Raw genomic sequence first — 144179 nt, 5'->3', positions numbered from 1 at the left:
GAAGATACAATGAACCAAGCAAGCCCTGTTATAAACATGCTAAACTATTGCACAATGAACGGGAACATCTGGAAAATCCCATTATTATGAAGGCCTTACACAAAGACAATAAGCAGTTAAGCACTTATGGGAAGCAATGACGAAGATGCCAAATGAGAAACAGCTCTTAAATCCCAAAAAAGCCGCTGTAATAAGAATGAAAAAGCTCACCTTGAAGGAAAGCATGAAGCTCACTTTGGTGCCAAATATCTTAATCTGATGTGACTTTTTACATTGCTTTCTGAGAAGATTCGAGTGCTGAATTGCACTGGATATCTTTTGTGTATACATTTGTGAGGGCAAACAGCAACAGAACAAATACAACTTGGGCACTCACTATTCCAAAGTGACTGATGCTATTACCAATTTCCACCCAACTTCCCGTGTTCCGGACCTGATGATCAATTACATATGACAATAGTCAATAGGGTGCCTATTTTAATGTACAAAGTCTTAGACTGAAACCCCAACAACCATTTCTCAATATAAGGTGATGATAATGGAAACTTAAATTTTATATTTCAACTAGTAACCTGCCACTTTCTTTTCAAATATATACATATCAACTTGTAAAAAACAAACAAATATTGATCAACAAAGTCATAATAGCTTATTAAGCTAGAAAACTGGAAATTTTAGTGAGATAAATTAATGGAATTAGGTAGCTTTGCGTTTGTTAGGTTTAAAAATGCATGATTGACCTGACACCACACATTATAAATTACCACTTAACCTAAACTATTACGGAATAGTGAATTTAATCATTATTCTAATACTCCCTCTTTGTGTATAGACTTAGACTCCCACTTAGTAAGTAGGGTCCAATATGTGAGACTTTTCATCTTTTACTCTTTTAGTGGACATAACATTTAAGGAGGGTAAGTGCCATTTGTACTTACGAGAGAGAGAGAGAGAGAGAGAGAGAGAGAGAGAGAGAGAGAGAGATCTATTTGAGCTAACTCATTTAAAGGGAGGTAGTGACATTTGCCCCCAAAGCTTAAATTATTAGGAAATAATAAACTTAATCTTTCTAACTATTATTCTAACAATATACCACACACACATACACATATATAAAGAGAGGAAGTGCCATTCGAGTTAGAACTCATTAGAAAGTAGGCATATCTGCATAATCTAAAATTACAAGTAGGGCAAGTCTTGCTAGCCATTTCATTTACGTAAACTTAGACATAGCAAAACGGGCGGGGCGGGTCGTGTTCGGGTCGGGTCAATCGGGTTGCGGGTCAAACGGGTCATGGGTCAAAAACGAGTCATTTTAAGCGGGTTAAAAAGGGGTTCGGGTCAATCAGGTTGCGGGTCAGGTCGAGTCGAGTTGGGTTGGGTTGACCCGTATTTTTTACATGAATTTTTTTTATTTTTTATTTTTATAAAGAAAATAGCATGTATTTGCCATTTGAAAAGTTATGCAACAAATTACTTGATGTAAAATGCATTATTTTGAATTCACCACTTATATTAAGAATGAACTCAGTTAAACTTATTAATACTTATTCAATAATTTTAAAATTACACAAATCTTAACATTGCTATCTAAAACAAAATAATACAAAGATAAGTAAAACAAATACAAAAATTTTATTTCTACACAATATCAACATTCCAAAATATAAAACAAAATTACAAATGACTTATTGGATAACCCATTTGATAAATAATAAAAACATATAAGAAATTTATAATCTTGAAAATTAATTTTATAATCTATTCAATCGAGATATACATTTAAATTTGATTGCTTACTTATTTATACATGGTCTCTTTTATGAATATCATATCATTGTTAAGCAACGCACACATACTAGGAAATATCATAATTTATTTTGGAAAACCATTTATTTTGGACATAAATTGTTAAAAAAATAGGTCTAAGCATTCATAATTTATGCTAATTTGATACTTTGGCTTCACTATTTTCACACTTGTGAATGTTTCTTACACATGTCTACAATTTTAAATCTATGTTTTTAATTCTTCTATAACCAGATTATCTTGGCATGTACTTTACTATTTGATATTTAAAAATCTTTACTTATTACAGAATGTTCAACCATTTATCCTTCAATTAATTTGCATGCAGTTATGTAAATGCATCAATTGATTCCTTAAAACTCACAACAAACAATTAAACCAATATTGTCTTAATTTTACTATTTTTTTTACCCAAAAAAAAAAAGTTTAAAAAAAAATGGTTCGGGTTCGGGTCTAGTCGAGCCACGGGTCGGGTCGGGTTGACCCGTAAAAAACACGGGTCGGGTCACGGGTCAACCCATTTTTACTTCAGGTCAAAAAAATGGGGTCCGGGACGGGTATTTTTCGGGTCGGGTTAGAAAATTCTGACCCGTTTTGCCATGTCTACGTAAACTAGGCTTAGCAGTCAGCGCCATTCAATTTTACTACAAAACTTTTATCAATGCTCTTTGATTAATTGATAGAAAGTTTTTCCTAAGCTAGATGATGGGAAATTTCCAGACCCACGAATTACATGGATTTGCAAGATAAAAACGCGATAAGCTTAAATAATGATTACACAAGATACACTTTTCAAACATGATTGCCAAAATGAGGTAATCTATCTAAATGAGTAACATGGTACCAAATTAATTTTATATGTAATGCGTTTAGAAATAAGGGCCAATGTAAGCAGAGCTTCATCTGGTAAAGAAAAAGTGTGAAATAAAGAAAACAGTTCTTACCAGGAAAAAGAAGTGAATGGTCATTACGTCTGAAAATGATATAACGAGAAAATAGCATCCCAAACATGGAATTTGGTGTAGTTTAGTTATGGAACTGAAAGCACATCTACATTTTGGCTCAAAACAAGCAACTTAAGAATCTAACTTTTAAGAGATTGATTTGGAATCGCAACTTCCTCAAAAAAAAAAAAAAAAAAAAAACCTGCAAAGTAGTTGTATGATCAATAAGCTAAAGAAACCAAGACTCTTGCCTATCTAGATAGACAGTCCATGAAATGGTTCTTGCCGATTAAATAGACCATGTACAATGACTATTACTGTAAAGATAAAAAAAATCCTCAATAATGGTAGTGAGGCATTGTCTTTATGTTTACATCCCATTGCGAACTGGAAATAAGTTACCAAATAGAAGAATTGGTGTGATCAAGTCTGTATTTTGCTAATACGGAAAAAGTTATGACTTTACTTACATGACAAGCAAGAATGGTATATAAAGCTTGAATACAAGTAGTTAATTTTGAAAGCAAACCATATCAGCTCGGTAGCAGATTTCTAACAAGAAAGTGATACATGTTGTAAGGAAGTAAGTTCAAGCTTTACTTACGCTGAAGACTAAAATGGTGTTAGTGAGGGTGAGAAATGACTGTAATGCTGAGAGAGATGATGTGGTATTGGTGGATCTTGGAGGGTATATGAATTTGGACCGTAGGGGATTAAAATGAAAAGTATTGGGGACCCACTACTACATTATATATAGCTGGCTGTGCCACCATTGCGTCCCTATGAGACGCGCAAATTATACAAACAAAAGCGCTTTCGAAGCTCAACCTCAAAGACTTTCGTTCCCATGTTTTGCTTTACATTTTAATTATTTTTATCCCTTTATTACGTGGCTGCTTTAGATGGAGGGGGATTTAGGGAACTAGGCCTAGGGGAACTCAAGTTACTCAACCTCTTGGCCCGTTACCCTGTTTTATTTTAATATTCAATGAATAAAAAGATATTAACTTAATAAATGAAATTCATGCTATGTTATAAATTTCACTTCATCAAATTAAGTGATCTTAGTTTCATGCATTTTGTTTATGAGAAGTTCTGGATCAATAAAATTTTCACAAAAAATTTTAGGTTGGAAGTTGTTACAAGTTTTTAATTTGAATTCACTACTGAAATTACTTTATTACCCACAAGCAACAGGCCTTATAATAATTTGCCATTTATGATTTTTTGTGAAAATATTTTGAAAATGTTGTGAATGTAGCATTTCTTTTTGTGTATTGAATTAACATTTTACGTCTACAACAAAACTAATATTTTTGAAACAAACGTAAGAAGTTATTAACCAAATATGCAATTTAACCGAAAGTTAATATAATAGTATCTCTCTCTCTCTCTCTCTCTCTCTCTCTCTCTCTCAATAAATGAATGATCTGCTCTTACCTTATTTAAGATATTGTCATTTGACCACTGCAAACCTTTGGTGTAATGGTCATTCCACAGGTATAAGTGCTTGTGGGATGTGGTGATGGGGGAGGAGGTAAGGACTGGGATTCAAGTCTTCAGGAGTGAACTTCACACACATACACTTAAATTAGGTTAAAATAGAATTTCTATCTTGTATAATTTTTTTTTTTTTTAAATAAGGAAAAAAAAAAAGAAGATATACACTTATACACACACAAATACACTTAGAGTTCAAATCTCTAAAAGGAAGCATTACACACATATATACTTAGATTAGATTAAAATAGAATTTATATCTTGTATTAAACTAAAAAAAGAAAAAGAAAAAGGAAATTGTCATTAGGCCGAATACAATTATATCCTTTTAGGTGATACAACTTATGACTTTGGTATTAATTGTCTTGAAAGTCGTCATCATTTGTTTTTCAGTTGCTCTTTAATTAGAAGAATTTGGGTTCTGATTATGAGGTTTATGCTTGATGTAAACCTGTAACCAATTGGGATGAGATAGTTGATTTGGGTTTAAATAACTGCCTCAGTAAGAGTTATGAGGGTAGTCCTATGTATAGGGGCTTGGGAAACTGCTCTTTATCATCTTTGCTCCAAAGGAACAATCATATTCATGGAGGTCGGCTTAAAACATAGGAAAGCTTAATACAACTTAATAAATGAGAAGTTAATTAGAACTCGTGATGGTGACATAGTTCGTTTTAAGAATTAATTATATCTTTGACATGGCCCATTGTTGTTCAAGGGGAATCCTTGAACCTAGTTTTGTTAAAACTAGATGTATCATTGGTAATTAGTTGGTGTATTACCTAGTTTTTTTTATAGGTGAATTACCTAGTTGAATTATGGTTTTCAGGTCTTGATCATTATGCATTTCTTCCAAGTTCCAACTGTATTAATTGTGACCTCTTTGCTCTTGCGGGATCTAGATAATTAACGCTAGCAGTTTTTTTTTTTCTGCGGTATGTTGTTGTAATCTAGTTTTGTCGTATTTCTTCTATCTATTCTTTATATCAATGGAACTTAGTTCATTGCTATATGGACTGTTAGGTTCTAAGACTTTAGGAACTAAATGTATTAGAACTTTATTATGTATTATGTTGGCAAACCATGATCAAAACATAGAGTCTAGGTTAGGCTTGCTTAAAGTGTGTTTATGTGTAAAGCTAGAATCAAGTGATTGCAGAATTTTCTGGACTAAATCTGTAAGGCTCGATCGATCAAATATTAGACTCGATCAATTGAACCTTGTGCAGATTATTTTTTGGGATAATTACACTTTACCCACCTGTGGTTTGCCTCTAATTTGATGTGCCTACCCATGGTTTAAATTTTGACACTTTACCCACTTGTGATTCCCACCGTTACTGTGTCGTAACCCACCTCTCCCCTCACTGTTACTCTAACACATGTTATGTAAAAAATTCACTCCCATCCAGATCAAAACACTCTCACTCCCAAAAATCACTTACTCCCATCCAACCCAACTTGCTCACCAAATGAAGATCCTACACAATGCAATGTGCTTCGCTTGACCGAGAACCATCTGGGCTTTGATCGTGCAAGTAACCCGAGGAAGAAGGAGCTTTGATTTTGGGTTCATTTGTTGCTTGGGTGAGTTCGGGTGAGTTCATTGTGCAATAATTATATTTTTGATTTTTTGTATTTGATCCGTTTGTTTTCTCTTGATTCTGGTTTCATCTATTGCTTGGCTGAGCTTCAAGTTTTGGTTTTTTACTTTCATATGCTCTGTTCATCTAATTTTTTGAAACCTAGGGTTTTAAATTTTTTTTTTTTTTTTTCGAAATTGGGTTGTTGCAAGGACGATTTAAATGCAAATCTATGTTTTGTTTTGTTTTTTTGTTTTTTTTTGTTTTTTTTTTTTTTGTATTCATTAATGTGGGGCTGCTGGTTGCATTTTAATTATACTGATGGTACTTAAAAAGTCTCTGTTTTATTTGGCTAATCATTGTACTTGGGTTTTTATTCATTTAGCTTCCCCTATCATATACAACTATGTTCTTCTGTTACCCAGTAAGATTCCAACCATCAATACTATGAACACAACCATGTTCATGCTTAATTTCACAATTATGAGTAATTGACAAAAAGTAGTGGGTCAAGTTAATAGGTGGGCAAAAAGTGTCCACTAGCACAAGTTAACAAACTGCGAAATTGTTAGAAGTGTGTGAGTGTGTTACTTAGTTGGGTGCTGAGGTGTGCATGTGGTGTTGATTAGTTGTGCATGTGGTGTTGCATGTGTGGTGCTGGTGGGGTGCATGTGTGAGTTACTGATAAAGGATGCATGAGTTACTAATGAGGCGTGCAGGTATAGCTGATGAGGTGTGCATCCATTAGTGCTGCCAGAGTGTACAGTGATATTGTACTATAGATGATAATTATAATTGCTTAGTTGGCAGTCTATACTTGTATTCTCCACACCAGTATTGTATATCATGAGAGTTAGTTAATATGGTTAGTTAGTTAGGATATGGACAGCTGGCTTTGGGCAGTTAGACAGTGGGAGGTATTAGAGTAGTGTGGTGAGGATTGGCATGTATCAGATGAACATTCTTAATTCCAAATTCTCAATCCTCTCTATTTTCTCTCTCTCTCTCTCTCTCTCTATTCACATCTCTTCCCCTGTTCTTGGAGGCTTGGTTGTCCTCAAATTCAACTACTAAATACCCCTGTTCCTAAGAGAAATTTGAGTATGTCTAGATTTATTCTATGATTCAGTCACTTTGCGTCAAAATGTCATGCTCATGGGAAAAACTACCAACCTTTGTTACTTTCACCTCAAAGCACAAAGAAACATTATACTTTAGTCTAATCCAAAATTCAGGAGTCATGAAAATGTAGACAGACTTCTTAAAACCACAAATTAAAGTCAGATGGCAACACTAAATGGTCAAATTGTCAATCTCTAATTGCTTCTTTCTTGGAATTTTGGTGTTTCTTACAAAGGTGCTTGTTTGCAATGCATTAATGTAGGATTTCAATGTGAGTTTATCTTACTTAATTTGATAAGTGTTAACGATGGTTTATGCTGTCACACATGCTGAAAATTTGAACTATGCCACTTGTAACAGATTTGTTGGTCTATAAGCTTGTAACAATTTTTTGCTATGTCTTCATCAACTGGTAATGGCTCTACAACTAGTGGTTTCTACCGTGCCGGAGATGGTCATTTATGTATACTTGAGAATTGTGCCCTACAAACAAGTTGAAAAGCTGGTAACTATGGAAGAAGATTCCTCGGTTGTAATCAATTTAATGTAAGAAACAATTACATTGTTGTATTTGAATTGAATTGAATTATTAGTTGTGATTAATTGTGAACTGTGAAATTAATTCTTACAATTGTAATGATCAGGTTGGTCCCAAATGTGGCTTATTTCAGTGGGTGGATAACGAAACTTGTAAGAATGACCGTGAAAGGATAAGTATGCTTGAGAATGAATTGCAGCTTGCAAATTAGAGAGAAATGACAACTAGGGAAATGGAAAAAAGATCTAACCGGAGGGAAAGAGAAACTCATGAGTTTTATGTAAAAGCTAGGGAGAAACTTAAGAGGGTTAGAGAGAGTGAGAGATTGTACAAGGTGGCACTAGTTTTGTCATGGCTATTTTTCATTTTTGTAATGTTGTTGTTGTGTTTTGCCTCAATGAACAACAATGTAAGGGTGAGGAACCTTAATATGCCATGATGCTTGGGGGGGATGTTGAAATGTTATTGGGTAATTGAAATACAAAGTCCCTGATTATTGTATCTATCTCCTGAAATCGAAAGTGTTGTTTTAGTGCAAATATTCTTTAGTATAATTTTTTTTTTTTTTTTTTACTTCATTCTGTGATTGATATATATTGGCACAAAGTGTTATGTGGAAATGTTAATAACATGAATGGAACATGTTGGTTCAATACATACACCTGTGTCAATGCAAGATTTATATATGGAACATGGAACATGTTTGCTGTGTCAATGCACACCTGCCCTACCCATAAATGGAATATATATGGAACATGAAACATGGAACAAGATTTGCTGTGTCAATGCACACTTGCCCATAAATGGAACATGTTTTACACATACACATGATTTGTTATGTGAATACATACACCTGTGTAAATCCACCAAAAGTACAAGACAAGCAAAACACATAGTCTCGTGTAAATCCACCAAAACCAAAGACAAGCACAACACAACACAACAAAATACTTTATCCTATATTAATGCACATTAACATTGATAAAAGTGAAGACAATCATTGTGACTTTATGTCACATGCATACAAAATTACCAATATTGTTTTTGGCACATCCTGTGACTTTACACATCTTCCAACCAAAACCCAACTATTAGTCCACCACACATCAGACATACACATCTTCCAACCAAAATTGTCAATATTGTTTTTGATACTTGACCATGCTTAAGCAAATACATTAAGCGTGGGAACTATAACAAAAAAAGTGGTTGAAACTTCAACATCTTCCATCTTCATTTACTGCTTTTAGTGCCCTTGCCAGCTGCCTTCTTGCCCTTTCCACCAATTGGTTGAAACTTTCTGCCTTTAAATCCCCTAGCAACACCACTACCACTTCCTTGACTTGGTACACCACTAGTGCCCACAGATGCACTTGGCTGCATAACCAAAATCCAATAGTTAGCAAGATGTTCCAACAATAGCAAGTAAGAGGAAAAAAATAAATAAAATAGAAGAAAGCAGAGGCGCCTGAGATGGTAAAGAATCTCATGTCTCTCTAGGGGTATGGAAACTTGGTTGTGAGGATGAAAAGAACCAGTTGGCCCTAGATCTAGTTAGAGGTTGAGTTGCTGCCTCAGATCTATTGTTTGGTGCAGGTTAAGATGCAGTTTGACCAAAAGCTCTGTATGCAGGCTAAGATCTAGTACTTGGTGGCTGAGATGCAATTTGAGGTGTTGCAGTTTGCTTTGTTTTTGTAGATTTACTACCTTGTGCCTACAAAGAGGGTAGTACAAGTTACATACACATGAAATACTTAAGGAAATGAATATAGTTCAAAGCATGGAAATACTTACAGCTTTTGATTTAGTAAGTCCATCTCTTCTCTAAGATGGAGTTTCACCAATGATGTCTGCCTTGCACCCTCTTGCATTATGTCCTTCTTTCTTGCACTTCCCACACTTGATTGTCTTATTCATCCTAGAAACTCTATAACGGTTCCTTGGCTCTTCAGGATCTCTTTTTCTTTGCTTTAGTGGTCTACCAGGTGATTTATACACATGAGGAGCAACAGGATCAGGTTGGTTAGTCTCAACCCACTCAGACTGGCCAGACATTGGCTGTATTATCTCTTTGTAAGTTTTAGCAAATGTCTCTTTCAAGTAACAAGGATGCATATAGTCCTACACTTTCTCCAGGTTCTTAACAATAGTAGAGATCCCATGTTGGCAAGGAAGTCTTGTCAAATCCCAAATCCTACAGCTGCATGCTTTCTTAGCCAAGTCAACCACATGTCTCTTACAACCATTATCAACCTCATACATGAAGTTGCCTGCTAGAGTAGCATTAAAAGGTATAGATTCATGTTTTAACTTCTCTAATTTGTCTTGAATATTAGGACACACATTTCCAGTGTATTTTGCTATACCTTTCATCTTTTTGTATTGTTTGGTCATGAGCCTAACTCTGATCCACTCTAACATTGCTAAAATTGACTTATCCTTAGCTTCTAAGATCATGACATTAAAAGACTCACTCAAGTTATTAGCTAAACAGTCACACAAAGCTCTACTTCTAAAGTGAGACTTAGACCATTGTGTAAGGTTGATGTCAGTAAGATACTCCCATCCCTTGACATCCAAATCCTTCATTTCCTACATTCTTCTCTCAAACTCCCTGATTGTTGTGGCTCCAGCACATCTCCATAGTGCATCCTTCAACTCCAAGCCCTTACGATTCACTTTAAAATTATTATAGATATGCTTCACATAATACCTATGCTCACAAGTTGGGAACAACATCTCAATTGCAGGTATAAGGCCCCAATTCATATACAAAATAGATCAAGTAAATATGTTAGTAAAACATGTTGAAATGAACTGAAGCATGTATTAAAATGGTAGTATTTAGCTATGATTGATGGATAATAAGTAATTAATGTAACTTCATTTTTATTATCTTTGCCTATCATTTACATCTTATTACTCTTTGTAAAAAAGGTTACGTTGGACTTTTCCCTTCTTTTCTTTTCTTTTTTTTTTCTTTTTTTTTTCTTTTCTTTTGCTTAAAAGTTATGTTGAAACTTGGACCTTGGTGCACTTTTTTTTTTTTTTTGTGGTACTTTTTTGGTAACTTTGATATACATGACCACCACTCGTATACAAAATCTAGTTTAATGAAATAAACTTTCTAATAATAATAATAATAAAAATGAGGTATGATAATCCCCTTTAAAAAATGAGGTATGATACTTACTAGTAAGTAACTTGCTATACTAAATTACTTTTTTCTCATATTTGATAGTTTCATCCTTATATTATGCAATTCTAACATCATATGTGACAATTCTTTTGTCACATTTGGTAATTTCCTTACTTTTTTCCTTACATTTGACGGTTCCATTCTCATATTGTGCAATTCCAACTTCACATATGACAGTTCTTTTGTTACATTTGGTGATTCCCTTATTTTTATTTTTTTTCTCACATTTGATGGTTCTATCCTCATATTGTGTAGTTCCAACATTACATGTAACAGTTCTTTTGTCACATTTGGTGGTTTCCTTACTTTTTTCTCGCATTTAACTGTTTCATCCTCATATTGTGCAATTCCAACATTATATATGACAATTCTTTTGTCACATTCGGTGGTTTCCTTACTTTTTTTTCACATTTGACTAATCCATTCTCACATTGTGCAGTTCCAATTTTACATGTGACAGTCTTTTTGTTACATTCGATGGTTCTCTTTTTTTTTTTTTTTTTTTTTTTTCTCACATTTGGCAGTTTCATCCTTACATTGTGTAGTTCCAACATCACATATGACAATTCTTTTGTCACATTCGGTGTTTCCTTTTTTTTTTTTTCATCACATTTGACGGTTCTATTCTCACATTGTGCGGTACCAACATCACTTTTGACCGTACTTTTGTTACATTTGATAGTACCCTAATTTGTTTTTCTCATATTTGACAGTTCCATCATCACATTGGACAGTACTAATATCACATATTACCATTATGTGGGCGAGGACCTTTTATCCCATTTAAATGAACTGCCAAGATGATTTCCAAGGATACACCTTAGACCTCGGGGACGAGCACTGGATAACCACAGGAAGAGCACCAGCTGACCTTGGGGACGAGTAGTAACCATGATAAATGCATAAAGTTAGAATATCACTAAAGGAAGAAAGTAGACTTGGCATAGGTTATGAGGAGGATGAAAGGAGAGGGGTGTAGAAGCTATCCACTCCGCATTAAATGTAAGACAAATACTCATCTAGCCGCATTAATGAGGAAATGACCATGAATAGTGATGGCACAACTCAGATTGCAAGGCAGGAGCTTACTAGTACGTTCCAAATGAGACAAAAGACTTGGAAATACAATCTCAGTTCTCTAGATGTGGAACTAGGATAATCTATGTGTAAATATAAAAGGAAAATGAAGATCCTTATGTAGGGGATCGAGGAAAAGAGAGAGAGAAAACCTTGGTAACCAAGAATAGAAGTACTTGTTAAAAAGAGAAAGTAATACACATATATAAAACAGACACTCCTCGGGCTTGATCGAGGATCATTTTTTCTTCATAATTTTGTGATCCTAGTCATTTCATTAGCGTCTTTACTCATTGTGATTAACTTTAACTCATTTAGTCAATATCCTATCCATTCTCTAACAAATCAATTGTAATGGGCTCGTGGGGCCACTATCTGGCTTATTCTTGGGCCGTGGGTTAGCTTGTGGCCCTAAACCATATTTTTGTCACATTCAATGGTTCTTTTTTATTTTTTACTCACATTTGACAATTCCATTGTCACATTAAGCTGTACCAACATTATATATGGGTGTAGCCAACCCAGCCCAACCCCACCGAATTACCTAATAATTAAAGAATATATATATAACAAAAATACTCCTAATAATTAAAAATTACCAAAATAACCTCGAAACTCTCAAAAATAATTGGGATATCCTTAAAACCTAAAAAATGACCGAAATGACCCTAAAATCTACAAAATGACTGAAATACTCTTTAAATCTAAAAAATTATCGAAATACGCTTAGATACTAAAAATAAATAATAAATAAAAACCTAGATGAAAATGAAATCTAAAAAATGACTAAAATGACCTTGTAACTTAGAAAGTGACAATAATGCCCTTAGAACTTAAAAAACGACCGTAATGTAGCTTAACTCTAAAAAATTAACGAAATACCCACAAAACCTTAAAATTCACCAAAATAACCCGAAACCTTAAAAAATTTTGAAATACCATTGAAACTTATAAAATGACCAAAATACCTCATTAAACTTAAAATGACCAAAATACCCCTGAAACCTTCAACAATTACTGGAATACCCTTAGAACCTTAATAATGATCAAAATACCTTTAGAACCTAAAAAATGACCGAATGACCCTAAAACCTAAAAAAAATTCTAAAATTACCCTAAAACATAAAAAATAATCAAAATAACCAAAAAACCTAAACTAATGACCAAAAATACCCCATAACACTTGAAAATGACCAAAATACTTTCGAAACCCTTTAAAACTACCAGAAGACCCTTAGAACCTAAAAAATAACTTAATGACCTTGAAACCTAAAAATGACTGAAATGAGGCCGTGACCTAAAAAATTACTTAGATACGCTTAGAACCTAAAAAAATGACTGTACTTTTGTCACATTTGGTGATACTCTAATTTTTTTTTCTCACATTTGACAGTTTAATCTTCACATTGAGCAGTCCCAGCATCACATCTTATTGTACTTTTATTACATTTGGTGGTACCATTATTCTTTTCTCACATTTGATGGTTCTAATGTCACATTGGGCAGTGCCAAATCACATATGATCATACTTTTGTTATATTCAATAGTACTATTATTTTCTTCTCAAAAAAAAAAAAAATAGTCCTATTATTTTTTAGTCACATTAGGCAATACCAACATCACATATGACTGTAATTTTGTCGATTCATAACAATCTTGATAATAATTAAAATGTTAACAATGATTTATACTAAAATACCCCAATGCCTCAAATATTACCAAAATACCTTCATTAACATGTAAAATGACTAAAATACATTTTTAAACTTTCAAAATTAATAATTAAAAAAAAACACTAAAAATGAACAAAGTAGCGCTAAAAATTCCTAAAATGATTAAGATACTAAATATTTTGAAGATTACCATAATAGCATCAAAACCACTCAATTTGGCCATGTTAGAGTGATATCTTGGATTTTTTTTTAGTGATTGTAAAGATATTTTGGTCATGTTAGAGGTTTTCAAGACAACTTTGTGATTTTTGATATCTCTTGGGTATTTTAATCAAACACATCTCAATTTTTTTGGTGTCTTTACCACTCAATTTGGCCATGTTAGAGTGATATCTTGGATTTTTTTTTTTGGTGATTGTAAAGATATTTTGGTCATGTTAGAGGTTTTCAAGACAACTTAGTGATTTTTGACATCTCATGGGTATTTTAATCAAACACATCTCAGTTTTTTTGGTGTCTTTATGGTGTTAAATTTTCTCAATGAAAAAAATGGTGACCCAAAGCAAACATTATTTGTTAGGAAACATTTGCTTCTCTAAATGATTCCAAAGAAGCTATATATTTAGACCATACAATGATGTAACTGTGAACTCTAAAGAAGAAAAAAATTGAAACCTTAAACAATTTAGGCCTCAGTGTGTTTTCTTGAAGAATTTGAAAATGAAACCTAAAACAAATTTAGGCCTCAAAGCATGTTCTTGAAGAACTTGATATCCCAGATACGAAGGGAAAATAGTGTAAAATTGAGAAGCAAATAAATTATGCATTCTAATGAAAATAGCTAATGATATTCTTGTCATTGGATGTGCAAGCTGTGAACTAGAAAAAAACGGCTGAAAAAATTATTATATGTGAAGCTTTGGACGTGCAAGCTTTGTTGTGGTGCTTTATTTGCATGGAATTTGTGTTGGAGGAGGCTGGATATAAACTAATTATTCCAGATAAAATTGTTCAAAAATAATATACTTTCTAACAATTATGTAATAACCATATATCTGGGGGGAGAGGAACCCCTATGAGATCTGGGGCAGTTGTGTATTTGTGTAGTTTGATTGATGAGGATGCTAAGAGCGTTCAACCAGGAAATTTTGCATTGCCCTTGGTTATGGGACATCTTGTGGAAATTTGGATTCAAAAGCCAGATAAAATCTAACCATGCTTAACCCAGAGTTATGGGGTGCACCTAGAGTCAAAAGACAATATCAGATTACGTTGTAAGCAATCATAAAACTTGGCTCAGTTTAAGCATTCAATCGCTATTTAACAAATCTTGTTGTTGGCTTATTCTGACAAAGTGATGAACTAGATTAAGAAGCTGCTTGCAAAACAAAGTATAATTGATTCCCTGTCAAAAGCCAAAATCAGCGGCTTGCAAATTGGATGTCAAAGGGTTCATACAAAAATATTGCAATAACATCCTAGAGGGTTGGCATTAGTTAAGTTGTATGACCTATTCAACTTGAGTTTTCAACTGTGACAAATGCAATTAGTAATTCCAGTAAATTTTGGCATGAATGCATTAACAATACTTCATGTAATATGAGTAATTAAGCGCTTTTATTTAGATAAAATTGTACACCAAGAAAGTTTGATGCCAAATAAGCCATTTTGCAGGTTACAAATAGGTTCTAACTCCAAGAGTAAGGCAAAAAACTAATATTTTATCTGACCCTATTCACCAGATGTACAAACACAAAATGGGGTCTATTAGCATTCCATGTAAGCCTTCAATGCCATCTTCAATTATTATACTCCTGGCTAGCCTGAAAGAGGAAAGAAAAAAAGTCCAAAGATTAGTGAATCGGACAACTATTGACCACCTGAAAAAGAAAACATAAGACTGGTGGAATAGAACAGTCATGATTAGGGCCGACTCAAGGCCTAGGCAAGTTACGCCTAGGCCTAAGGCCCCACCAAAAAAAAAAAAAAATCCCTTAGAAAAAAAGGTCTCATTTTTCATAGTTAATGACCCAAATTTTTATAAAATTATATATATTTTCTAAAAGTTGTACCTTTCTTTTTATTAGTGATGTACAAATTTTACTATTGGCTTACAAATTGCCATACTATTAATCACAAAAAACGTGATATAAACATTCATTAGTTAAATTGATGAAGTTCATCAATGAGAGATAATATCACATTATATTTTGAATATTTTAAAATGCTTTTAATTAGCGCATTTTTTCTTTTTCATTTCTATTAAGACTCTCAAAGTATAAGACCAATAGAACCTTAACTCAATTGAAACCCTAAAATATTTCAAAAAGATGTTGCAAATGTGTTAAATTATCAATTATAGATTAATTTCCCCTAATAGTTTGAGACTTTGATTTTTGTAAATTAATATCTTACAAAACCGTACACCAAATAATATCTCTCTCTCTTTTTCTCTTGAAATCAAAATATAAAATTAAAAATTAGATTACAAGTTTATTTAACTATGCATCGTCTTATATCCAAAATAAAGTATTTTTTTCAATTGCAATATATTTTTATTTCTTTTTATTAATATTTATAATTCAACTATGATATTCAATTCACTATATGAAATTAAAATTAGTCCAGTTAGTATTATTTATGTATTTAATGTATCAAATTAACCTTAATTTGATTAGTATTAAATAATTTTGTTTAATTAATATTTACATATTAAAGGCCCCGCATAAATTTTTCGCCTTAGGCCTCAAATTATGTTGGGCCGCCCCTGGCCATGATTAATAACACCTGCAAATTCTCAGTAATTCCTTAAACATGATCCACCTTATAGGAACACAGTACGTTACATCTCAAAGTCATAACGTACACTACCATGCCACATCAGAGTTACCTCGAAGAAGTAGTAATGCCACATCAGAGTTACCTAGAAGAAGAAGTAGTAGTAGTAGTAAAAATAACCATGCATAAATTTGAACATTCATAGCCAATTAGACCCAAAGATTTCTTTTCTTTTTTTAATTCATCACTTAAGTTTTCATCCATAAATAACAATGTTTGAGAACTGAAAACCAAATGGCAAATGCAGTAATGGAGGACACGAAAGCCCTGCCCCATTGTGACCCAAAAAGGCATACATTAAGTTCAACAGACGTGTCACTGAAGATTTGATAAATATAAAACCTAACTATACAAAGCAACCGGACCAGGAAGTGGAGAGCACTTGGTCCTCAGTCAAGAAATGAGAATGGACATCTCTGCAAAGCAACCAGGCCAGGAAGTGGAGAGCACTGACCAAAAATAATATGAGATGCAGTTTCTCATATGAATCCCTGAAATGCATTTTGCCCAAATCTGATAATGTGATTACTGAGAGACATCCTTCCCACATCTGACCAACCTTCCCAAAAATTATGGTCTCAAATGACTGACTATATACAGCAACATTCAGATGAGTATGTAAGTGAAATTTTGTGTTTTCCATTCCTATGTAAATTAAAATGAAAAATTTTGAACTTTTGTGTTTTCCATTCCTAATAACCATGCATAATTTTGAACTTCTTCAAATTTTCATGATAATTTATAAGTAGCCTGTTTCCCTCATAATCCCCAGCCTTGGGACTTCCATTAGCCAACTCCCCTAGCATAAAAGTTACAGTATTTGAGTGGAAGAGCAGTCCTCCAAGAACAATCGTTAAATTAAATGTGTACACTGCTTCCTCTCTGCAACAACAATTAAGATATTACATGAAAAATGAGAGACCATCAATAAACAGGATTTAATTATGTAACCCACACAATGTAAAATATCAACAACTCAGAGCCAAAGTTTTAATCCAACTGCAAGAAAAAGAAATGGAATATATGAAGCCTCACAGGTTTGCCACAAAGACAAATATCAAGAACCATCAGGTAAGGGAAGAGCCTTAACTATTTTACCAAATTTGCACGGAATATAAACAGGAAAAAGGAAGAATGAAAATAGAATATAAGCCTTTTGAACTGAGCTAAAAGAGCAATCAACAAATTTCAGGGGAAGAAAAAAAAGGGTATAAGATGAACACAAAATAAGAGAAGCATCATTTTTTCAGGTGCAACCAAAGTGATCCAACTCAGCATGATCAACCTGATCTTTTTGTTTAAAATAACTTCTCTACAGGAAAGTCCAAGGAAGAATGCAGAAATCAACAATCAGGTGCCATTGTGAAATTATAATAGTTTAGCAATTTAGATATAAATGAGTTTTAGGCACAATGGAATATGAACCATTCTAGAAAAGGATCCCTTTTCTAGGTGACATTCAGAATTTCTAGAATTTCTCTGGGTGCTCCACAGGACGCTGCACAGTGTGATAAAGAGAAGGCAAAAACAAAGTCTCAGCCATAATCTGGTTAAGTATCACAAAAAATACACTGAAATCAATTCAGCAAAAATAATGAGAAAACAATAAATAATAATGAAGTTTAACAAAAACATCACTTAATACAAATTCCAATCCAGTAACTCTATTCCAAAAACTAACAATGTGATAACAATAACTAATAATGAAGTTTAACAAAAAATGCTAACAGATGAAAAAAAAAATCATGTTATATCTAGTAAATGTCCCATCGACATTTCACTATTAAAGAAAATTATAATAATGTGTTTCTAAATCAGCTGAGCCAATAGGTCTCACTCAAGTTTCACGTCTCACATCCCATACTCAAAAGTGTAAAGATTAATTTGTCAAATATATAAGAACCGAAACTCAAACAAAACAATAATAGCATAAACCCACAAAGTTTAGAGAAATAATATAAACCCATATCAGCGTTAATCATATGTAAAGAGAGAACCTGAAGATTGTGGGTGGTGCCGCCGATTTAGAATGGAAGAGAAGAAGTGCCGCCGAGTTGGATTGGATATGAGCGCGCCGCCGATTTGAGGTTGGATTGGAAAAGAAGAAGCTAGAGAGCGGCGCCGCCGATGTGAGGTTGTGGGTGCGCCGCTGTCTGGTTCTTCTATTGTGGGTATGGTTTTGATTAGCAGACGCCAGACGGTTCTTGTGGTTGGATTGGAGGAGAGGAATCTAGAGAGGTAGAAAAGCGTCGACGAAGCATTGATTTGTTACTTTCCCGTTGTTTTTCTTTTTTGTTTATATATATAACCTGTTTAACCGGTATCTAGTACCCTTTAAAATTATATGAATAGTTAAAATTAAAACAATACTAAATTAATGGTTCAGAGTTAAGTTTTTTTTTTAAGAATCAGTTCAGATTTTAAGTGATTACTGTACCTTTTATTTTTTGGTGAAGAATACAGTAGAATGACCCCTATATAAATAGAGTAATTCTACTGTACCCCACCAAAAAAAGGAGGGGTACGGTACCCATTAGTAGGTAATCTGTTATATCAGGTTATTTTTTTCTCACATTTGACGGTTTTATTCTCACATGATGCAGTTCCAACATCACATGTGATAGTTCTTTTCTCACATTTGGTGGTTCCCCTACTTTTTTCTCACATTTAACGGTTTCATCCTCACATTGTGTAGTTTCAACATAACATGTGACAGTTTTTTTCTCACATTTGATGGTTCCTTTACTTTTTTTTCTCACATTTAACGATTCCATTCTCATATTGTGTGGTTCCAATATCACATATGACAGTTTTTTTGTCACATTGGGTGGTTCCCTAATTTTTTTCTCACACTTGACGATTTCATCCTCACATTGTGCAGTTCCAACATCACATGTGACAGTTCTTTTCTCACATTTGGTGGTTCCCTTACCTTTTTTTTTTTTTTTTTCACATTTGACAGTTTCATCCTCACATTGTGCAGTTCCAACATCACATATGACAATTCTTTTGTCACATTAGATGGTTCCCTTACTTTTTTTCTCACACTTGACGGTTCCATCCTCACATTGTGCAATTCCAACATCACAAGTGACAATTCTCTTTGTCACATTTGGTGGTTCCCTTACATTTTTTTCACATTTGACGGTTCCATCCTCACATTGTGCAGTTCCAATATCACATGTGACAGTTGTTTTTTTCATATTTGGTGGTCCTCTTACTTTTTTTTTTTCTCACATTTGATGGTTCCATCTTCACATTGTGCGGTTCCAACATCACATATGACAGTTCTTTTGTCACATTGGGTGGTTTTCTTACTTTTTTCTCATACTTGACAGTGCCATTCTCACATGACAGTGTCATTCTCACATTGTATAGTTCCAACATCACATGTGACAGTTTTTTTCTCACATTTGGTGATTCCCTTACTTTTTTCTCACATTTGACGGTTCATTCCTCAAATTGTACAGTTCCAACATAACATGTGACAATTCTTTTATTACATTTGATGGTTCCCTTCTTTTCTTTTCTTTTCACATTTGACGGTTTCATCCTCATATTGTGTAGTTCCAACATCACATGTGACAATTCTTTTGTCACATTTGATGGTTCCTTTACTTTTTTCTCACACATAACAGTTCCATCTTCACATTTTGCAGTTCTAACATGACATATGATAGTTCTTTTCTCACATTTGGTGGTTTTGTTACTTTTTTTTCTCACATTTGACGTTTCCATCCTCAAATTATGTAGTTTCAATATCACATGTGACAATTCTTTTCTCACATTTGGTAGTTCCTTTACTTTTTTTTCTCATATTTGACGGATAACAAGGTGAAAAATGGCATTTTCCAATGTTTGGTTCAGGAGAGAAAAAAAGAGAGACAAAAAATGGGGAGGAAAATAATCCCTTCGAGCCCACACTTTTTTACCGCCCTATTTGGGAGGAAAATAGGGAGGAAAAGATGCTGATGATGTAATTTTTACACAAATACCCTCATTTTGTTCACTCACCTACCCCTCTCACTTTCCCACTATTATACAACAAGGACATAATAGTCAATTTATATAAACTACATTTTCCATCCTTCCCTTTTTCTCTCCAACCAAACAAAAAAGTTTTTCACCCTTCCACTTTTTCACCCCTCCAACCAAACACATATGCGGGAAAACCAAATCTTTTCTATCCTCCCCCTTTTCCATTCTCCTACTAATTTTCCATCCTCTAACGTTTCCACTCCTCCAACCAAACGGACCTTAAGTAGTATCAACATCGTATCTGACTCTATTTTTGTCATATTTAGTGGTACCCTATTTTTTTATTCTCAAATTTAACCGTTCCATTATTACATTGGGTAGTACCAACATTACTTCTGATCGTACTTTTGTCACATTCAGTGGTACCCTGTTTTTCTTCCTTACAATTGGTAGTTCAATCATCACAGTAAGCCCTACCAATATCACATCTAACCATAATTTTACATTTAGGCTTATCATTGAGGTCACTTTTTTACTTACTAATAACCGCTCATCACAATAGTAATTTTTTAGAAGTTATTAAAAAATTTAGATCTAAAATTGAAAACCAAAAAAGAAAAAGAAAAAAGCATCCCATGAAATTAGCCCAACCACAATAATTACTCTTGTTTACAAAAAAAATCAACTGGAATTATCTTGGTTTCTTCCACAAATATTTGAATATACCAATTAATTTCCTATGTATCTCCCTTGGTAGCTTCTATCACATTCAGGGGCATACCTCCCTATACAATAGCATAGTTGAGGTTGTTTTCTTGATGTTTATATTTTTATTATTTATATATGATGGTGAACCAAAAATTAGACTATCACCAATTCGTCGACAGTGTCGTTCAAGACCAAAAAGGTCATCCAAGTGCAAGAAGGTCGTCCAACATGGAGTCACTTAGACGACCGCCAAACACTTAGAAATTTTCGGAGTAAATCTATATCCAAAAGCTTATGATTCAAACCACGTTCTACTATTCTGAAGTATGAGCAAAATTCTTATTCATCGCTCTAACTTCCCACTAAGTTCTTAACTTCTTATGGCAGTTGTAGAAGTTAAGTCTGAACCTTCTAACTTCCATCCACATTGAAGAAGTTACTAAATAAGTAACCACTCCAAAGCTCACTATCAAAGGACTCAGCCATACGAAATCAAAGTAAGTTTTTCACCACTTATAGAGTTGGAATTGTTGAGTTCAAGTGAGAAAGCTAACTTAAGCATCAGAGGGTTCTTGGCCAATTCACCCCGGTCACCTTTAATCTTGTGCCTCTTTCTTTTCAAGCCTTCCAAGCAATCTCAAGCCCATTAAAGCCCGAAACATTAAGCCTACTGATTTTCTATGCATTATCAATATATACTATAAAACCGAAGATGTATATAACCTTTGTTCTTATGCAACATTTGCAACTTAATCACAGTTGTGTGTTTATTGTGGTGTCTAAGGTTGGAAATAGGGTGACTATACAATTAGCAAGTTATGCAAAAAATCCAATACAAAGATTGTTGATAATTTTAAAATTTTCAGTAAACACTTGAATTGAAACTACAGATTTAGTATGAAATAGTCATCAATCAAGGCTACTACACCAAGTTTTATATTTTTTTAGGCATTTTCATTAGATCCACGTGTGCAGAAGTGTCAAATGACTGTGTCTGACACGAGTATAACCACCCCAACTAAAGTGTCTATGCAATTTTGTTTCATAAAATTATTATTATATTTATACCCATCTAAAACAAAATAAACATCCCAAAAATTTTCTACAATAACAAAAATTACCAATAGAAAAGGTAAAAACAATTAAGCATAATTGACTGATTCTACCAAAAACGAACAACCCGGTCCTTTTTAAAAAAATTATCAAAATAATTTTGTCATTAAGAGTTTAGCATATCGACTACAATGATAAGTGTGAGCCTCATTTGAGTCAGCAGAGCCTCCACTAGCTAAGTCTGAGAGAGCCGTAATAGCAATGGAATGTTTTTGTTGTTGAAGACTTATCGGTGCCACAAAGCATTTATCTCTCTCTCTCTCTCTCTCTCTGGATTTCGCAAAATTTATACAAACTCGTCATTCTAAAGCCATTTGGTATTTGTTCCTATAAAATATTAGAACGTGTAATTTGAACATAATTGGCGTTAAAAGGAAGTGGGCCCTTAATGTGCATTAACATCTCCATTCCTTTCAAGCATTTGCAAACTTCCAAGAAACAAGCAGCAGCAAAAAAAATTCAACATGTTATAGAATCATCACAAATACTGATGATTTTTCCAAGAATAATATTTCATTTATGAAGAGCTAACAATTTTATGACTTAAATCTAGGAGCAGCATAAATTCAAATTGCCGCCAATACTTTTTTTTTAAAAAACAAAATGGAACCACCTCATTGAGTTTGGTACAAACAAAAATCATTCCAGTATCAACCTTTGGCAACCAGCCAGGTAAACACGTAACTAATGTAGAGCAAATTTCAAAATAGCCTTAATTTCACATTGGGGGCCGACCTGAACCTAGCAGCTGGCCGATTAGATTAGTCACCTGGCAAAAACACAAAATAGCTTGCTTTTATTTCCATTACATGATGGTAATCGCACGCAAATCATAATTCATACGTGATGAAATACCAATTCCATACACTAAATTGCCACAAAACAAAATAGAACCAGCAAGCAACCCACACTATTCAAATACTGATGTCACAGAAAATCACATGTCTATAAGGTTAGGCCTTTCTAAAGCAACACCAAGGCTGCAAGACTTACAAAGATATTTCTAAGCTAATGGCATGGTGTGCAGAATTATCAGTATAACATACGCATTGATAAACTAAATAAAATAATGTGAAGGAAGCATGGAAGTAATGGATGATATAAAATTAAACTTAAGCCAGAAACATGATGGAGAGAATCCAATCAAACATCAAGACAACAAAATTCAAAGAAAGGTCAAGGGGAAAAATGAAACTTTTGGTGTGGAGGGGTCGAAGGTAAGAAGAAACTAAAATATTGTCTTTTTTGTAACAAAATCCAGTTCAAAAGAATATGACAATAGATGAGAGTCAGTCCACATTTAAAACATCTGCATTGCTCCTTATACAGGATATCTATGAGTAGCTTGAAAATATTTACAAACTTATCAAGCAAATTATAACATGGATATGACTTTATATCAATCAAATTATAACAAGAGACAAGAGAGTAATATAATAATGAGAAATTTAATCTATCCCCTCAAAAAAAAGTACATCAATCAAAAGTTTATACTCTGGGAAGTACTATGTAATCCATATGTGAATATGATTGTCAACTTACATGCCAATATTTTGATACGCAGCGATCAATGCAACTATTTTCACCCATATTTAGTTCAGACTCCTTGTACCTGAAATAATAAATGATAATATGACCAATTTGATACATTTTCTTTACAAAAGGATGTCAAATGAGTACTTTCTGCAATTAATTAATATAGAGAAAAATTACTGAACTTTGTAAAAAAAGTTAACTGGATTCTACAACGGTGAATTCAAAATCAACTTAGAAAAGTTCATGCAAATTGTAGGAAAGAAATTAACACAAAGTTTTGTACCTTTTCTCAACGCACTTATTAAAACATTTGTTTGTAAGCCTGATTCAAAAACAGAAAAAGGAAGCAGGTTAACCTCAATAAATATTTATCCTGAATGGAAAATCATAAACAATGCAATTTTATTCAAAATATATATCACTATGAGACATCCTCAACCATAGCAGTCCAATTCCCAATCTTAATCTAGCAAGTGAAAGCATTGATAAATGTGCTTATTATAGGGTAGTTTCTTTTTTGGTGGTAATTATGCACTCATCCTTTTTATAGGTGAGACCACACCTTAAAATTACATTGACCTAAATTCACAAAGTAATATTTCCAGTCATGATGGTTAGTCATTTATTTGGTATCATCTTGATTCAGAGTACCTCACCTCACCTAGGAAAAACCAAAGTTAAAATAAACTCTCAATGAGAAATAATGTTAACCTGGTTTTTCACAGTAACTGGACTAAAAAAGAAAAAAGAAAAATATTTAGCTAATCCTAATTTGAAAGTAATCACTGCGCTGAACTTGAAACTATCTGTGCAGCGTCTGTTGTTGCTATTCAGAATTGGAGATGACCTTACCCTGTACTCTGTAATTGTTGTTGAGGTAAAGATGTCAGGGTTGCTATATCTTTGTCAAACAAACAAGTGGGTTTTGGTTTTTGTCTCTTGCTACATTCTCTTTCTCTAGGTGCAGTGCTGCTCTACAACTTCTGCGGTAATGTACAAATGCTTTGGGAGTCGAGGGACCAACTATTTGTTACTCAAGTTGAGAGATCGCTTTGTTACTGACTAATTCCTAGTTGAATCCTTGCCTTTGGCACCAACTGGCTCTATGCAGAGCCACACTACCAGAAAGTAGAAAGTAGAAACTAATGCTAAAAGAGGGACACAATTTTGATACAGGAGATGATCTAATTAGGAAGGCTGTTTTTATTACAACTTCAATTTATGGTGAACATCATCTAGATAAAATATCTGCTCCTGAAACTTTGAGCAAACTCACCAGGCTTCTTTCAAATTCTAAATTTTAGAGAAACCAACTCTAAAATTGGAAACCAACACTAAAATTGGTGTTCTTACTGCCAAGGTGGTTGAAAAAAAAAAAAAAAAAACAATCTCCTAAGTCCATAGGTTCATAGTATCGTGTCCTCCCCACACTTCCAACCAAATCTAATCTTGTCGCTACTTATGGATAAGGGTTCCCACGTCTCACTCAAGTTTCATGTTTCGCATCCCAAACTCAAAAGTGTAAAGATTATTTGTTTTTTTCTTTTTTTTTGAGAAACTAGTCTGTGAGACAGACCGATGCTTTTATTAAAACATAAGACAACTATGAACATCAAACAAAGCAAGGGGGATAATGTCCCCAGGTAAGTCTTCAACCCAAACCTGAAGTTCTAGCCCAACCCAAGATTTCTTTGCCAAAGCATTGGCAACCTTATTACAATTTCGTTTCACATGGTAGTAGTGATCCAGGCAATCAGTGGTGGACTATCAAGACCTTTGGTGTAAACATTAATTTTTCAAATATAAAAGAACCGAAACTCAAACAAAACAATAATAGCATAAACCACAAAGTTTAGAGAAATAATATAAACCCATATCAGCGTTAATCATATGTAAAGAGAGAACCTGAAGATTGTGGGTGGTTTCGCCGATTTAGAATGGCAGAAAAGAAGTGTCGTCAAGTCGTACGGGAAGAGTTGAAGCGCCACCGAGTTGGATTGGTTATAAGTGAGCCACCGATTAGAGGATGGATTGAAAGAGACGAAATTAGAGAGCGGCGCCGACGAGTTGGATTGGATGAGAAGAAGCGTTGCCGATTTGAGGTTGTGGGTGTGCGGCTGTCTGGTTCTTGTATGGTTTTAGCTATTTTGAGGGTTCTGTTTAGAGAGGCAAACTGAGACAGGCAGAGGAAGAAGCAAACGTGAGAGGAGAAAAGTATGATTAAAGTTATAATTTTTGGTTTATATATAAAACCTGTTTAGCCGGTAACCAAAACCCACTAAAATTACATCCACGGACAAGATTAAAAAAATATTAAATGAAGGGTTCAGATTTAAGGAGGTACCGTACCCACTCTTTTCTGTCAATTAACTTGATTTACTTGTCTCAAAGAATCTTTTATTGTTATCCTTGTTGGGGTTTGTTAAGCATCTTTGACTCCATTAATCATAAATCTTGTAATCATTACCTCACTAGGTTCGTAAAATTTTCCTTTTCCAATCAATGCTCTTTTACAATATTTTGATGAGAAATGTTATTCAATGCATTTCGTACAGAATAAAGTGCATAGACTAGCCAGGATGGAGGAAACAGAGAGTTTCTCTGACCTAAAGTCTTGGCGGCGCCAAACTCCTCGTCAGTAGAATTTTGTTCCTTCCATAGGAATTAGTTTCCTTACGCAACAACGTTGCGTATAGGGCTTGTGGGAATTCTTTCGTGGGACCAAGGAAACAGTGTGTATTATGGATTTCTTAACTAGAGAATGGAATCGCTTGTCTCTTTCCGAACAAGAGGGGGATACGTTTGACTTTGAAAACAAAAACATCAAACCAGGAAGTATGCTAGCGGCTAAGTTCTTCACTAAGAGAGCCCTCAGTATTGAAGTTGTGGCTCGGACTCTTCGACCACTGTGGAAAAAAAAACATGAGTTTCACATCAAAGATCTGGGGAACCATCTAATTCTTTTTACGTTTGAAGACGAGTTGGATGCTGAGAAAATTCTGCTCGGAGCACCGTGGAGCTTTGACAAGTATTTGGTTGCTCTCTGCCGATACGAAACCGACCAGTCTCTAAAGGAGCTACGCTTCGATACGGTGGAGTTTTGGATTCAAGTGCATGACCTTCCTGCGAGACGAATGACGGTTGATGCGGCGGAAGGTATATGTCAAACATTAGGATGTGTAATCCACTGCAGCGATGAGGAGGAAACAGACGGAGGGGAGTTCATGAGAGTGCGCATGGAACTGGATGTCACAAAACCGTTCAGTCGTGGACGGAGAGTGCGGTTTGGCCCAAACAGTGATGGGTGGGTTTCGTTTCGGTACGAGCGACTCCCAATATTCTGCTACTGGCATGGGAGGTTAACGCATGACACAAAGGAGTGTGACGTCTGGATTCGCAGTAAAGGGACGTTACATGCCCAGCAACAGTAGTTCGGAGACTGGATGCGTGCGCCTCAGATGAGTATGTCCAGGCGGAAGATAATATCGGTGGCTGGGCAGGAGGCTCGGAGAATGGGTAGTGTTGCGGAAAAGAATGGTTTCGCTACTACTCCGGCGACGGTGACTGACAGCCCGGTGATGAAGACTAGGACAGATGGTAACACGAGAAAGGAAAGTGCGAATCCTAAGGCGAAGATCACAGACATACTTACTGACAAGGAGAAGTTTAAGGCGCACATCCAGGAAATTGATGATGCGATCTTTAATGGCACTGATATTTCTTCGGTTACAAATGCTAATAATGCTGATCGTGATTGCAGGAATAAAGGAAAAACTGACAACACGTTGCCAGTGAGGAGAAGTGATGGACCAAACGTGGAAGGGACTTTGGACCATGGACCACAAGATATGGGCTGCTTGGGTAATGGGCCTAATGGGCCTATCACTAATAACCCAGCTCCTAGAACCTGGAAAAGAATCACAACTGGGCCAAAAATCATTAATCCAATTCCGGAGGAGGCACATGCAGGAACTAAACGTGGAGCACATGACCATGCAAGCACCGACATGGTAACAACTTCAAAGAAGAAAAAAAATGGAAGCCGAGGTGGTGGAAGTGAGTAAGATGTTGGCTATGGAGTTTACTGAAACGGCGGTGGCTGCGAGGCAGCACCGCCGAGATCAATGAATGCTTTAAGTTGGAATTGTCGGGAGCTTGGGAATCTCCGAACAGTTCGACAACTCCAAGAGGTAATTGCCTCTGAAGATCCCAGTTTAGTTTTCCTCATGGAAACTAAGCTATCCAAGGAAGAGATGACTAAGAAGAAGCGTACTTTTTGATTTACAGAAGGGCTGGTAGTGGCTAGCAATGGAAGTAAAGGGGGGTTGGCCTTACTATGGAAGAAGGAATTAATGGTGGATGTCCAAACGTTTGGACCGTGGCATATAGATGCAGAGGTGGGAGGGGTTAATGGAACAAGGAAGTGGAGGTTCACGGGCTTTTACGGGCAACCGGAAACGGGTAGGAGAGAGGAGACTTGGCATATTCTAGAGAGACTAGGGAGCTCAAACCATCTTCCCTGGCTGCGTATGGGGGACTTTAACGAGATCGTTAGTGATGCTAAGAAACTTGGGGGTAATTTGAGGTCACCTAAACAGATGGAAAGATTTCGGGATGCCATTAATAGATGCCGATTCAGAGACTTGGGTTATGTGGGCCCACGTTTTACCTGGAACAAAATTTTTGCAAATGGAGATAGTTGGTGGATTCGACTAGATCGGGCATTGGCCACGCCGGATTGGTTTTTAAAATTTGCAAATGCAAAGTTATACCATCTATCGACCACTACGTCGGATCACTGCATATTAGCTCTTTGGTGGAATCAAGGAGAGAAACGGCGACATAGAGGTGGGAAGCCATTTAGGTTTGAAGCTATGTGGCTTCGTGATCCAAGGTGTGCGGAGGTTGTAAGTGATGCGTGGGAGTTTGGCCTTGGTGTCCCTACGGGTCACCCACTTCAGAACTGTATTTCCTTATGTAATGCTAGCCTCACTCAGTGGAATAAAAAAGAATTTGGTCATGTTGGCAACTGGATCAAATCACTTCGAAATAGGCTCCAGGCACTGGAAACCGCCCCGGCGCATAATATGAAAACCATCCGGCAGGTCAAGCAGTCTCTAAACTCTTGGTTGGATATAGAAGAGGTCATGTGGAAACAACGATCTCAGAATATTTATCTGAAGGAAGGGGATCGCAATACTAGCTTCTTCCATACCAAAGCGTCGAACAGGAAGCAGCGGAATTGGATTCAGGGACTAGAGGATGAGAATGGGCTATGGCAGGAGGGTATGGATGAGATTGAGTATGTAGCTACACAGTATTTCTCCACATTGTTTACTTCCACTCAGCCGGGAGATATGACAGAGCTTTTAAATGCAATCACACCTACAGTAATGGATGCAATGAACCTGATGTTAACCAGAGATTTTCAGGCCTCAGAATTTGCCCTAGCACTGAAACAAATGCACCCTAATACTGCACCAGGACTGGATAGCTTGCCACCTCTTTTCTATCAGAAATTCTGGTCACTCACAAGCACCTGTGTCACTTAAGCTGCGCTGGACTTCCTGAATCATGGTATTGTTCCTCCTAACTATAATGACACACAGATTGTTCTTATTCCTAAAGTCCAAAACCCTAGAAAAATTACTGAATACAGGCCAATTAGTTTATGTAATGTGGCCTACAAGATAGCCTCTAAAGCAGTTGCTAATAGGTTGAAAAGTGTTTTATCAACAATTGTCAGTGAAAATCAGAGTGCTTTTACCAAGGGGCGTTTTATAACTAATAATGTGTTAGTTGCATTTGAAATCATGCATCATATTAGCCAAAAGAAGTCGGGGCGGGTGGGGGAGATGGCTCTAAAATTGGACATAAGCAAAGCTTATGATAGGGTAGAATGGACTTGCTTGGAGAATATTATGAGGAAAATGGGTGTTCATCAGAAAATGGTTGAAGTGATTATGAGGTGTATAACTATTGTCACATATTCTATCCGTATTAATGGGCAAACCCGAGGTAGAATAATCCTTTCTAGAGGCCTTCGCCAAGGGGACCCATTATCTCCTTATCTGTTTCTATTTTGTGCAGAAGGTCTTTCAGCACTTCTTCGTCGGGTAACAGAAAGGCAAAATATTAATGGTGTAGCTCTTTGTCGAAGAGCCCCAAGAATTTCCCACTTGTTCTTTGCTGATGATAGCTTGGTTTTTTGTCGAGCATCATTGGAAGAATGTAATGAGCTACAATGTATTTTCACTGTCTATGAAGCTGCCTCCGGCCAGCAACTCAATAAAGCCAAAATTGCCCTATTCTTCAGTAAAAATACTCCACGAGCAATACAGGAGGAAATAAAATCTAGATTTGGAGCTCAAGTCATACGCCAGCATGAAAAATATTTAGGACTACCTTCATTGGTTGGGAGATCCAAAAAGAACACTTTCCATGATCTAAAAGACAAACTGGGCAAAAAACTTTCGGGGTGGAAGGAAAAACTTCTATCGAATGCAGGCAAAGAAATTTTAATAAAAGCAATTGGCCAAGCAATTCCTTCTTATACTATGAGTTGCTTTAAACTCCCAGATTCCTTATGTGATGAGCTTGCTGGTATGGTCCGCAAATTTTGGCGGGGACAAAATAATGGGGTTGACAAAATGGCTTGGCTTAGCTGGGAGAAGATGTGCACTCCTAAGGAGACGGGTAGTATGGGTTTTAGGGACCTCAAGGCATTTAATGTGGCTTTACTAGCCAAACAGGGATGGCGCCTTCAAACTTCTACAAATTCACTATTCTACCGTGTCTTCCATGCTAGATATTTTCCACATGGAGACTTTCTCTCAGCTACTGTGGGAACAAGACCATCAGATGCTTGGAGAAGTATAATTGCTGCACAACAGATAGTTTGGAAAGGGAGCTGTTGGAGGATAGGAAATGGAGCCAAAGTTCAAATATGGGGAGACCGCTGGCTTCCTTTGTCTTCCACTTTTAAAGCTGTCACACCATGCCCGAGTGGTGGTGATGAATCATTAGTGGCTTCGCTAATCGATTACCAGAAAGGAGAATGGAACTTGGAAGCCCTACAACGAACACTCATGGCCAAGGATATTGAATCAACTCTCTCCATTGCACTGAGCCCGACTCTGCCTGACGATAGCCTCATCTGGGCGCTAACTTCTTCAGGGAAGTTCACGGTGAAGTCAGCCTATAGATTGGCACTTGATGAGAGAGCTGGCAACAACGCTGAGGAGAGCTCAAACTCAACACGAATGAAGGAGTTTTGGAAGTTTATTTGGCGCTTGAATGTCCCTAATAAGATTCGAAACTTCACGTGGCGTGCATGTCGGAATATCCTACCCACAAAGGATAACCTCTTTCGGCGAAGGATAACGGTAGATAATACCTGTGAGGTATGTGGAAGCTTTGAAGAAACAACAGGCCATGCACTCTGGCACTGTCACCGTGCGAAGGAAGTGTGGAAGGAAGCAAGCCTGGATACGGATAAGGTGATGGACAAATGCCCGGAATTCTTGGACTTATTGTGGTATGCCCGAAACGTGAAGCAGTGGCCAGAGGAGAACGTGGGTTTGATGGTAATGACGGCATGGGGCATTTGGACAAACTGGAATGAGGTGCACCACGGGAGGAGCAGAAAACCAGCATCTGTTCTTATTCGGTGGACAAAAGAGCTCCTGGAGAACTTTGTGATGGCTAATCATTCCACACGGCCATTCAAAGATCCTGTGGAAGCAACGTGGCAACCTCCCAAACCTCAGTGGTACAAAGCCAACATGGACGGTGCAGTTTTTTCTCAGCAAAAGGAAGTCGGGATCGGGGTGGTGATACGGGACCATCACGGGGAGGTGGTGGCAGCACTTAGCAAGAAGATAAAGGCTTCGCTGGGTGCTATGGAGGTAGAGGCCAAAGCAATGGAGGAAACAGTCCGTTTTCATCGGAAATGGGAATCCGAGACTGCCTGTTCGAAAGCGACTCCCTCATAGTGGTGAATGCCATACTGCGACGCACAGAGGCTCCATCGTCTATTGTTAACGTTATTTCTGGGTCCTTGTCCCAGCTTTATAGGTTCAGAGAGGTTAACTTTCACCATGTGGGTCGGTCAGGGAATAAGGCTGCACACACGTTAGCCCAGTTTGCTAAAAGCGTGTCAAACCAAACTGCTTGGGTTGAGGAAATACCAGGCTGTATTAAGAGGCTGGTGTCCCAAGATGTAATGTCTTTGATTCTAGTTTAATCTAAAGTATTGAGTTTTCACATCAAAAAAAAAAAAAAAAAGGATGGAGGAAACATAGAAGATAGGTTATAATTTTTCAAATTTTAATAGTAGTAGAAAAGAAGAAAGGATGAACCTTTTTTTTTTCTTTTTGTTTTTTTAGAGCCCTTCATCTTTCGTTTTCCCATTAATGAAACTTCAGAAGGAGAAAATGATAGAGAAGATTATATGTAGAAGTAAATTTGACATTTTTACTCCTACAATTTATCAAATAAAAAATTAGATAATAATATATTAAGAATTTGACAATTTTTTTTCCTCTCACTATTCATTCCCCTTTTTCTTTTACCAAAACTTTAAATGGAAGATAATAAAAAAAAAATTTTGTCTCTTTTCAGGAAAATGTAATTTGGACAGAAATATTTCAAACTTCTCTTATGTTTTTTAATTGAATTTGAAGTTTCAAAATCTCATTGTTAAATTGCATGTTTTTTATATTCTTCACACACATGTAAAATTTTGTTCAAATCGGATATTATTTAATATTCGATCAAATAACTAATTTTTTATTTGTAATTTTAGGCCACAAAAACTAAAAATTTAAACATTCGATTGATGATCTTTGATTTTCTTGAAATTTTACAAGCATGGAGGATATACTAAGAACGTGTATTTTAACGGTTAGATATTCAAAATTCATTTTCAATGAAAAGATATAAGGGAAGTTTGAAAAATTTCTCTCAAAATTAGTTTGGAGATAAACATTGTCCTCTTTTTCACATCTTCCTATATCTGACTTGGCCAATACAAGAGTTAGTTGTCTAGTCAATATTAGAGAATTCGCTTAAATTTGTGTAAAAATTAATGTCTGTTTTAGTATAAAAAAACTTACTTTTTTCTATTTTACATATTTACTTCTGAAAATATATCACATCAGAATTTTTTTTTTTACACTACATTTTATTAAAAAAATATCAAATTTTTATGATTTTTTTAATTATTTATATTTCTTCATATATAATAACTACTATCCACTCTCTTCATTTATTCTTGAAATACATGAAGAAAAAAAAAAAACTAAATGTAAAATAAATAGTGTTAATGTAAATTTACACAGTTACTTATATAGCAAACTTAAAATTTACACAATTATATATAAAATATAATTAATCATTTTTAAATAAAATTATGTAAATTTTACACATTTTACTATTGAATGGATAACAATACTCGTAAAAAATGTAACTAGCAAGTCTTGAAACTGCAGTGACTTTTTTTTTCTCTCATTAAAAAATATAATATAATATATAATGAAATAAAATAAAAAATTAGTGACTCTTTTTTTTTTTGGGTGTGCGTGTAGAAAGCAAGGACTCGTAAGTCGTAACAACTTAACCAAAACGTTTTTCTGTTTTTTGGAGTGAGAGAACATGACCAAGACCTGTGGAAGCACACTAGTTAGAGCAGTTGTACTAGTAGGTGTAAAAAAATTTCTCTATTTTATAAAAAATTACTTTTATATATATATATATATATATATATATACAATTACTTTACAAAACACTCACATCAAATTATCTATTTTATAAATTTATTCAATAAAACATGTACTGTATGTTTGATAACTGTTTTTCCCCCTTATTTTCTGTTTCTAAAACTAATTTTCTATTTTTGAGACTAAAAAACTTGTTTGGCAACCCAAAATAAACAAAAAAAAAAAAAAAAAATTGTTCTCAAAACTCAATCTGTGAAGAGAACTGAAAACATATAAAAGGCTGTTTTCAGTTTCTATTTTTCAAAAGTCAATGAAAATACGTATTTAATTTGATGAATCTGTCTCATTTAATGAGTTAGCATTAGAGTTCAAATCCTAGTAACAACATATTTTAATATTTTCTATTTTTTTCTTCAAAAAACTATTTTTTTTTTTTAATTTTAACTAACTAAACATGTTTTTGATTTTAAAAATACAAGAAAATTATTTTTTCTTTATATTCCCAAAAACAAGTTTTTGAAAATAGAAAATAAAAATTGTTACCAAACATAACCTTATTCTTTTACAATTTTTTATTATTTCCTTCAACCTACTAAACCCAAAAAATCGTTGCAACCCACAAACCCAGAAAATTTCATACCAATAAACCCAAAAAATTCATATCCATAAACCTGCAACCTAGAAAATTCATACCCATAAATCCAAAAAAAGATTGTAGCAACCCATAAACCCAGAAAATTTCATACCTATAAACCTAGGAAATTCATACCCATAAACCTACAACCTAGAAAATTCAAACCCATAAATCCAGAAAATCATAGCAACCCATAAACCTAGAAAATTTCATACCCATAAATCTAGAAAATTCATACCCATAAACTTGCAACCTAGAAAATTCATAAACCCAAAAAAATCGTAGCAACCCATAAAATCCATAACCATCCTTACTTGACAACCTCTTTACCACCACCAAAAAATCCAAATCAACCCAAGCTCTCCTAGACCTTGGTCACCGATGAGGGAGAAGAGAAGCAAGAAAGAATAGAGACAAAGACAGAGAGAGACTTGGTTTGCCTAGAGGAAAGAGAAAAGTAAAACTAAAACCAGAATATTAATAAAATATTAATTACACAGTTACAGTAACCATGCAAATAAGCACTATTACTATAACTAATGTGTATATTTACACACCTTTGCACTTTTTGATGTGAGTTAGTTTTTGGCTAGATTGTGTAAATCTTGCATCTTTTTCTATTATACACAGACAGATGTGAGTGCTCAAACAAAATAAATTTTATAAAAGATTATGAATATAATGTATGGTACTCATTAGATAGTATTTTATTTGAGAATTAATTATTGAAACTTGGAAAATCAACCCAATTAAATCATATAATAATAGATATCTCTACATTTTGCCGTGTCCTTTCTGAAATAAAAGTATATGTGGGTTTCACTAAAAACTCAAAATTCTTAGCTTTCATATCTTTTCCCCTTTTGATTCTTAAAAAATTAAAAAAAATTTAAAAAAAATCCCCTTTCTCATGACAATTCAAGGAAAATTAATGATTCAAGAAAATAAAAAATAACATCTGAAACGCCCCTTTAAAAAAATCTAATCTCTTTCATCTTTGGTGAATTACACAATTTCATATTCAAAGCTTTAACTCTGAACTATTTTTTAACTACATGCTTAAGATTTTGTAAGTATGACATTTTTTTTTTGTTAGAAACTTAGAGCCCTTTATTTATTTATTTTTTAAAAGAAACAAACACACACCCATACACAAGGAATAGGAATTAAGGTTCTATTAGGGGTGTCCACGGGTCGGGTTTGTGCCCAACCCGAACTCGACCCACTCAAATCAGGTGGAACAAAAACACACCTGCAACCGACCATCGACCACCACGGGTTGGATCGGCCAGGCTCAGAGGGGTGAACGGTCGGGTCGGTTGAGTTCGATGATGAGCGACGGCGGGCGAAGGAGAAGTTCTTTCTTCGCCGATCTGAGTTGAAGGTGCCGGATTCGAGTAGATTGGAGTCTATCTTCGCCAATCTTAGTAAGAATAGCCGGATTTAACCAAATATTTGAGTCTACCTTTGCCGATCTGAGCCTATCTTCGTTGATTTGAGTCAGATCTAACCATATATTGTCGGATTTGAGAAAATCTGACAAAGGAGGAAAGTAGATCTTGGCCAGATTTGAGTGGATCTAAGCAAATACCACCGGATCTGAGCAAAGGAAGACCAAGGGTGGCCGGATCGGAGCTAAGGAACACTAGAAAGTCGTCGGATCTAGGAAATTTTGGCATTTTTTTAGCATTTGTCGGTCGAATCGGGTGGCTCTGGTTTGAGAGACTGAAACCCGCCACTCGACCCGCCAAAGTTGGGTTTCAGAGAATAGGAACCGTCACCGACCGCCGGAGGTGTCGGATTTGGCCGTGACGGGTCGGGTCCGGTTGGTTTGGTCGGTTTGGTCGGGTCTCCGGGTTGCTTGGACAGTCCTAGTTCTAATACAAAGACACACCACAAATTTCATTCTTCCATTAGTGAAATTTTATATATTTAATCAATGCATTTGTACATATGTGGTTGCAATTTATACCACATTAACAGTAAACTAATACAATTAATATTAATAAAATGGTCTGTGGATATGATAACTTGAAGATAACAACGAACTACTAAACTATGGCCGCAGTTGCACAATGATATTATGATGGTGATAATGGGAACTTAATGTACAAGGTCTTAGCCTAAAACCCCAACAACCATTTCTCAATATATTATATAAGGTGATGATGACTTACTGTAATATTTCAACTTGTAACCTGCAGCTTTCTATTCACACACATATATATATATATATATGAAAATTTCAAACAAAATGGAAAGTTAAAAAAAAAAAAAAATTTAAAGAAAATACAAAATTTTCATTAGTTGGACATAGAAAACAATGACATTATTTATTTTAGTTTAGAAAAAAAAAAAAAAAAAAGCACCTTGCCCTTGGTTGGTTTTATAAAGGGTAAGATAAAAGAGTTTTTATTTTATATTTTAAAATTAAAAATTTAATATACTAAAAATGAAATATTCTTACGAGTAAAATAGTTTATTAATATGGTTAATCCTAATATATGATCTTGAACTTTCCATAAAATAAATTATTCAAATAATCACATACCCTCATCCATGGTGCAAATCCATGATTAGTAATAATAATAATTGAAAAGATGATGTCCTCAGTTTATAATTTACAATTTAATTTATTGGAGAAGAACTTTTGAAAGCAAGACAAGTTTGAAGGAAAGTGCAGGCATAGATATTGAAATCTCTCAGGAAATCTTTAGGGAGCCCGTAGCATACTTATCGTAATTCTTGTAATCCTTCATTAGCTTAGTGAGATTTGAACTATAAGAAGTTCCCATAATTTTTTCATACTCTCTCCACCATTGCATGAAGCTGCTTCCCTGCAAGAAAATCTCAGGTGATACTGCATAATTTTTAATCAAACCATATACATAGTTTTCAAACTCAAATAGGCTGTCCCTTGATGATTGTTTCTCCATCTCACTTGATCCTGTGCCAGTCAGCAATTTGCATGAAATGAGAGCCTCCTCAACATGTGCCCAAAAGCAAGAATCCTCCGTCAGAATCGACACCACGTTCTGTTTCATCAATTCATTTGGAACACCTGCAGGTTCTGCTGTTTCAATCAACCATTGCTCCAATTTTATGTAATGTTTAGGCCTTCCTTGATTTATGTAGTCTTCTTTTCCCTTGTTGTAGTAATCAGCTATGTCCAGTGGTTCAATCATCCTTCGGTAATTTGTTCCCCCAAAGAGCCAACGGGTTCGAAGGGAGGCACCTACTGTCTGGGGCCTTTTCTCTGCTTCATCAACCAATTCTTCCCAGTAACATGTGAGGGTTTTCATATCCTTTACCACATCAAGATCACTTGTGTGGCTTACATTCTTGTAGCTGTCATAGTATCCAATTTTTTTGTCTTTAGCCACCTTCTTGTACCATTCTAGCTTGGCCATATGTACTTTTACCTTATTCAACTGCATGGAGGGATCAAAAACCTGCTTCTTAAACAATGCTAACTTCTTTTCCTGGTTTTCTGTCTTTGTAATGATGGTGTCGATGTCAATGTTATGGGGCTGCTGCAATAACTTTAAAAATTGAGATTGGCTAGAAGTGGATTTTTGGAAGATATATCGGAAGGCCAAAGATAAAAACTTCAAATTGCATGTAAAAATGTTAGAGCCTTTGGTTAGTTGTTAATCAGTGAGCATTTCATTCTTTACTTTGTTCTAGGTGTAACATATATGTACCATACAATGACATAGCTCAAATAAGAAATTTAATTTATATGATCCAAAAAGAATTGTAACTGAATTACCTGTTGTGACGCTAGTCCGATTGCTGCTAGTTGTGTAATAATGGCTGCCCGTAATGGTGGTGTAGTCCAATCAAATGACTCTGTAGTATCCATGAAAATTACCTTACGGTTGAAATCCTTCACAAATGTTCCATAGGACTCAAAAACCAGATTAGGATCTTGATTTTCAGGATTCCCTGAATAGGTTGCCATTAACAACTCCAAAATGGTTGGAGGGTCCTCAAAACAAGAACAACCCAACTTAGAACACAAGAGAAATGTTCCAAAAGGCTTGTAAACACCAGTTTGCGAAATTAAGACTCTGGGAATTGGATCCTGGTTAGAAACTACATGCAAAAAGCAAGAGTTCCATGCCGCGTATTTTGATATGGCTTCATGCAGGCCTTTCTCACCCATAAGGGGAGAACCAAAAGTGATGCAAAGCGGGCGTTTGGTGGTTAAAAAATTGAATTTTTCTAGCAGCAATAAGGTGAAGAGAGAGGCAACAGATCCTCCCAGAGAGTTTCCGGTGATAATCAATGGTTTGGAATTGGCCATCTGCATTATGATATGAATCCTACAATGTTAATAACTGGCCATGCATGTCTCCTTCTCAAAGTTCAATCTAAAAAATAATAATAATAAAAAAATAAAACAAAACAAAACCTTATATAACATATTGTACACATTGTTAAATGCTATTATGCCATGGTAACTACGAATTTTAGTCATTAACCTGTGTGATTCATAAGTAAACATACAATTATGTCAAAACTAGTGAATACAACTTCCTCATGAATTCAAAATATTTTAGTTCTGAAATATTTAACTTCAGCTCGATAATAGAAGATTGTCTATAACTAGTATTACTACCAAATTAAGTTTGCATAAATCAATATTAGCATCTTCATACTTATAAGAAATGCAACTTTCAAAATTAATCTTCCAATAGCAAGTGGAGAACGGGCTTGAAAGGGTAGAAACTTGTATTAAAGAATTTACATTTTTGAAAAATTTACAATATGGCCATGGTTTCTGACATTGTAAATCAATTCATCTCTGTTAATCAGTTCGCATAAATCAATTGATTTACCATGTCAGAAGCCTTGAGCGCACCATGTGACCAAGCTAGGATCTGACCTTTACTGTAATTTTGTTGGTTTTGATCACTCACAGCTTATGGTAGAGAACTTACTCACCCTTGATGACGAGGCAAATGTTTGTAATAGTTACAACCAATGGCGCAGAAGGGGCCGGCATCATTTTGGAAGTGATCAGCTTTTTTTTTTTTTTTTTTTTTTTTTTTTTTTTTTTGAGAAACCTCCCTTCTCAGGGAGGGAAGGAAAACAACTACTGCAAATCTTTAACAACAAAGCTGAAAACATTTGGTGGCACTTCCTCCATCCAAACTCTTAAAGGAAAAGAAAACCTAGCATCCCTAGCTAGAGCATGGGCTACATGATTGCCCTGCCGCCTTACATGGATGATAGAGGAGGACTGAAAATACCCCCTTATAGACATAAAGTCTTTTACTAAGTGGCCTGTCAATGCATTAGCAACCAACCCCGACTGCAAGCATTTCACCACTAATTCCGCATCCCCTTCAAAACAGACCCGGCTAAAGCCTAGCTCCCTTGCAAACAGAGCTGCTCTTCGAGCCGCCATCATCTCGAGGACCTCAACTGTTGCTGGCAGCCTAACCTTTTCCGACAAAGCCGCCAGCACCTGCCCTTCACAGTCGCGAAGCACCACCCCAATACCGGCTTCTTGCTCCTCCCCGAAAACCGCCCCATCAAAGTTAGCTTTGATGGAATTCTCTGCCGGGGGCTGCCACCGCACCAGGCCAGCTTGCACCCCTGCAACCCGCCTCTGTTTTCCCTGCTGGAACTCAGCCAACATGGATGAGGCTAACTGAGCGATTCTAGTACAAGGCTGAGTAGCTTCTTTTGAGCGCAACTTGTTTCTTCGCATCCAAATAAGCCAAGCCGTCATCACAAACACCTCCATATTTTTACCTTCAGCCTTCATAATACTCACGAGGTCCCACATATTCTTCACAGATAAGTACTTATTCATCACATCAGCACAGGAGGACTCCCACACCACACGGACCTGCACACAGTCCCAAATGGCATGGATCTCATCTTCCTGCAAACAGCCACACTGATCACACACGGAGGAATCTACCACTTTCCTTTTTTTCAGATTTTCCTTTGTTGGAAGCGCTCTTGAGCAAGCCCGCCAAATGAACACCTTCACTTTGTTAGGAACCATCAAGTGCCATATGAATTTCCAAAAGCTTCTTACCCCATCAGAGTTGGAGCTAGAAGGCAGAGAGCTCATTTCCAATTCACACAGCAACTGGTAACCTGTTTTAACTGAGTAAGACCCCGACCTGCACCTTGGCCATGATAAGCAGTCGACTTGGTCCGTAACACACAAAGGAATGCTTTTGATTCTTTGAGCTTCAAAGGGCAGAAAGAGGACATCCACAAGCTGCTCATTCCATCCTCCTCCCTCCGGCTCTAGCAGATTTGCAACTACCCAATTTTTCGCCTCCTCAATTTTTGGAGAAATGACACAAGCCGAAGCCTCCCCAGGCAGCCACCTATCATTATAGATATTAATCTTTGTACCATTCCCCACTCGCCATAGCAAACCCGATTTTACAAGCTTACTAGCCTTAACAATACTTCTCCACGCATACGACCCCGAAACTACCTTTGCATCAAAGATTGACCCACTTGGGAAATATTTGGCACTAAAAACCCGGTAAAAGAGGGAAGATTGATCTACTAAAAGCCTCCACACTTGCTTTGCGAGCATAGCCTCATTAAATTTTTCCAAATCCTTGAAGCCCATACCTCCTAACTCCTTTGGTTTGCACAAAGTTTCCCAATTCTTCCAATGAATCTTGCGTTGGTTGCCCCGTTGACCCCACCAAAATTTCCTAATCATCATCTCAATATCATTTAGAAGACCGGATGGGAGTTTGAAGCAACCCATCGCAAAGGTGGGAATAGCTTGAACTACCGCTTTTAGGAGCACCTCCCTACCCGCTTGAGAAAGGAGTTTTTCCTTCCAACCTTGGAGCTTATTCCATACTCTCTCTTTGATGAAATTGAGACTCGCCTTTTTATTTCTCCCCACAACCGCCGGAAGACCAAGGTACTTCTCATATTCCTTCACTTCGCTTACCCCCAAAGCTTCGATTATCTCAAGCTTCTTCTCCTCCGAAGTAGCCTTACTAAAGAACACGGTGGTTTTTTCTCTATTAAGCTTTTGACCGGAGGCATTCTCATACAACACCAAGATACCTTGGATAACATCCAAATCACCCCTATTTGCTCGGCAAAATAGTAAGGTGTCGTCGGCAAAGAATAAATGAGAAATCTTAGGGCCATTTTTGCAAAGAGAGAATCCCCTAATGGCTTCGGACCTGGCTGCCTGTTGCAGTTGGCAATTTAAAGCTTCAGAACAAATTAGGAATAGGAAGTGATCAGCTATGCTATTAATTTTGGATTATTTTGATCCTAAGGTTTAAGAATTGTCCTAATTGATCCTTCATTTAATTTCTGTTAAACATTGATGGAAAATGGTCACATCGTTCGTGCATAGTATATAACCATTTTTTTTTATTAGTTATGGTAAACAAAATTGAGATGAAATGGTCAATTTGAATAATTATCAAAACTCATGGATTAATAATACAAAATTGATAACATGGCCAATTTGCAACTGGCCCAAAATTTTTCATTTTTTCTTTGGAAGAAAAAAAAAACTGAAATATATTGTGTTATAATTGATATATTGGAAAAATAACAAAATATTATATTAATAAAATATTCATCCCCATGACAATTCGGACGGATTTAGGATCTTAAGCTATCGGGGAATAGAATATAAAGAAAAAAAAAAGAAAAAAAAAAGAAAAGAAAAAAACTCTAAATAGACAACCATATAATATTAAAAATATATATATATATACAAAATTCTTATTTCTAAATACATTAAGATGCAATCTTTTACCAATAAAACAAAAACAAAATAACTTTTTTTTAATACTAGTCTGGCTAGTTTTTTTTTTTTTTTTTTTTTTTTTTTTTTTTTTTTTTTTTTTTGAAGTTAAAACATTCACAAAGGTGATGCTAAAAATTTTAGCTTTTAACATCTTAAAGAAGCTAATTTATCTCTTTTACCACTTCAGTTTACAATATACCTAATATCAAATAATATATTTTTTTTATCACTTCGCTTAAAATAATATAAAAAACTCATTAAAATAATAAAAAAAGAGAGAGAATTTGAGTTTTTTAATTGAATGAATAAAAATAATTTCAATAAAATATTATATTTTATTTTTAACAATTTGTTACAGTCAACTGATATTTATACCAATTTATTATAGTTATAAAAAATTTAGTTTTAGTTTCTCTAATAACACATAATTTTTTTGGTTCTTTGGTGGTAAAATTGTTATTTTTGTTTTTTTACGAAAATATAATCACCATTAGAACATCTCCAATAAGTCCTCTAAAGTCTAATTTGAAGAGCAAATACACCAAAAAAAAAGTACTCCAATAACCTCTCTTTCTCTAAATTTTTTTTAGATTTGTTACAGTAACTCTCCAGGCTATTTCCCCTTAAAATAATACCGCTTGAATTAAAAAAAAATACTTTTTTCTCTTTCCTTCCTTTCTCTTTCTTCTTCACTCCGTCTCTCTCTTGCTTCTCTTTAGAAAAAAATACTCTCTTTGCTTCTCATCAGAAAACAACGGTAAAGCACAGAATCAACGATCTCCACTTCTCTGCCGGTGATCTATGTGTGTATGAGAGAGAATTTGTTTGTGTGAGAGAGAGAAAGAAAGAGAGAGCTTCTTGAATGCTCTAGAATAGACGAAGAGAAGAAAAGAAAAAGGAAAATAGAAAAGTGGAGAGCTCCAGTGGAGTAGACGAAGAGAAGAAAAGAAAAAAAAAAAAAAGTAAGGTGAAGAGAGCTCAGACGAAGTGCCAGAGTACAAAAGAAAAAAGAAAAGTGAATATAGAGATAAGGGAAAAATGTGGAGGAGAAAAAAAAAGAGGAAAAAAGAAAAGAAAAGAAAAGAAACGTGGGATGAAAAAAAAAATGAAAAAAAAAATAAAAAATAAGAAATTAAAATTGAGAAATATTATTATAATATTTTCACAATATTTTTACAATAAATCTTAAGTATGAGTTGTTATTAACTAATACTGATTGAAAAAAAAAAAAATTAAGTGATGTGTTCAAATTAAAATAAGTAATAACTTATCACATATGATTTACCATGAAAATATTGTAAAATATTAAGGACATAGCACTTCTAATTAAAATTAGATGAATGAAAGAAAATTGAAAAATAAATATTAAAGAAAGAATGAAGAAATAATATTTAAATGAGATAAAAAAATGATAAAAAATTTATTAAAAAGTGTATATGAAAAAGTAGGTAGACAAAAACTAAAATAAACTGCACACATTTCAAACGGTACAAATATTTGAATAGCTTCTTATGAATGTTTTTATAATTTTTGTTAAATTTTTGTGTTTAATAGTTATTGTTTGAGTGAGAGAAGCCCACCTATAAAAATAAAATATATAATAATTATAATAAAAAAAAAAATTAATCCCAGGGGCCGGGCACCCTTGGGCCCCACCTGGGTCCATCCCTGACGCCAAGTACCGGTTTTTTTTTTTTTTTTTTGGGAGAAAGGACAAGTACCGGTTGATATCTCATACCAATTCAATCTGACGTCATTTCAAGGATATTTGTTAAAATTTAAAACCTTAATACATTAAAACATAATAGTACCTTGACAAATGAGTACCACCAAGTACCAAGTATCAACCAAATATTATGACCAAACATGTATCAATTTATAGAAAAAATTTCGGCAATTATATATTGTTCAGGCAGTATGTTTTGACCTATAGTTGAACTAGTCTTTGACTGCTTAACCAAAAATAAAAATTAATGAAAAAAAAAAAGAAGAAAAGGAATTTTCAGAGAATAGAGGTACCACAGATTTCGGGAGCTCATAAAAAATGGAGGTGAAAAGCTCCAATGCAGGTTTGTTAATGGAGAACTCTGGGTTGTCTTTGGTGCACAGGAAATTGAAGAAAGGAAAAGACTTCTTAAGAGTTGATGATGAAACAAAATCTCCTCCTCCATTTCCCTGAACATAGTCTTTGCTATTAGCAGGCCAAGTGAAAAAAGCTATGATGGTACAGTTTGGTAGCTCAAAAACTTTGAATTTCACGAGGGAAGATGGTCGTTCATTTTGACTGATTTCTGTGTATAGGCTCCAAATTGCAGTCCATGCATCGTGCAAGACATCAAGGCTCACCACGAAATTTGCCAACTCTAACCCACTGCTAAACCTGCCATCAAGAATAATTAATCACAGGAAACAAACACAAACAACTAATTAAGGAAAGAAAAAGAAATGATTTGGTTTTTTATTTTACTTACAACTGAGTTTGTGTCATCCTCTCTCTCTGGCTCTAGATTAATTTGCTTAGGAAAGTTGAGCAATCTGAGCAGTACATATGTAAGCATAAAGCATCGCATGGTTCTACTTTTCTACTCATCAGTAGAGAAATTTCCCAGGAAATTCAGGTGCATCACAAGAGACGACAAGTCTCAAAAGCCGTGTAGGTTTAGTTGATGACTTTTTTTTTTTTTTTTTTGATGGGAAGTTGATGGCTTTCTTTAATCCAAAGTCATTTTCTATATTATCTTAGAATAAATGAGTTACCAGAATATGAGAATATACTATAACATCCAATTCCCACTATTTTTAAAGAAACATTCTTTCTTTTCACCCCATCACTCATTCTTTTGAATCCTCCACAAAGAGTCAAAGACAGAGACAAGAAGGATGGTGCCTGGACTTTTCCTATTATATATAAGAAATTCCATTAATTATATGCTGTCCACATCTTAAGAGAAAATTTAAAAAGAAATAACTCATAGACACACAAAAATTTCACGATATATACAGTATTTCTGGATAACAAGAAACAAGTATCAAGTATCAACTTTATTATTTTTTTAAAATTATTGAGTTGATAAATTTTTACTTAATTTTATTCAAAAATTTATTATTAACATTGTGGGGTCAGAGAATTCGTAGCCTAGGCCCACTCTACATTAGGACCCAAGGCCTAAGCTGAGAAGAGCTATTGCCGAGGACGCATAATAAAATCCCAAAAGAAGCATAAGGATATTGCCGAGGATGACCTCATGCTCAGCACCTCACAAAACGCCTGAAGAAAATGGCAAACTCAGTACAGGGGCAGGACAAAGGAGAAAGCTGCCAACATCGTAATACAGAACCCTGCATCTGACAAGCCCATACTCCAAACCATGCCATTTAACTTTTCCAACAACCCCCAACCACTCTAGGTATGGATTGACAGGACAGGTCTGCACCCTAGAAAGTAAAACTTACACGTGGACACTAAAAGGGGAAATGAACACTAGTATAAAAGGGAAAGAAAAAGGGATCCCTGGAGGAGGAAAAATCCTGCAAAAGGGAGAAAAGGGAAGGATACAATGCTCCTTGGACGCTGTCCGAGGACTTAAATCCTACAACCCGCACTAATGGAAGGCTTAGCTAGTCAAGCCAAGTCCACCCATAGATAAGCTTCCATAGAAACCCCGATTAAACCGTTAACCTGTGATTAAGGTCCTGCTTTTCAAGCCCATTCTCTACAAATCATATTGTTAGAGTCCTTTACTTACGAGCCCAATGTCATTTTTGGGTCGCTAAATAATCGTGTCCCTACAAACATCTTTTTACTTATTATTACTAACTTGTGGATTTAACTTGTGCGAAATTTTTTGTTCCTCACTTTTGTTATCAAATTATGATTAACAAAAGAAAGTCTATGATATACTGAAATTTTCACATTATCTCTGATTTTGTATTGAGTGGACCAGATGAGTTGAATTGTAATTTGCAAGAGAATGTGAAATTTTTTATGGTACTTGTTGGCGCAGTCGTAGAGAGGCTCCGAAGCTAATGACCATTTCTTCTAATTAAGGTCGACGTCTAGAGGAAATTAATGACTCTAGCTACTCGACTCAACATCATTCCCAAACTTATTGAATTCTCAATTAACTAAAATGGCATTAGTTATGGTTGATGGATAATAATTGCCTTCATTTTTATTATCTTTGTTAGTTGTCTATCATTAATTTACATCTTATTAATTAATCAGTTCGTGTAAAAAGTTAGGTTAGACCTTGGTGCATTTTTTTTATAGTATTTTCTTTTTATAACTGTGATACACTGATACACTTGGCCACCCCTCATATACATATTCTAATTTAATGAAATAAAGCATGACGAAAGAGACCTAACATGGAAAAGTATAAATTTTTGGCAAGGCGACGTATTCTTTACAAGAAGAATTGAAATACTCTTAAATGGCACAAGAAAATATTAAATACTAATTTTTTTTATTTCATTTGGTTCAGTGTTTCAAGATTTTTCTAATTAAAAAATAAATATTTTTTGTATCATTTGGTTCAATGTTTATTAACTTTCTTTATTGAATGACTTTTCTTCTCTTTCCTTTTTCTTTATTATTTTCTTAAGTAATTATATTATTTTAATGTGTTGGATGTTAAAATAAAAACTAAAATATTAGATATATTGTAAAGTGAGATAGTACAAATCCAAATGTGTATGCTCAAGTGAGTAAAGTATCTTTCTCAAAAAAAAAGAAAAAAAAAGAATAGTAAGTAAAGTCTAGTAAGCTCGTCAGGTTCATGGAATTTTCCTTATCCATGGTGGAAGAAACATAAAAGATAGTTTATAACTTTCCAAATTTTAAAAAGAAGAAAGGATGAATTTTTTTTTTTAGAGCCCTTCGTCTTTCATTCTGCCATTAAAAAAATTTGGATGGAAAAAATAGTGAGAAAATTATATGTATAAGTAAACTTGACATTTTTACTCCTATAATTTATTAATTAAATAAAAATTCAGATAAGAATATATTAAGAACTTGACACAAATATTTTCTCTTCCTCTCACTTCTTTCCCCCTCTTTCTCTTACCAAAAACTTCAAATAGAAAATAAAACATTTGTCTTTTTTCACATCTTTCCTGGACCTTACCTCTGCAGTAGCTGTCCTGTCAGTGTCATTGTTTGAAATATAAACTTAAACTAGTAATTGGGTCTTGAAGTAGTAGACTAGTAGTGATTTTTTTTTTCCTCATTAAAACATAGTATAAATATATATATATATATATATATATAAATTATTAAAGTCTTGAGTATAGTGACTTCGATTACCCTCATCTTGGGCAGAAAAAGCTGCTTGACAACCATAGTCATATGACAAAATAATTAAATCACAGATAAATCCAGAATTGTCGGTAGATGTGTTAGAAAGCAGGACTTGTAATTGTATAATAAAACAACTTGACCAAGACCCCAGATAAATCCAGAATTGTGGACTTGTAAGTCGTATAATAAAACAACTTGACCAAGACCCCAGATAGATCCAGCTTGTAAGTCGTATAATAAAACAACTTGACCAAGACCCCATATAGATCCAGAATTGTGGACTTAGATGTGGTAGAAAGCAGGACTTGTAAGTCGTATAATAAAACAACTTGAATAAAACAACTTGACCAAGACCCCAGATAAATTCAGAATTGTCGGTAGATGAGAAAGCAGGACTTGTAAGCGCGTTCTCATCAAATATGTCAAAAAAATATAATATTTAGCATCTCAAAACACTACTTTATCAATTTTAACACTCCACTTTACAATTCACCAGACATCAAAGATTTTTTTTTTTTTTTTTACTACTTCATTAAGATATTATTTATTTAATTATTTTTTATTTTCAATCTCATCTCTTCCCCTCGGCGAAAATGGGTAACTAACTATAATTTTCCAACTATATAGTTAGTAGTTCTAGTTCTCAAACTATATTATTTACTAGCATTTCGAATCTATGAGACTCAATTTTGGCCTATAAATCGAGTCTCAGAGACTCGATTTTCATGGTCTAATCATTTCCAATGTGGCATATTTTTCCACGTGGCGACCACATGAGAATCGAGTCTCTAAAACTCGATTTATAACCCTTATAAACATCAAAGAAGAACCCAAAAAAAAAAAAAAAAAACAGAGAGAGAAGAACCCAGGCCCCGCATCGTGCGCGACCTAGGCCAGGCAGCGTGCGACCCAGGTTCTTCTCTGATGTTCCAGGTTCTTCTCTCTTTCTGTTTCTGGATTTTTTTTTTTCTCTGGGTTCTTCTCTGATATGTTCTGGGCAAGTCGCCTCTCCAATCTGATCTGAGTCTCTAGATTCTTTCTCCCTTTGATCTGATTGTTGTGTTTCTGGATTTCTAAAAAAAAAAAAAATTTGTGTATTTTGGCTTGTACTAGAGACTTGATACTTAAAAATTTTTTAAAATTTTTTTGGTTTATAAATCGAGCCTTAGAGACTCGATTTCCAAGTAGGAAAAAAATGCCACATCAGACCATGGAAATTGAGTCTCTGAGACTTGATTTATAGGCCAAAATCGAGTCTTTTAGACTCGAGATGCTAGTAAATAATATAGTTTGGGAATTAGAACTACTAACTATATAGTTGGAAAATTATAAAATTATGGTTAGTTACCCATTTTTGCCCTTCCCCTCTCTCTTTCTATATCTCTCTCTCCCAAACAAAAACACCCAACCCACTGCAAACCCAACCCGCTGCCACTACCCACACCCACACCCAAACCCACTGCCACCAGCCACCACCGCTCATACCCATTGCCACAGTCACCACCACTCACAACCTCGACCACCGACCACCAAAATCACAAACAAAAACAAACCCAAAACCAAATCACAAACCCAAAATCAAATCAAATCACAAACTCAAACCCACACCCACTGCCACCAGCCACAACAAACCCACACCGAAAAAAAACCCACAAACGCAACAAATCCAAAATTCTGGTTCCAACAGGTTTGACAAAATCATATTCCCACAGAGCATGCATCACCAATTCATGCTCCTTCAAACAAAAAGGCCAAGATGACTTAGATAAGATTTTTATGCTTCATCAGATTTGCCTTTAGTTGGCAAAGCATCAACACCGAAAAAAAACCCACAAACCGGAACCACAGAGGCTTGGTTCAGTGGCTTAAGGCAGGGGCAAGACGGTCTTGGGTGAGAGGACTGGCAGCGTGGGTGACCACGGAGAAGCAACAGAAGAGAGAGAGGGGGGGCGGCATGTGTGAGAACAAAGAGAGAGAGAAGAGGATTTGTGTGAGGGACAGAGAGCTGGAGAGAGAATAAATAAATTAATAAAATATTATACAATCTTGCTACAATGCGCTCTAAAAAATGAGAGTGCACTGTATCAAGATTGGAAAATTTATAGCATATACCAGTTTTGATGGAGGGTTTTTTTTTTAGTTTCAGATGCTTAAAAATAGCATTTTTAGCGTTTGAAAAGTTTGATAAGAATGCCCTAAGTCGTATAATAAAACAACTTGACCAAGACCCCAGCGGAAACGCAAAAGTTACAAAAATATATAAAAATTACCCAATTAAATAATAATAATAATAATAGAGATACCTTCTCTACATTTTGTTGTGTCGTATCTTTTTCTGAAATAGAAGCGTACGCGGGGTTGGGTTCCACTTAAAACTCAAAATTCTTTGCTTTCACATCTTTTTCCCTTTCTCACGGCAATTCAATGAAAATTTACGATTCTGGAAAATAAAAAGTAAAAATCTGAAACACCCTTTTAAAAAATCTAATACACTGGATAAAATGACAATTTTTGCTATAATTATTTTATATCACACATTTTTTTCATACAAACTCACCACTTTTCTCTACTACTTACAATCTAGCTGCCATATAAACAGGTTGTAGGTTGTAGTTTATTACATGCTCTTAGATTTTTTTCTATTTACCTTTTCTCTTTCATCTCATGACTTAAAAAGTAACTAGTGTTTATTTTAACTACATATTTAAAAATGTGTTTACAGAACTATACTATCATTTGCTTCCACATCTTTTCCCCTTTCTCATGGGCACGGCAATTCAAGGAATATTTGCGATTCATGAAAATAAAAAGTAAAAATCTGAAATGCCCCTTTAAAAAAAAATCTAAAACAAGATAATTTTTATCGCAACTATTCTACATAGCAGATTGTGATTAGTTTACATCTTTTTCATATGAGCCCACAATTTTTTCTTTATCACTCACAATCTGCCACATGAACTGTGATTAGTTGCACATCTTTTTCATATGAACCCCCTATTTAGTCTCTACTACTTACAATCTGCCATAAAAATTGTGGTTTATTAGAGGATCCTTATAATTTTTGCTATTAACCTTTTCTCTTTCATCTCATGACTTAAAAAGTAACTAATACTTAACTACATACTTAAAAATGTGTTTACAGAGATACAGTATAGCTCTTTGAAAAAAGAGCATCCCAGTAACCCAATTTTTTAAGGGTTCACTCCAAAATTTGAAGAAATTTAGGTTTAAGGAGTCTATTAGAGAGATGCTCTTAGGAAACAGCATTGCATTTGGGGTTTTACTTTTTTAGGCGCATGCCTGCTTCATTTCAACTGGGTCTTAATAGGCATTTTATGTGCTGAGGCAGCATTTCATATGGAGTTGGACCTGAGGGCCTCAGTTTCTTTCTCCTTCAATATTTATCTTGATAATTGTAGTTCAATATAGTTAATTAATGCATTTGTAGATATGTGGTACCAATTCAAACCATGTTAACTGTAAAGTAATACAATTATAACTGATCATTGAACTGTGGATACGATAACTCGAAGATAACATTTAACTATGGTCACAATTGCAGAATAAATGGGAACATCTGTAAAACCCCGTTAGTATGAAGTCCTAACACAAAGGCAATAAGCACTTCTAGGAGGAAATGACGAAGATGCCAAATGAGAAACAGCTCTTAAATCCCGAAAAAGTTGCTATAAGAATGAGAAAGCTCACCTTTAAGGAAAGCAGGAAGCTCATTTTGACGCCAAATGTCTTAGGGTTGTTTGGTAGCTAATTTCAAGTATTGTTGTTTAAAATGATGTGAAAAGTGTAGTTTAAAAAGTGTTGTGAAAACACGTATTTAAAATATTCATAATGCAAATAATGTGTTTAGTAGCATATTTTTAAATAACATATTGTAAAATGTTATTTGTGAATAATGTTTTTGGTTCTTTCGATGTAGGTTTCGGCCCTTCTTGTTTTAAGCTTATCATTAAGAAGAGGCTCTTGTTTCCTCTTTGTAGTTCTGTTTGTCTTGTGAATAAAATTTCTTGTTCATTAAAAAAAAACATATTTTAAAATGTGAAAAAACATAATTGTGTATTTGGTATGTGTATGTGTTTTTTTCAAAAAGCTTACAAGTACAATAAAAGTATTATTATTTTATTTAAAGAGAGAGAAAGTTATCTCATATGATCTCATCAAGTGAGACCTACAATTTTTAACATATTTATAAAAGTGTCATTGAGTAATGTTATTTGTGTTAAGGACATATTTTGTGTAATTGGCTAATCATTTGACAAAACACACTTTACTTGTATTTGTGTAGATCTAGGATGCATTTAATACTTCAAGAAACATGTTGTTCAAGTCTAGTATTAAAGCCATGAAGATTGGACCAAGAAACAAGTGAAAAAAAGTTGTTCACTAAAGCTGGACAAATAGTTCGACACCTGCGGACAAATAGCTCGATAGCTGCTCGACAGATAGCTATCTATCGAGGTTTAATGAGGCTCAACAGATACTATATATCAAGGTATCTATCAAGATTACGAGAATTCAGATATTTGTGTAGGGTTTCTTTTCTCACAACCCTAGACATATATAAGACTTATTTTACAGGCCATCCCATAAGAGAATATAAGGAGAACATATGCAAAAGGTGACCGATACCTTATTCTCTCTGAAAAAAGCCACTGCGTCTTTGCGCCTTAGGGTTTTGTAACAAAGTGCTTCTTGATCTTCATTGTTGATGAAATAAAGAACTTTGCAGCCAACATCTTCTTCAAGTTGGTGTGTTAGTCACGTACTGGGAGCGGTGCATATTTGGTTAGTCACGTACTAGGATCCGTGCAACAAAAAGGGTGGCATTCATATATTGAAGAGTTTAGAGGTTCTAAAGCGATAGAAGGTTTCTGCTGTAAGTTCATCTACGAGGATTGTAAAGTCTAGGGATAAAAGTTTCGTACTAGATCTGAAACTTCTCTTTACTATAGTGGATTGCTTTCGGGAAGGTTTCCCCCTCAAGTTTTTTAATGTGAAACTAGTTTGTTTCATTAGTTTTCCTGGGTCATCATATTTTGTCTTATTTATTTTTTCGCTGCATGATTTTGACATGATATTGATGTTTATTTGTTTTAACAAGTTTTATTCATAATAAATCTAATTAATAACTTGGGTTTAAAACTTGTTAATTCTATCAATCGAGGTCTAAATTTCCCAACAAGTGGTATTAGAGCGGGTACACTCTGATTGGATTAATTTCCTGAGTGTGATCCTTAACCCTTGTTGTAATGGATCATGAACAATCTCTTTTGATTCCTCATTTATTTTATGGAACTAATTATGCGTACTAGAAAGTTCGTATGAAAGTTTTTTTGCAAGCTCTAAGTGAACAGGTATGGCAAGCTATTGAAGTTGGCTGGATTAAGTCAAAGGAAGCGTCGGTGGATTGGGATGATGCAACAATCATAGTGGCAAATTTCAACAGTAGGGCCTTGAATGATTTGTTTTGTGGGCTGACCAATGAGGAATTCAGGAAAATATCATCCACGGAAGTTGCCAAAGAAGCATGGACCATTCTTAAGACCACCTATGAAGGTACCAAGGCAGTAAAGACTGTGAAGCTTCAACGACTCACTAGTAGTTTTGAAGAAATAAGGATAGAGGAGAATGAAACCTTTGATGAATTCTATGCCAAACTCAAGGATATTGTGAATTCTGCCTTTAACCTTGGAGAATGTATTGCAGAATCCAAAATTGTTAGAAAAATCCTTAGGTCTTTACCTAAAAGATTCCATGCCAAAATCACTACCATTGAAGAAGTGAAGGACATTGATCAAATTCCTTTAACTGAGCTTGTAAGGAACCTTCAAACCTATGAGATGGGATTAGGCTCAATGGGAAAAGGTGGAAAAAGTAGAAACTTGGCTCTTAAGGGTATAGAGGAAGAGATTGAGGACTCTGAAGATGAAGATGAAAGTGATGAAGATGATGATGAGGATAAGGATCTAACCTTCATAACTGATGAGATTATCAAGCTTCTTCAATTTAGGAAAAAGGCTAAGGGCAAACCTCCTAGGAAATCTAAATCCTTAAGGAAAAAAGGCAAGAATGAGAAACCCCTCATCAAATGCCATGAATGCAAAGGAAAAGAACAAGGAGTCAAAAGATAAAGGGTTGGTTGCTACTTGGAGTGATATTGAGAATAACTCTTCTAATGAGTATGTAGATGAATGTAGTCATGTTATGGCCTTTTTTGCCACAATCGATAAGGTGATTGTGGAGAGTGCTAGTGACAGTGAGGATTCTTCTGATGATGAAGTACCCCAGCAGTTGACCCTTCAGGAAGCCTATGATAAGCTATGCACTGAATTCATAAAATCTGAAAAGACTTCTCATCTTTGTAGAAAAGAGCTTAATAAGGTAAAAACTGAAAAAGTTGATTTGTTAGTCAAACTAGATGAGACTATAAGGTGAGTTGAGACTCTTGTTGTGGAGAACATCTCATTAGAAGAGAAGGTCAAGAATCTTGAGGTTGAGCTTAGTTAAGCTATAGAGAGGATGAGGTATTGAATGCTCAAAAGCCTAGTTCTGATAAGACTGGCTTAGGATATGTTGTTCCACGACTTCTAGATCAAGGACTGTCTTTGTGCTCCAATTTGAAAAAGGTGATAAATGTATGAAATTCAAAACTGATTTATCTAATTCTAAATCTTTTGTTAGACCTAATGTTTTTCATCATTGTGGTGTTTCTAGACACATTCGTCCTAATTGCTTTAAGTTGTATCCTTAAAAGCAAGTGTCCAAACGGTTATAGGTTTCCTCTCAAGGACCTACACCTTTGTTTGGAGAGTTATTAAAAGCTTTGAGCTTTTTGACTCAATTTCAGGAGAATTTTAATTCTTCCATGTCCTTTAGTAGACATACTAGGACACGTGCATTTTCATCTTCACAGCCAAAAACTCGTGCTGTGTGGGTGAAAAAGGAGCCTAAGACTTAATTGTCTTTTCTATTTGTCCTTTGCTTTAATTCTTTCTATCTAAAGTAGGACTCTTTTTGCTTGATTTCTTATCTGTTTTTGGAATCATGCTTTCATGCATCTGCACCCTTCTATCATGCCTTCATGCATATGCATATTTCTTTCATGCTTTCATGTTGTTTGTCTGTTTTTGTTTGGTTGTTTAGTTTTTATTTTGTTTTTTTTTCAAAATAAAAATAAAAAGGAAAAATCAGAAAAATACAAAAACAGTGTGTGTTTATGTACATTGGTACTTGTGTACCTTGGATGGCCATTGAACAAAGTTTTCTAAACTTTGTATCTCTTGTAACTTAGACGAGCATCTCTATACATAACTAAGCAAGTGAGCTTTGTGGCTCGTGTTTGTGATGAGTAAGATTAAGTCATCTCGTGTACTTAACACTCGTATCACTCTTTTTGATGGGAAGGACTAGAAAATCCTAAGAGAAATGCATAAATAATCATCTTACCACTGTTGCCTGCCAATTATGAAATGACATATGTATGCTTCGGCATAACAAAAGTGCAATGTCAATGACATTTGTGTACTTCAGCATAGCAAAATTGGAATGTCAAATGCTTAACATCATTGGGTATTTCTTTTCTATCTCTTATATACTCATGCATGATTTGCTTAAAAAGAAAAATATGTAAAGAAAAATAAAAGCAAAAAAATCAAAATGCTTTATATATGATTGCAAGTGTGTATTCTAGGAGATGTGGGAGTTATAGGATGTACCTCGTAGGTGATGGTCCCCATCAAACAGTTATAATTGTGTGTAAGTTAAAATGATTTTCTCATATCTCAGATTATCATAGCATGTATACACTTATGCAATCTTGCGATATTTTTCACACACTACACGCAATATTCTTTGCTACTCTTGATACATGTACATGTACAATGTGATTTGGCCATCACAAGATTTACATGTGTTAATGTATGCTCATTAAATTGTCTTGACTTGTTTTTAAAATATAAAATTGGTTAGACTTGTTTAGTGTGTGTATGTGTGTGCGTGTTTTTGGGATCCATGTGCTTAAAATTGTTGTTGAGAGATGTTTTTGAGAGGTTAAAATGTTGTTTGGATCCTTAGTTGAGTTGCATGTTTGATTGCATTCATATCTGTGTTTTTCCCTTCTTGAAAAATTGTTTCTAAGCAATCTCAACACCTCCTCGATACCTCTTGATACCTAGCCCATTTTTCGAGATCTTCAGTTGATTGTTATCGCAATCTCGACACCTCTCGATAGTTAGGTGGATCGATCAAGAAATCTCATGTCTGCTCGATAGCTTCTCGACACCTTTCGATTTGTCGAGATCCTTTTACATGCATTGTTTTTCACATGTTTTGCATCTTTTTGATTATCTTGTCATTCATAGTATCTTGTTTCATTACATTCATGCATTTTTGTACCTTTTGTCAATTATGAGAAAAAGGGGGAGAAATTGTGAAGAAAATGTGGTTTCTTTTTAAGATTCTACAGGTCAGGGGGAGAAATACATGCCCTTGTAAGGGGGAGATGTGTTTCATCTTGTTAGGGGGAATGCTTACCTCCTTCTTTTTGTGCACCGGTCTTGTGACTATATTTACATACATTGTGCTTATCTTTGATATATATATGATGATGTATATCTTCTTCACTTATCTCTACATGTGTTGTTTCTTTTCTTTCTTTATACACATGTTTCTTATTTATTGTATGCAATCTATTATTTCTATTTCACACAAAGATGTCTTGATGAGTTTTGTTTAAAGTGTTTTAGAAATACAGGTTGTCAAAGTCTACTTGCCATAAATTCTCTTCTTGCAAAATTTTTCAAGAGTTTGTGTTAGGATAGATTTTATTGTATTCAACAAGTGAATATGAGTTGAGTGATTTATGACTTCTCTCATATGTTTATTTGTTTGTTGTGGTTTTGTCACGGATTGCCAAAGGGGGAGATTGTTGAGGAAATATTTTGTGTAGTTGGCTAATCCTTTGACAAAACGCATTTTACTTGTATTTGGGTAGGTCTAGGATGTGTTTAATACTTCAAGAAACATGTTGTTCAAGTCTAGTATTAAAGTCATGAAGATTGGACCAAGAAACAAGTGAAGAAAAGCCGTTCACTAAAGCTGGACAGATAGCTCAACAGCTGCTCGACAGATAGCTATCTATTGAGGTTTAATGAGACTCGACAAATACTATCTATCGAGGTATCTATCAAGATTACGGGAATTCAGATTTTCAGATCTGATTTTCGGCCCATGCTTATGTATTTGTGTAGGGTTTCTTTTCTCACAACCCTAGACATATATAAGGCTTATTTTAGAGGCCATCACATAAGAGAATACAAGGAGAACATATGTGAAAGGTGACCAATGCCTTATTTGTTTTGAAAGAAGCCACTGCGTCTTTGTGCCTTAGGATTTTGTAACAAAGTGCTTCTTAATCTTCATTGTTGATGAATTGAAGAACTTTGCAACCAATATCTTCTTCAAGTTGGTGTGTTAGTCATGTACTGGGAGCCGTGCATCTTTGGTTAACATGTATTGGGATCTGTGCAACAAAAAAGGTGGCATTCATATATTGAAGAGTTCAGAGGTTTTGAAGCGGTAGAAGGTTTCTGCTATAAGTTCATTTACGGGGATTGTAGAGTCTAGGGACAAAAGTTTTGTACTAGATCTGAAACTTCTCTTTACTATAGTATATTACTTTTCAGGAAGGTTTCCCCTTAGGTTTTTTACTATGAAATTAGTTTGTTTCATTTGTTTTCCTGGGTCATCATATCTTGTCTTATTTATTTTTCTGCTGCTTGATTTTGACATGATATTGATATTTGTTTGTTTTAACAAGTTTTATTCATAATAAATCTAATTGATAACTTGGGTTTAAAATTTGTTAATTCTATCAACAGGGGTCTAAATTTCCCAATAGTTTGAAAAATGAAAACTAGTAAGAGGAATTTCCTAAATTCAGTGTTCAAAGTTCAAACGCCCTAAAATGAGAAACATAACTCGAACACTATGCAAAGAAATCTCTTTCCAAACGTGTTTTTTTTTTTTTTGGCCCATAGTTTTCAGTGTTTAAACACTAAAAACTATTGTTTGAACTACCCGACCAAACATGCCTTTAATCCAATGGGACTTCACATTGCTTTATGAGAAGTAATGAGCACTGAATATCTTTGTGTATACATTTCTTTTGATATATATATCAACTTGTAAAAAAGCAAACAAATTATTGATGAACAAAGTCATAAAAGCTTATTAAGCTAAAAAGTTGAAAATTTTAGGGAAAATTACATCTTACCACCTTAAACTCTATATCATGTTACATTTTGCACTCTAAACTTTTCAAATGCATGTTTTGTGCCCTAAACTATAACTTTTGTTACACTTTGCACCCTGACATTAAGTTTTCTATTAACTTAGATGGAATTTCAAAGTTTAGGTTGCAACATGTAATTAGGAGTATAGTTTAGGATGGTAAAGTGTAATATCTCTTTTGTTTTTAAAGGATTAAGAAAATGGACAATTAGGTCTTTTCATGTGGTACCATATTTTAATTGTTTTTCCATCCAAGTTAATAGTAAACTTAACGTCGGGGTGCAAAGTGCAACAATAATTATAATTTAGGATGCAAAACATGCATTCAAAAAAATTTACGATGCAAAGTGTAATCGAAGGTATAATTTAAGGTAATAAAATGTAATTTTTCCAAAATTTTATTAAGCCAAATTAATGAAATTAGGTAGCTTTCGTTTTGTTAGGATAAAAAATGCATGATTGACTTGACACTAGTCACACTAAACATGATAAATTACTCTTACCTAAAAGCTTGAACTATAAATAGATGGAATCTTATTTATTTTAGGACACAATCTTCTTTTTGCAGATAGGAGTGTTATCCATAATTGGGACTAACAAGACAAACAAAAATGATTAGATAAGTGACATATTTTAGCTTTTGCAATAAGATTTTCATTAATTTTCTTTTATAATTGATTTATATTGCAGCTTGATTATGAGGCTTTGCTATTTGTCTTTTTTTTTTTTTTTTTTTTTGCTTTGCTATTTGTCTTTTTTTCTTTTTGTGTGTGTGTGTGGTGTGGTGTGTTGTGGGGGTGGGGGGGGGGGGGGGGGGGGAAGCTGTTTCTTTAGGTTATCAATATAAAGTTATTTTCTTAATGGATCCAACCAATCATTGTTGAGTAACAATTGCTCATATGACATTTTGTGTTTCGTTTGCAAAACGTATGGATATATTTGATTTGGTAGATATTTACAGATGTATCAAGAAGAGCAATAATTTAGTAGGAAAGATTATGATGATTCTTATGTATGCTTTAAAAGTGAGAGAACTATGATTATGGATGACAACAAATAGTGGTTTAAGATTAAAGACAACATCAAAATAGAGGTATGCAAGTGAAAGTTTTTTAAATAATGGGAAAACTCTACTTTTTTCTTACCTTTCCAATTATTGTAATTGAAAAAACTTAATCACCACTATATATATCATATCAAAAAATGGATGGGCTCATAATAGGAGTAGATAAAAATTTTAAACAAAAATTAAAGTAAAAATATAGGTTTTTATTTATGGAGAATATAAAATTTTCACCAGTTGACAGAGCAAACAATATGGCATCATTTATTTTAGTTTGAAAAATAAAAAATAACCCCTCCTTTTGCACTTGGTTGGTTTTGTGGAGGGCAAGATAAAAATAGCTTTTTTTAATTGAATATGTACGTTTTTAGATCCCTTAACACAAGTTGTTTAACCTAGTTATTTAGCCAAGTGATTACTTAGAAAAATTATTCAGTTCTAGGTTAACACAATAATATCATATTATGCAAATAAAGCGGAAATATAAAGTATACCACGATATGATGACCTAAGAAAGCCTAACCGATAAAAAACCTGGGGAGGATTTAACCTAGCTATTTTTAAGGTAAAAACAGATCCATTGAAACTAATTGATTATATATTTCAATATCTATAAGCATTGTTACTATAGCTACAGTATCCATGCAAATAAACACTATTACTATAGCTAATGTGTATATTTACACACCTTTGCACTTTCTGATGTGAGTTAGTTTTTGGCAAGATTGTGTAAATCTGGCATCTTTTTCTATTATACACAGATAGACGTGAGTGCTCTTACAAAATAAATTTTATAAAAGATAATGAATATAATGTATGGTACTCATTAGATAGTATTTTATTTGAGAATTAATTATTGAAACTTGGAAAATCCACCCAATTAAATTATATAATAATAGAAACCTCTACATTTTGCCGTGTCCTTTCTGAAATAAAAGTATATGTGGGTTTCACTAAAAACTCAAAATTCTTTGCTTTCATATCTTTTCCCCTTTTGATTCTTAAAATTAAAAAAAAAAAAAAAAATCCCCTTTCTCATGACAATTCAAGGAAAATTAACGATTCAGGAAAATAAAAAATAACAATCTGAAACGCCCTTTAAAAAAAATCTAATCTCTTTCATCTCTTGTGAATTACACAATTTCATATTCGAAGGTCTAACTATTGAATTAATTTTTAACTACATGCTTTAGATTTTGTAAATATGACATTTTTTTTGTTAGAAACTTAGAGCCCTTTATTTTATTTTATTTTTAAAGAAAACAAACACACACTCATACAGAAGGAATAGGAATTAAGGTTCTAATATAAAGACCCACCACAAATTTCATTCTTTCATTAGTGAAATTTTATATATTTAATCAATGCATTTGTACATATGTGGTTGCAATTTATACCACATGAACAGTAAACTAATACAATTAATATTGATAAAATGGTCTGTGGATATGATAACTTGAAGATAACAATGAACTGCTAAACTATGGCCGCAATCGCACAATGATATTATGATGGTGATAATGGGAACTTAATGTACAAGGTCTTAGCCTAAAACCCCAACAACCATTTCTCAATATATTATATAAGGTGATGATGACTTACTGTAATATTTCAACTTGTAACCTGCAGCTTTCTATTCATATATATATAATTTCAAACAAAATGGAAAGTTAAAAAAAAAATAAAAAAGTTTAAAGAAAATACAAAATTTTCATTAGTTGGACATAGAAATGGCCAACTCTTAAGAGGTGATGATGACTTACTGTAATCTTTCAACCTGTAACCTGCAGCTTTCTATTCATATATATATATATATATATATATATATGAAAATTTCAAACAAAATGGAAAGTAAAAAAAAAAAGTCTAAAGAAAATACAAAATTGTCATTAGTTGGACATAGAAATGGCCAACTCTTAAGAAGGCATTTCTCAAAATTTATTGAAGAAAGGAAAAAGACTCCTTAAGATTTGATGATGAATCAAAATCTCCTCCTCCATTATCCTAAAGATAGTCTTTGCTATTAGCAGGCCAAGTGAAAAAAGCTATGATGGTAAAGTTTGGTAGCTCAAAAACTTTGAATTTCACAAGGGAAGATGGTCCTTCATTTTGACTGATTTCTGTGTATAGGTTCCAAATTGCAGTCCATGCATCGTGCAAGACATCAAGGCTCACCACAAAATTTGCCAACTCTAACCCACTGCTAAACTTGCCATCAAGAATAATTAATCAAAGGAACAAAACACTAACAACTAAGGAAAGAAAAAGAAATGATTTGGTTTTTTATTTTACTTACAACTGAGTTTGTGTCATCCTCTCTCTCTGGCTTTAGATTAATTTGCTTAGGAGAGTTGAGCAATCTGAGCAGTACATATGTAAGCATAAAGCATCACATGGTTCTACTTTTCTACTCACCAGTAGAGAAATTTCCCAGGAAATTCAGGTGCATCACAAGACAATAAGTCTCAAATACCATGTAGGTAACTGCCAAGAAGTGTACCTTTTTCCGATGTCAGGGTGTCTGTAAAAGTCAGTTACTTTCCAAGGCCCTCTGTTGCCTTTCCCGTGAACAACCACATCGATGTAGGAGTGAGAACAGCTCTTAAATCTGATATCCGTTCCTTCCCTCCACAATAAAGCCAATCTGCCACTCCTACCATCACTCGAAACAATGATTCCTTAGGTGAAGCCCAATTTATTCTGAAAACCTTTCATCCTATCTGTGCTTGCTTTCATTTCTACTAGGAAGACCACTATGGGGTTTTTTTGTTTCACCTCTTTGGTAAGGGTGCGAACTGTCGGCGAAGCTGCTAAACCCTGGCAGTTCTAGGCGAGGACACTCATTGGGCCGGGTAGGGCGGCCCCGCAGCCACCGCCACACTGCCAACCATTTTCCCATCATCCTCAAGGTTATTCTCTACTTGAAGCTTTCCCTTCGCCCTCCGTTTACTATTAGTATTTGGATCCAACTTTGAAAGAGGGGTGTCTCCTTTTCTTTTCTAATTTGCTGGATCAAATTCTTCTCATGGGCTTTTTACTTTAACTTGTCTGGCTAGGGACTTCCAATGCCCACTTTTCGGGCCCAATACCTTTGTAATCCATCCCTTTTCCTGGTCATAGCTCATTGCTAATGGGCTTAAGTCATTGTTGGCCCAATTTTGGTTTTCTTTTTCCCCATGCCCCGTGCTAATTGTTTGTAGTGTATTTTTTTGCTTTACTTTAGGCTTTATCACTAGCTTAACTTTTTCCCCATCGCATGCTATCCACCTTTTCTATTCTAAGCAGTGTGCCCATCAGAGGCACCTCCCCTCTTTTGGTTTGAGTTTTTTCAACCTTTGTTTCTGAAAGGTTGACCTTACCATTTTCGTGAACCATCTCCACCCTATGTTGGATCTCCCCCCCCCCCCCCCCCCTTGACTCACACCTCCCGAATTTTTCTTGTTTGTAGCTTGGACCATCTTCCTGACAAAAAGCCTGGTCGTTCACATTTTGCCCACCTACCATAATCTTGCCCCAGACGTCTCCCTGGTTCTCCCCTCATCCATGCTTTGTATTGCATTCACTTTTCACTTCCAATGATTTCCCCATCCTTTTTTTCCAGGCAATCTTTCTCCCCATGGTCTAGCATTCCACACCGATAGCAAAAATTAGGCAACTGTTCATACTTGAAGAAAATCCATCTGCTTTCCCCCCCTTTAATCGAGACTTTCTTTCCCCTTATAAGCTTCTTTGTAGCATCGATGCGTATCCTCACCCTTAGAAATTTCACTTGAAACACTCAATGCACAATGTAGTTTGCCATGGTTGGTTTGTGGAGATTTTAATGAGATTGTTCACCCCGATGAGAAGTTGGGCTGGAAGGATAGAGATGCTGAACAAATGGGTGCGTTTAGAGAAACACTTAGTAGATGCGGCCTATTTGACTTGGGGTTTGTAGGGCTGAAGTTCACTTGGTGTAACGGTAGATTCAGCGAACAACAACACACTCTTATTCGATTGGACAAAATGGTTGCCAACGAAGCTTGGTCTCAGGTCTTTCTGGATGCAAAAGTCCACCACGTCTCTATGTCATCCTCAGATCATTGTCTCCTTGCCCTATTTTTGAAGGACTAGCACAGAACAGAGGGGAGGAAACGCTTCTTCTTCGAAGCTATGTGGATTCAGGAGGAGGAGTGCAAGGAGATGGTCGAATTAGCTTGGGACCTATATAGGGATGATTCGTCCTGCCTATCTAGGAAAGATTAGAAAGGTGCCAAAAGCAACTTCGAAACTGGAATAAGAATAGATTTGGCAATATTTATAAAGGCTTAAGGCAGAAACAGACACGGCTTCAACAGCTTGAGTCTTTGAACTTGCTCCATGAAACGGTAGAGGAAGTTCAGGCACTAAAAAGGGAGATTAATGAATTGCACACCAGGGAAGAGATTATGTGGAATCAGAGATCAAAGGTCATGTGGCTTCAACATGGTGATAAAAACACCAAATTTTTCCACGCTACAACTAGTCAAAGACGACGAAAGAATAGAATTGGGGGATTGATTGATGATATAGGCACTTGGCATGAAGACAAGGAGATAACAGAGAAAATAATCCTAGATTATTTTAAGTCCATATATAGCTCTAATCAACCATCCAATTTTGATGAAAACTTGAATGCCATGGAAGAAAGAGTGTCACCCGAGATGAATGAGGAGCTCTAGAAGGATTCCAAGGCAGAGGAAGTGTGGACTGCTCTCAAGCAAATGCACCCCACCAAGGCACCGGGCTTGGACGGTATGTCCCCTATCTTTTACCAAACTTATTGGGATATTGTTGGCCCCTCTATTACAAATTGTGTACTGCTGGCCCTTAATTCAGGGGTTATGCCAAAAGAAATTAACAAAACACACATCTGCCTAATTCCTAAGACAAAAAACCCCATAAAGGATATCGGAATATCGTCCCATCAGTTTATGTAACACGATATATAAAATCGTGTCCAAGGTCCTTGCAAATAGATTGAAGAAAGTTCTCCACGATTTCATAAACAAAGCCCAAAGTGCATTCGTTCCGGGTAGATTGATAACAGATAATGTGATTGTTGCCTTTGAAACAATGCACTCCACTGACAAGAAAAGGAAGGGAAATGAGGGTCTAATGGCAGTAAAACTAGATATGAGTAAGGCGTACGATAGAGTTGAGTGGGCATACCTTGAATCAATGATGAAGAAAACGGGCTTGAGGGAAATATGGATATCTCTCATTATGATGTGTGTAACCTTCGTGACTTATTCAATCCTAATCAATGGAGAACCGATAGGTGTGATTACTCCATCAAGGGGCCTTCGTCCAGGGGACCCAATCTCCCCATACTTGTTCTTGTTGTGTGGGGAAGGCTTGTCGGCAATGATAAAAAAGAAAGAAAGGGAGGGGCTAGTTAGAGGGGTTTCGGCTGCAAGACAAGCTCTAAGAGTCTCCCACTTGTTTTTTGCGGATGATAGTGTCATTTTCTGTAAAGCAACAAGGGAAGAGAGTATGCAAGTAGCTAAGGTGTTGGAAGTGTATGAGGAAGAATCTGGGCAAAAGCTGAATAGAGACAAGACTTCCTTATTCTTCGGCAAAAACACAAAGGAAGAGATTAAAGAGTTTGCAAAAGGGACCTTTGGAGCCCAAATCATACAACACCACGAAAAGTATTTGGGTTTACCCTCATTGATGGGAAGAGCAAAGAAAAAGGCCTTTAATCGCATAAAGGATCAAGTTGGGAGGAAGATTGCAAATTGGAAAGGAAAGCTTCTATCTAATGCGGGAAGGGAAATCTTAATTAAAGCAGTTGCATAGGCCACTCCTACATACACCATGAATGTTTTCAGGCTTCTGGACTCATTGTGCTTAGAACTTAATTCAATGATGGGTGGTTTTTGGTGGGGTCAACATGGAAGAGAGAAGAAGGTAGCCTGGGTTTCTTGGAAAAAATTATGCAGACCTAAGGCAGAGGGTGGAATGGGGTTTAGAGACCTAAAAGTTTTTAATTTAGCTCTCCTTGCCAAGCAAGGATGGAGACTACAACAAAACCCCAACTCACTGGCTCATAGGGTCATGAAGGCTAAATATTTCTCGAGTACATACTTCTTGGAGGCTCACCTCAGGAAGAAGCCATCATACATATGGAGGAGCATCATGGCGGCAAGAAACATCATCAATGAGGGGGCTTGGTGGGTTGTTGGTAATGGAAAAAGTATTGAAACTTGGAAAGCGAGGTGACTGCCTTCATCAGCATCGGTAAGGTGATTACTCCAAAGTCTGAAACAAGGCAGTGTGAAATGGTAGCAGATCTCATTAACGCCGAGAAAGGGGAATGGAGAACCTCGTTGGTCAAACACACATTCTTACCCCATGAAGCCAAGACCATACTGAGCATCCCCTTCATTCCTCTGAACTAGGTAGACTTTCTAGTATGGGCAAAAACTCCTAATGGATGCTTCTCTGTGAAAAGTGCTTATAGGGTAGCGGAAAAATGCCTTGCAGAAATGGAAAGAGTTGAGGAAATTCCTGGGTGCTCGGACAACTCTAGGATGACAACAATTTGGAAGACCATATGGAGCCTCTAATGCCCAAACAAAATAAAGCATTTCCTATGGAGAGCAAGTAGAAACATACTCCCTACAAAGCAGTGTTTGATGCACCGAAAGATCTTAAAGGAGGACTGTTGTGATTTTTGTGGAGAGAGTGAATCTTTGAGCCACATACTTTGGAGTTGCAAGATTGCGAAAGAAACATGGAGTGAAGTGGGGCTTAATTGCAATATCTCACCTTCAGCTCCCAGGGAATTTTTAGATGTATTATGGATTATGATGGATTCTCAAGGAGAAAAAGATTGGGAGCTCTTTGCTATTGTGGCATGGTGTCTATGGAATAATAGGAATAAGATGCGGCATGGAGGGGCTGGGAAAATATGTAAATCCATCGCAGAAGAGGTCTGGACTGCTTTGCCTTCCAATGGCAGACCCTCGAGGCTCAAAATCATACACAAACAATGGTCCCCTCCACCACAAGGCTGGTATAAAGTGAATGTAGATGCTGCTGTTTTTAAGGAACAAGGAACGTGTGGTATTGGTGTGGTCATCAGAAACCATCAGGGGCAGATCATGGGGGCTATGTGTAAAAAACTAGAGTTCCCACTAGGGGCCTTAGAAGCAAAAGCCAAAGCAATGGAAGCTGGCATCCTTCTCGCGTGGGACTTGGGGCTGAAGGATATCGTCGTAGAAGGTGATGCTCAACTGATAATTCAAGCCTTGAATGGCTCTGCTACGCCTGCCATACCAAGTCTGAAGATAATTGGAGGTTCAAGGAAATATTTGTAGCTTTTTAGCTCCTAGAAGGCAGCCCACACGAACAGAACTAACAATTCGGCTGCTCATGTATTGGCTAGAGAGGCAAAGAATGTAAATGAGTGTGTAATCTGGTTTGAGGATTCCCCACCTTGTATTGAGACCCAGCTCATGAGTATGTAATTGCAATGGACTTTAGTCCTCATCAATGAAAGTTCTGATACAAGTTGACAAAAAAAAAAAAAAATACCGTGTAGGTTTAGTTGACTTGCTTTAATCCAGAGTCATTTTTTATTATCTTTGAATAAATGAGCTATCAGAATATGAAAATATACTATAAGCATCCAATTCCCACTATTTTTAAAGACACATTCTTTCTTTTCAACCCCATGACTCATTCTTTTGAATCCTCCACAGAGAGTCAAAGACAAGAAACAAGAAGGATGGTTCCTGGACCTTTCCTACTATAAGAAATTCCATTATATGCTGCCCACATCTAAGGAAAAAATTTAAAAAGGAATAACTTTATAGACACAAAAAATTTCACAATATATATACAGTATTACTGGGTTACAAGTAACAACTGCCAACTTTATTTTTTTTATAATTATTAAGTTGATAAATTTTTACTTAATTTGATTGAAATTTATTTTTAACATCTTTTTGCTTACTATTGATAACTTTTCGGTTCAACTAGTGCGAAAATTTTCATTCCTCACTTTTGTTATCAATTATGATTAACAAAAGAAAGTCTATGATATACTGAAATTTTCACATTCTCTCTATTTTTGTATTGAGTGGACCCAGATGAGTTGAATTGTAATTTGCAAGAGTATGTGAAATTTTCTATGGTACTTTTTGGCACAATCGTAGAGAGGCTTTGAAGCTAATGACCATTTCTTCTAAGGTCGACATCTAGAGGAAATTAATGGCTCTAGCTACTCGACCCAACATTGATGGTTTTTAGACCCCTTAAAACACAATTGGATTAACCTAGTTAATTAGCCAAGTTGTTACTTAGTCCAAATTCTAAGTCTAGGTTATCACAATCAAACAATCATATCATGCATAGCAGTGGAAAATAAATAAGACAATGATACGATCACCCAGGAAACCAAACTGGTAAAAACCTAGGGAGGATTTAACCTAGCTATCCTCAAGTTAAACCGGAATCCACTATCTTGAAAGAATCGAAGTTCATACAATAAGACTTACAAGCCCCCACGCTTGACTTCTTATTGCTACCCATCAGTAGAACTTACTGACACGACCACGTGCAAGCTCCGAATCCACTGACTCCTTCTTTCTTGGATTCACCACCAGATACAAGCACACCTGCTTGTGTTACTTTAAGCTTCAATGGCAACAACTGAATTGATCATCAAGGTGTAGATAATATCTCCTCCTTGAAAACCCTAAGTTTGTGTAAAGGAAAGCTCCTCTAGATCTCACAAGAGATTTACACAAACAGCAATATGAGCAACACTAAAACGTGGTTAGGGTTTGCCTTTTATACTTAGGACAAATTAGAAAACCCTAAACGTTTTAAACAAACTAGGGCTGAGTTGAAAATCTGCAGAAAAACACATTCTGCCTAAGATTCGATCGATCGAGCCTAAGTTTCAATCGATCGAGCCTAAGCTTCGATCGATTGAGCCAGGCCGAAATGCATAGTAACTTCTGCATCAGCTCGATTCCAACTTTACATAAAAGATACAACTTTAAGCAAGTCTAAACACTACTAAACATATTGTTTTGATCATGGTTTGCCAACAATACACATTAGAGTTCTAAATACATAAAAACCTAAATCTTTAGAACCTAACAAACTCCCCCTTTGGCAATCCGCGACAAAACACAACTAGAAGCTCAAAGTTTACAAAGAAAAGCCTTTTACAAAAAAAATGCTCATAAAACAAACTCAATCCTAACTACCATCCATCAGTTGCAAGTGTAGACAGTAGCTCAATTGAATCAACTTGTATATTTCCTGAAACACTAAACAAAATGCATAACCGCATGTGTGGAAAATACAAATAAACAAATTAAATTCTTGATTTCAAACAACACACAATAAAGACATATATCAATGAATAACTCATAAATATAAATCAATAAGCAGTTGAAAACAAGAAACATATAAAGCAATAAAAGTAACTCCCCCTAACAAGCATATCCCAACAAAAGTATGGCAAGAGCTAAAAAAGATAAAATACAATATGGAGCACCTAGATACAATCTAAACTTCACAAGCTCCAACCAACAAAAATACTCTCCCCCTAAAAACAAAACTCTACAAGAGCTCAAATATGTACTCCACCTTTTTGTGACGGAATGCCAAAGAGCAATCAAAATCCATCATCAAAAGGGAGGTGGCGGTGAAGACCGTCTAAACTGTGTCAACTCTGTGCGCAAAGCACAAATCTCATCGAGCACGTCCACCAAAATCTGTCAATGAGCCGCTTGAATGGTCAAGACATGATCTAACGTACGTCGAATGTCTGAATCATTCGAAGTAGTCGGTGGAGGAACATTAGCATCAGCAGCAGCAACACCAGACGTCTCAGCAGCATCAGCACCTGCAGAAGAGGGAGGAGGGGGAACAGTACCAGATGACGCACCTCTAGGACGCGAAGGATCAACTCTCAAGTGAGCAGCCCTTTGCCTAAGAAATGTGGCACCAATGGGAGCAACAACATGAACAGGCTCACCGGAAGGAAAACCATCTAGACCAAGAAACAACAAAATCCTATGAATGAAAATAGGATGGATAAGCGCATGCCCTACGGCAAAACTCCTATGAACCTCGTTCAAAGAACGAAGGAACAGATGAGGGAAACTGATAGAAGCACCAGAAACAAAAGCATACAAAAACACACATCGCTCTAGAGGGATGGTGTGGAGATGAGAAATAGGCCACAAAGAATGACACGCTATCCTAAAGAAAAGATAGGCAGTCTCGGTAAGCTCAGCAGATGTGATCCGATGATCAGAACCCCACTGGATAGAAGATCCAGTGATGTATGACATGACAACATCTAAGGGTGGAGACTCATCATAGGGATAGTCAAGCTCTCGAACAACCGGAACCCCAAGAGCTTCAGCCACTACCTGAGGAGTAATGGTGAACTCAACACCTCGTATCCAACTCCTAACAAGAGTGTTGGAATCATAGACGTGGCAAGAGAGATTCGAGAAGAACTCTCTAATCAGGGCGGTCGGGGGTGGATGATCTATCTCTAAGATCGACAACCAACCTCTAGACTCAAAGTTAGCCCTAATGGCCGGATCAATCTCATTTAAAATCACAGAACGCTCAGCCCAAATCTTATGTTTATTGTTCAGTTTCTCAAAGGCCTCTCTGCTTTTGTCATTCCTAAACAACTCACTCCTAGAGAGAGACTCAGAGGAAGTAGAAGGGGTCCTATAGGCTCTAGTTTTCCTAGGCATAGTGCTAGGATAAGGACCAAGACACAAGCAAAAACAAAAACAAAAAAACCAAGGGCAGACTGCAAGTTAGCACAAAAAAAAATATAGAGCAAAAATCTATATGATGCATGAACAAATTAAATGTAGTGATGCATGACCTAATGCAGTGCAATTAAGTTCAAAATTAGTTCAAGTTCACAAATTTGGCTTGAGCATAGAATACTTAACAAAAAACCCCAAAATTGTGAAAAACCACTTGATCAATTTGTAAGAAATTGACGAATTGATCATCATACAAGACAGATTTCAGAAAATAATGACCAATTACATCAATTCAACAAGCCAATTTCATCAATTGAACCAATTTGAACAAAAAGCCCCAATTTGGATTCCAAGCAAACCCTAGAATTTTTTATTTTTCATAAAACCCCAAATTGATCAAATTAACCAACATAGATCATGAATATATCATTGTAGCAACAAAACCCATTGATCAAATTCATAAAACAAGGCTTGATTAATCAAAAATCCCAAATAGTGCATAGTTCGAAAATTACCCAAAAACCATGAGATTTATGCATGAAAATGTGAAAAACAATGCAAAAGGAAGGGTAAAATAGACATACCGGTTTAGGGAGAGAGAATCCTTGCAAAAAGAATGGATGAAAACAACAAAAATTTGTGATTTAGCCTTGACCAAGTCGTATGGAGAGAGAAAAAGTAAAGAACTTTTTGAAAAAGTGTTTGACTGAACTGAAAATCAGATTTTAAAAAACTTCCCATACGATTTTCGATTGATCGAAGTATTAGGTTCGATCGATCGAAACAAACAGAGGCTCACGAAATTTTTAAAACCAATTTCGATTGATCAAAAAACAAACTCGATCAATCGACACAAATAGAGACACAAATTTTTGAGAAATAAACACAGTTTTTGCAAAAGTTTTAGAAACATCCCAAAGCATTGAAATTGAGGAACAAAATGCATAAGTATGTGATGATATGATTTTCAAAAACTAGGAATTGAACCCCAGTTTTCCCAAATTTAAAATTTCTTACATTTGCCAAAAAAATTTCAATCATTAAATCAATTTTGCACAAAACTCAAAGTATTTGTAAACTTGGTTGGTCAGACCAAAAACACACACAATAACATGTACAATGTTTAGCAAAGAGTAACTCGTGTAGTGTGTGCAACTAGCAAAAACTTGAGATACATGTGAGGTGATATGTAAACAGCATTCAATCACAAAGTCTACAAAATTCATCACATAGAATTTAAAAGAGACTATCACCTAAAGAGTTACATCATATAACTCCCTCATCTCCTAGAACATAAGTTTGCAATCATGGAAGTTTCTTAAATTTTACCTCATAATATACATACCAATTTTAATTTATTCAGAAACTTATTAAAAAGCCAGGATAATGTACACACCAATTTTAATTATGTGATTTGGCATCAAGCCTAATAGTACACACCAATTTTAAGCATTAAGCAATGAAACCGAGGCTACACCTTATATTCTTTTTGTGCATGTGCTACACTTTCTCGAGCACAAAATCTTACGATATGCACTAAAGTGTTCATGATTGGCTAGTGAATAGTGGTGAGATGGTTATTTATGCCTTTCTCTAAAAGATCAAGTCCGACAGTTAAAAAAAACATGTGACTTCAAGATCAAGACAAAGTGATCAAAATCATAAACATCTTTTCCACACAACATGCACTACAAAGTTTCAACTAGTAAAGTGCAATAAGTAAGCTCATCAAGGCTAAACGAGGTACACAATACATGTTATGTGAAAATAAATTGACCAACCTTATTCTCAAAAACCAAGAAACTAGTGCAAAACACAATTTGCTTCCTTTTTCTTCCCTTTTTTTTATTATTTATAATTAAAAAAAACTAGAATGGAATGCATGAATGTGATGCAATGCAAAACCTAGAAAAAAAAAAAAGAACACAAAACCAAAGAACAATGGTTACAAAGGGTAGAGCAATGAAGCACAAGAACCATGTCAAAAAGACTCAATTAGTTCGAGTCTTTTGCATCCAAAACCTTTTAGATGCACCATGAGCATTGGAGTTCTTATTCACATGGGAATGATTACCAACTCCATGATTGGAATAAAGGTTTAAAGTCTTTACCAATTCACCAATGAGTACCATAGGATCTTGTGCTTGAGGCACAAGTACTTTTGGTTTGTTTGCTCTCTTTGCAGCTTGCAGCTTGTAATAATTTGGATGTATGTGTCCAGACTTTCCACAAAAATGACAAACCCATGCAGGTTTATCATGTGACTTGTCCTTAGACAGGGTAGACTTCTTAGGTTTAGACTCTTTCAGATCAACCTTAATCTTCCTAGATGGTGAAACTTCTATGGGTTTGACAACCTCACTCACAGGGGGTTTGACAGTTTCACTCACAATCTCACTCACAGAAGGTTTAGAAGAAGATGAAGGGACAAAGTTTGTGGAATGGGGAGCAGATACAAAGATGCTTTCAACAAAACCTAATCCAGATTTGTCAGAAGGAGACTTTTGAACACTCAGCATTTGATCAAGTTTAGAACTAGCAGATCTAGTAACAGATAAATCAAGTTCCAAAGATTTAACTTTATCAAGCAATAGCATATTCTCAGTTTTCACATTGTTCAAAAGTTCATTAATATCAAACAGTTTTACAAGCAAATTCTTTTTATCAAGCTTAAGAGATTCAATTTTCTTCAAGCCAAGATCAGCATTCATAGCATCCTTTGCAGCAACTTTGCAAAGTTTATTGTAGGCCTCTTGAAGATCTGCATCCTCAGAGAGTTCCCCATCAGAAGGGTTCTCTTCAGCAGATATGCTCTCATTGACTACAATAGTAGCAGTGAAAGCAATGAAGTTTCCATCCTCGTCACATCCAGACTCATCATCAGAAACTTCACCATCACTAAGGGTTATAGACATAGCCTTACCCTTAGACTTCAAATAGGTAGGACATTCAGATTTCATGTAACCATAGCCCTGACATCCAAAATATTGAGGACCCATAGAATTATTTGAAGATTGACCTACTTTTTCTCTAAGTTTATCATTAGTGTTAACCTTAGTGGGATCATTCTTCCTAAAATTTCTAGGTTTAGCAGTGTTCATACCTCTTGCCTTTCTGTTACTATTCCTGAGAAAGTTTCTAAAGTTCTTGGCAAGGTAAGCAATCTCTGTAGCAGAGAGCTCATCATCAAATCCACCAACCTCAACATCATCAACTGACTTAAGAGCCATTGATTTGGATTTGTTAGTTTTGGGTAGGTCCAACTTATAAAATTGAAGTGATCCTACAAGTTCATCAACAGGGATGGAGTCCACATCCTTACTTTTAGTAATGGCAGTCACCTTGGGTCTAAAGTCTTCAGTTGAAGATCTAAGAATCTTCCTAATAATTTTAGGTTGATCATAGATTTCACCCAAGTTAAAAGCAGAATTAACAATATTATTTAATTTAGCATAGAATTCATCAAAAGATTCATCATCAGACATCCTAATGCTTTCAAATTTTGAAGTCAATTGCTGCAATTTATTGATTTTGACAGCCTTTGTGCCTTCATGCACAGTCTGGAGGATATTCCAAGCAGTATGAGCAACCTCAACATTAGAGATTCACTTAAATTCCTCCATAGAAACAGCGTTAAAGATATCATTCATAGCCTTGCTATTGAACGCGGTTGCTTCTTTTTTAGAAGTTTTCCACTCACTAACAGGAGTAATGGGCTTCTCCCATCCGTATTCAACGGAGTTCCAGACTCTCTCATTAATCGATTTCAGGAATGCTTTCATCCTTACTTTCCAATAAGCATAATTATTCCCATCAAAGTGAGGAGGAATAACAAGAGAGTGTCCGTGTTCCATGACAACAGGGGTCAAGGATTAGCTCAGTGATCAAAAGATCAACAACAAGAGAGCAACCCGCTCTGATACCACTTGATGGTTTTTGGACCCCTTAAAGTACAATTAGATTAACCTAGTTAATTAGACAAGTTGTTACTTAGTCCAAATTCTAAGTCTAGGTTATCACAATCAAACAATCATATCATGCATAGCAGCAGAAAATAAATAAGACAATGATATGATCACCCAGGAAACCAAACCGATAAAAAGCTGGGGAGGATTTAACCTAACTATCCTCAAGGTAAACCTAAATCCACTATCTTGAAAGAATCAAAGTTCATACAATAAGACTTAAAAGCCCCCACGCTCGACTTCTTATTGCTACCTATCAGTAGAACTTACTGACACGACCCCACGTGCAAGCTCCGAATCCACGGACTCCTTCTTTCTTGGATTCACCACCAGATACAAGCACACCTGCTTGTGTTTCTTTAAGTTTCAATGGCAGCAACTGAATTGATCATCAAGGTGTAAATAATATCTCTTTCTTGAAAACCCTAAGTTTGTGTAAAGGAAAGCTCCTCTAGATCTCACAAGAGATTTACACAAACAGCAATATGAGCAACACTAAAACGTGGCTAGGATTTGCCTTTTATACTTAGGACAAATTAGAAAACCCTAAACATTTTAAACAAACTAGGGCTGAGTTAGAAATCTGCAGAAAAACGCATTCTACCCGAGATTCGATCGATCGAGCCTAAGCTTCGATCGATCGAGCCAAGCCGAAATGCATAGTAACTTCTGCATCAGCTCGATTCCAACTTTACATAAAAGATACAACTTTGAGCAAGTCTAAATACTACTAAACATATTGTTTTGATTATGATTTGCCAAAAATACACATTAGAGTTCTAAATACATAAAAACTTAAGTCTTTAGAACCTAACAAACATCATTCCCAAACTTATTGAATTCTCAACTAACTAAAATGGTATTACTTATGATTGATGGATAATAATTTCCTTCATTTTTATTATCTTTGTCAGCTGTCTATCATTAATTTACATCTTATTACTACATCATTTCGTGAAAAAAGTTATGTTAGACCTTGGTGCATTTTTTTTTAGTATTTTCTTTTTATAACTATGATACACTGATACACTTGGCCACCCCTTGTATAAATATTCTAGTTTAATGAAGTAAAGCATGAGGAAAGAGACCTAACATGGAAAAGTATAAATTTCTGCCAAGCGACGTATTCTTTGCATAAAAAAATTGAAATACTCTTAAGTGGCACTAGAAAAAATAAAATACTAATTTTTTTTATTTCATTTGGTTAAATGTTTCAAGATTTTTCTAATTAAAAAATAAATATTTTTTGTATCATTTGGTTCAATGTTTATTAACTTTCTTTATTGAATGACTTTTCTTCTCTTTTCTCTTTCTTTATATTATTTTATTATGTAATTATATTATTTTAATGTGTTGGATGTTAAAATAAAAACTAAAGTATTAGGTGTATTGTAAAGTGAGATAGTACAAATCCAAACATGTATGCTCAGGTGAGTAAAGTCTCTTTCTCAAAAAAGAAAAAAAAAAGTAAATAAAGTCTAGTAAGCTCGCTAGGTTCATGGAATTTTCCTTATTCATGGTGGAAGAAACATAAAAGATAGTTTATAATTTTCCAAATTTTAAAAAGAAGAAATGATGATTTTTTTTTTTTTTTCCTTTTTAGAGCCCTTCATCTTTCATTCTGCCATTAAAAAAATTTGGATGGAAAAAATAGTGAGAAAATTATATGTATAAGTAAACTTGACATTTTTACTCCTATAATTTATTTATTAAATAAAAATTCAGATAAGAATATATTAAGAACTTGACACAAATATTTTCTCTTCCTCTCACTTCTTTCCCCTTATTTCTCTTACCAAAAACTCCAAATGGAAAATAAAACATTTGTCTCTTTTTCACATCTTTCTTGGACCTTACCTATGCATTGGCTAGTACGCGAGTTAGCTGTCTTGTCTGTCAGTGTCATTGTTTGAAATATAAACTTAAACTAGTAATTGGGTCTCGAAGTAGTAGTGATTTTTTTTCCCTCTGTTAGGACATATGTGATTCACTTGTTAAAAACATATGTCACTATTTTATGTAATTGGTTTATCCTTTGACAAAACGCACTTTACTTGTAATTGGGTAGATCTAGGATATGTTTAATACTTCAAGAAACATGTTGTTCAAGTCAAGTATTAAAACCATGAAGATTGGACCAAGAAACAAGTGAAGAATGGCTATTCATTAAAGTTGGACAGATAGCTCGACACTTGCGGATAGATAGCTTGACAGCTTATCTATCGAGATTTAATGAATGAAGCTCAACAGATTCTCAATCGATCGAGGTATCTATCGAGGTTACGGGAATTCAGATTTCCAGATCTGATTTTCAGCCAAAGCTTATGTATATGTGTAGGGTTTCTTTTCTCATAACCCTAGAACTAAATAAGGCTTATTTTAAAGGCCGTCACATAAGAGAATACAAGGAGAACATATGTAAAAGGTGACCGAAACCTTATTCTCTTTGAAAGAAGCTATTGCGTCTTTGTGCTTTAGGGTTTTGTAATCAAGTGCTTCTTAATCTTCATTGTTGATGAAGTAAAGAACTTTGCAGCCAACAATCTTCTTCTAGTTGGTGATTAAGTCGTGTACTGGGATCCGCGCAATTGGTTAGTTACGTGCTGGGATTCGTGCATCAAAATGTAGCGTTCATATATTGAAGAGTTCAGAGGTTCTGAAGCGGTAGAAGGTTTCTGCTGTGAGTTCATCTACGGGGATTGTAGAGTCTAGGGACAAAGGTTTTGTACTAGATCTAAAACTTCTCTTTACTATAGTAGATTGTTTTTCGAGAAGGTTCCCCCTCAAGTTTTTTACTGTGAAACTAGTTTTTTTTATTGGTTTTCCTAGGTCATCATATCTTGTCTTATTTATTTTTCCGCTGCATGATTTTGACATGATATTGATGGTTGTTTGTTTTAACAAGTTTTATTCATAATAAATCTAATTAACGACTTAAGTTTAAAACTTGTTAAATCTATCAATTGGGGTCTAAATTTCCCAACACCTTCATTAAAAAATAATATAAATATATATATATATATATATATATATTATTAAAGTAATGAGTATAGTGACTTCGATTACCCTCGCCTTGGGCAGAAAAAGCTGTTTGACAACCATATTCATATGAGAAAATAATTAAATCACAAATAAATCCAGAATTGTCGGTAGTTGTGTTAGAAAGCAGGACTTGTAAGTCGTAAAATAAAACAACTTGACCATGACCCCAGCGAAAACGCACTAGTTACAAAAATATATAAAAATCTACCCAATTAAATTATAATAATAATAATAATAATAATAATAATAATAAACTATTCCTTTGATAATGATGACTAAAACTGTTTTCATCTACTCACATCAAGTATCGAACCCCAAAAATAGCAAGAGAAAGACATGAAAATTTTATTATACAAAAATTTAAAAAGTTGAAAAGATGATGTCCTTAATTTACAATTTATTGGGTAATAACTTCAAAATACCACACATGTTTGAAGGCAAGTGCACATAGGAATGGCAACGGGTCGGGTTTTTTCATACCCGGGCCCGACCCGTAGGCCAAGACCCGTAATCCGGACCCGGCCCATTTAGGATACCGGGCTTTTTCCCGGGGCCCAGACCCGCCCCATCCGGGCCCCGCGGGCCCCGTTTAGGAATTGGGCCGAATTCATGGCCCAATCAAAAAAAAAAAATTAAACCCAAATTTATTTTTGCCTACATTAAGCCTGCATTTTTGGGCCCAAATTTATTTTTGCCTACATTAAGCCTGCATTTTTGGGCCCAATCCAAAAAAAAAAAAAAAAAAAATTTAAGCACAAATTTATCTTTGCCTATATTAAGCCTGCATATTCTAATGCAATTCAAGCCTAAATAATATGGCCCAAATGCCAATAAATAACATGGCTCAAATGCCACATCATAAGCTACTAATAATAAATCAATAAACCACCTGTTAATTATAAATCAATAAACCAATAAACTATAACTAATATCATAATCATAATCACTAGCTAAACATAAAAATAAAATAAATCCAACAAGTTTAAGAAATAAGTATCAAAAGTTCAACGAGTCCAAGAAATTAAAAAGCTACAAAATAAATCCCACAAGGCCACAAGTTTAGAATAATTACATACCAACAAATTAATTCAACAAGTCCAAGAAATTAAAAAAACTACTAAATTAATACAAAATATTTAATCTTCATCAATTGTGATGCAACTCCCATCAATTGTGGCACAACTCCCATCATCTTCATTTGGCTCCCCATCATTAAGAATGGATTGAAATGTACTATCTCCTGGTATAATTGAAGAACCTACAACAACAATGAATTAAAAAATGTAATAAATCTCATCAAATTGTATTTATGTTTGTGTTTATGTTTATCTCTTAAAGGAGAGCCACTTGGCGAGGAAGAATCAGATTTGTTTGTGTTTATGTTTGTCTCTTCCATCTCCGTTTTAGGCTCTACATTCCCAACAAACACAAAAAACAATATTTCACTACCATATTTCACACTTAGTTTCACAAGAAATGCAAGTTAACAAAGTTAATTTGATGCAATTCCTACCCAAGAAAGCTTAACTATTACAGCATCACTATAACAGCCACGGAAAACAGAGCAAGCTCAACTATTACAAATCCACGAAATCAAATACACGCAATTTGCATAAACAAAGCAATAATCAACACCAACTGCCGCAACCTCTCCAAAGCATAATAATAAGAATGACCCATCAGTTCTGATCCAAAGAAACCAAAACCACAAACTAAATATTTGATTCTATTTTTTTGGATAATTCAACATTTGATTTACTAAATCAAAAATCACAAGTTAATCCAAAGCAACAAAATATTCAATAGCAATGTCCATAATAACATTTTTTAAATGTTTAAACTAAAATTAGCAAGATTAAACAGAAACCATTAATTTCCATTACTGCAAATGACTACACTACAAAACAGTCATGGCTTCAAATGCAGCCTCAACTGCGTTCAAACAAGACCATAACATAGACCAAGGTTGTTGAAACGTAGGGCTGATCATATCAATATCATACACAACAAACACATTATGAAAATTACAAAATGCAAACACAATTCGAAGCAAAATAGAAGAGGAAAAAAAGAAAATTTTGAAACTGTGTTGTAATTTGTGGGTTTTGGAACTTTTAGTTTTACATCTATTCTCGGATAATTCTTATGGGTTTTGAAACTCTCTCTCTCCCTCTGTTGAGTGGATTTTTGGGACTGGCAATCAGTCAAATTGCCAAGTACCACACCAACAAAAACAGCCACCAATGTAGTCGTAATTTCAACTCTGTGGCTGCTTCGATTTAACTAGCAACAAGACCATTGATCAAATATCTATATCATCATAAGCAAACCCACAGATAAAAGTAAAATGGTTCTCAATTCTCATAATCTTTATCAGAAACTAACACTCATTCCTCTACATACACACAAGATAACATAAAGAAACAAACTTACTTACTTTAATTAAAAGATTCGATTCAACCAATAACGAAAATCAATAAGCCTAAAAAATCAACAACATTGAAAAATTGAAAGCAGAGAGAGAGAGTACAGGGGCGAATGCGAGGGAAGGAGCGAGAGTGGTGGAGAACAGGTGATGAAACCGAAAGTCCTGATCGGCGATCTTGAAGCAGGTGACGACGTTCGGATCGGTACCAGAGACGCGAACTGAGGGAGGGTAGCCGGAGCCGGAGGCTTGTGAGGGTCGGACTGAGGGACTGAGGTACTAAGGGACGGACTGTACCAGAGACGCTGAGGGACGAAGTGTGGGAGTGAGGGTGATGGACTGTCGGACTGAGTAGGGAGGGAGGCTGCTGCGTGCTCTGAAGACTGAAGAGTGAAAGAGTGAAGAGAGTTAGGGTTAGATTAAGGTGTATATATATATGGGGGGTAGTTTTGTAATTTTAGGTTCCGGGTTTTTACACGGGTCGGGTTTCGGGCCGGGTCTCGGGTCGGGTCTCAGGTTTTTTAATTAAAACCCGAACTCGACCCGAACCCGCTTCGGATTTTTTTTTGGAAACGCATACCCGACCCTATTTCTAATCGGACCGGGTAAAATCCGGCTCATTAGGGTCGGGCCGGACCGGATACCCGCGGATCGGGCAAAAATTGCCATCCCTAAGTGCACACATAGATATTGAAATATGCATATCTCTATCATACAATGTTTAAAAGACCAGGGAGCCTTTAGCATAAGCCTCGTAATTGTTGTCATTCTTGAGAAAGTTAGTGAGACTAGAACTATAAGAAGTTCCCATAATTTCTCTATACTCTCCCCACCATTTCATGAAGCTGCTCTTAGGTAAGAAAATCTCAGAAGATACTGCATAATTTTTCAACAAACCGTATACATAGTTTTCAAACTCAACCAGTTTTTTCTTTGATGATTCTTCGTCCATAGCACTTGCTTTTCGTTTCTTCTTTGATGATTCTTTGTTCATAACACTTGATTCTCTGCCCGTCAACGATTCGCATAAAATGAGAGCCTCCTCAACTTGTGCCCAAAAGCAAGAATCCTCCGTCAGAATTGACTTCACATTCTGTTTCTTCAAATCATTTGGACCACTTGAACTTGAAGGTTTCTCAGTTTCTTTCAGCCATTGCTCCAATTTTTTGTAATGTTCAGACCTTCCATTATTTATGTAGTCGCTTAAGCCCTTGTTGTAGTAATTAGCTATATCCAATGGTTCAATCATCCTTCGGTAATTTGTTCCCCCAAAGAGCATTCGGGTACGAAGGAAGGCACCTATTGTCTGGGGCCTTTTCTCTGCTTGATCAACCATATCTTTCCAGTAAATTGTGAGGGATTTTTTATACTTTTCCAGATCCATATAAGTTGTAGTCATTCTTTCAAACTTATATCTGTCATAGTATCCAATTCCATCGTCTTTAGACAACTTCTTATACTGTTCTAGGTAGGCCATATACACTTTAATGTCATTCAACCACTTGGTGGGATCAAGAGCCTCCCTTTTTGGTGACAATTTTTCCCGTTTTTCTGTCTCTGTAATGATAATGTTGACGTCAACATTCTGTCGTTGTTGCTGCTGCAATAACTTGTAAAAATGAGTTGGGCAAGAATTGGAGTTTTAAAAGATCACAAGACCAAAGACAGACTTCAAATTGTAGTAATTTTTATCCATGTAAGAAAACATTAGAGGCTTTGGAATTAGTTGTTAATCGGTGAGCATTACATTCATTACACTATTCTATTTAGTGTATTGTCTAGGTGTAGCATAGAAGTACCATACAATGATATATATAGCTCAAGTAAGCATTTTAATTATATACTATCCAAAAAGAATTGTAACTGAGTTACCTCTGGTTGCATCAGTCCAGTTGCTACTATTTGTTTAGTAATGCATGCCCGTAATGGTTGTGTAGTTCCTTCAGGCAACATTGTATTATCCTTACAAATTACCTTTCGGTTGATATCCTTCACAAATGTTCCATAGACGTCAAAAACTGGATTAGGATCTTGATTTCCAGGACTCCCTGAATAGGTTGCCTTCAACAACTCCAAAATGGTTCGAGGATCCTCAAAACAAGAACAACCCAGCTTTGAACACAAGAGAAATGTGCCAAAAGGCTGGTAACCATTAATTAAGACTCTAGGAACTGGATCCTGGTCAGAAACTACATGCAAAAAGCAAGAGTTCCATGTTGGATAGTTTGATATGGCTTCTTGCAGACCTTCATCACCAATAAGGGGTGAACCAAAAGTGATGCAAAGTGGGCGTTTGGTGTTTGTAAAATTGATTTTTTCTAGTAGTGACAAGGTGAAGAGAGATGCAACAGATCCTCCTAGCGAGTTTCCAGTGATAATTAATGGTTTGGAATTGGCCATCTGCATTATGATACAAATTGTACCATGTTAATATATATGGAAATATTTGTTGCACAAAAACTGTTTTACACCATTTTACACATAGCAAAAAACAACTAAAACCGTGAGTTGAAGTTATGATTTCTAACATGAAAATTGTGAATTAAGTCATAGTTTTAGTTGTTTTTTGGGTTGTATGTTAAAATAAAATAAATAAAATAAAATAACTAAATCTGTAATAAATACAACTCATGTATAACTATTCATGTCACATTCTCAAAGTTCAATAAAAATAATAATAAAACTTATATAACATATTGTACACATTCTTAAATATTATTGTGGCATGGTAACTATGAATATTAGTCACTAACCAGTGTAACAAGAAATATAAATATACAATTATGTCAAAACCCAAAAAAAGAAAAGTTCCTATAAGAAAATAATGAAATAAAACTTCCTAATAAATTCAACATATATAACTTCATCTCAATGATACATTATCTAAAACTAATATTACTACCAATTAAGTTTGCATAAATTAAGTTAACATTAGTTTCTTCATACGAATAAGAAACACAACTTTTGAAATTAATCTTCCAATAGCAAGTGGGGAGCGGGCTTGGAATGGTAAAAACTTGTAGTAAACTTTTGAACCATATGTATTGCACGAAAACTTATAATCTGGCCAACATGTGAAAATAAGCTTATGTTCTATTTTAAATTATTTAGAGGTATGTCTTGTTTACCTTATTTGATTTGTTCCATTTTACCTAGCTAGTTCAACAAATTCTTCAACTGAACTAATTAGGATATGTAAAACTGTAAAATCAAATAAATTTTTTCCAACATATCAATAAAACTTACACAATTAAATAAAATTATAGAATCTATTAGATTAAAGACAGAATAATACAAATATAAAAAGAGATAATGGGTATCTTGCAATTAGAATAAATTTAAATATAAAATAAATTATAATCTCAAAAGTCATGAGTATGTAAAGTCAAAGAATATAATCAATTAATAATAATTAGTAATATGATTGTAAATAATAATAATAACTAGTCATCTTAATTAACAGTTAACACCACCAGCATGAAAGGGAGAGATGAGTTGATTTACTATGTCAAAAGCCATGAGTATACAGAGTCAAGAATATATAGTAATTAGTCATCATCAATCAGTGACACCACGACAAGGAAGAGAGGAGAGAGAGATATATATGAATGAAACATATTAGACAACGAAAAATCAAAGTAATACTACTTAGCCAAAAAAACAAAAAATTCAAAGTAAGACGAAATGATTATTTCAATCAAAATGAACAAAACTTACAATTTAAAAGCACCTGAGCACAAATATCATGATTTAATAATAATTAAAAAAATTATATTTATAAAAATAAAACAATCTTGAAATCATAAAAAAACAAAAGGTCAAAAATTACTGTTTTAGAACATATTATAAAATTAGGTAGTGGATAGACAACTTAATGAGGGGAATAGTTTAAAATATTGTATCATTATATCTCGTGATATCTTGGCATAGATAATGATTTTTTTTTTTTTTTTTTTTTGTTTGAGAAAGAACAGATAATGAAAATTGACATCGATTTTTTAAAATAATACATGTACAGCACATAAACATTCCCATTAATTAATTACTAGTTAATAGAATTGAAATAGAATGGTCAATTTAGACATCATTTCAATTTTCTAGAATGTTTTAGGAAAGGATTTGTTGTATACGAGCAATTGCTGCATAATGGATTATATCACAGTTAAAATTAAAAAATTAAAAAAAATAAAAACTGACATATGTTCAAGGGTCATGTGCAATGAATATGATCAAGTAGACCCATAGACATATTGGTTTCTTTTTACTGTCACGTAGAAAAACCTTTCCCAAAAAAATAATACCTGGACAAATGAGGACTACCAACCACACGTTGGTCTCTTCTCTTCTTATCCCTATTCAAAGCTACTTGTGACCAAACATGTTTAAACTTACAGAAAATTTTTAGGCAATGATATATTGTTCAAGCAATTTGTTATGACCTATAGTTGAACTAGTCTTGAGTTTCTTGACTGCTTAACTTTTGCCAAGTTTACAAGTGCTATGACCAAAAAAAAAAGGGAGAATTTTTCAGAGTATAGAAGGTACCACAGATTTCGGGAGCACATCAAAAATGGAGGTAAAAAGCTCCAACGCAGGTTTGTTAACGGAGAACTTTGGGTTGCTTTTGGTGCACAGGAAATTGAGGTGAGGAAAATACCCCTTAAGAGCTGATGATGTAACAAAATCTCCTCCTTCGTTTCCCTGAACACAGTCTTTGCTATTAGCAGGCCAAGTGAAAAAAGCTATGAGTGTACAGTTTGGTGGCTCATAAATTTTTAATTTCACTGAGGAAGATGGTCCTTCATTTTGACTGGTTTCTTTATATAGTTCACTAATTGCAGTCCATGCTTGCTGTAGGATATCAGGGATCACCGCGAAATTTGCCAACTCTAACCCACTGCTAAAACTGCCATCAAGTATTAATCATAGGAAAAAATTAGCTAAGAAATAATATATGATGCATCAATCTTTAATGTTGAATTAATTGGTCAAGAAACAAACTTGAAAGGAAGAGAAAAAGAGTGAAGAAAAACAAAGACAAACAACTAAGGAAAGAAAAAGAAATGATTTGGGTTATTTATTACTTACTACTGATCAGTTTGGGTCATCTTCTGTGTGTTTTAGTTTTAGATCAGCTTAGCAAAGTTGAGCAACATGAGCACTACAACTATAACTCTATAAGCTCATCATATGGTCCCAGAAACAAGGAGGGAAATTGCCTAGGAAATTAAGATGCTTGATCACAAGACGACAAGTACGACGACTATAAGTCTTTTGCTATATATTCTTCGTTTTAAGGTTATCAAAAAAAAAAAGATATTCTTCTTTTTAATGGGAATGTTTTCATTTTCTATAATCGCATTTGTTTACGCTCTCCACTACTTTTTTAGGAACCTTTCTTACGATGGAATTTTTCACACCATCATGAGTTATGATTGATGGATATAATAAGTAATTAATACTATCATTTTACAATCTTTGTCTATCAATTGCATCTTATTACTTAAAGTGTTATGTTGGTGCACTTTTTCTTTTCTTTTTCTTGTACTTGTTTTTTTTTTTTTTTTTAAAAAAAAACTGTGATGCACATGGCCACCCCTCGTATACAAATTCTAGTTTAGTGAGATAACGTTTTCTATAAAAATAATAATAATAATAATAAAAGATTCTCTTTAGATAATTAAAAATGTCAATTTCTATCAATTAACTTGATTAATTTACTTGTCTCAAAGCCTCGAAATTAACCTCACTAGGGTTCATCAAATTTTCTTTATCCAATCAATTACTTTTTTTTTATTTTTTTTTTTTTTGGGCAAACTTTAATGTTATAATGCATTTCGTACAGGATAAAGTGGAAGCATAGACCAGAATGGAAGAAACATAGAAAATAGGTTATAATTTTTCAAATTTTGATAGTGTAGAAAAGAAGAAAGGATGAACCTTCTTTTGTTAGAAACTTACAGCCCTTCATGATTTTTTATCTTTATTTTTAAAAAGAAACAAACACACACCTACATACAAGGAAGGTGAATTAAGGTTCTAATATAAAGATACATCACAAATTTCATTTCCCCATTAATAAAAACATGGTAGGAAAAAATAGAGAGAAAATTATATGTACAAGTAAACTTGACATTTTTACTCCTACAATTTATCCAATACAAATTCAGATAATAATATATTAAGAATTTGACACAAATATTTGTTGTTCCTCTCACCTTTTTTTTTTTTTTTTTTTTCTTCTCCCTTTTACCAAAAACTTCAAATGGAAAATAAAAAATGTCTCTTTTTCACATCTTTCCTGGACCCTTCCTCTGCCCTGGCCAGTTCACGAGTTAACCGTCAATGACAATGTTGCTAGAAATATAAACTTTCATTGACTAGCAAGGTGAAATAGTGACTTCTTTTTGGGTAAGGATCTAGAAAGTCTGATTGCTCATCTTTCTTTCTTTTCTTTTTTTTCTTTCTTTTTTTTTTTAAGGGATTACCCTTATCTTGGGTAGAAAAGCTCTTTAAAAAGAACTACTACATCTGCAATATTTTTAAAATATTTTTACAAAAAATTCTAGATGATAAATTATTATTAGTTTTAATTTAAATTCACAAGTCACCACTAAAATTATTTTTTTGCTCACTAATAATAATCAGTAACAATTTATTACTTTAAATTCATTATAAAAGTATTGTACAAGTAATATGGATATATCACTTTTCGACACAGACATCCATAGTCATATGATATGACAAAATAATTACATCAAAGAAAAATCCGAAATTGGCGAAGTTGTGTAGAAAGCGGGGACTCGTAAGTCGCAAGAAATTGACCAAGACTCGTGGAAGCACACTAGTTACAAAATTATGAATATAATGTACGGTACTCATAAAAATAGTATTTTATTTGGAGAAAAAATTATTGAAGCTTGGAAAATTCTACCCAATTAAATTATATAACAATATATATATATATATATATATACGTATATCTACATTTTGTCGAAAGTATATATATGTGTCGGTTCCAATTCAAACTTACAATTCTTTGCTTTCACATCATTTCCCTTTTCTCACGGCAATTCAAGAAAAATTCATAATTCAGAGAGGAAAAAAAAAAATCTAAAACGCTCCTTCAAATTGAAAAAAAGAAAGTCTAAAACACGAGATCCTCTATTAACCTTCACTTTCATCTCATAACTTTTTCACAGTTTCAAATTCGAAGTTCTCTACATATTCAAAAAATTTGTTTACAGAGCTACAGTATAGCTCTCTTAAAAAAATAAAAAAATAAAAAAAATAAAAAAATAAAATAAAAAAAGCATCTCAGTAACTAAATTTTATAGGTTCACTCTCCAAAATTTCAAGAAAATTAGGTATGACTAAAGATGCTCTTCGGCATAAAGCATCGCATATGGGGTTGGACCTGCTTCATTTCAACTGGGACTTAATAGGCATTTTATAAGGGGTTGGACCTGAGGTCATCAGTTTCTTTCTTTCTGCTTCAATTTCAATCTTAATAATTGTAATTTTATATAGTTAATCAATGAATTTGTACAAATGTGGTTGCAATTTATACCACATTAACGGTATACAAATACGATTAATATTGATAAATGGTCTGCGGATATGATAACTTGAAGATACAATGAACCAAGCAAGCCCTGTATAAACATGCTAAACTATTGCACAATGAATGGGAACATCTGGAAAATCCCATTACTATGAAGTCCTTACAAAGACAATAAGCACTTATGGGAAGCAATGACGAAGATGCCAAGTGAGAAACAGCTCTTTAATCCCAAAAAAGCCGCTGTAAAGAATGAAAAAGCTCACCTTGAAGGAAAGCAGGAAGCTCACTTTGGTGCCAAATATCTTAATCTGATGTGACTTTTTACATTGCTTTCTGAGAAGATTCGAGTGCTGAATCGCACTTGATATCTTTTGTGTATACATTTGTGAGGGCAAACAGCAACAGAACAAATACAACTTGGGCACTCACTATTCCAAAGTGACTGATGCTATTACCAATTTCCATCCAACTTCCCGTGTTCCGGACCTGATGATAACATATCACAATAGTCAATACGGTGCCTACTTTAATGAACAAAGTCTTTAGCCTAAAACCCCAACAACCATTTCTCAATATAAGGTGATGATGGAGATAATGGGAACTTAATTTTATATTTCAATTAGTAACCTGCCACTTTCTTTTCAAATATATACATATCAACTTGTAAAAGACAAACAAATATTGATCAACAAAGTCATAATAGCTTATTAAGCTAGAAAACTGGAAATTTTAGTGAGACAAATTAATGGAATTAGGTAGCTTTGGGTTTGTTAGGTTTAAAAATGCATGATTGACCTGACACCACACATTATAAATTACCACTTAGCCTAAACTATTAAGGAATAGTGAATTTAATCATTATTCTAATACTTCCCCTTCGTGTATGTACTTAGACTCCCACTTAGTAAGCAGGATCCAATATGTGAGATTTTTCATTTTTTACTCTTTTAGTGGACAAAACATTTAAGGAGAGTAAGTGCCGTTTGTACTAGAGAGAGAGAGAGAGAGAGAGAGATATCCATTTGAGCTAACTCATTTAAAGGGAAGAAGTGACATTTGCCCCCAAAGCTTAAATTATTAGGAAATGATAAATTTATCTTTTAAACTATTATTCTAACAATATACCACACACACATACACATATATAAGGAGAGGAAGTGTCAGTTGATTTAGAACTCATTAGAAAGTAGGCATATCTGCATAATCTAAAATTGCAAGTAGGACAAGTCTTGCCAGCCATTTCATTTACATAAACTAGGCTAAGCAGTCAGCGCCATTCAATTTTACTACAAAACTTTATCAATACTCTTGATTAATTGATAGAAAGTTTTTTCGAAGCTAGATGATGGAAAATTTCCAGACCCACCAATTACATGGATTTGCAAGATAAAAACACGATAAGCTTAAATAATGATTACACAAGATACTATTGTCAAACTTGATTGCCAAAATGAGGTAATCTATCTAAATGAGTAACATGGTACCAAATTAATTTTATATGTAATGCACTTAGAAATGAGGACCAATGTAAGCAGAGCTTCATTCGGTAAAGAAAAAGTGTGAAATAAAGAAAACAGTTCTTACCAGGAAAAAGAAGTGAATGGTCATTACGTCTGAAAATGATATAACGAGAAAATAGCATCCCAAACGTGGAATTTGGTGTAGTTTGGTTATGGAACTGAAAGCACATCTGCATTTTGGCTCAAAACAAGCAACATAAGAATATAACTTTTAAGAGATTGATTTGGAAGCACAACTTCCACCAAAAAAAAAAAACATTAAGATTGATGTAACTAACATATGGGTTATTGATAAAAAAAAAAAAAAAAAAAAAAAAAAAAAAAAAAAAGAAAAGAAGAAGAAGAAAACTGCAAAGTATACCAGTATGATCAATAAGCTAAAGAAACCAAGACTCTTGCCTATCTAGATAGACAATCCATTAAATGGTTCTTGCCAATTAAATAGACCATGTACAATGACTATTACTGTAAAGATAAAAAAAATCCTCAATAATGCTAGTGAGGCATTGTCTTTATGTTTACATCCCATTGCGAACTGGAAATAAGTTACCAAATAGAAGAATTGGTGTGATCAAGTCTGTATTTTGCTAATATGGAAAAAGTTATAACTTTACTTACATGACAAGCAAGAATGGTATAAATAGCTTGAATACAAGTAGGGCTGCCATCAGAAATGGCTGCATTTTGAAAGCAAACCATATCAGCTCAGTAACAGATTTCTAACAAGAAAGTGATACATGTTGTAAGGAAGTAAGTTCAAGCTTTACTTACGCTGAACACAGTAATGAACCGATAGACAGATGAAATCTCAAAACTAGCAATGCTTGCAAAATTTCCCGTTCCAAAGAAGGCAACATTGAATAAAACCATCTAAGAAAACACATAAGAGCCATTACCATTAGAGACACATGCATGAAAATATCTTGACCAATTAAATTAAGACACTGCTCCAAACTATGTCTACTCTACAATCAGGAGATTCGTACCATGAAAAAGAATAAAAGAACATGCATTGATATATTCAACCCAAATATCAGCATGTGCTGAATTTTATGCCAGGATAATAATTAAATTATCAGTCCAACAAAGAAATCAGCCAAGGGAACATAGGCACAGTTGCTAAGATTTCATCTCACTCTCTCTGCCTCTAGATTTTTTGTAAATAAACAAAGTTTTGATGTTTGAATGAGAAACACAAACCAAAAGAAAAATCTGACCCAAACCCAAATCCTATTACTAGTTTAAAATCCCACTTACACCAATCCCTGTGCATCCTATCACTAAAAGAAGTTTATAGAGCCAATTTCTGGAAAATTCTCCATCAAACTTCACAGTTACGATAGGATGAATATTAAATAGCCACCAAAAGAAAATTCTAAAAGTAAAACCTGACAGGTGATATTCTTCCAAAATTATTTCTAGACCATTTATTACATGGAAAGTACTAAATTAAAAAATTAAAAAAAATTACATGTAAAAAACGGATACTTCATGTAACTATCTCTGTACCTATCCCAGAAAAGAAAAAATGCTGAAAAAACATCTACTCAACCCAATTACACCAAGTCTTAATCCTTACTAGATAAATATGGTCAAAATTGATGAAGATTAAGAAAGGGAAATGTGATGAGTAAAAAAGGGTGACTTACAAAGATTAAAGGAATCCTCACATCAGATAGCTGCAAGCATCTAGTATCATGATCAAGAGTGAGATGATCCTCCACAATTTTTATTGAAGACGATGGTTTTTTAACCTTACTTAGGTATAGAACTGTGTTTTCAAATAGTATCCATGCCATTAGTACAAGAGCAAGAGCACCATAGAAGACAGCTTCATATCTGCACAAATTTCATGAGAAGAAAAACATGAAAAGAGAAAAATGAATTTCTGTTTTTCATATAGCTGTTAAATAAGGAGTACCATTGCAGTTACTTATAAATGAGATATACCCAATAGATAGAAGAAGGAACGGAGGTGCAAAACCTAGAAATATAGAAGTAAGCCGAGACAAGAGGCCATTTGCTGAAAATAATGGGAGAACCATCGAAAAACCTATGATAAAAAAAAAAAAATTAAAAAAGAAAAAGAAACTAACAGGTGAATTTAGACAAAGACATGTAATGTGCAGCAGTATATGCCTCAAGCAGTGGAAACTCAGAAACAAGTAAATATGAAATAAAAAAGGGGAGCAAACATGTAGAAATGAGGAGCTTCGACCATCGAATAAGAGAACAAATTAGATTTTGTAATATACAATAACACGTATTGATAATGAACAATGGAGATATGTTTCAAGTATCCAAATTAGAAAGCTAATGGTAATGTGTGATCTGGGTTGAGCATGATCATGCAGTGGCAGAACTGTGAGCGTAATTGTTCTACGGACTGTCAACTGTAAATATGGATCACCAGTCAGATGTGACATCTCAAAGACAAACAGTTTCAAGATATATGGATTAACATTACAAAGTTCATCTCCTATTACCGGATTTAACAAAAATTGTGCTGTTTCCAACATGAACTCTCGTATTACCTTTGATGTTGCCTACATTCTTAAACATCTGTAATGCGTGAGTTTCAACCATATACATACTTACTGTTTTTAAGCATATACTTCACACAAAACTACATGCAAAGGATCTAGCACTAGCATTTTACTTATGGTAACAAAGAATCCATTGCCACAACCCTCCTCCTTTCTCTGTGCTTGAGACATGCTTGTAAAAGTAATAGGTCAAAAAGCATGAAATGAGCAGAGTTACATACAGGACAAGAGAACAATTGGGATTTGTAGAACATCAGAACTTGAAAGGATAAGAGTTAAAGTCAAAACTTTATGTTAGATTAGTTTGGTATTTTCTGCATGGAAAAGGCTCAATAAAAGTAGTAAACATTAGCAAAGAAAGACGAGTCCAAGAGTATACCAGCTATAGCCCAATTTATCAACTGGTGTAATGCAAGCAGTTCTTGCTTTTCTGTTCTGTGAGACGTTGATAAAGACACCATAACTGAAGATAACCCAACCAAAAGTGCCTATTTTTCATTTATCAAAAGTATTCATCATTAAATCAGTACAGTTATATCAATCATTAAGCTTCTAGTCCAAACGGAAGGTATAGACATGCTATGCACCTGTAAATGAAAGAGCATGGGAAACTTGGGTCTCTTCACTCCATGATTAGAGATGCTCAGCCAGAACTTATTACCTTCAGCATGCAGATCTAGCCACCTTGCAACTAACCCTATCAAGATAATCATAGCTCCACTTGCAATTCTGCATAAGTTATTGTTAACACACAAACATCATAATCATGATCACTCAGATATAGATAAAAAAATAAATAAATAAAAATAAACCTATGAACTCAGGTAGTTTATAGAGTATTAAGAACACTTTCTTAATTGAATATCTCTGTTAAAAATAAAAAATAAAAATTGCAACATACATTGTTACTTTTTGTTGGCCCTAACTCAAAAGTCTGATTTTAAGAGTGCAGGATCATCATTGTTTGCATTTGTAAGAAAGCATGTGGGTAGATGATTTCAAAAAATCATCTTCTAAAATTTTTTCTGCTTGAATTTTCTTTTCTATTCCTAAAATCAGTGAGAAAAAGTACTGGCCGATTGACTTGGCTTCACACTCCATACACACAGCAATGCCATTTGGATTCATATCATTTTTTATTTTCTTTGAAACAAAAACAGGAAAGGAATAGCTTTGTTAGCCCTTCCCTTTAGTTACAATATAGATGTTATAAACTTAAAATAAATAAGGTGAAATTGCAGTTCTTTTTAATAAGTTATATGAAGTTTTATTAGAAAATAGAGAGAAGCTCTATAAAGGAAGATTCACTAGAATGAACATACATGATTCAAAAAACACCATGAAATCAACTTAGATTTACAGGACACCCCCCAATCATCATAACAGTACTGTGGGCTGAGACTCCTGATTGTATTATGTGGTTAATTTATTGGGAGCAGAGTATCCGCACATTTGACGGAGTAGAGAGCTTTACAATGAAACTTAAGAAATTACTACTTTCTCTACCCTGCTTATCCACATAAACCATTTAAGTTGATGAAATGCATTGTACTGACTCAGCTTGTGCTAACTATTCTTCAGTCCCTTTCCTATTATCATTATGGGTTAATTTTTCTTCTTTTTTTAAGTAAAATTGAAAAGCCAAAGTAGCATTTTCATAAATTTAAAACAGTTTGCAACAAACTTAAACACACAGTCATTCATTCCCACAAAGCCACACTATAAAAAGGACAAACTCAAGGAAAGCAACTTACACTAATTGATTATTATCAGGAATTTGTGCTGGCATCAAAGTAAATATGGACAAAAACCAACATGCAATGCAGACAAAGATTGGTATTCCAGATCTCCATGGAATTGACTTAAGAAGATAAAGAGAAGCTATGGCCCCTGTGATCAGGAAGCACCAAGTGTAGAGCTTCCTGTCAGTGAAGCTATTCACCTGCACAAAAATATCATTACTCAGAATGCTAGTTTAGAACTTTATCATTGCTAGAACAGGTCTATAAATAGTATGTTTGATATCCATACCAGAAGTTCTAGAATGAACAATGCCACAGCACTGGTGACTACAAGTTTAATGATATAGTTGAATTTTCTTCCACGTAAGTATATCCATAATGCTCTTATGGACCAATATTCATTAATTATTCTGGTCCACAAGAATACCGTCATTGTAGTATATGCATGGTAAAGGGGAGGAGAGTGCTCCAGAAAAAGTAGAATAGAAAGTGCTCCCATGAAAAGACATCCACATAGGTTTATCTGTCAAAACAATGAGATGTATGAGATATGTCTGCAAATGATGAGGTTTAATTTATACCCGGCTCCTTTGTTTCTTTTCCTACTCCAAATACTTTTTGTTTTCTCTTCATTTTGTTTCTCATTTTGCTTCATTTTGAATGATCAAAATGCAGCTTACAAGAGCTTAAGCTTACAGAGACATTACCTTTCCAGTATAACTTCTCTGACGAGCTGCTTGCTCCTTTCTTGATATATTTCCTGGCATTGAAGTATAAGATTGCAGCACATGGACAAAAAGATATATCATCCAACCAATATACCCAAGAGTGATTATGGTCATAAGCATCAGCCAGTCATAAGTTTGAAAATAATGAAGTCCTTGAAGCGCCAAGCTTCTGAGATTTTCGGATAGCTTCATAGCAGCTTCATAGTTTCTAAATGATATTAGACGCTCAATTTGATCCAGTACAGCAGAATAATTGGCCAGTTGCTTGAAAGGCTTGAAATAAAGTGAATTTGACTGCTTTATATCTAAGCTAGTCAAGAAAACTCATACAAAATTAGAAAGCTCATTCCCTACCTCCTCCCTCTACATATCTCCATAAGAAAAGAAAAGACTAAACTATGAAGCAGATTTTATAACCTTTTTTTGAAGGAACAAGAAGGTCAAAGTAGAACATAATAAATTAATCAAGGAAGAAATTTAGTATGCACATACCAAATCTCCTCAAGAAAATATATTTTGTTTTTCAATTAAAACAAAATAATAATTTGAAAGAAACTGAAGATTTAATGTTAAAATCTTCAAGAAAGTGAAGCCCATTAAAGTCCATACTACTAAGATATAAAGTTAATATAAGAAGAGGATACACGACTTGCGAAGAAACTGGTTGAGAACTTGCTTTGTATTTGATACCACAGCTTCAACTTCTTCCATCTGCACATTAAAATAAAAGAAAATCTCTATCGATTATCTACCAATTAAAACAAAAGGTTGGATTGATTCAAATCATCACTGAAATTAAAGAACAAAACTCCATTTGCTTGAACATTATAGTGGAATAGAAGACAATATTTCTTCATCCATTGATAATGAGTAGGATCAATTCAATTAATAACATGATAAATCCATTCTCAATAATATGAAGAGGCATTTGCCACTATTTATTCTTTTATAGGTAAATACACCACCCACACACTGCAGAGGGTTGAACCTATGACCTCACCCTACAGCAGAAAAACCTCAATCATGTTATGAGGGGATGCCATTTGGTCAAGGGGCCATTGGCACATTTGCCATTTTATATTACGATGAAATAAGTCATCTATCCATGAAAGCTAGTTGAACGTACCTCAGTCATGTTTATGTAATCAAGGGGTAGACTTCCAACTGAGTTAACAGGGCATGGCAAACCAACAAGTGTGGACTGCCAGAAAAGCCAATGAGGACATTAGACTAAGAAAACTGAAGGACAGACCGGAGGATTCAGGCCTGAAACAGAAAAATTCAAGAAAAATAAAATGTACAACCATGAGTGGTGCAATATCAGCTTGATTGACATCCACCCTTTCAATTTCATTAAGGCCCCATTCTACGGGTGTCGGTGCGTCATGAATATGTTCATCAACAAAACGAAAATTGCAATGAGAATGGTTGGTGCCTGATATTGGCTTGGGATTTTTAACACCAGCTCCCCAAGCAACAAGGGGAGTATCAGTGTTTGAAGGATGCCCATCTCCATGGCTTCCTGTGAGTGAAACCTTAAATTTGTCAGCATCTCATTTCAATATATCTAGCAAATTGAAGTAGTAGGGGAAAAAAAGGGATTTAGGGACAGAAAATTAAAAGCCTGATTCAAGGCAAACAAAAAGAGAGAACATCTTATTCAAACCGATTATGCATGTCTTTGAAGAAGTGTAAACCTAGAGCAACTCATGGAAGATGCAAGTTGCTTAAATCTAGATTATAACCATTGAGTGCATGCAAAAAATAAATAAAAAATAAAAAAAATCCCAAGAAAAGAAATGGAAGTTTCTAAAAGTTCCAACCTTTGTCACTCATTCCATGATCAGCTGTAAATATATATGCCGTACGGTTGTCCTTGAAATGATCTTCAACCATATGATAAACCCTTTCAGCTATAGAGTCAACAACCTTTACATTATTGAGATAGATGGAGGAAAAGGGCCTATGAGCATGACCATTTGAATCACAACCAAGTAGGTGCAGAAATATTACAAGATTATCCTGTAGAAGTAACTCCTTCAACTTTGAGTCTTCATTGGACCTATTTAAAAGGCTCTGAAATTGATCAAAAGACCACTCATCCAAAAAGGATGCATCTGCATAACCAATAGTGATTTGACAAAGCATTGAATGAAATTGAGGATGATAGCAATTAACGTTTAACAATATAAGCATAATTCATCTGAACTTCTTTTCTCTTTGAGCGCTTACTTGTTAGCTTATAACATTTACCAATCAAAAAAAAAAAAAAAAAAAATGTTCAAAGGATGTACCAGTTGCAAAGTCTTCATACTCATGAGGATAGGTATTCCATGTGCTGTGTGGCACAGCACCGCAGAATATTGGAACAATGTCAGGACTCCCAAAAGCAAATGTATGGTGGCTTCTATTAAATACTGAATCAAATTCAACTGGATTAGCTTTCCATCCTGTGTACAAGATAGAATATTTTAGCGGACAGAATGTGACACCAGCCAGTAATATGATTTACATGCATTAATGTTTCAGTGTAAAAAATGATATAAAGTGAAAGATGCACGGGAGTTAATTTGGCTCAAGAAGATAGACAGTCCACCTTTTGTAACTGCACTTGGATCCTCATAGAAACCAGCGATTAGAGCAACATGTCCAGGTCTCGACTCTGTTGGAGGGCGTGCATGTGATACTCCCCAGCGACCTTTCCCTTTAATAATGCTTCTTAAAAATGGAGCTCTGTAATTTCCTTCAGAATCAGGCTCAAAGAACTTGTCGGCACGCAAACCATCAGCTGCAATTTTTTTTCCCATTCATAAAAGTTCTATATTTTATGACATGTAGTACACTAACAGCATATCTAAATTAGCAATTAACTAAGCCTTAACAACCAGTGAATTATTACTAGTCCATTTTCAAAATCTAAGTCAAGCGCGCCAACTCTTGGACATACTAACCGTTCAGACTGCTCATATTAGATAAAACAACTCCAATACAGAAACTTTCGGATTTCAACCCTGTAATGATTAATAATTTATACAAAGGAACTCTCAAAATCCCAAAACTTAATACACAATATTGAACAACCTTAGTACAAAATATAGCATAAACTCAAATTAGTCACCTACATTACGTTCTATAAACAATCCTAACCCGACCCATGTCATATTCAATGCCATTTCCTAATTGGGTAATCTAAAATCACTAAACAAAGCCAAAAAACCATAGCAACATTTCACTGACACAATTCAACAAACACTTAGTGCGCAAAGTTCTAATTGGGTTTGGGTATGTACCAACGAGTAGCACGAGGCGCTTGGCTGGGGCATTGAAGCGAGGAGTGACAGGGTCCATGCCATGAACAATGGGGGTCTTGAAGTAGATATCGAAGATACTGAGCATGTAAACAGCGTGAAGAATGACACCCAGAACCACAAGCCATGTCTCTCGCCTCTTCAGCCATTTTCTTCTTGTGCTGTTGCTGCCTATAGTTGCTTTGCTTCTTTCTATGTCCCTGTTGCCTAAGATCCCATCGCTACCTCCCATGTTTGATGCTTTTCGATTTGCACTATGTTTTCTATTTTTGCATTTTCTATTTTTTTCTAAGTTTGTCAAAGGGCAATTAGGCCTCGATCTGAATCGGAGAAAAGTCGCTCCTAACTTCCAAAGTACATGAAGAATAACGAAAAAACGAATTCAATCTTAGTCAGCCTTTTTTTTGGGTGTGTGTTTTGGGTTTATGGTTTGCTTTCAAATGCCCATTTGGTCCATATTAAGAAATGAAGCCTTTTAATTTCCTTTCTTTTTTTTTTGGGGGGGGGGGGGGGGGGGGGGGGGTGGGGTGGGGTGGTATTTATAAATGAAGCTGGTTTGATACCATTTTAGATTTACAGAATTTATTTATTTTTTTTGAGTTTTAATTAATTTACTAATTGGATAAATCTTAGATAAAATTACTTGGGTGTTGGACATTAGATTCTCCAATTAAATTCAAATACATCGTTTCATTGACCAATAAAACATAAACAATATTATCTATTTCAATGATAAGTAAATTCGATGTAATTTCATCTTTGAATTTAATTAGAGAACTTTTTTTTTTTTTTGAGAAAGAGGTAAGTAAATTTATTGAGCTAAATCAGACTGGAATACATCATCCAAATCATTGGGTAGCTCTTCTACCCATACATCAGTATCTGCAGATAACACTGCTCTTCTAGCTAGGGCATGTGCCAGTTTATTACCCTCTCTACGTACGTGGACAAAAGAACAATATGCTAAAGCTGAGCTGAAACACTGAATCTCTTCAATAATATGGCCAAAAAGAGTACGGCTAGGACCACATGCATTGATAGCTTGAATAACCCGCTGGCAGTCACCTTCAAAACACGCTTGGGGGAGCAAAAGTTCTTTCACCAAGATCACTGCTCTACAAGCCGCAAGAGCTTCAGCATGCTCCACAGACTGGGGTTTTGGAATTTTCTGACTCAGCGCTCCCATAACGTTACCAGAGCTGACCCGAACCACCACCCCAATGCCAGCGAGCTCACTATTATCAAACAAAGCCGCATCAAAGTTTGCTTTATACCCACCCTCTGCTGGCGGTAACCACTTGACACGGGGAGCATGGCGCACTGGATTCAAAGGATGCTGATGAACCTCGAAGAACTCCACCACCAACTCTTTTGCTCGACGATAAACCTCCTAGATGGGCCACGTGGGTTGACGTTCCCGCAGCTTATTCCTACGCTGCCAAAGGCTCTAGGCAATAGTTGAGAAGAGAGCAACAAAGAAAACAGAGCCTTGCTAAAAAACAGAGACAAGTAGATCCACAAAACTCCTATGGGCTTTCCGATACAACTCTGAAAATCTAGAATCAGATTTCCAGACTGCCTTGGCTTGGTCGCATAGCCATAGAGCATGCAAGAGTGTTTCCTGGTAATCCTCGCACAAGGAGCAAGTCACGTCCACAGGAATCTGCCTTCGGACTAGATTCTGTTTTGTGGGAAGAGAGTCCTTTGCCGCACGCCATATGAAATGCTTGATCCTTTGTGGCGCATGAATTTTCCAGATGCGCTTCCACAGTGATGAACACGCCTCTCCCGACGAAGAAGGAAGTCCACTGGTAACTTCCGTCACCAGCATTCTGTATGCAGACTTAACCGAGTATTCTCCATCCGGAGATAATGGCCAAACCAGCGTATCCTCAGTATTCACCGCACTAACATGAATCCTCATGATCTTCTCTGCTTCCCAAGGGTAGAAAGTGTGTTGAATCAGCCCCGGATCCCATATTTTTGAATTGGGATAAAATAAGTCACACACCTTCTCAACCCTTGCACCATTCCTAGGTGAGAACACTCTGCTCTGTCCCACATCCGGCAACCAATTATGACTCCAAATATCTATCAACCGACCATCACCAACTCTCCACACCGCCCCTTTTTGAATAATATCCCTGGATTGTAAGATGCTTCTCCATGCGTAGGAGCATTTCGAAGGTATTTTGGCCTCCAAAATATTTCCAGTTGGGAAATATTTTGAGCTAAATACTTTAAATAGTAGTGATTCCCTCTTATTCAAAAATCTCCAGACCTGCTTAGCAAGCATTGCCTTATTAAAATCTTGGATATCCCTAAAGCCCATACCCCCAATAGATTTGGAAGAACACAACGTACTCCACTTCACCCAATGTAACTTTTTCCTCTCACCATTCCTCCACCAGAATTTACGAATCATCATTTCAATATCTTTGCATAAACTGACCGGCAATTTGAAAACACTCATAGAGTAAGCCGGGATTGATTGAATTACTGCCTTAATCATTACCTCTTTCCCAGCTTGAGAGAGTAACTTTTCCTTCCACCCTTGCATTTTTGCCCACACTCGTTCTTTGATTTGGGTAAAGCTTGCTTTCTTCCCCCTCCCTATAAAGGAAGGTAGACCCAGATATTTCTCATAATGTTGGATAGCCGGAAGACCAAGTGACCCCTTAATTGCTTCTTGAGTTGCTTCATCTGTGTTGCTACTGAAGAAGAGAGTGGTTTTGTCCTGGTTCACCATCTGGCCTGAAGCTGCTTCATACACTGCTAACAACTCCTTTATTTTATCACACTCTGCTAGTGTAGACCTGCAGAATAGTAAGCAATCATCTGCAAAAAAGAGGTGAGTAAGCTTTGGGCCTCGCCCACTGATAGAGAAACCATGAATCTGTCCATCATCAGCTGCTCTCCTGAGAAGCGCATTTAGACCTTCGGCACAAAAGAGGAAGAGATAAGGGGATAGAGGATCCCCTTGTCTTAGTCCTCTTGTTGGAACAATCATCCCTTGTGGCTCACCATTTATCAAAATAGAGTATGACACTGTAGTAATGCATTCCATGATCAGAGATACCCAGGAATTCAGAAAACCCATCTTCAGTAAAATTTTCTCCAAAAAAGCCCACTCCACCCGATCATAGGCTTTACTCATATCTAATTTTAGAGCCATAAAACCTGTCTTCCCTGAGCAAGAAGTTTTCATGTGATGGAGAGATTCAAAGGCAATCAACACATTATCAGTAATCAATCTATCAGAAATAAAAGCATTCTGGGTTTCAGATATGATACTGTTTAGGAGGGGTTTAAGCCTATTTGCAATGACTTTACTGACAACTTTATAAATCACATTACACAAGCTAATTGGTCTAAATTCAGAGACTCTCTCCGGGTTTTTTACTTTTGGAATTAAAGTAATAAACGTATGATTTATGGATTTTAAAATAGAGCCAGAATTAAGACAAGATAAAACAGCTTGAGTAATATCCATACCAACTTCTGACCAATAAGTCTGATAAAATAAAGGGGGCATGCCATCCGGGCCAGGAGCTTTCAAAGGAGCCATTTCTTTTATTGCGAATTCAACCTCCTCAGCCTTGTATGGAGCTGTGAGTTTTGAATTCATATCACTGGAAACAACTTCTTGAATCCCCTCCAAAACAAACTCTAAATTTTGCGGGTTAGATGTTGTGAAAAGTTCACCATAGAAATCAACCAAAATTTTTGTAAATGCAGCTTCCTCAGATACCCAAACACCCTCAGCATCACGTAACCCTTTAATAAAATTTCTTCGCTTCCTATTAGTTGCTATCCCATGAAAAAATCTAGTGTTCTTGTCACCACTTTTAATCCATTGAACCCGAGATCTTTGATGCCACATTTGTTCTTCCCTATCAAGCAAGACATTCAATTCTGACTTCAACTGCAGCACCTCTTCATGATTATTCTCCCTGACCATTCTTTCCTCTGCTTGCCATAACAATTCTTTTTTCTGCTGGATTTGGAGTTTAACATTGCCGAAATGTGACTTGCTCCACTTCTTTAAGTGCTTTTTGCACCTTTTCAACTTACTAGCCACGTTAAACATAGGAGTCCCATTTGCACACTGATGAGACCAAGCTCTAGAGACCGTATTCCCACATTCCGGATTAGTGACCCACATAGCTTCGAACCGGAATGGCTTTCGCTTCCACTTCTGTTTCTCCCCGTTTGGATCAAGAGCTAATAATAATGGTCTGTGGTCCAATGTGTAGCAGTTCAAATGAGTGATTCTACCCGTCGGGAAACGAGCTAACCAATCATAGCTAACCAATCATAGAGAATTGTACTTAAGTTTTACACTTTTTATATTGTATCTTGTAATGCAAAAGTTAACAATAACATTATCTAATAGTTTTAACTTTCATAATTAAAAACAAATTTATATACTGTATTAAGGTGTTTAATAAATATATAAGGTACGTATTTAATATATAAAAATTGAAGTAAACTTATTTATCTTAAATATGATCTGTGAAAATAAATTTAAATATAGGATAGTAAAAAAAAAGTGATATAATGATGACTTGTCAACAAAACATGTTATATATATATATATATATATATATATATATATATATACAATAGAATTTAAACTTAATTATGACGTCCATTGCATTCATCCAAAAAAAAAAAAAAATCATCAAAAAAATTATGACATCCATTGCTATGATGATTGCTCTTATCATTAGACTAATATATTAATTTTTTTTTTCTTTTTACGTAAAGTTTGAATTCTAGATCTCGACAACCAAACATGTTTTAAAAATTAAATAAATAAAAAAAATGCTTGCCTGAGTGTTTTTTGGTGATCGGTTCCAAATGAAGTTCAAAGGTTCATCAAATACCCATTCACAGCTATCTCACTGCATATGATTGACCTGATTAGGATATTTGTTGAAAACCGAATGAGTTCTTTTGTATATATGAGAAATGCTAACGAGTGCCCTTAGGGCACTTATTAAGAATCCAGTTAAATAAAGTTTTTATGAGAAAAAAAAAAAAAACAATTAATATTTTGACAACTTTTTTCATTTCCCATAAAAGTGATGTCAAAACTTTCCTAAAATAGGGCACTTGTTAGCATGACCCTCTGTATATATATATATATATATATATATATATATATATATATATATAAATAAAAGCTAATTTGTGGTCTGTTCAATCATAGCTACTAGCTAGCCACATGCATATATATAAAGCTTTTATTTTCCTAGTTCACAATATTTCGTTTTGGATTGTCCTGCACAAGGCATTCTAGTACATGACCAAGTTCTTCCTTAAAATGAGAATTCGAATATTCGCTTATAGCATAATCATCTGTTTGTATTTATATATAGGACGATCAAGAGTGAAATTTTAATATAATATTATAATAGTAACAGAAGTGAAACAATAAAATTTTGAATCAAGTGCGATAAACATATTACACTAATACAGACATGAAATCAAACATAATATTATATTGATACAATCTAGTGACCTCAACACACCATCAAGGATATCTGAAGAGCGAGGACAGGAGGACCCTAAGCGATTTCTTTGAGGACAAAGAATGAAATGGCAACACCCACAAAACCAATCAGCATTGATGGAAACGGTGCATTAGAGTACTGGTGAAAGACCAGGAGTGCCTACATGCTGTGCAGAAACAGCCAATATGGAGCAAGCAAGCCATATGACAAAAGTAGAAGCAAGCCTTTGGAATGTATATAGTATTGCTGGCCCGATAATAATAACAAAGTTTGAATATTGGCACTTCTGTTGATGGTTTCTCACGGAATATATGTGGTGCTTGTTAATTATAAATGTAAATGTATTGCAGGCTCAATTAGGATTAACGTAATATTCTTATATAATCTTATTTAAGATTTTGTATTGTAATACACAATTCAACATATAGTAAAGATGTAGTTGCAAATGATTTTATCTCGTAGACTTAGGGTCCATTTGAATACAGTTGAAAACTGAAAACTGAAAAACACTGTAGCAAAATAATTTTTAAATATGTGAATAGTATCGTGGAACCCATTTTTAATAAAAAAAGTGACTGAAAAATAAATTTTGTGGGTCCATGAACAGTGAACACCAAGCACTGTTCACAGGAAAAGTCAAATATTGCGGCTACTGTTCATGAACAGTAGCCGCAACAGTGAATGAACAGTAAAAAATTGGCCTGAAACGCGTGCCAAAAAAAAATGAATTGAAAACGCAAAACGTGCGTTTGGGAAACGCAAACGCGCTTCCCAAACGCACACTTAGGCAATTAATTTGAACCACATAATCCTTGTGTAGGGGCAGTTTTTGGGGCCCAGGCCCAGCAAGTAAGTGGTTCTGGCCCAAAAGACCCTAAACAATGAATTTGTAGAGAGCGGGTTACAGAACTAGAGTTGGACGAAGTGAACGTTAATTAGTTGTATGCCATGCAACAGTCTGAACGTGAGAATATTTCATTTATGTTCACAGGATACCGGTCCGAGGAGACGTATGAATGCACCTCTTGCTCTGATTAAAGACTACAGAATTCTTTAATCTCTCTCTCTCTCTTTTTTCCCTCTAAATTTTCCGATCCTTTCTTCATGGGGATTTCCTTCTCTTATATAGCCTCCTTAAATTGATAAGAGTCTTACACTTGTTAACCATCTGAACCTTCACTTGAGTGTCTGTCCCATTGGATATCCACCTATCTTTCTGTGAGTTGCATTGGCCAATGTAATACTGTTCGCGTGTCTTCTCCATATTAATGCGGCTGAAAAAGTAGCTTCCTTGCATTTAATGCAGCAGTTGTGGTTTCTCCCTGGACGTCTTACATTTTCCTCTTTTTTCCTGCTGTGTGAGGCTCATCCTACTACCCACGATTTTTTGGGATGGTTCTTCACTGTGGATGGGGCTAGGGGTGTCCATGCAAACCGAAAACCCGCCGGAACCGACCAACCCGACCGGAACCGACCCGTCACGACCGGGTTGACACCTCCGACGGGTCGATGACGGGTCTGAAACCGTCAGAACCGACTCCGGCGGGTCGAGTGGCGGGTTTCGTCCTTAAGGAACCGAGCCACCCGACCCGCCCGACAAAAACTCAAAGAACCCAGAAAATCACCAAGATCCGGCGACGATCCAGCGCTTCGTAGCTCCGATCCGGCCACGTTTGGGCTTCCTTCACTTAGATCAGCTTAAATCTGGCCAAGATCTAGTCTTTTCCTAACTCAGACATGCTTAATTCCGGCGAATCCAACCCAAATCTACTCAAACTCGGCCAAAACTCCGGTAAGCCCGACTCCAACTCAGCCAAATCTCAACCAAATTTTCATAGATCCAAAGGAATCTCGCCCAACCCTCGTTAGATCCGACCAGATCTGACAAGATCCGGCCAGATTTCGGCCAAAAACCAGCGAATCGGAAAACCCGAAACCGACCGATTTACACCCGAAAACCGATGCAACCCGACCCGGTGATCTGAAACTTCCGGTGGGTCGGTTGCAGGTCGAAATCTTCCCTACCCGATAATGTCGGGTCGAGTCCGGGTTGGGCACAAACCCGATCCGGCCCGACCCGTGGACACCCCTAGATGGGGCGCACATTGGGCCCGTATTTGTGTGTCCGAGGAGACATTCCTCCTCGGACGTCTTTTTAAATAAGCTGGGCTCAACAGGATTGGGCTGGAAGTCTTTTGGTCCCCCTTTCTCCTTTTGGTCATGGTTGGGCTCCGTGTGGGGCCCAAGGCCCATTGTTGACTTTGGGAATTTTACCCCTACAATAGCCCTCAAAATTCCGGCTCTTTCTTTCTTGTCCAAGGAGGAAAGGCGGGATTTTGACATTCATAGGATCATTTATTGTGGATTCCTGCTTCACCCGTGCGGAGATATGCTTCTCACGTGCCTCATTAATGATGGAGGCGTTTAATGACCCATGAGGCGCTAATTATTGCTTTTAGCGGTTTTATATCTTTTTAATCCAACGGTTGGATGCTAGATCAACGGTTGATATCATTTCCATTTCTCTAGGCGGGAGTATGTCTGTCTAGCTTCTCCCGGATATATAAGATTTTTTTAAAGGCATTTCCTCCCCATTTTTTGAACAAGCACTCAAAGCACTCCAGTACTTTCCCTTTCAAAGTGTTCAAGCCTTCGCAGTCGTCCCCTTAAAGATTTCCTGCAAGTTCTTCACCCGTAAGTGCACATTTCTTTTCCGTTGCCTTTTCCAGCGTTATTCCTTAAGTAAATCGTCTTCGCATCACCTAGGATTAGGGGGATAGGTAAGCTTGAGAAAATGGTAGATTCCCAAGCCGATATGGAAGGCTTCAGGGCTAAGTACCGTATCCCGCCGGAAGTAGGTTTAGAGTATTGTTCTTTGGAGGAAGTCTTAATCAAGAGAAGGATGGGGCAGGTTGCTATTCCAGTGATAGCCTTTGTGGAAGGAGGAATGACCATCCCTATGGGGAGGATAACTAGGGATTATTTGCGTGGTCATAGGTTGGCCCCTCACCAATGCGTCACGAATATGTTCCGGACTCTGGGGTGCATAGACGTCTTGAACAATCAGATGAACCTCGGCCTTTCATGGCATAACGTGGTTCATCTATATGAATGCCATAGCCTCGGTGACTCATATTACTTGAAGTCCAAGTCCGATGAGGTGAGGTTGATATCTTGCCTTCCCAAGTCCAACAAAGGCTTGAAGGACGACCTTTTGATCTTTTCCGGACCATGGCACGATGGTATTCACTGCCCGGTCAGGGCAGGAAAACCAGGTGGGGCACCATAGAGTTAGATCCCTTGGAAGGGATCTTAGTTTTGATCTTTCTTTTTCTTCGTTTCAATTTTGATTTCGCTTGTTTGCCTCCTCAGACTAACGTAACCCTTTCTTTGGGCTTTGCAGACAATGCGCATACGACTCCTCGGCTAAGTTTGGTCAACGTCCCAGCACTCAATTTCCTTCTAAGGTCTGAAATTTACGTGAGTGCAGACGGGCAATTGCGGGCTGCACCTCTAATTTTGGACTACGAGCCCCTTTCACGTGCTCTAGTGGACGCTAGTCAAGCAATCAGGGCTGGCAATCCGCGATTAGCACGAATCGACGTCTCCATACCAGGATTTCTCGCTTCGAGAGATTTACCTCTCGTCCAGCTGCCTGCTCAGCGTGCTCTTCTTGCAGCAGTTGTCCTAGGGGAAGATCAGATAGACCAGTTCCATTTCGCTGAGGAGGGAGAGGTGTCGGCCAGGCCAGTAGAGCTCTCGGACTCTGATTCAGATTTAGACCGCGCCTCGGCAGCCCCTGATCTTGGTTTAGTAATTGCATAAATTGATACCAGCCAAGAGATCGAGGAAGAAGGAATGGATCTGAAACCAAGGTCTGGTCTCAAGGGCCTCATTTCCAACAGGAACAAGGGGCAGTCCTCCAAGGATGTCCCGAAGGAACAGCCTACCTCCAAGGCTCCTCCTCCTCTTCCTCCCACATCGGATGCGGCACTGCAGCCTATGCCTCATTTGAGGCGAAAAAGGCCTGTGGAAGAATTGGAGGAGGGCGAGGTTGGCCACGAAAAGGCCAAGCCTCAGAAGAAAGGCAAAGAGACCAAAGAGCCTAAGGAAAAGAGAACCAGGTCCGTTGATAGCCAAGACGAGGCAGCTATTCGGAGCGAACAGCAGATATGGTCACCACAGCTCGAATTGGACGGTCCCAATTTCCTGGAATGCGACCCTATGGGAATCCCAACGAGGGCTGGCGCCATTCTTGGCTGAGGCCCTGCAGCAACCTCTTCTTTTGCCTCGCGATATGAAGGGTCTCCGGGATACTCGACAACCAGACCTTTTCATATCGCTGAAGAGGAACATGGCTATAGTAAGTGAAAACTTCTTCTATCTCGTTTTCTTATTACGTATCTATTTATTCGTCATTCTCTTTTAATTAGGCCTTTACTTTTCTGGCGCAGGTCACCCAACAAATCTTTGTTGCTGAGGAATGGGCCAAGAAGGCTCGTGAGGACCTTCACAGTGAGGCTCAGTTCTGCAGTGTTGCCAAGAAGACTGCTGGCGACCTTAGGCAGGAAAATGATCGCCTGAGCAGTGAAGTAAAGGAGGCAAAAAAGGGTCATGCGAGCGCGGAGGCCGGCCTTAAAAACGCCACTAAGCAGGTTGAGGATCTGCGCCAACAGCTCCGCCAGTCCGAGGAAAAACTCGTGACAGAGAAGCAGGCGGTTTCAGATCTCAAGGCCGAGCTTGCGAAGGTCAAGGAGGAGGCCCGCCTGGCCAGGGAGGCGGCCGAGAAAGCAGTGGCAACCTCTTATGATCGCGGAGTCAGGGACACTAAGATCAGGCTGACCGAGGAGGTGGCCGCTGTATGCAGGGATTACATCACCATGTCTTGGGGTGTAGCCTTAGATCGGGCAGCAGTCCCAGCGGACTCCGATCTCCGGAAAGTTGAGAATATCTTTTTTCCGGAGGATATTCGTGAGACTCCCGACGTGGTTGCCCTTGAAGAGCCTCTCCCAACGAAGGCCTTAGCCTCGGACTCCCCTATGCCTAAAGCTGAGGATGCGCAGCCGGCCGTGAAGGACAAGTTACCCGAGGACAGTCTTTCAATTAGGGAGGTTGTTGCACAGGCTAAGGAGGCTGTTCCGGGACCCCGGGCAGCAGATGATCAACCCGGGCCTACTCAGGGTTCAGACTTAGGAAAGTAGTGCAGGACTTTATTTGTTTTACCCTTCATATTTTGTTCTGTTAATGTTTGTAAAAGGATCGCTTTTGGATGTTAATGAAAGGTGTCGTTTTCCTTTAAATCTTGTTGTTTTACTTTCTCTTCTGTTTTCATCATGAATGGATGTCTATTCTACCATTAACTGTTGAAAACCAAGCATGAGTGAATGAATATGTAGAAAATGATAGTCGATAATTAGACAAGATGGCTTCGAGATTAATTTTCCCCTAATTTGTGGTCCGAGGAGCCAGGTAGGACTTGGGTTCTGTTTAACACTAAGTGAAAATAGTTTCGAGGTTAATTTCCCCCAAGTCTATGGTCCGAGGAGTCAGGCAGGACTTGAGTTCTGTTTAACACTTAGTGAAAATGGTTTCGAGATTAATTTCCCCCAAGTCTGTGGTCCGAAGAGCCAGGCAGGACTTGGGTTCTATTTAACACTTAGTGAAAATGGCTGCGAGGTTAATTTCCCCCAAGTCTGTGGTCCGAGGAGCCAGACAGGACTTGGGTTCTGTTTAACACTTAGTGAAAATGGCTGCGAGGTTAATTTCCCCCAAGTCTGTGGTCCGAGGAGCCAGGCAGGACTTGGGTTCTGTTTAACACTTAGTGAAAATGGCTACGAGGTTAATTTCCCCCAAGTCTGTGGTCCGAGGAGCCAGGCAGGACTTGGGTTCTGTTTAACACTTAGTGAAAATGGCTATGAGGTTAATTTCCTCCAAGTTTGTAGTCCGAGGAGCTAGGCAGGACTTGGGTTCTGTTTAACACTTAGTGAAAATGGCTGCGAGGTTAATTTCTCCCAAGCCTGTGGTCCGAGGAGCCAGGCAGGATTTGGGTTCTGTTTAACACTTAGCCCAAGTAGCTGTACAGTAATGCGGCGTCAAGAATTGTCTTTCATTAATAACAGTACATTTTCAGGTTATTTACATTCCAAGGGCGTGGCACTACATGTTCATCCAAATCTTCCAAAAAGTAGGCTCCTATGCCGGCTACGAAAGTGATACGGTATGGGCCTTCCCAGTTTGGTCCGAGTTTTCCCCATGCAGGGTTCCTCGCGGTGCCCAGGACCTTCCTCAGTACTAGATCCCCGGGCGCCAATGGCCTTGACTTCACCTTGGCGTCGTAACCCTGCTTGAGCTTTTGCTGATAGTATGCTAGGTGGACCATTGCACTTTCCCTTCTTTCTTTGATGAGGTCCAAGCATTTTTCCAGAAGTTTGTTATTAGCAATGGGGCTGAAGGTAGTAGTCCTCTGTGTTGGGAAGTTTATCTCTAGTGGGATGATAGCCTCGGCTCTGTAGGTCATTGAAAAGGGGGTTTCTCCCGTGGACCTGCGAGGTGTGGTGCGGTATGTCCCCAAGACATGGGCTAACTCTTCAACCCACCTCCCTTTCGCGTCGTCCAACCTCTTTTTCAGCCCATTCACTATGGTTTTATTGATGGCTTCCGCCTGTCCATTACCCTTTGGGTAAGCCAGTGTGGAGTATCGATTGATAATTCCCAGCTCATTACAGTATCTTCTAAAGGCTTTGCTGTCAAACTGGAGGCCGTTGTCCGAGATCAGGGTGTGCGGGGTCCCGAACCTAGTGATAATATTTTTCCAAACAAACTTCTTAACATCGACTTCCCTAATGTTTGCCAGAGCCTCAGCTTCGACTCACTTTGTGAAGTAATCGGTGCCGACGAGAAGAAATTTCTTGTTCCCTGTCGCTTTGGGGAATGGTCCTAGTATGTCTAGACCCCATTGTGCGAATGGCCAAGGGTTGGACAGCGGGTTAAGTTCTCCGCCTGGCTGGTGTATGTTCGGGGCGAACCTTTGGCACTGGTCGCACTTCTTCACATATTCCAGAGCCTCTTTATGCATGCTCGGCCACCAGTAACCCAGCGTTATGGCCTTGTGGGACAGGGACCTACCCCCCGTATGACTTCCGCAAATTCCTTCATGTAACTCCTCCAGGATGAGTTCAGTAGCCTCTGGGTGCACACACAGCAGGTATGGCCCTAAGAACGAGCGTCTGTAAAGTTTGGAGTCCTCAGACAACTAGAATCGAGAAGCTTTCCTCCTGATTTTGTCGGCCTCAACCTTATCGTCTGGCAAGGTGTCGTGCTTTAAGAACAGCACCAGAGGATCCATCCAGCTATGTCCTATCCTGACGCTGTGTACCCGAATTCCGTTGGCCTTCTCTGTTGTTGGGCGGTAGAGATCTCCTACTAAAATAACTTGAGGAAGTGGCTGAGCCGAGGAGGTGGCCAGCGTTGTGAGAGAATCAGCATGGGTGTTCCCGCTCCTGGGTACATGCGTTAAACGGAAGTGATAGAAATAGGTTTGCAGGTGCTTAGCCCGGACCAGGTACTCTTGCATTCTTTCATCCTTTGCCTCCAACTCCCCGTTTACTTGTCCCACGATGAGTCTCGAATCCGAGAACATGTTTACGAATTTTCCACCCAATTTCTGGATCATCGACATTCCCTCCAATAGCACCTCATACTCGGCTTCGTTGTTCGTGGCTGAGAATCCGAGTCTCAACGACTTTTCTATGGTTATCCCTTCGGGAGAGACCAGAACGAGCCCCACCCCTGAGCCCCTTTGGTTCGCTGCACCGTCGATGTGTGCTTTCCACCAATTGTGTTCATGTTGAGAGACTGTGCTGATTAGTTTCTCATCAGCACTTAGTGATCCCGACACTTCCTTTCCTTCTAATGTGGGCTCCGCAAATTCAGCTACTAGATTGGCGAGGACCTGACCTTTTACAGCGGTGCGAGGCATGTATCTAATGTTGAAGGCGCTCAGAATCATTCCCCATTTTGCAATTCTGCCTGTGTAGTCAGCGCTGCGGAGGACGGATTTCAACGGAAGTTGAGTTAGCACAACTACAGTATGTGCCTGAAAATAGTGGGGGAGTTTCCGCGTGGCTTGTACGACGGCCAAGATAGCTTTTTCGAGGGGGAGATACCGGGTCTCTGCCTCCTGCAGTGATTTGCTCATGTAATAGACGAGTCGCTGTGTGCCGTTGTCTTCTCGGATTAGCACTAAGCTCACCGTATGAGAGGTTACTGTAATGTAGGCGAACAATACCTCGTCGGCATCGGGACTGAACATAATTAGTGGTTGGGCGAGGTATTCCTTAAGCTGTTGGAAAGCTAAAGCACACTCCTCAGTTCACTCGAAGCCCTTCCACTTGTGCAATAGGAGGAAGAAAGGCCTGCATTTGTCCGCTGAGCAGGAGATGAAACGGTTTAAAGCAGCTATCATGCCGATGAGCTTCTGGACCTTTTTGGGATTCCGAGGAGGCTGCAAGCTATGAATGGCTCTTATTTGGTCAGGGTTAACTTCTATACCTCTGTGGGTCACCATATAGCCTAAGAATTTTCCTGATCCCACCCCAAATGAACATTTAGATGCGTTCAGTCGTAGCTTGTACTTTCTTAGAATTTGAAAGACGTCGCCGAGGTCTCTGATGTGGTCGGCCACCAATTTTCTTTTTACCACCATGTCATCTATATACACTTCAACGCTCTTACCGATCTGCTGTTCAAACATCCTAGTTATCATCCTTTGGTAGGTCGACTCGACATTTTTCAAGCCGAAGGGCATCATCTTAAAATGATAATTTCCGACTGGGGTGACAAAAGCAGTTTTTTCTTGGTCTTTGGCAGTCAGTGATATCTGATGGTAGCCCTAGAAGGCGTCCAAAAAACTCTTTCGGGGGTGTCCGACAGTCGAGTTTACCAATCGGTCTATCCGTGGCATGGGGAAAGGATCCTTCGGGCAGGCCTTGTTTAGGTCCGTGAAGTCTACGCAGACCCGCCATTTCCCGCTCTTCTTTTTTACCACGACTGTGTTGGCTAACCATTCGGGGTAGAATACTTCTTTGATAGCCCCTGCTTTTTTCAATTTTGCGACCTCTTCTCTTACAGCGTCTGCATGTTCTTTTGACAGTCGCCGAAGAGGTTGCTTCTTAGGCGTTATAGCCGGGTTAACATTAAGGTGATGACAGATGAGATCTAAGTCAACCCCGGGGGCCTCATAGGGATCCCAGGCGAATACGTCCACATTCCGTCGGAGAAAATCAATTAGTGTTGACTTCTCCTGGGGTGGTAATTCTGAGCTGATCTGAAAAAACTTCTCAGGGTCTGATCCGACGAGTACTTTCTACAGATCCTCACAGCTCACCTCCGTGGCTGGTCCTCCACCACCCGCAGTTGGAACCGGGGTCATTAATTGCTATAAGCCGTTCTCAGTTGAAGTGGAAGGTTCACCATTTGGTCGTCGTGAGATTGCCAACACCATGCATTGCCTAGCCATTCCTTGGTTCCCTATTATTTCTTTGACTTGACCTCCTGACAGATACTTCACTTTTTGGTGCAAGGTTGATGGCACAGCCCCTAGTGCATGAAGCCACGGTCGGGCCACAATAGTTGTGTAGGGGGAGTACACGTCTACCACAATGAAGTTCACCTCCACTACGTCTGAGTCTGTTTGCACAAGCAGCCTAATCATGCCTTTCGGGGTGACGGTTTTTCCTTCAAAGCTGACTAGAGGGGAATTGTATGGCGACAGGTCTTCTAGCTTCAAGTTCAATCCCTTATACAAGTCAGGGTACATTACTTCCACGGCGCTGCCTTGATCAACTAACACCCTTTTCACGTCATAACCTCCAATTCTGAGTGTGACGACTAGGGCATCATCGTGGGGTTGAAGGGTTCCTTATTTGTCCTCCTCCGAGAACCCGATTAAGGGCGTGGCAATCACTCTAGCTCTCTTGGATTCCCTGTCGTCCGGCTCAGTCGGGAACCTGCCCACTGACATTACTCTGAAAAGGCTGGAACCGGTCCTTCCAAGTGCGGCAAGAATGACATTTATTGTGCCAATGGGTGGCCTCAATGTACTTTGTCTGGTTTTGATATTTGACTGTTCCTGCCATCTTTCAGGGCGATGCAACAGATGCCTCAACTTCCCTTCTCGAACAAGCCGGTCTAAATGGTTTTTCAGATTCCTGCAATCATCGGTGGTGTGACCTGGCTCTTGGTGGTATGCGCAATACAAATTCTGATTACGTTTCGAGGGGTCACCTACCATCCTTTTCGGCCATTGAAAGAAAGGTTCGCACTTCACCTTCTCTAGGATCTTGTGTAATGGTTCTCGGAACACAGCATGGACTGCCTAAGCCCCAGTGGATCCAGACTGTTCCGCGTAGTCTCTTCTTAGCCTGTTACTGCCGTTAAAGCGGTCCGACCTGAAGTCCCCCCTCTCTTGAAGGACAACCTTCGCTTTACCCTTCCCCATCTACTGGTCCTCCTCGACCCTTTTGTACTTGTCAATTCTGTCCATGAGTTGGTGCACGCTGGTGACTGACTTCCCAGTGAGGGACTTTCTTAAGCCATGCTCTGTCGGCAGACCCCTTTTAAACGTACTAATGGCGACGTCATCGTAATTTCCTTCTATCTCATTATACATTTCCTAGTACCTGTCTGAGTAGGCCTTCAGTGTCTCCCCTTCCCGCATGGACAAGGATATGAGGGAATCTAGGGGTCAAGGGACTCTATTGCTAGTAATGAAGCAGGAACCAAAAGCCTGTGTCAGCTGTTTAAAGGAATCTATGGAATTCGGCTTGAGGGCATCAAACCATCTCATCGCCATAGGTCCCAAGCTGGACGGAAACACCTTACACATTAACGCCTCATCCCTGGAATGGACGGCCATCCTCTGATTAAATTGGCTTACATGCTCTACTGGGTCAGTCTGACCATTGTATATGACAAACGTTGGTTGATGGAACCGCCGAGGAAACTCTGCCCTCTCTATTCTATGCATGAAAGGCAACTGGGAGATACGATCCAGAGCCTTGCGCATGGCATCGTTGGCCAGGCCTTGGTAAGATGGGCTTTTGTGGCCGCGTTTGCGAGACCGCTCTTCCTCATAGGAAAAAGTCTCGCTTGAAGGGGTTCTTGATCTCCGCCTGTATTCATTATCCTCATCACTGCTAGTGTCTGAGCCGGGTGAAGGACGTTTTCGCTGCGCTCGGCGCAGCTTCTTCTTCAAATCATCAATCTCTTGCTGTAGAGCCTTTCGATCGTTTTGCTTGTGGGATGCATGAAATTTCCCTTTCGAGCGGCTTCTACTCGTGTGAGAGGTTTTCACACTGCCCTCTCGTTGCTTATATTGGTCTTTCTCTCGTTCGAGATTCAAAAAATTGTCCTGCCGTTGGGAATCTGCACGTCCGGTTTGGCGCGGACCTGATCCTTCCATTTCTTACAGTTTCACTTGTCGAGACACAAGTTCTTCCCACAGACGGCGTCAATTGTAGGGGCAGTTTTTGGGGCCCAAGCCCAGCAAGTAAGTGGTTCTGGCCCAAAAGACCCTAGACAATGAATTTGTAGAGAGCGGGTTACAGAACTAGGGCTGAACGAAGTGAACGTTAATTAGTTGTATGCCATGCAACAGTCTGAACGTGAGAATATTTCATTTATGTTCACAGGATACCGGTCCGAGGAGACATATGAATGCACTTCTTGCTCTAATTAAAGACTACAGAATTCTTTAATCTCTCTCTCTCTTTTTTCCCTCTAAATTTTCCGATCCCTTCTTCATGGGGATTTCCTTCTCTTATATAGCCTCCTTAAATTGATAAGAGCTTTACACTTGTTAACCATCTGGACTTTCACTTGAGTGCTTGTCCCATCGGACATCCACCTTATCTTTCTGTGAGTTGCATTGGCCAATGTAACACTATTCGCCTGTCTTCTTCACATTAATGCGGCTGAAAAAGTAGCTTCCTTGCATTTAATGTGGCAGTTGTGGTTTCTCCTTGGACGTCTTACGTTTTCCTCTTTTTTCCTGCTATGTGAGGCTCATCCTACTACCCACGTTTGTTTGGGATGGTTCTTCACTATGGATGGGGCGCACATTGGGCTCGTATTTGTGTGTCCGAGGAGACATTCCTCCTCAGACGTCTTTTTAAATAAGCTGGGCTCAACAGGATTGGGTTGGAAGTCTTTTGGTCCCCCTTTCCCCTTTTGGTCATGGTTGGGCTCCGTGCGGGGCCCAAGGCCCATTGTTGACTTTGGGAATTTTACCCCTACACCTTGCATTCTCATTCTCCCTTACTTCTACTTCTCTACAATATTTTATAGTCTCACCCGCCAAGGAGCCACAACCACATGTCACATTCTAGGTCAACCATATTAGCCACCACGTCAACACTCAACCACTTCACTGCCTTGTCAACATTAGCTTGAGTCTACATGACCGAGTTAAGACCTCGAACTAGATCTTTGGAATCAAATTACAGATCCACAGTGGCATAGCTAGACATTTTTGGTTGGGGGGCCGAGGTAATATTATCATGTTGATTTGCAATTCAAGAAAAATACAAAGTATGACACATATACATATATACATGTCTTCCTGCATTAGCTTTAGAAAAAAATCATTAAATCTAACCAAAACTAGACTACATTTACAAGAAATAATATTTATAGAAATTAAATATAACAAAGTCACCATAAGTAACTATAAAATAAATAGCAGTTAAATTCAACCAAATTAGAATACTATGGTCAAAAATAAATTCAAAATCAATTTCATTCCTACTAATAGTCTAATATTGTACCCTCACAGTCTCTCTACTCTCTAATGATAATTCCCACACCAGTGTCTTTGAATAGCTATGGGATATGGCAGCACTCAAGAAAAAAAAAGTGGGATATCGTTGGCATGTCTTCGAGAAGGAAAGGAAAAGTAGGAATTTGGGGTGGGGCATTTTTTTGGCTACGTATTGGAGGAGGGGCCAAGTTTTTCTCATAGGGGGGCCAGCTCTTAAATGAGGCAGTGTGAGACCTATTTCTTCCTACTATTATAGGGGTTGCCTTCGCCCCCAATGAACCAGACTATTGACTTTGTCTACTTTGACCAATATTAGGGTTGACGTTTTTCCAATATTATGTATCCTTTCTGTTTTTTCACTTTTTTGTATAGATTACAATTTCAGAGGTCAATTTTCTCATATGAGGCATCCAAGTCACACAAATCAGCCTATTTTTTGGCCTAATCAATGCAAAATTCACCAACTCATCACTCACACGTGTCTTATCATGACATTCCCTTTTAGATATTCCTTAAGCCATCAGTGTAGCCGTCCTTAGGCCATAACAGCCCCTTCTTAGTCACTCATGCAACCATTTTTAAGCCTTTATGGTCATTTTTCAACATTCATTTATTCTCATTATTCATTGCGATCACTAGCAATTTTCATGATTCTTTCTCCTTTGTTTTACCCAATCCAATTTCCATTCAATACAGTCATTTATGGTCATCGACCTGCAAAGCATTATTGAGGCATTTTCATGATCTTGTATTTCAAACTTAAGGCATTATTAAGATTCTACCTTAAATTTGAGAGGGAGTATTAACGAAATTATGGTTTATGTGGATTTGGATTCAGTGTAATAGTAGCACGGTGCAATGCACCTTTAATATGAGGGAAAGTTGAAAAGCTAAAAAGTTGAAAGGTTTAAAAAATTGATCCAAATACAAATACAAATAAGGGAGAGGAAATGAAATTATAAAACAAGCATATCACAAACTCCACTTAAAAGTTAAGATAACTTTTAAGGGATAGGATAGAGCAAATTATACTATACATAACATACTATTTTAAATAATGTCAAACAATTATCATTTTTTTAAGAAACATGTTGTAAAATAACGGAAGCTCAAATTACCAATATTAATTGTGAAAATATTTTAGGCTTGAGAAAGATCTCCAAACTAATCAATAGAAATGAAGAAAATTAATCAAAAAGAAAATGGACACAAAACACCAAGAATTACGTGGTTCGGCAATAGCCTACATTCACAAGCAACAACAAACAAATTTCACTATAACAAATTTGGAATAATACAAATTTGTGTTGAGGCACTCCCACAAACCCAAATCCCAAATAGCTCTCTCTCACAAATACAAAACCAAAGGTTCACAAATACCAAATACCAATTGCACACAAACCAAAAAGAGAGCCACAAATCAAATCCAAAAGTTGTAACACACCAAGAGAAGCAAATCTCCAAACCGCAGAACCGAAACCAAGGGGCAACAAACCTCTCTCACTATTCCAAATTGCAACCTACAAATATCAAAGAACAAAACAAAAGAGAGCCTATTTTTCTCACACCCACACTCTAAATTTGCCACAATAGCACTTTACTTATATGGGAGACTTTAGTCGGCTAGTATGTTCAAAACCAAGAAGGACTAGACTTTTTTCCACACAATACAAAAGGAGAATCACTCCTATTCCAAAAGGAATTCCAAATCAAGTAGTAAACAAGACTTATAATAGAGTTTGATAACTTTAAACAACAATAACTCAAAAGGAATAAGATTCTTTCTTATCCAAATCCAACAAGGAGTTGGACTCCTAATTCAAGCTATATTCTACAAAGCAAACATACACAATATTTAAGAACTTATATAATTATCAAAGTACTCACCTAATAACTTAATAATTCATCGGTTATCGGATTAATTCTCTCTCCTTAGTCCCCAAATAAACATCACACCTATCACATGGTACCCAAAAACTTACCTAACGAACGTTTTGCAAAAACACTCTAGAAACAACACACCCGTCTCAAATACCATGTTTTAGGTATACATGTTTGAATGAGATCATAGAGTCATATACAACCTATAAAATTAATGATTTCTTTTCTTATAGGTAGATGGTGCGGAGGGAGTGAGGGGGAAATATACTTGGACCACAACATATAGACTTAACTTTGGATGAAAAGTTGTTTTATGGTCTCTCTCTCTCTTATAGATCTTTGACTGCTATACGAACATCTGACTTACAAGCAAAAGGTCAATTCCGTTTGGATACAGCTGAAAATTGAAAACTGAAAAACACTGTAGCAAAATAATTTTTAAATATGTAAATAATACCGTGGGATCCATTTTTAATAAAAAATTGTTGAAAAGTGAGGTTTATGGGTCCCATGAACAATGCACGGGACCCACTGATGTGGCTGAAAATTGCTTGATAAGTCAAATATTGCTGTTACTGTTCATAAACAGTAACCGTAACTGAAAAAATTTGTCCCTAAAACGCATGAAAAAAAAAAAAAAAAATTTGCTAGACACAAACGCTTTCAGCTGAATCCAAACGTACACTTATTTGAATGCACCGATTCAAGGTGCTCTTTGGTAATGTGTTGGGCACTGATTTTCTTTTCCTTCTTTAACTTTTTATTTAACTCTATTCCCCTCTGAGTCTCGTATTTTGGTACATAACAATTTCTTGCAAGCCATATATGGCGACTGGATAGCAACATTCGTGTTTCTCAACAACCAAAAAAAGGGATAGCAGCATACTTGTTTAATGAGCAGGATTACAAGTTTTATATTTCTTATAGAACCAGTAAATATTTGCATGCATGAAGTAGAAAGGACATTAAAAACCACTTAGAAATAATACTTTTTTTAATGTAATATCTGAAATATAGCAAAATGGGAAAATGTATTAAACACCACAAAACAATTCTTGGCCTCGCACTATATGCACAATTTATTGCTTCAGGAAGTAGCTAGCTAGTAAAAAGGACACTGCGTGGAAAACCAAATGTTTTCACCCTCTTCTCAATACTTATTACAGATCTAGGCAATACAACCATCCAAGTGATATAGGCCATTCAAGGACACTTGTATTTGTTGCCGTGAGTGGTCATTTCGGTGTAGCACTTGCCACATTTTTCCCTGTTACCAAATGTTCCTGGTGGAACACACTTGCAGCGGTCACAGCATGTCATGCAGGCTCTCATGCACACTCTCTTCCGGTTATGTAATTGGCATCTCTGATCACATCTGGGGATACAATCTGTGCACAATACAATAGCACATTTACCACAAAACAATAGCACATTTAAGTAGATTCTTTTTTTAACTTTAAAATCTAAATTTGTACAAAATAAAATTAATTTATTACCTGGTTCAATAAATTAGTATCACTATAATACAAAGTAGTCGCTAACCCGTGCTATGCACGAGAACCTACTTATTTGTGTGGTAAACTAAAATGATTTTATAAAATTTTAAATTGATTAAGAAACTACATTATTGCATGAATTGCTCTTGTATAACTTCAATTTGTGTTACAATTTGATAAAGAAGTCATTGTTTGAATGTGCAATGACTTACGAAAAATATTAAAGAATAGTTCATGACTATAAACCTATAACTATTGAAAATAATCAAAAGATTAAGAGTTTAAAAATTATAAAAATATATATGTGTGTGTGACTATACAACAGAGAAATATAACCATGATCCTTGTCTTTGTATATAACCATGATCCTTGTCTTTGTTGTTCCGTACATGAAACAAACTCTTTGTATTTTATTATCATGTGTCCACAACGTGTTAAAATGAAATACTTCATAAACCTATTTCCTTAAACTTCCTTAAAATTTTAATTAAACATTAAATTAAAATAGCATAGAGTAGGCTTTGATTGGGTATTGTAGACTTGTAGTAGGAAGTAGAGTTTTAATCATAGAATTTTTATGATATGGAGCTTTAACCAACGTTTCTTTTTATTTATTTATATATATATATATATTAGTTTTAGAAAAGTTTTTTTTTTTTTGGGTTTATGTTTTTTTTTTTAATATTGTGCTGATGTGAAAAATTTTGGAAGTTAAGTTTTAGTTTTATATATAATAATAATAATAATACGTGAAAGTTTCTCAAAAAAAAAAAAATATATATATATATATAATACATGAAAAAAAAATACTTAAATAAAAAAAGTATGGGCTTATATTTGTTGAAATTTTTGTTATAGAATTTTAGTTGAAGTGGAATTTTCAAGTTCTTAAAATATATATCTAATAGAGTTTTACTTAAACTAAATTATTGTAACAATTGATAAGATAATTATACGTTATAGAGAAATAATAAATATATAAGATATAAAACCTAAATTAAAAAGAATCTAAAATAAAAATAAAAAGAGAAAATAGTGGTGATGTGAAAAATTGTGAAAACTTCAAAAGTTTCGGTTATATATATATATATATATATATATATATGAGTTAATATAATATACATCAAATAATTAATTGATGTGATAATTTATAATAATTGATAAAGTATGAGTTTGCATTAAAAAAAAATATGATAACTTATTAATTAGTGTGTGGTCATGTGGGGGCCAGCTTAGCTTAGGCCTTGTGAACAAGACTACACAATGCAATATATACTGTACAATCTTATCCTATCAAGTTGTGTGCACTGTTATTGTGCACTATACTACATTTTAAGATACAATATGACTTTTTTAATAGATTTTATTGACCAATAAAAATACCTAATTTTTTTTTTTACAAGTAGGGACATTTTTATTATTTTTTTAATACATTTTATTGGTCAATAAAAGTTTTTTTTTTTTTTTTATTTGGAGCTCAGCAATTGCATCAATTGCTTATATAGTTCACCTGGCCTGAAAAAATATAGTGTTCGGCAGACTTGTTGGTAAAACTGTGTTGAAATTTACCTTGTTTAGACTTCACTGGGGGCAGTGGTGGAGAAGTGGGTGGCTCAACTGGGGGCACAGGGGCAGGTGCTTTTGGTGGAGGAGATTGAGATGGTGGTGTGTTCACAGGTGGTGGTGGTGCATAAGCTGGTGCCTTTGGTGGAGATTGAGATGGTGGCGTCTTCACAGGTGGAGGTGGTGCATAAACTGGGACCTTAGCAGGAGGTTGTGCTGGTTCTGGCTCTTTAACATAAGTGACCTATACCAAATCACAAAGTCCATTTTTTTTTTGTTAGTATTAAAAGAAAAAAAAGAATCAGCAAGTAGCCAAGTTAAGTATAGAACTCCTCTTGCTTAGAAAAATATTTAGTTAAGGTTACAACTTGATCCTCAATAAAAATAAAATAAAATAAATAAATAAATAAATAAGAGGCTTAAGGTTACAACTTACAAAAAACTAGAAGGAATCTAAATCTAAGGTACCCAAATATAACAACATAGAAACAAACCCATTAAAGGAAACAACTGAAGAGAGAGGAAAAAAAATGTAAACATTTGTCTTATATAATAATACCTCCTTGAGTTCCTCATCTTTAGATGAAACCTACAAAAAGAGATGAGGATTTCTACAAATTAAGAAAACCAATCAAAGGAAGCAAATAGATTGATTCAAATGAAGTGTGTGTGTGTGTGTGTGAGAGAGAGAGAGAGAGAGAGCCATACTGTTGCAGTAAACACAAGAAAAGTGGTGAACAAAAAGAGCATAGCTTTCAAAGCCATCCTTAGAAAGAGAAGGGAAGAAAATGTGAAAGCTACTAGTCACTTGATATTGATTCAAGGCAGAACTATCTGTGGTATAAATAGTGCTCAAAAATGGAGAGAGAAATCTCTACAGCTGGCCTTTTATTCAATCAAACACTGCATGCCAGCTTGAGCTTCACCAAATCACTGAGACACAAGTTATGACTACATGTCCTGAAACTCAGTTTTTCTTTTTCTTTTTTTTGGGTAGAAATTGATGTCCTCAAGTGTGACTTAATTAAGAGCTCCGACCCACATGCCCCAATGACTGTGTCTGCTAGACTAGTATATGTGTTACTCATCAGAGAGTGGGTTACACCAATAATTTATTAGCCTGCACACGAGGTGTGTCTTTTCAAAATCGGAACCAAAGATAGCCTCATTGATAACAAGGCTAATGTTCTCACCTACCTCTTCAGTTGTTTACCAATTTTTACGTGCTTTAAATAATTGAGGTCAAGGTTAATTAGACTCCTTATCTTAGTTTGTAACTAAAAGTTTTCCACTTGACCAATATGGAAGACATGTGGATGAGCCTTGATTGTCACCAATCCTAAACAGGAATCTTTTGGTATATGTCTAAAAAATAATTTAGTTCAAAGTTGGAGGGTAATGTTTCTATAGAGTTGTACCCAAGACCTAGCTAGCTGGCTTTTTTTAATATAAATATATATAATAAGATTTGGATGATACTAAATATTATTTGAATTTATAGTACCATTTTCATTATAATTGTTCTTACTATTAGGTCAAAATATTAATGAATTTCATTTTAATCGAGGTAAAATTTGATTTCAAGTCCCTTAATCTAGGTAAATTAATTGAAACCCATTAATTAATTGATTGACCTTAATTAATTAAGATTTGCAAGTATAATGGTTGTGGTGGAGGATTGGATAACATTATTGTACATCAAAATTTAAACTTTTATGTCAATGAAAGAAGATCATAAAACATTGGGATGACCTATCTCTAACCCTACCAAGGTGCATGGGGTATCAATGTATCATGAACTTTTGATTTTTTAAATTGTGGTCACTACTACAAAAGTACTATTCAAACTCATTAGAACAAAAGGTCAATATAATATTGAAGAATTAATAAGCACTCTTTATGTGGATTTAGGGCATGTGCTTATATTATATAAGCCATACAGATGTTTCCTGTCAAGAAAAAACGAATCCAAATACTTAAATAGAGTATCCTAGGTTGAAAACCTAAGATTACAACTGGCCAAGAGTCCTCACTAAGATGTTTCCATGAGTGCAAGTGGTATTTCAATATTTCTTATCTCTTGCTCTTTTCATGTGGTGACACATGCTATGCCATTGGGCATTAGTCAAAATGATATCAGTCCAGTTAGATCCAATCAGAGATGGGCCTAGAAAGATCCATTAGTACTACTTTGTGTTTTTTAAAAAGCTTGCACTAATGTGTTTATAACACGGCAAAATGTATATGCCTGAATGCCCAGAATAAGTCAAATTTGACCCCGAGCATTTTGGAGAAGTCGATGCAATGTGTTCAGGCTGTTTCAGAAATAGATTAGAAATTAGTTTCACCGGTGCATTGTCGGTTTTATATGCACAAGTAACAAATAATCTAATATAATCTCAATTTAGACTTGGGCCCTAGACTGACATGTTGCATGTGATTTTTTTCACTTATTTTCAGGTCAACTAAGTGTTTTACTTACCTCCTGTTCATAACTGAATGCATTTGTGAACTTCATGAATTCAATTTGTACTTTGGCAATTAGTTCTATCTCAAATGACGATTCCCCCTACTATAATTGAATGAAAGTTTTTTTCTTTTAGTGCAATAATTGAATAAAAGTTAAAAAGTTGTGGGATCAAGACAGCAAAAAAGTGAAGGTAACTTCCCATCAAAGAAAAATTTGTATTTTGATTTTTGAAGTAATTAAGTGCAAGTTATTCTCAGTGATTTAACTATTAATGAACTGTATGTCAAATGTTAAATGCAACTGAATTGGTTCATATGCAATATATATATATATATATATATATAACAAAATCTATTCTTGACTAGGTAGAAGATACTTGCTGGGACGGTTTAAACCACAATATTCCTCATTAAATCTTCGGGTCTAAACTTGACATGGGTGGTGACTTTAAAATATTAGCTATAACCATGACAACTCCCCCGGGTCCTCCCCTGGAAGCTTTAGAAGAGGTACAACCCTCCAAGTGGGTTCCTGGGTGATGACTTTAGGAATATATTGACATGTGACAGTGGAGCAGGTAAATAACCCAACAAATAATAGGGAAACTTTCAAAAAGAAAATTTGATAAACATGGAATGGAACACTTGTTTTTTGACCCAAAAAAAAAAGATTTAAAAATATTCTTAAATGGAGACTACAGTTAACAATAATAATCTGCACCCAAAAATAAAAAATTGTAGCATACATAGAAACTTTACTTTATTAGTGAAATCTTAAAAAATACCTAAAATCAAGAGAATAAGATCATCACTTAAAATTCCAAAAATTAGAAAAATTAAAAAGCATAATGGGAAGCAAAACATCATAATTCATTATAAATCACAGATCCCGGAGCAAACTTTAAAGTGAAGAAATGATGTCTGGGCAGCAGGAGGTAGGGCATGCGTGAGGTCTGGCAAAGTTGGCCCACCTATGCAATAAACATACAATGTTACAAACAAAAGAGTACTATTGACATTATTATTGTCTATGTCCATTGGCCATGATCTGTCTGGGTGGACACATATATTAGAATCTAGAAAAATCTTCATGTAAACTGTTGCAGTTGAACAGGGTTCATTCTTCCTCGGCTACACAATTGCTAGAACCCCTGCTCTGGTTACTTGTCATCGAGGTTGCATTGCTTACAGGTCTTTTTTTTTTTTTTTTTTGTTGATACGATGCTTACAGGTCTTAAATCTTAATGAAAAGCATCACAGGACAGGAAGGAATATTTGGAGGCACCTAGCCAACTGCATATAAGTACAGTTTAGTAAGCTCGCTTAATTAAGAGTGCTTGTCATAACTTTGTGCAAGACTTGTTAAGTGAGCTGTGAGTTCTGAATAATCAACTTAGAGTTGACTATTTGATCAGCAAATTTTGCACAAAATTATGGCAAAAATCGTGTCTCTAAAAATATTGTGTCACAATTTTGTGCATATCTGCTTTGACTATATTCTTAAATATTTAGGTTGCATTTGGATAGCTTATTTTTTGTCAATTTATTTTACTATTCAGCTTATTTTTGTTACTATTCATGAGTTTCACTGCACTATTTCAGCTAATTTTTACCTTTGTACTTTCAGCAAAAAGTTTTCAGTTTCAGCAAAATAAACAGATTCCAAACAGATCCTTAGTAGTCGAAGAGTCTTGTGAGTCTATGACAATATGACTAAGTGGTATTAACTCATCCACAACATTATTTGGCTTTTTCTATGAGAAGAGCTTGAGTTCAAACTCCTCTCTCACTTGTTATAAGAAAAAAAAAAAATCTCAAATTCAATCACTAACATCAGCCGTATACCTCCAAACACAATCTCTCATCACTGCAACTTATCCTCTTGTTCTCAAGCTAGAAGACCAATTGAAGCTACACACAACTCCAACTTCTCGATGGTAATATCCTTTGCAAGGAGTCTCTCCAAGATGTTATCTCCCGAACAAGCAGTATCAGAGCCCATAGTTGTGTGGGGTAAAGGTGACAAGGTTATTGAAATTCATTTCGTAGTTAGAGCAGGAATGGGGTGTGTATACTTAGAGCCCTTTCGTAAATGGAGTAGGGACAAGTCCCTTTTGCAGTTGAAGTGGGGATGGTATATTGCACAAAGCAAGCCCATAAAGCCTACACAAACAATCTTAGAAAAGGCCCAACAAAGGAGCATTATTGTCAATGGTGCTAGATAACGATGAGGTGCGAGGTTCCCATGGAAGATAAAAGACGTGCGGTGTTAACACATAGAGGCCCATGGATGATGCACTAGTGAAAAAAAAATCATTACTCAAGGGGGAGCGAGTAAGATTTATTCATGGCCCATAGTGCGGTCTTGAAGCGCAAAGAGAAGTAGAGACTCACACGTGAGGGGGAGATTGTTGGGAATACACTTGTGAGTGAAATCCTACATTGAATAAAGATGAGAAGAATGAGTAGTTAATATAACATAACTGAGCACATACCCATTGGGGTTTTAGCTTTTTGAGTTAAAGTGTGTCTTTATATGTTATATTAATTATTTAAGAAGTCTCTCCAAGGTGTTTATTTACCCAACAATATATATGTAAATTACATTTTTCACTTCACAATTAATTTTTTTTTAATAAAATGACTATTTTTTCTTTAAAATCAAATAATATGACTATTGATAAAAAAGAAAAGAAAAGTGATTTTCGTAAAACATTATTTAAAGCATCCACAGTAGTGAAGCTAAAAATTTAGCTATTTAGTTCTACCAAAAGTTATTTTATCTATTTTACCTACACGCATACTGTAGCAGTGGATCTATTTTAGCTTTCAACATAATAAAATACTATAAACATTACAATAAAATAATATAATCATTATAATAAAATAATATATCCCACTACCCAAAAAAACATCCACAACACCAACCATAACCACCTCTACCATCAGTCACAACCACAACCACCAGTCCACAGCAATAAAAAAAAAAAAAAAAAGACCACCACCACCAACAACCACAACCACAACCACCACCAACAAACCCATAGCCACCATAAAAAAAACCCATAGCACACCACAAAACAAACCCATAGCCACAAATCACAAATTGAACCCACGCTGATACGACCCACCACCAACAAAACAACCCACCACCACCACCATCTCCACCGTGACCCCTGAAATTCAGCAACCCAAACGTCGAAACCCACCAAACCTAAATCTAGCTACCCAAACATCGAAACCACACACCAATCTTAACCTCGATACCAACACACACCGAAGCACAACCACGACCCAGTGGCGGAGTGGAGGTAAGGGAAGCCACTTCGATCCAAGAAGCCGGAGCACAACCACGATCCACGAAAAGCCACTTCGATCCACGAGGCCGGAGCACAACCACAACCTAGCGACCGGAGCACAACGTTGAGAGAGTTTTGAGAGATGGGATGAGAGCTTTCAGAGAGAGAGAGAGAGAGGCACGGTGTTAATAAAATAATCCGGCCGGTAGAATAAAATAATTTTTTTTTTAGATGTGCACTGTAGCAATGAAGTTAAAAAATAAATAAATTTAGCTCCACTGCTATAACATCATTTTAGTGTTTGAGGGGTTAAAATATAGAAATATAGTAATATAACTACACTGCTGCAAATGCTCATAAACCTATTTTATAAGAATCTAGTTTAAGTTTTTAAAAGAAAAATAAAGATAACATAGAAAATTGAACTTTTATGGTTAGAAAGTTTCATTATCTTGGGAAAGAAAAAATGACAAATGATCATCTATTATGGGAAGAAGAGTATTATTTTTTGATGAATGGCTTCCATAAAAATAGATACAGGTCAGAGGTGAATGGCTTCCATAAAAATAGATACAGGTCAGAGGTGACTGCCATCTTCTATGAACCGCCAAAACTTTGAACCGAGATACAACTTTGAATATTCTTCTTCCCTCTCCTTCCCTTTTGTGTGTTAAAAAATATTTAGTATTTAAAAAAAAAAAATACAGTTTTTGAACTGTAAAATATATATTTAATTGCAATTTCAGGATTTGGGAAACAGGAGAGATCTAATATAATAGAATGGGATTTTTAGCTTTTTTTTAAAGCTTGGATTGTCCGCTTAAAGCTAGACTAGTTGGTATTAGCATATCGATGTGAGAGCTTCCCTAGGCCTAGATGGACATATTTTACGCTTCATAGGTGGCACATATTCGATTCACACATTGTCCCAAAAAAAAAAAAAAAAATGCATCTTTTATCAATCTTAAAGTACCATTCCCAGAACCACTGCTGGTTTTTCATATATAATTATCTTACAAAGATATGTCATATATGGCACATTTCGCTTTTAGTTGATCCACGCAAAGATAAACATATCAATCAATTTGAATATCGAACAAAACGTGAACTGATAATAAAAAATAGTGTGTATAATTTCACTTGACATTTAATACATACGGAAAATTTTGCTTCTTTCTTAAATTTAGGACAAGAAATTTAGTACTATCTATTATGATATCATAATATTATTACTAGTTGTTATAAAGGTTTTCTGTATTAAAAAATATAATGAATCTTATCACCTAACCATGACAAAAAGTACAGTCTAGCTAGTCTAGTAATTGGCGACTAGAACTCGCAACTTATTCCAGTCACGAAGTGAGTCACCAGTGCACTATGTTTTGCTAAAAATTGATTTTTCATATTCCATCTCATACCCTACTATAAATACTCTCATACTCGCGAAATGTAGAGAGTTTACAGAGAGAATTTTGAGAGAAATACCCTAAAGAACAACAAGATTGATTCATCCACAATCTTATACATTTGATTCTCCAAATTCCTCTACTCTCACCCTCTTCATTGTCATACCCATGAGAGGATCTTAAGCCAAATCTTAACCTCACCAAATTCAGAGTAGTGAGAAGGTTCTTGGTATTTGGGAAGCAATTCAAAAGAGAACTAATTCATATTGGTTGATGCAATGAGCTAATTGTGGGATCCGGTAAGCTAGAAAAGACACAGTTAGGCGTAATCTTGTTAGAGTAAGAAGCTTGAAGGGCTTAAGTGCTTCGGGTAGATTAGGCTTGGAGGATCTTTTGTTGTTCATGTATCCCAACTGATTTTCTAATGGATCATTTTACTGCTTGGAGGGGGGCGGAGATTTTTTCGCCAAGTTCTTTGGTTTTCTCTTTGATAACACTTGCCAGTGTTATCTTGTATTTGCTTCTCTGTATCCCTTACTCTTTACTTTTAATTACTGCTGAGTTGTGATTAAAATATGGGTTAGAGTAGTTTGTATATTTGGGTATTGCTTATATTTCATATTCCGCACATACATTGTTTGAATATAAGCTTGTATTGGATAATTTGTAATTGGGGGTCTAAACATTCACAAGTGTTTTGCACACTATGTGATTTTTCAAGTACAATGAGTTACAATTTGAGAAACTACTTAGTTCTATGCATATATGATTCCCTTATATCTATGCGCCACAACTGTGGGACGATTGTAGGCCAGTTCTAATCTAGTTTAGGTCATTAATTAATTATACAATTTTATTTTCTTTGGTTTGCAGGATGCAGGATTCAACTTGGTGTAAATTAATGAGTAGAGCTTAGACTTTAATTAAAAAAGAATAAGATTTTGCATAAAATAATCCAATAAAATTTATAGACCACTCCCGGTAGGATTGTAATTTTGCAAGGGTATCTCTTACAAAGTATAGCTTCACCAGATGGACATATTTATCAATTACAAAATAGCATGCATTTTCAATTTTTACTTGAGGGTCGTAGTTCATATTTATATTTAACTCATGTGGTGGGCCTTTCTGAGATTGTGGGCTGGGCTGCCTCTTGTCACACTACGGCCCAAAGGTTCAGGGTCAGAGAGTCAAGACCGGTCCAATTGCAACTCACCTCAGACCGGCTTGTGTGCAAACTAAATCCCCTTTCTTGAAACTTTGGTCATATGCCCATGGCAGATGAGACTGTTACAAAAGAGTTATGACAAGCAAATACAATATGACAACAATAAAGGAAATATACTTGCTGTTAGATAGAATAAGTAAAGGATTCTCAATCAAAATAAAGAAAAAGGACGGCACAACACCAAGAAATACATTATAAATGAAATGGCAAAGGCAAAAGAGAAATAATACTGGTACTTAATCAATAAAAGCAAAGAATGAATGGCTAGTATGTCGTGCTTAGTTGCATTATGGAACTAAGACCAAGGAGTGAACCACTCCCTTAATGTGAATAACCTCACAGGAAGATCTTGCTGTAGAAATTACTCACTTTGAGAGAACGGGTCTAAATGGCTTATATCTAGAAAATCCTTAATCCTTAACAGAGGGTAGGCTTTTAGAGGGAGAGAAAGAGTTAGCCTATTGGTGCATGCCTGTCATTCTATTCTCTCTCTATTTTTCTTCCTAACTTTCTCTTTCTTTTTTCTCCATTTTGTTACTCTACTTTTCCATTATTTTCTTTCTAGTTCTTACTCATGTGTTACTCTACTTTTCCATTATTTTCTTTCTAGTTCTTACTCGTGTGTTATAGTGGTGACTGTTGTTGTTGTAATGTTGTGAATCTCTCGTTTTGATTGTTGCTTTGTGTTGGTCGCCCTACTATGCACGGCAGAGGCTCCTTATATACTGCCTGCCATGACTGGTTTTTTACTATTTTACCCCTTAACCACTTTTGTCTGGGTGTGGGTGTCCTTCTAGACCACTCACTAGTTTGTTAGCTGCCTAGCCATCACCACTTACCTGTTTTATCCATGCCACTCCCCATTACTAGAGAAAGAAAATTATTTTGTTTACTTGTTCACCGTGGCATTTTCATCCGAAACAAGGTGGGCATCCTCTCTCACTATCCCTCATGGCATGCACTTAGTGGTTTTAATTCACCCTTCCCTCTTTTGGGTGGTATATCATCCCAGCAAGACATTTCCCCCAAAAGAGTTTGAGCAGGAACCCCAAAATAGGCTCCCCCTTCTCCCCGTCGCTAGACCATACCCTCACTTACCTCTGACCCATGACCCACCACTCTTGTATTGGCGGGGTATAAGTTAGTGGTGCCTGGGCTTTGCGTGTACTCCACTTCCATGTATGTTCAAAGCTTGTCTGTTGCTCATGCATTTGCCATGGTCTAAAGGCTCATCTATGCATTTCACCACTCATCCTTGACCTCTTATGGCGTGAACTGTTTTTTGATATTCCATTCTTTATGACTTGCTTCCTTCAAGGGTTAGGCCTTGCTTGATTGTGGGCCTTTTTCTCTTTAGCCCACTCTTTGCTCCTTCCATAAACTTGCTAGCATTCTTGCCATGCCACTCTGTTATTCCTGCTGTGGTGTTATTTGACTCGTGCTTGCTGGGCCTCTTTTAGGACTGCTGCATGCTTTTCTTTCACTTAATTACAGTGACCCAGCATTGTCATTGTGCCTGCATTCATGCTACTTGGGCTTCCTTGACCCATTCCATTGCTAACGGGCTTTCTCGGCCCATTTCTTCCTCATTGAGCATCCTTAGCCCATTTTCTTTCCTTGGGCATCCTCAGTCTATTCCAATTCTGCACTCCCATGGGTTTTTGCTAACTCTTTTGGGTTTTCTTGGCCTAATTACCATATCATTTATCCTTGGGGTTCATGGGCTTTTCATTAACCCTTTACTCACTTACTTCATTACTTCAGGTCTGTTTTGGCCCATTCTTACTTTTCTACTACCCATGAGTTTACTATTTCTTTCTCTGGGATCCTTTAGGCCCACTAGCTTCCTTCGAGGCCCATTTATCATTTTGTGGGCTTATGCTCTATTATTCCTACCATTTGGGATTAATGGTTTTTCTCTTAATTTACTAACTCTTTTCTGCCCATATTATTGGGTTTCTTCCTGCTTTTGGGCTTTTCCAAAATGAGCGTCAACAACTCAAATATTGTCTCAAAATAATTAAAAATCCGGTTAATAGGTGTTCTTTAACTTTATGATATTTGTTAATAGATCATTTTAAGAAAGTTTTAATATACTACTTTTTAGAAAATATAAAAAGCTGTAAAAGAATCAGTCACTTTTTTCTTTTCTTATAAAAAAATATTTCATAAACTAATGTCCTTAAAACTTTGGTTAACTTTTCTCATATAACGAGTATGTTACCTGTAATATGTTTTTAGTGGCATCAATATGTTGGTTTTAGGTAGCGTTTGGATTGCATTTGCGTTTTCACGCAGACGCATTTTTTTTTTTTTTTTAGGACTAGCACCTCTTGCACTGTTCATGGGACATGAACAATGCAAACAGGCAAATGAACAGTCCCATAAACAGTGCAAACAGGCAAATGAATAGTATTTTTTGTATGAATAGTAATTCAGAAATTATTTTTTTATTATTTTCAGTTTTTAACAAAATAAGCGATATCCAAACGCATCTTTAATGTAACAGAACCAATGCTTGCTTGTTTTCATGGTTATCTATACAAAGATATGGGCAAAATATGTATCTTTTTAGCATAAAAAGATATGGGCCATATGGCCCATACACGCCCAGTACTCTTTGGGACCCCGGAAGTCAATTTTCTTTATAGGGGTATCTTTATAAAATTCTACTGATGAACATTGTGAAAACTTCACCTGATTTTCTTAAAAAAAAAAAAAAAAAAAAACCTTATCAAAAGATTCACCTGATTACAAGAGAAACATTTGTCAGGATAGGGCTTCAAATCTCTTAACATATTCTGCTGTTTTGGTCTGAAATCAACTTGACGACAGAGCTAATTAAAACTTGCCATCAAGGACATGTCTTCAAATAAAACCAACACTATAGTTAGGATTTTAGTTCATTGAAGGCAAAAAAGAAAAAAAAAGGAGTTTGAAAAAAGAAATTGATAGTGAAGGTGTTATAAATTGTAACTTGGTTTACTTAAGTTTGATCTTTTAAACTTATATCGATAATTAAAATTCATATTCTATCAATATCCAGTCTTACTGAAAGAGAGTGCAATTTACTCCTTGTATTAGTAGGGGATGGATCTAAGACTTGTTAATCGGTGGACAGATTTTAATATGTGAAATACAATTAATTATATACATAATATAACCACACATATGCCTAATGTATATTATACACTTAATTATATTGTCTGTATGATATAAGTATAGTTTTATTCTCATTTATAATATCACGTTTATTTTCTTAAAAGTTGGATTTCTTGAACATTAGATTTGGAAAATTTAATACATTTTTTCTTCAGAAAGAAAATAATTACTCATAAAATTTTAGGATGGGGAAAGCTAAGAATATAAATTTTCTAAAGGAAAAATTCATTTTCTCCAAAATTTAAAAGGGGGGGGAGTGGGGATGCTCCCCCTACCCATAGTGCATGTAGCTCCTTCCTTACTCCTAATGGTCTGTTTAGATTAAGGGAGAGAGAGGGGGAATAGAGTAAAGTAAAATAGATTTAGTACAAAATTAGCTTATTTTTAGCTAACTCTACTCTACTCCCTTCCACTTCCCCCCCTCCATCCAAACAGGCCATAAGTCTATTCATAATGTCATTAGATTAAAAAAATTATCACCAATAAGTGTCAAGAATATTGATTTGAGCTAGATAAAGTCTTTTAGTATTAAATAAAGGACATGGGATCAAACGTTGTTTACATTAAAAATATGTTTCTTTTTTTTTTTTTGGTGAAATAGTTAGAAATCACCCATACTAAACTTAGTACACGAACCCCTCCTCTACCCTTCAGGCCTTCTAATACCTATGGCTAGGGAAGGGCAGACCAATTGGGTCATTGGCCATATCGGTATCTTTCAAAGAATAACAGTCACCAGAACATAAATACATAATAGATTCAGATAACCTTGCAACATATTGGCATAAATATAAATATTTGTATTTCAATTAATTGCTTCAAGAAGTACAAGAATGGATACAGGAAAACACATTTAGAAGGAAAACTACTACAAATATATAATATATGAAGAAAACAAGTAGAAATATCAATGTCTGAAACAGCAAATTAATAGGAATATTTAGTAGACAGCACGGTACAAGTCTTGGCCTATAGCACTACTTACACATTTATTGCTGAAACTAAAAAAAAAACAATGAAATGAAATGGATTCTTTTCTCAAATGGAGATAATGCTTCCTTATTTTTCACCCATTTGACCTAGTCACTACAGACTTAGTTAATTAATAGAACCAGCAATTATAAGAAATAATAGGCCGTTTCAAGGGCACTTGTAGATTTGGCCGTGATAGGTCACCTCGGAGTAGCACTTGCCACACTTTTCCAAGTTAGTACCGCGTGGACCTGGTGGAACACAGGAGCATTGCTTACAACATCTCGTGCATGCTCTCTGGCACTCTCTCTTCCCTTTACCTATGTTGCATCTCTCATAACATGTAGATGTGCAACCTGTGCACCAAATCAACCACAAAACAAACACACAAAACATACAATTACTACAAAAATATATCATGAGAAAAAAAAAAGAAAGTGGATGTGCAATTTTTGTATAATTACGAAAGACGTGTGTTTAACATTTACCCTTTGTTGTCGTCAATGGGGGCAGTGGTGCATAAGTGGGTGGCCCAACTGGGGGCACAGCGTGTGGCTTTGGCGATGGCGCGGGTGCACGGTGTTCCTCCCCATATGATGAAACCTACAGAAAGTGGACAAAGATTACTATAAATTAAGATAACCAAACATATATAGGAAGTAAATAGGTAGAATGAGTATTTTTACAAAGAAAAAAAATGTAACGATCTGTGATTAATGGAATGATACAAAGAATCAGTATTCTGAAGTGTGTAAGAGAGAGCCATACTCTTGTAGTAACCACAAGAAGAGTAGCGAACAAAATGAGCATAGCTTTGAAAGCCATCTTAGAAGAAGATCAGAAAAAAGCGAAGAGAATTGGAAGGCTAGGTAGTCACTGGATCTCGATGTTGACTTAAGGCATGAAGAACCATCAGTACACTGTGGTATAAATAGAGCTCAAGCATGCATGGATACAGTGATATAACTACACAGCTGGTCTTTGACTCAATGAAAACTGTGCATGCTAGCTTCCCCAGATCATTTAGCACAAGTTATGACTTGATTCCAGAAAAAAATTTCCCCCCTTTTTTGGCAGAAAACATGGCTTACGTGCTAGCTGACCTTCCCTTCTAGGTTGTTTGTCTGCCTTGAATAACTGAGATTTAAGGTTAAACTCCACGTTATCATTTTCGTAACATGATTATGAGCAATTCTAGCTTTTAACTTAATTAATGTACGATAATACGAGGCCATGTCAGTGAACCTCAGAGGCCGGTCACATTTCTTAAATAGGATACTTGTGATGATCAAAATATGCCACAATAAAAATTTTGATTAAATATTCTTTCACACTTGTTCACATCAATTATTTCGCATACATATCTACAATTAATACATAAATAACTGTACACATTTTAACATAAAAAATGAATATAAAAAGAAGGTGAAATAATGCAATACTCTTTTGGTAATGTTTCTGCGGGAAATTATTGTGTACTCCCGAAATATTATAAATGCGTATTCCCCCCTTCTCTCACATGAATGGTGGGTACTATATACTAATTAAATTTATAGTGGGACTCACCATCTATGTGAGATGGAGAATACACATTTATGGTACTCTGAGAGTACCTAATAATTTTCCTATTTTTGCATGGTTGTACCAATGAGTAACCGGCTTTGATGAGGGCTACCCTAATTGTGCAATAAACCTTTGATTCTGGGGTCAATGAAAGAAAATCATAAACGAAGAGATGCGCCATGGTAACATGATCCTCTAAATCTTTATTTTTTATTATTTTTTGAGATAGAGCCTATAAATCTTGTAGACTAAAAAGGTTTCTACGTAGGAAAGTGTTATCCAAACTAGACCAAATTAAAGATCAATAGTAGTATATCGCAGATAAACTCTTTACGTGGATTTAGGCATATCTAAGACTTATATAAAATTCTGTCAAGTTGTTTCCCGCGAGTCAAGAAGAAATTTATCAACATCTGAATTAACATATTTAGAAAACCTAGGATCACAACTGGCTAATAGTCATCACCAAGACGTTTTTCATGAGTGCCAGTGCCAAGTGGGCTTCTTAATTTCTCGTACTCTTTGCATGTGCATGTGATGCCTCATCACATTCCAAGCCATTTGCATTAATCAAAATGATCAGTCCAATACTCCTGTTAGGTTTACTCAAAGATGGACCTAGAAAGATCCTTTAGTACTAGTCGTTCTTGACTTTGTCAGATAATTTGAATTCTAAATTACCAATTATTTCAAAAGATTAAACTGTTAAAAACTAATGAATTTAATTGTTCAACCAATATTCTAATAATTTCATCACGTGTGGGTTCAAACCCCTTCTTAATAAGTGAGATCAAACATATTAGATAATTGCAAAAGATTAAATTATTAGAAAATTGTGAATTTAACCACTCAACCAATATTCTAACATAATAGATATATGGTTACATGCATCTATAAAGTATGGATCCCAAAATGCTCAAATATGACTAATTCTTTTAATAATTATTCAAATTTTAAGAGAAATGCTTGTGCCACAGAATAATTCACAACTTTTGTCATAACTCACCCATGTAACGAGTTATGAGTGGTGAAAATGTGAACTCACATGGACCTATTATATTATTTCCACCACTCACAACTTGCCACGTGACGAGTCGTGACAAAAATTATGAATTATTTTATGTCACTAGCATTTTTAATTTGTTAGTATGACAAACGACATGGTTGATGATGTAGTGATATTAACTTGGCATTGATGTGGCACAATGCTGGCTTCACACGCTGGCATGTCTTGGACTAACAATATTGCACAGGCAAGATATGACAAGAAGATCTGGGGTTGCACAGGCAAGATATATATATATATATATATATATATATATTTGTTCTTTTACATACAAACGTAATTAAAAAAAAAAATCATTTATATTTTACCAATGTCTATTAAAGGTTCAAAACCTATAAAAGAAAAAAAATGTTGAAAAAATAAATAATTTTAATAAAAAAGATTAGAAAAGAACATTATTATTATTACATATCTTTGAAGTGATAAACAATGATAAAAGAAGAGTAAATTTATAATGTAATATTTATTATTCGTTTGGAAGATTTGTATATAAGTAATAAAATATAAGGATAATCACATAATGGATGACAGAGTCTAATATAGTTTTCGAGATAAAATGTTGAATTTCAAGTGCAAATAAGTTCACAATATAGTTTTAAAAATATTACAATTTGATCATAATCATATTGGTTTACATTAACTAAAATATCATAATTCATATAAGCTGTGCTTAAGGTTTGCCTAACTATTAATATTCTTTTTATGCGAATTATAAGTGGAATTTTGATTTCTACAAAGAAAATCATAAAATGACTTATTCAGGCAAACACCAAATAAATAAACATATATAAAAAATATGTTATTTTTTATGAATTCTTTAAATAAAATATTGCTTATTATTTATATGAATGGATTTTTATTATTCAAATTAGTCTCAAGAACTTGTGTGCACTATTGGAGGCCACTATATATTGAAAACATGCACACCCGCAGAGTTGTATGAAAGCTATATATATATATATATATATAATCGATGCATATCTAAATGTATAGGTCAGAGGAGTTTACTAAAGAATAACAATGAATTCCCTGATGAGACTAAAATCAAGGACATATATATCGATTATTCTTGATTTTAATTTGATGAAGGATAAGTAAGCTAAAATCAGAATATACAATAGGTAAACTCAAGATATACAAATATAGTATACTAGCAACATTGACACTTAAATCAGTTACGTCATTCTGGATATTTGCCTACACAAGGCAATCAACATGCTCCAAGCTTTGATGTCAAAAAAAAAAAAAAAAAAAAAAAAAAAAAACATGCACCAAAATTTTTCATAACATAAATAATTTTCTTACAACGTAAGCATTTGTAAGTCGGTAAAAGTGCAATTTTGATAATATAATAAAACCAAGACATGAAACCTTATCAAAATAAATAAATAAATAAAGACATGAAACAATATTAAATGAAATGGTGTTTGTTTCTGCTAGAAAAGGAAAGTGAGGGTTGTTTACTCCAGAAAAATGAAGTCCTATTTGACACATGTCAGGCGGATTATTTAGAGCTGTAAACAAGTTAATTTAATAAACTATTAAAGGTTTAGGATTGTTTATTTAATTTTATATTAAATATGAACAGAGTTTGAGTTCATTACAAGTTTATATGTTTAAGCTTGGTTTTTTCTCCAAAAAGAAAAAAAAAAGGTTTAAGCTTGGTTTTTTTCTAATTGAATAAGCTTGAACTTGTTCACAACACACTTAATAAACTTCTTATTTTCTCATTTATACAACTTATTCTTTTCTCATTTATGGTAAAACCATAACTAACAATTTCTACCCTTCACAAATCTATACTAATAATTAATTTTATGTGAAATTATATTATTTGAGTTAATTAGATAAAATCATTTTTATTTATGAATTTATACAAATAAGATTCTCCAACCTTATTTTGTTAAAAATTATATATAATTTACTAAAAATTTATTGTTTATATTATTAAAAAATTATAATTAATAATTTGATATCTTATGAATTTATTTACAAACTTACAAAATCTAATTTGAAGACTATATAATTAATTATATTTTTAGACAAGTATATTTATAAAAGTCTAGTTAACGGATGTCCTTAGGGCATTTGTTAATGACCAATTTTAGGAAGATTTTGATATAATTTTTATTGGAAAAAAAAAATTAGTTACTTTTTTGTTCTTTTTTTTTTTTTTTTTTCCAATAAAAAGTTTTTAAAAATATATCCTAATCCATTAACTTTTTAATATTTATAAATATGTAATATTGGATATACTTAAATTGATTTATGTTCATAAGCTTGTTTACAAACAAGCTAAACTTAAACTTAATAACATGTTTGTAAACAAGCTTATGAACATGAATCAATTTAAGTATATCCAATATTACATATTTATAAATATTAAAAAGTTAATGGATGTTTTAAGGACTTCAGTTTAGGATATATTTTTTAAAATTTTTTATTAAGTTTAAGTTTAGTTGTGGATTCCAGCTAGATCAACTGGTAAAATCTCTGATAGTTAAATAAGAGATCTGGGGTTCAATTCCAGTCTACACTAAAAACTGATTGGTGTCTTGGTCTGATGATAAAAAATTATCATCAGAAGCAGACGCCATAGGTTGAAACTCTCACTCAAAAAAAAAAGTTTAAGTTTAGCTCATTTAATAATTGAGGCAAACCTTGGCTAGAACTTGGATTATTCTTTGCTAAACAAATAAAAATAAACTGGTATTTTTTCCTAGTTGAGCTTAAACTGCTTATAAATAGCTCAATTCAATATATATATATATATATATATATATGCATGCGAAATTGATTGCTTTAAGGAAGTAGATGAAAGGACACTGGAAATTCATTTATATATAAGGAAAATCTGGTAAATATATTAATATCTGAAATTCTATATGGGAATATATGGTAGGCACCGCACCATGGTATACAAGAGTCTTGGCCTAACACTATATGGACAAATTTATTGCTGGAGGAAATTAAATAGTAGAAAGTACACTTAAAAACAAATTATTTTCACACCTTTATGATACTTATTACAAACTTTATTGCTGAAATTAATACTTATTGCAGAATTATCAATATAACCAGCAAGTGATGATATATTATAGGCTGCTTCAAGCGCACTTGTATATTTGGCCGTGATGGGTCACCTCGAAGAAGCACTTGCCACATTTTTCCAAGTTAGTACCGCGTGGTCCTGGTGGAACACACAAGCATTGTTTACAACATCTTGTGCATGCTCTCTCGCACTCTTTCTTCCCTTTACCTGGGTTGCATCTCTCAAAACACACAGGTGTGCAATCTGTTCACCAAATCAACCACAAAACATACACAATTACTTTATAAATATATCATTGAAAAAAAAAAGTTGATTTGCAATTTTTGTATAATGAGGAAAGACATGTATTTAACACTTACCATGTGCTGACTTCAATGGGGGCAGTGGTGCAAAAGAGGAGGGTGTGCCTTTGGTGGATGTGCATGATGAGGAGCTCGAGATGGTGCAATGATGTTCATGATGTGGTGGATGAGCGTGTGCCTTTGGTGGATGTGCATAAGTGGCGGGTGGCCTTTGGTGGATGTGCATGATGAGGACCATGAGATGGATGATGTCGATTTGGTGGATGAGTGGGTGCCTCTGAGAGTTCATCGTCATGACATGAAACCTACAGAAAGGACAAACATTATCATGAATTAAGATAACCATGCCATATGGAGCAAATAAGTATCAGTTTCGTTTTCAGTAGTTTATTTGTTAAATATGAGACAAAAAAATGTAGTTTTTGGTAATTTATCCGTTAAATGTGTGACAGAAAGATAAAATTAGCTTCTTCTTATATATATATATATATACATATAAAATAAAAAATAAAAAATAAACCTAGCTAAGAGAGCGAGAGAGACATGCATACTCTTGTGGTGACCACAAGAAGAGTGGTGAACAAAAGGAGCATAGCTTTGAAAGCCATTTTAGAAAAGGATCAGAAAAAAGCTATAAGATAATTGAAAAGGTAATTGCTCTGCGTTGACTTGAGGAATGAAGAATAGTCTGTGGGGGAGAAAATGGGCAAATGCCCCTTTCAAAAAAAAAAAAATCTAGCATTTTACCATATTTTTCAAATTAATTAGGAAAATGTCTCTGTTATAACTCGATTGTCCAAAAATCAAATTTCAAAACGCCACTATAGGGTCCTTAAAAAGTCGCTACAGATATGGGATGATTAAACTTAAAAAAAAGAAATAAAATAAAATAAAAAAATTGCATGGAACTCGAGTTCAGGGAACTTGAGTTCCAAAACACTACTATAGAGTCTTAAAATATCACTATAGGACTCCTTAAAACGCCACTATAAGGCTCCAGATTTTTTTATTTTTTAATTTTCAGTTTGTTATAACTCAATTGTTCAAAAATCAAGTTTTAAACTGAAATTTGATTTTTAGAAAATCGAGTTTCAAAAAAATGACATTTCTCTAATTAGTTTAAAAGAAAATCATAAACGAAGAGATGCGCCATGGTAACATGATCCTCTAAATCTTTATTTTTTATTATTTTTTGAGATAGAGCCTATAAATCTTGTAGACTAAAAAGGTTTCTACGTAGGAAAGTGTTATCCAAACTAGACCAAATTAAAGATCAATAGTAGTATATCGCAGATAAACTCTTTACGTGGATTTAGGCATATCTAAGACTTATATAAAATTCTGTCAAGTTGTTTCCCGCGAGTCAAGAAGAAATTTATCAACATCTGAATTAACATATTTAGAAAACCTAGGATCACAACTGGCTAATAGTCATCACCAAGACGTTTTTCATGAGTGCCAGTGCCAAGTGGGCTTCTTAATTTCTCGTACTCTTTGCATGTGCATGTGATGCCTCATCACATTCCAAGCCATTTGCATTAATCAAAATGATCAGTCCAATACTCCTGTTAGGTTTACTCAAAGATGGACCTAGAAAGATCCTTTAGTACTAGTCGTTCTTGACTTTGTCAGATAATTTGAATTCTAAATTACCAATTATTTCAAAAGATTAAACTGTTAAAAACTAATGAATTTAATTGTTCAACCAATATTCTAATAATTTCATCACGTGTGGGTTCAAACCCCTTCTTAATAAGTGAGATCAAACATATTAGATAATTGCAAAAGATTAAATTATTAGAAAATTGTGAATTTAACCACTCAACCAATATTCTAACATAATAGATATATGGTTACATGCATCTATAAAGTATGGATCCCAAAATGCTCAAATATGACTAATTCTTTTAATAATTATTCAAATTTTAAGAGAAATGCTTGTGCCACAGAATAATTCACAACTTTTGTCATAACTCACCCATGTAACGAGTTATGAGTGGTGAAAATGTGAACTCACATGGACCTATTATATTATTTCCACCACTCACAACTTGCCACGTGACGAGTTGTGACAAAAATTATGAATTATTTTATGTCACTAGCATTTTTAATTTGTTAGTATGACAAACGACATGGTTGATGATGTAGTGATATTAACTTGGCATTGATGTGGCACAATGCTGGCTTCACACGCTGGCATGTCTTGGACTAACAATATTGCACAGGCAAGATATGACAAGAAGATCTGGGGTTGCACAGGCAAGATATATATATATATATATATATATATATATTTGTTCTTTTACATACAAACGTAATTAAAAAAAAAAATCATTTATATTTTACCAATGTCTATTAAAGGTTCAAAACCTATAAAAGAAAAAAAATGTTGAAAAAATAAATAATTTTAATAAAAAAGATTAGAAACGAACATTATTATTATTACATATCTTTGAAGTGATAAACAATGATAAAAGAAGAGTAAATTTATAATGTAATATTTATTATTCGTTTGGAAGATTTGTATATAAGTAATAAAATATAAGGATAATCACATAATGGATGACAGAGTCTAATATAGTTTTCGAGATAAAATGTTGAATTTCAAGTGCAAATAAGTTCACAATATAGTTTTAAAAATATTACAATTTGATCATAATCATATTGGTTTACATTAACTAAAATATCATAATTCATATAAGCTGTGCTTAAGGTTTGCCTAACTATTAATATTCTTTTTATGCGAATTATAAGTGGAATTTTGATTTCTACAAAGAAAATCATAAAATGACTTATTCAGGCAAACACCAAATAAATAAACATATATAAAAAATATGTTATTTTTTATGAATTCTTTAAATAAAATATTGCTTATTATTTATATGAATGGATTTTTATTATTCAAATTAGTCTCAAGAACTTGTGTGCACTATTGGAGGCCACTATATATTGAAAACATGCACACCCGCAGAGTTGTATGAAAGCTATATATATATATATATATATAATCGATGCATATCTAAATGTATAGGTCAGAGGAGTTTACTAAAGAATAACAATGAATTCCCTGATGAGACTAAAATCAAGGACATATATATCGATTATTCTTGATTTTAATTTGATGAAGGATAAGTAAGCTAAAATCAGAATATACAATAGGTAAACTCAAGATATACAAATATAGTATACTAGCAACATTGACACTTAAATCAGTTACGTCATTCTGGATATTTGCCTACACAAGGCAATCAACATGCTCCAAGCTTTGATGTCAAAAAAAAAAAAAAAAAAAAAAAACATGCACCAAAATTTTTCATAACATAAATAATTTTCTTACAACGTAAGCATTTGTAAGTCGGTAAAAGTGCAATTTTGATAATATAATAAAACCAAGACATGAAACCTTATCAAAATAAATAAATAAATAAAGACATGAAACAATATTAAATGAAATGGTGTTTGTTTCTGCTAGAAAAGGAAAGTGAGGGTTGTTTACTCCAGAAAAATGAAGTCCTATTTGACACATGTCAGGCGGATTATTTAGAGCTGTAAACAAGTTAATTTAATAAACTATTAAAGGTTTAGGATTGTTTATTTAATTTTATATTAAATATGAACAGAGTTTGAGTTCATTACAAGTTTATATGTTTAAGCTTGGTTTTTTCTCCAAAAAGAAAAAAAAAAGGTTTAAGCTTGGTTTTTTTCTAATTGAATAAGCTTGAACTTGTTCACAACACACTTAATAAACTTCTTATTTTCTCATTTATACAACTTATTCTTTTCTCATTTATGGTAAAACCATAACTAACAATTTCTACCCTTCACAAATCTATACTAATAATTAATTTTATGTGAAATTATATTATTTGAGTTAATTAGATAAAATCATTTTTATTTATGAATTTATACAAATAAGATTCTCCAACCTTATTTTGTTAAAAATTATATATAATTTACTAAAAATTTATTGTTTATATTATTAAAAAATTATAATTAATAATTTGATATCTTATGAATTTATTTACAAACTTACAAAATCTAATTTGAAGACTATATAATTAATTATATTTTTAGACAAGTATATTTATAAAAGTCTAGTTAACGGATGTCCTTAGGGCATTTGTTAATGACCAATTTTAGGAAGATTTTGATATAATTTTTATTGGAAAAAAAAAATTAGTTACTTTTTTGTTCTTTTTTTTTTTTTTTTTTCCAATAAAAAGTTTTTAAAAATATATCCTAAACTGAAGTCCTTAAAGCATCCATTAACTTTTTAATATTTATAAATATGTAATATTGGATATACTTAAATTGATTTATGTTCATAAGCTTGTTTACAAACAAGCTAAACTTAAACTTAATAACATGTTTGTAAACAAGCTTATGAACATGAATCAATTTAAGTATATCCAATATTACATATTTATAAATATTAAAAAGTTAATGGATGTTTTAAGGACTTCAGTTTAGGATATATTTTTTAAAATTTTTTATTAAGTTTAAGTTTAGTTGTGGATTCCAGCTAGATCAACTGGTAAAATCTCTGATAGTTAAATAAGAGATCTGGGGTTCAATTCCAGTCTACACTAAAAACTGATTGGTGTCTTGGTCTGATGATAAAAAATTATCATCAGAAGCAGACGCCATAGGTTGAAACTCTCACTCAAAAAAAAAAGTTTAAGTTTAGCTCATTTAATAATTGAGGCAAACCTTGGCTAGAACTTGGATTATTCTTTGCTAAACAAATAAAAATAAACTGGTATTTTTTCCTAGTTGAGCTTAAACTGCTTATAAATAGCTCAATTCAATATATATATATATATATATATATATGCATGCGAAATTGATTGCTTTAAGGAAGTAGATGAAAGGACACTGGAAATTCATTTATATATAAGGAAAATCTGGTAAATATATTAATATCTGAAATTCTATATGGGAATATATGGTAGGCACCGCACCATGGTATACAAGAGTCTTGGCCTAACACTATATGGACAAATTTATTGCTGGAGGAAATTAAATAGTAGAAAGTACACTTAAAAACAAATTATTTTCACACCTTTATGATACTTATTACAAACTTTATTGCTGAAATTAATACTTATTGCAGAATTATCAATATAACCAGCAAGTGATGATATATTATAGGCTGCTTCAAGCGCACTTGTATATTTGGCCGTGATGGGTCACCTCGAAGAAGCACTTGCCACATTTTTCCAAGTTAGTACCGCGTGGTCCTGGTGGAACACACAAGCATTGTTTACAACATCTTGTGCATGCTCTCTCGCACTCTTTCTTCCCTTTACCTGGGTTGCATCTCTCAAAACACACAGGTGTGCAATCTGTTCACCAAATCAACCACAAAACATACACAATTACTTTATAAATATATCATTGAAAAAAAAAAGTTGATTTGCAATTTTTGTATAATGAGGAAAGACATGTATTTAACACTTACCATGTGCTGACTTCAATGGGGGCAGTGGTGCAAAAGAGGAGGGTGTGCCTTTGGTGGATGTGCATGATGAGGAGCTCGAGATGGTGCAATGATGTTCATGATGTGGTGGATGAGCGTGTGCCTTTGGTGGATGTGCATAAGTGGCGGGTGGCCTTTGGTGGATGTGCATGATGAGGACCATGAGATGGATGATGTCGATTTGGTGGATGAGTGGGTGCCTCTGAGAGTTCATCGTCATGACATGAAACCTACAGAAAGGACAAACATTATCATGAATTAAGATAACCATGCCATATGGAGCAAATAAGTATCAGTTTCGTTTTCAGTAGTTTATTTGTTAAATATGAGACAAAAAAATGTAGTTTTTGGTAATTTATCCGTTAAATGTGTGACAGAAAGATAAAATTAGCTTCTTCTTATATATATATATATATACATATAAAATAAAAAATAAAAAATAAACCTAGCTAAGAGAGCGAGAGAGACATGCATACTCTTGTGGTGACCACAAGAAGAGTGGTGAACAAAAGGAGCATAGCTTTGAAAGCCATTTTAGAAAAGGATCAGAAAAAAGCTATAAGATAATTGAAAAGGTAATTGCTCTGCGTTGACTTGAGGAATGAAGAATAGTCTGTGGGGGAGAAAATGGGCAAATGCCCCTTTCAAAAAAAAAAAATCTAGCATTTTACCATATTTTTCAAATTAATTAGGGAAATGTCTCTGTTATAACTCAATTGTCCAAAAATCAAATTTCAAAACGCCACTATAGGGTCCTTAAAAAGTCGCTACAGATATGGGATGATTAAACTTAAAAAAAAGAAATAAAATAAAATAAAAAAATTGCATGGAACTCGAGTTCAGGGAACTTGAGTTCCAAAACACTACTATAG

At 35.5% G+C, this 144179-nt stretch overlaps 6 protein-coding genes and 1 long non-coding RNA gene across 12 annotated transcripts; 1 reads left to right on the top strand and 6 right to left on the bottom strand.

The window, feature by feature from the left end:
- Nucleotides 1–16507: 16507 nt before the first annotated feature.
- Nucleotides 16508–18559, bottom strand: LOC115976719. The gene is made up of 2 exons (XR_004088357.1): nucleotides 18281–18559; nucleotides 16508–17165 (listed from the first exon to the last, which is right to left on the bottom strand). It is a non-coding gene; the product is annotated as an uncharacterized LOC115976719 (long non-coding RNA).
- Nucleotides 18560–22552: 3993 nt separating this feature from the next.
- On the bottom strand, nucleotides 22553–25756 carry LOC115971456 (the record flags this gene model as incomplete). Its single annotated transcript, XM_031091388.1, has 4 exons — nucleotides 22553–22851; nucleotides 23625–23694; nucleotides 23902–23940; nucleotides 25524–25756. Coding segments are annotated over 4 exons (393 nt in total), but the record flags the coding sequence as incomplete, so codon positions are not given.
- Nucleotides 25757–36547: 10791 nt separating this feature from the next.
- Nucleotides 36548–44541, bottom strand: LOC115976718 (senescence-associated carboxylesterase 101-like). Of its 3 annotated transcripts, none has more exons than XM_031098179.1 (4): nucleotides 44214–44541; nucleotides 43762–44122; nucleotides 37744–38280; nucleotides 36548–37513 (listed from the first exon to the last, which is right to left on the bottom strand). In XM_031098179.1, exons 1-4 carry the CDS (start codon nucleotides 44228–44230, stop codon nucleotides 36674–36676), a joined length of 1755 nt encoding a protein of 584 aa, XP_030954039.1. In that variant the 5' UTR covers nucleotides 44231–44541; the 3' UTR covers nucleotides 36548–36673. The 3 variants fall into 3 exon arrangements, with proteins under 3 accessions (XP_030954039.1, XP_030954041.1, XP_030954040.1); XM_031098181.1 differs by having other exon boundaries at nucleotides 36548–37501; nucleotides 44214–44539; XM_031098180.1 differs by having other exon boundaries at nucleotides 36548–37504; nucleotides 44214–44536.
- Nucleotides 44542–65245: 20704 nt separating this feature from the next.
- Nucleotides 65246–65755, top strand: LOC115971413. The gene has a single exon (XM_031091328.1). It carries the CDS (start codon nucleotides 65246–65248, stop codon nucleotides 65753–65755), a length of 510 nt encoding a protein of 169 aa, XP_030947188.1.
- A 13551-nt stretch (nucleotides 65756–79306) lies between these two features.
- Nucleotides 79307–83886, bottom strand: LOC115976716 (senescence-associated carboxylesterase 101-like). 2 transcript variants are annotated; one of them, XM_031098178.1, is made up of 4 exons: nucleotides 83714–83886; nucleotides 83171–83531; nucleotides 80498–81025; nucleotides 79307–80222 (listed from the first exon to the last, which is right to left on the bottom strand). In XM_031098178.1, exons 1-4 carry the CDS (start codon nucleotides 83731–83733, stop codon nucleotides 79347–79349), a joined length of 1785 nt encoding a protein of 594 aa, XP_030954038.1. In that variant the 5' UTR covers nucleotides 83734–83886; the 3' UTR covers nucleotides 79307–79346. The 2 variants fall into 2 exon arrangements, with proteins under 2 accessions (XP_030954038.1, XP_030954037.1); XM_031098177.1 differs by having other exon boundaries at nucleotides 79307–80225; nucleotides 83714–83885.
- Nucleotides 83887–86124: 2238 nt separating this feature from the next.
- Nucleotides 86125–96505, bottom strand: LOC115976715 (GPI ethanolamine phosphate transferase 1). 3 transcript variants are annotated; one of them, XM_031098174.1, is made up of 18 exons: nucleotides 96016–96504; nucleotides 95322–95513; nucleotides 95020–95175; nucleotides 94549–94842; nucleotides 94030–94247; nucleotides 93852–93926; nucleotides 93370–93436; nucleotides 92705–93030; nucleotides 92287–92520; nucleotides 92010–92197; nucleotides 90843–90984; nucleotides 90635–90743; nucleotides 89660–89762; nucleotides 89359–89548; nucleotides 88481–88579; nucleotides 88328–88386; nucleotides 87774–87879; nucleotides 86125–86675 (listed from the first exon to the last, which is right to left on the bottom strand). In XM_031098174.1, exons 1-18 carry the CDS (start codon nucleotides 96263–96265, stop codon nucleotides 86511–86513), a joined length of 2973 nt encoding a protein of 990 aa, XP_030954034.1. In that variant the 5' UTR covers nucleotides 96266–96504; the 3' UTR covers nucleotides 86125–86510. The 3 variants fall into 3 exon arrangements, with proteins under 3 accessions (XP_030954034.1, XP_030954035.1, XP_030954036.1); XM_031098175.1 differs by lacking the exons at nucleotides 87774–87879; nucleotides 88328–88386; nucleotides 88481–88579 and having other exon boundaries at nucleotides 96016–96505; XM_031098176.1 differs by lacking the exons at nucleotides 88328–88386; nucleotides 88481–88579; nucleotides 89359–89548; nucleotides 89660–89762 and having other exon boundaries at nucleotides 86550–86675; nucleotides 87774–87890; nucleotides 96016–96505.
- Nucleotides 96506–117224: 20719 nt separating this feature from the next.
- LOC115978298 (gibberellin-regulated protein 14-like) lies at nucleotides 117225–120275 on the bottom strand. The gene is made up of 4 exons (XM_031100319.1): nucleotides 120018–120275; nucleotides 119869–119898; nucleotides 119316–119553; nucleotides 117225–117638 (listed from the first exon to the last, which is right to left on the bottom strand). Exons 1-4 carry the CDS (start codon nucleotides 120072–120074, stop codon nucleotides 117454–117456), a joined length of 510 nt encoding a protein of 169 aa, XP_030956179.1. The 5' UTR covers nucleotides 120075–120275; the 3' UTR covers nucleotides 117225–117453.
- Nucleotides 120276–144179: the final 23904 nt, after the last annotated feature.

The sequence above is a fragment of the Quercus lobata genome, chromosome 2, assembly GCF_001633185.2.
Source record: "Quercus lobata isolate SW786 chromosome 2, ValleyOak3.0 Primary Assembly, whole genome shotgun sequence".
Taxonomy (NCBI): domain Eukaryota; kingdom Viridiplantae; phylum Streptophyta; class Magnoliopsida; order Fagales; family Fagaceae; genus Quercus; species Quercus lobata.
The sequence above is the reverse complement of the archived record's forward strand: the minus strand, read 5'-3'. Positions and strand labels throughout refer to the sequence as shown.

Excerpts from the sequence above, each read along its gene's own strand:
- LOC115976715 (XM_031098174.1), bottom strand. The coding sequence starts at position 96,265 with ATGGGAGGTAGCGATGGGATCTTAGGCAACAGGGACATAGAAAGAAGC. Across the intron at positions 94,843-95,019 it reads GTATGAAGACTTTGCAACTG|ATGCATCCTTTTTGGATGAG; the intron begins GTACATCCTTTG and ends TTGGTTATGCAG. Across the intron at positions 90,744-90,842 it reads CCATGCTCTTTCATTTACAG|GCACTTTTGGTTGGGTTATC; the intron begins GTGCATAGCATG and ends AATGAAAAATAG.
- LOC115978298 (XM_031100319.1), bottom strand. The coding sequence starts at position 120,074 with ATGGCTTTGAAAGCTATGCTCTTTTTGTTCACCACTTTTCTTGTGTTT. Across the intron at positions 119,899-120,017 it reads TTCTTGTGTTTACTGCAACA|GTTTCATCTAAAGATGAGGA; the intron begins GTATGGCTCTCT and ends CTCTTTTTGTAG. Across the intron at positions 117,639-119,315 it reads CCCAGTGAAGTCTAAACAAG|ATTGTATCCCCAGATGTGAT; the intron begins GTAAATTTCAAC and ends TATTGTGCACAG.
- LOC115976716 (XM_031098177.1), bottom strand. The coding sequence starts at position 83,733 with ATGACCCAAACTGATCAGTA. Across the intron at positions 83,532-83,713 it reads ATGACCCAAACTGATCAGTA|TTTTAGCAGTGGGTTAGAGT; the intron begins GTAAGTAATAAA and ends ACTTGATGGCAG. Across the intron at positions 81,026-83,170 it reads ATGTGCTCCCGAAATCTGTG|ATGGCCAATTCCAAACCATT; the intron begins GTACCTTCTATA and ends ATCATAATGCAG.
- LOC115971413 (XM_031091328.1), top strand. The coding sequence starts at position 65,246 with ATGGATTCTCAAGGAGAAAAAGATTGGGAGCTCTTTGCTATTGTGGCA.
- LOC115976718 (XM_031098179.1), bottom strand. Across the intron at positions 38,281-43,761 it reads ATGAGCTCCCGAAATCTGTG|ATGGCCAATTCCAAACCATT; the intron begins GTACCTCTATTC and ends ATCATAATGCAG. Across the intron at positions 37,514-37,743 it reads TCGGACTAGCGTCACAACAG|TTATTGCAGCAGCCCCATAA; the intron begins GTAATTCAGTTA and ends CAATTTTTAAAG.